General features: G+C 51.6%; 4 protein-coding genes across 9 annotated transcripts in view; 2 read left to right on the top strand and 2 right to left on the bottom strand.

The window, feature by feature from the left end:
- The window catches only part of LOC144720707 (zinc finger MIZ domain-containing protein 1-like), a 149,843-nt gene extending 127,924 nt beyond the window's left edge, over positions 1-21,919 (top strand). Inside the window, 19 exon segments of the mRNA XM_078597683.1 lie at positions 604-748; positions 2,080-2,197; positions 5,919-6,106; positions 6,584-6,734; positions 7,479-7,736; positions 8,672-8,872; positions 9,795-9,872; positions 10,327-10,507; positions 11,325-11,466; positions 12,663-12,873; positions 14,064-14,169; positions 15,128-15,285; positions 15,615-15,682; positions 16,349-16,417; positions 17,249-17,333; positions 17,335-17,458; positions 17,834-17,958; positions 18,337-18,729; positions 19,870-21,919. Coding sequence (XP_078453809.1) covers positions 604-748; positions 2,080-2,197; positions 5,919-6,106; positions 6,584-6,734; positions 7,479-7,736; positions 8,672-8,872; positions 9,795-9,872; positions 10,327-10,507; positions 11,325-11,466; positions 12,663-12,873; positions 14,064-14,169; positions 15,128-15,285; positions 15,615-15,682; positions 16,349-16,417; positions 17,249-17,333; positions 17,335-17,458; positions 17,834-17,958; positions 18,337-18,729; positions 19,870-19,977 — 2,909 coding nt within the window. The 3' untranslated portion in view covers positions 19,978-21,919.
- An 8,734-nt stretch (positions 21,920-30,653) lies between these two features.
- PRXL2A (peroxiredoxin like 2A) lies at positions 30,654-43,888 on the top strand. 4 transcript variants are annotated; one of them, XM_078597680.1, is made up of 6 exons: positions 30,654-30,779; positions 39,596-39,751; positions 40,429-40,520; positions 41,444-41,584; positions 42,310-42,474; positions 43,011-43,888. In XM_078597680.1, exons 2-6 carry the CDS (start codon positions 39,601-39,603, stop codon positions 43,116-43,118), a joined length of 657 nt encoding a protein of 218 aa, XP_078453806.1. In that variant the 5' UTR covers positions 30,654-30,779; positions 39,596-39,600; the 3' UTR covers positions 43,119-43,888. The 4 variants fall into 4 exon arrangements, with proteins under 4 accessions (XP_078453806.1, XP_078453805.1, XP_078453808.1 ...); XM_078597679.1 differs by having other exon boundaries at positions 30,666-30,779; positions 39,591-39,751; XM_078597682.1 differs by lacking the exon at positions 30,654-30,779 and adding an exon at positions 31,061-31,555 and having other exon boundaries at positions 39,591-39,751.
- Positions 43,889-44,360: 472 nt separating this feature from the next.
- LOC144720705 (protein lin-54 homolog) lies at positions 44,361-72,362 on the bottom strand. Of its 3 annotated transcripts, none has more exons than XM_078597676.1 (15): positions 72,204-72,362; positions 69,608-70,859; positions 68,303-68,408; positions 67,355-67,482; positions 66,792-66,935; positions 65,189-65,333; positions 63,893-63,957; positions 59,496-59,714; positions 58,752-58,855; positions 58,061-58,132; positions 57,324-57,426; positions 48,438-48,575; positions 47,748-47,944; positions 46,773-46,948; positions 44,361-46,291 (listed from the first exon to the last, which is right to left on the bottom strand). In XM_078597676.1, exons 2-15 carry the CDS (start codon positions 70,766-70,768, stop codon positions 46,281-46,283), a joined length of 2,769 nt encoding a protein of 922 aa, XP_078453802.1. In that variant the 5' UTR covers positions 70,769-70,859; positions 72,204-72,362; the 3' UTR covers positions 44,361-46,280. The 3 variants fall into 3 exon arrangements, with proteins under 3 accessions (XP_078453802.1, XP_078453804.1, XP_078453803.1); XM_078597678.1 differs by having other exon boundaries at positions 67,355-67,476; XM_078597677.1 differs by lacking the exon at positions 72,204-72,362 and adding an exon at positions 71,548-71,703.
- A 4,650-nt stretch (positions 72,363-77,012) lies between these two features.
- On the bottom strand, positions 77,013-137,643 carry LOC144720704 (cGMP-dependent protein kinase 2-like). Its single transcript, XM_078597674.1, has 21 exons — positions 137,467-137,643; positions 97,659-97,917; positions 96,812-96,874; positions 96,473-96,714; positions 94,839-95,005; positions 93,631-93,744; positions 92,469-92,574; positions 91,052-91,115; positions 88,027-88,104; positions 87,025-87,119; positions 85,266-85,334; positions 84,942-85,028; positions 83,788-83,938; positions 83,323-83,459; positions 82,415-82,504; positions 81,867-82,008; positions 81,407-81,570; positions 79,974-80,096; positions 79,044-79,106; positions 78,468-78,534; positions 77,013-78,326 (listed from the first exon to the last, which is right to left on the bottom strand). Exons 2-21 carry the CDS (start codon positions 97,809-97,811, stop codon positions 78,231-78,233), a joined length of 2,271 nt encoding a protein of 756 aa, XP_078453800.1. The 5' UTR covers positions 97,812-97,917; positions 137,467-137,643; the 3' UTR covers positions 77,013-78,230.
- Between the last annotated feature and the right edge of the window lie 6,536 nt (positions 137,644-144,179).

The raw sequence follows: 144,179 nt of genomic DNA, 5'->3' as shown, positions 1-144,179 counted from the left end.
CACGTGGTGTGTGTGTGTGCCCTTGCGCGCGTTGTGTTGTGGGTACACACGGTGGCACGTGGTGGGGACGTGGTGTATTTGCGGTGAAGACACCATGCGTAGAAATATTTCACATCTCGATTGGAAGCTCATCTCGTTAGGACTGCTATTTTTAGTTTGTCGTCCTTGCCCCGCGCCTCCGATTAGCGCGGTTGGCTACGTACGGTGCGACAGAAGTTCAACGCACGTACACATCCGTCGTGGTTATTACACGTTGCGTGCAGTGGCGCGCCACGGTGCCCCACGTGGCGCTTATCTTCGCTATGTGCGGTTGTGCCGCGTGGATCTCCTCGCTGTACCCCCCCCCCCCCACGTCTCAACACCGCATTCCTCTCGCCGCAAAAAAAATCCATCGCGCATCCCATTTCAGAAAAATCCATCGCGCCCCCCAAAAGCAATTACAGCAAAATCCCTAAACGACACCTAAAGGAATCCTATAGCGGCCCCCAGGATTTCCGATACCGTTATAGAACCGCGAAGCCGCCACCGCCGCCAGTGACCGTACTCATCCCTGTGATCCCCCCCCGCCTCTCGCCCCCTTGTGTGCCCCCCCCCCAATCACAGCGCTGCTGTCGTCCTGGTGTGAGGACCTCGGCCGCCTGCTGCTGCTGCGCCACCAGAAGACGCGGCAGAGCGAGGGGGGCGCCAAGCTCACCCCGATGCAGCCGGGGATGAACGCCATGAAGCCCAATCTCCCGCCTCCGCACGGGTACCAGCCACTCGCCAGCCCCACTCGCCCACATCCACCCCTCCCGCTCTTCACCCCCGCTCGCCCGCATCCACCCCTCCCGCTCTTCACCCCCGCTCGCCCGCATCCACCCCTCTTCACCCCCGCTCGCCCGCATCCACCCCTCCCGCTCTCCACCCCCTGCAACAATCACCAACAGTCACCAAACACCACCAGTGCGAACACAAGGGTCCCCCTTTTGTAGCCTTTAACCGGCTGTTAGGGCAAGTGCCATTTGCGAGTAGCAACTATGAAAGCCGACACGGCACACAAGGGCGTGGATTGCCAGCACCACACCTGACCACCTCTGTCTTCCCAGTGGCGATGTTTACACACCACACCAGGTATTCAATTGAGGCTGAGTCGACCTAAGGGAGGCCCAGGACCGGTTCAGATAATCGTCACCGGTGTTGGCAGTGAGCGGGAATGGAACTCGGGTCGCCGGGTTTGTAGCGCGACCTGCTAACTGCTGTGCCACCGCTCCCCACGGTACAGACAGACACACCCTGACGCACGCACGCGGCCAGCCCCAATGCGGCCGCGGTTTCCGTGACCGAGAAATGGATTCGGCGGCTGCGGCGGCGGGAGCAGCAGCACGCTGCAGCCACCGCCGCCATTAGCCGCCCCTCTCGAGTAATTAAGTGGGGAGGGCTTTGCCGCGGCTTTGTTTGTCGTGCGCAGGGTGAGGCAGCGGGTGACTGTCGGGCTAATTGAATCTGCCCTGCGCTCCGTGCGAGGGCGGCGCTAATTACACGGGGGGGTACACGGTGACATTTCAATTGGAGTGGCTGCTGGGGTTGAGACGCGGGGGCGGAATCGTGCCGTGAGGTTGCGTGCGTGCAGCGTGCGCAGCGTGCGGTGTGCTTGCCGGCCCGTACTTGCGGGAGGTTTAACCGAGACGCGGTGTGGCCGGGGCAGGTGCTGCGTGAACGCTAGTCGCCCCCCAAATCAGTTAACGCGCAACACCCGGTCTGCCCCATGACCTGCTGGCGAGCCCTTGTTGCCGACGTTCCACGTGGCATCGAAGTGCACCTGTACCTGGCACGTGTGCCTAGTGATGTCTCTGCGGGTTAGAATTACTTCTCTGTTGCGGTCTCTAATCCCCGCATTCGTAGCCCCGATAACGTGACTATAATTAATTGTGACATCGCGTAAATGTTATGAGTAAAGCGGCCGCGTCAAGCTCGGCAACGCGATTGAGCGCCGTCGCTGGGGTGACCTGCTGAAGACTCACTGCGTGTGTCTGTGCGTGTACGTGTGTCTGTGCGTGTACGTTTGTGTGTGCGCGTACATTTGTGTGTGCGCGATCGCAGGGACGGCCCATTCACATACAACGAGTCCGTGCCGTGGCCACAGAACCCGAACCAGCCGCCGGGGTCGCTCTCCGTCGTCACCACGGTGTGGGGCGTCACCAACACCACGCAGAGCCAGGTGGCGTACTCACGCACGCACACACGAACGCACCGCCAGCAGATATACGCGGACAGAGGGCACACGTGTGGGTAGGCCTACATGTGGCACAGTGAGAAAGATGAAGATCCCCCTGTAGCCCGACGCAGACTTGGGGAAGAAGGTGATGCCGTTAGCGAGCGCCAGCAAACAACAACACGGCGCACGAGGGGGTGGTGTGGCCAGCATCGTGCCCGGCCGCCTTTGTCTCCCCAGTGCTGACATTTGCTACACACTGCCACAAGGTGGTCATTTAAGGCTGAGTCGACATAGGGACTTTGGGGAGGCTCCGGACCGGTTCAGATATTCTTCACTTGACGTTGGCCGTAAGCGAGAATCGAACTCGGGTCGCCAGGTTCGTAGAGCAGCGGGCCGACCACCGCGCTACCGCTGCACGCACACACGCACACGCACACACGGACACACACGCACACGCACGGACACGCACGGACACGCACGCACACGCACGCACACACACGGACACGCACGGACACGCACGCACACGCACACGCACACGCACACACGGACACACACGCACACGCACAGACACACGCACGCACACGCACGGACACGCACACGCACGGACGCACACGCACGGACGCACACGCACGGGCACGCACGCACACGCACGGGCACGCACATGCACACGCACGCACGCACACGCACGGGCACGCACACACGCGCACGCACGGACACACACGGACATGCACGGACACGGGACACGTGCCAGCCGTGTCCTACGCACTCGGCCCACGTGCGTCAGGAGCGACCGAGGCCAAGGTCAGAATTTCCATTCGGTGCTCTGCGCCCACGGCTATCACTGCGCAGAGTCACGCGTGTATTTTTAGCCGCAGCGATAGGCAACGGACACACGCTACGCACGGACACATGCTCGTATATGCATGTGCGCATGCACACACACAAATCAATGAGCGCGCACAAAGACACACACGTACACATTCACTCAGCCATACGTGCACAAAAGACAGTGGGTAGCCATTACTATGCCAAGCCACCTTTGTCTCCCCAATTATACTGTTTACACACCATACCAGGTGCTCATTTAAGGCAGAATTGACCATTTATGCACACAAAAGACAAAACAGCTCCCGATTTAACTGTTGGAATGAGTAGAGTTATTAAGCCATCGCTGTGCACAGGGGTGTGGTGTGGCCAGCTCGACTCCCTGAAGCCTTTGTCTCTTCACTGCTGATGTTCACACTCAGCACCAGGTGCCGAGTCAACCTAGGGCAGCCTAGGACAGGCCAGATACAACTTGACAGCTTACCACTGATGTTATGAATGGTTGAGAATACAACCAGGGTCACCGAAGGTCCGTCGTGCAGTGTGATAAATAGCACAGCACCACACACACATGTACCCCACCCGTACGTACACACATGCTTATGCACACACTAACACGTACAAATGTTTACAGAGATAAAGATCCCCCGCATAGCCTTAACACGTTTTTGGGGCAAGTGCTGTTTGCGAGCAACTATGAAGTTCGGAAAAACGACACACCAGGGGGTGGGTGGCCAGTACCACGCCTGGCCGCCTTTGTCGCCCCAATTATACTGCCTCAATTAAGGCTGAGTCAACTTAAGGGAGGCCCAGAAACGGTTCAAATATTCGCCACTGTTATTGGTTGTGAGCGGAAATCGAACTCGGGTCGCGCAGCACGCTAACCGCTACGCTACCTCTCCCGACACGTACGTACACATGCACAAGAAATTAAAACAAAGATATAGATCCCCCAGACTGTTGTTGAAAATGCTGTCGGCAAGTGCCTATTGAGGCCGCCAATGTTCACACTCGATCTCCTGTCCTGAGCCAAGGCTGGTGGTGGCGGTGGTGGGCGGTACAGAGGATGAACTCGTGACGTTTGTTCCCAGACTCGACTCTGCCGATCTCCAACTGTGATACGGCTCGCAGGCAGTGTTTAGACAGACGGAGTTCTTTATTTAACCGCGCGAGAAAGAGAGAGCCCCACTGAGATTCGCACGTCTTTTACAAGGGAGACCCAGGGCACGCAGAGGACACAAGCGTGCGCCCGCCGGCGCGCAGCTATTAATCCGACGCAACACGTGTAGCACAAGGACGCCACGGCGTGCAAGCGACGCACGTCAAACAACAACAACACGGCGCAGCCCGTGACAATACAGCGACTTGCATTACCGAGTCAACGAAAATGACAGAGCTGGCAACGTGTTTCGGGCAATGGCCCTTGTATGGAACACGTGGGACAGAGGCCTTTCGTCTTTCGCACAGCACACAGAGAGAGGCCGCTTTGAGCCTCTTTGGCCTGTGTGAAAAGTATACAGAACGTCGCCCATTTAATATTTTGTATTCAGGCCACAGTGTTATTGACAAATGTGCGCCACAGCGGCACCATACTGACTCGGTTAGAAGGCCTTGAGATGATGTGTCGGTAATGCGTGAACGGCGGTTGTCTTGTGGATAGGCTGGCCCCAACCACAGTAATGTGGAATTACCATCACAGGATCAAGACCGCCACCTGAGAATTGAACTCACTCGAGGACGGCGACACCTTCACCGTTGACGTGGCATTACCGGGGTTCTTGACTCTTTCATTGTTTTCATGATGATCATCATCTTCATCAGGGCCCCCCCCCCCACACGAACCCCCACTTGCGTTCACGAGCTCCCCACGCAGCGTCGCGCCTCTTGATGCTCAACACCAGAAGCGGGGAGCCGTCTTGTCTGGTGGCGCGCGCGGTAAATGAAGTCGAATCAAACTACATTTGCGCTCAGAATTAAAAACGTGTAATTAGTGGGAAAATTGGAGCGAAAATTTAAATTGGCGACGGTTGACGACTAATTTGGCTCCATGAAATCAACACGCGTGCCTGCAGAGTGGACACGTTTGACCGCGAGCGAGCGTGCGTGTCTGTGCACGCGAGTGCGTGCGTGTGCATCAGCGGCGGAACTAAGAGGGGGGGCAGTGGGGATAATTGCGCCCCCCGCCCCTATTCTTGATCCGACTCTAGGGTGTGTGTGCGTGTGTGGAAGGGGTGGGGGGGCAAGGAGGGGGGGGGGGGGCACGAGGAGGGTGGCATTGATGTGCCGTGGGGAACGGTGGCGCAGTTGATGCCCTGCGCTACGAACCCAGCGGCCCCGAGGTCGAAAACCGCTCGCCGAGTCCATAGCGCAGCGAAGATCTGAACTGGTACTGGGCCTCCTCTAGGTTTGACAAAGGCAGCAGGGCCCTCATGTGCCATGCCGGCCTTCATAGGTGCTCGCTAACAGGGCTTGCCCCAACAGTCTGTTAAAGGCCATATAGGGGGACGTTTGTCTTTTAATTCGTGTGCCCCAGCATGTGTGCGCATGCTCGTGTCTGTGTGTGCTTACAACTGGTTTTAACTTTGCATTTGCAACTAACATAGCTGAACTTTGACCAGGTTTAGTTTTGGGTTTTACTGTTTAACTGAGTTTAACGATGTCACTGGTTTAAGTCGCTCGCCGCGCACGCAACCGCGCGGTTCGGCCTTGCCCTCGGCAGCGAGTAAGTTGACAAACGCATCCAGGCAGGGACCCTCCTGAAAACCAGTCTCGAGGATTTCCGGATAAACAAACAAACGACCGTCTTCACGAATTAATCCCCCGCTCGTTTTTCAAACGCACGTGTGCATATGCGCCCCCCATCCCATCGCCCTGATCGCCTCGATCGCCTGCTTTACAGGTTCTGGGAAACCCCATGTCCAACAATCCGGGGCTGCCAGGCAACAACCCTGGCATGACGTCGCCCCAGTTCTCCAATCAGCAGCAACCCTTCCAGGGCGGCGGAGGCAACGCTGGCAAGATGTACATTCAGCAGGGGATGTACGCCCGCGGGGGTTACCCCGGGGCGGGGGCCGGATACCCTGGCAGGTGAGGAGGGCACACGGGGTCAGAGGGGGGGACGCGGTTATCCCTCTCGGGGATGTCCGCCTCAGGGGTAACGGGGTCAGAGGTGGGGGGATGGGAGGCGACAGGTTACTATGACAACAGTGGTGACCGACTTTGGCCGTGGTGGTGATCACGGCAAGTTTGTGATAACGCTGCTTGCGGTGAAGGCGATGACAGAGGCGTGTTGGAGGCGGTTGTGATGAAAATGGTGATGATGACCAGTGTTGGTGACGGTGTTGGTGGTGCTCATATGATTGGTGACGTTAGTGGTGATGGTGGTGTTGGATTATAATAATGATCGTGATGTTGGTAACTTGGATGATGATGATGGTGATATTAGCAATGGTGATGCTGAAGAGGTTGGTGTTGGTGGTGATGATTATAGTGATGTTAATATTGGTGACGAATAGAGAGCTGATGAATGTTGATGATGATGTTGGTGATGATGTGTGTGAGCAGCTCTCAACCACGCGGTAGCTTTCCCCAGCCCGCAGCAGCTGCTGCTGCCGCTGCTGTTGCCGCGGCGGCTGCCACGGCAACAGCCACCGCCACGGCAACTGTTGCCGCCCTCCAGGAGAAACAGAACCAAGAGATGGGCCAGTATGGAGCGGTGCGTACCATTGAACCCGAGGGGGTGGCACACGGAACATACCACTACGATCACGGGGGGTGTAGGGTCAGTACTGCACAGTCTGCGTGTGCGCACGTCTGTTTGCATGTATGCTCACACACAAATGTGTACTGCAGTGGTTGGGTGTGGGGGGCAAGGAATGTACCCCACTGCATTCACAGGGGTGGCTTGCAGCATACCACTGTGTTGTATTTACTAGTACGGCATCGTCTGTACCACTAGATTCAGACGTGATCTAATCATTTTGGTGATACTGCACAAGCACAAATAATTAACTGAACGAATTCGTCGAAAACACTGTGGTCTTAAAAGTAAAAATATACAATTGGTCACTCTTCGGTCAATGGCCCTTCTTCATAGCACATGACATGTTTGTATAGACAAATGTGTTGAGTTATATTTATAGAGCAGCTTGGAGCTTACCACTGTGCTCACTAGCGCAGTATGGCCTGTACCACTACGTTCACAGATTTGGCTTGGAACGTACCACTATGCTCACTACGGTAGTGCAGCGCAGCCTGTACCACTGCAATCACAGGATTGGCTTAGGGCATACCACTTAATTGTGTTCACCATTGTGGCATAGCCTGTACCACTGCAGTAGCAGCATTGACCTACAATTGCTCTTGCGGGTACACTTTCTCTTCCACGCAGCTAATATCGGCTCCCCCCTTCGCTTTGGTGTCCCCCCCCCCCCACCACCTTTGTGCCCCACCCCTACAGGTTTGCTCCTCTTTCCAGATGGGCCCCGGGCAACCCTACCAGAACCAGTTCCTGAGCCAGCCGGGTCCACGCGGGGGGCCCGGCATGTCGGGCCCCATGAACCCGCAGGGCATGTCGCGGCCGCCGGGCCTGGGGCCCCTGTACCCGGCGCCGCCCGGGCAGCGCATGGGGCAGCAGGCGGGGGGCGGGTACCCCCCTGGGCACGGCGCCCAGCGCGTCGGCCCGCAGATGGGAATGAAACGCGCCTATCCGGGAGAGGTGAGGATTGGGAGGGGAGGGGAGGGGGGGGGCGGGTGGGATAGGCACAGCGTGTGGGGCACATGCAGGGGGTACTTGGCAACGGAGGCCAATTAAATGTGGAGAGGATAATGGGGCATTGTGGGAATAGGAGAATTGGGGGGGGGGGGGGGGTTATGATGGATCATAGAGGGTCTGTAGGCCGGTGGAGGGACATGGTATTAGGGGGGGCTGAATGCCATGAGGGTCACGCGGATGACAGGAGACACAGGAGAACACAGAGTTGCGTTTTTTGCCCTTGGACACGCGCAGCCCCTAAAGGGGGGGGGCGCCCTCCGCATGGCCAAACGGAGGCTCACTGGTGGGTCGGGCTTGACAAACTCGTAGTGGCTCAAGCAGAAATAGGCCGCCTAAACAAGCCAACAGGTGACTATAAATAAATGAGATGCGAGGCGCAAATAGCAGGCGCTGGTGGGCTTAATAATAACCGTCGCTGCAGAAAGCTGGAGAAAATCCCTCGAGACACACATCTACTGCTATAAATACAGAGCTAAACTGGCAGTGGCCTCCTCGTGGTGCACGTGCGGAGTGTGGGGTAGTTGGTTTTACGTGGGGAGCGGTGGCATAGCGGTTATCTCACCGTGGGACGGACCCGGCGATCGGGTTTCGATCCCCGGCCACATCGATCTTAAATTTCGCCGCGTAAAATAATTCATTGGGGGTAAATTTACACTGAACGTGTTTCATTCAGCTGAACACTGGGCTCCCTGTTGGTTGACTCTGCCTTAAATAACTACCTGGTGTGGTGTGCAAACATCAACGCTGGGGAGATAAAGGCACCCAGGTGCGGTGTTGGCCACCCACCTAAGTGCTCGCTCGAAGCACTTGCTATGCCGGGATCTTTGTGTTTGCTAACACATGCGTATGTGTGTCTGTGTGTGTCTGTGTGTGTGTAGGGCTATGGTCCCCAGTATCCTGGTGGAGGTCCTCAGTATGGAGGAGCCCAAGGGGGTCAGTTCCCGCAAGCCGCCCCCCAGCGAACCCTGGCCTCCCCGGGCTACCCCGGGCAGCGGCTGCCCGGGCAACCGGGCGGGCAGTACCCGCCCAACCCGGCCATGGGCCAGTACCCCAACCCCAGCATGAGCCAGTACTACAAGGTACGTGGGTCACACCTGACGGTCGCTCTGCTTGTGTGCGGCCTGGTGGCATCTGTGAGCCTACCGGACATCTGTGAAAGAAGAGCTTCGGAGCTCGCCGGATTTCTTCCAGTCTAAATAAAGATTCTGATTCTCATTTAAGACGTCGATCGTCCTGCTCGGAGTGAACCTAGCCTGGCACAGATGCCGCAGCGACGTGACGTCGCCACCGCTTCGGGCATCACGATGCGCACCCCACCGAGCGGTTTGATGAGTTGTAAACAATTAAGAGGTGGTGCACCGATTCCAGAATAATTTATTTTGTGTCTTGATTTTTACCATCTCGTTTGCATTGCTTTGCGTGTTTTTCATCTCGATTGCACAGTTTTGGCAGTGTTGTTATTAGCCAAAATGTAACGCTGGGGGGAATAAATCATCATTGCATAAATCACCGTCTCGTCTCACTCGCACGCACGATTTGATTCACGCGTTGCGAATGCGAGAATAGATGCTTAATCCGTGGCTTGATGCATTGTCACCTGCCCATCTTTAAAGCGAAGCACTTGGGCTGGCTGTCCTGGGCTGTCCGGCGCAAGCTCTCAAACTACGTTCAGGAGAAAGTGAGGACTTCAAAGTTAGAGCCAGGCACCCTTACAGCAGCAGTCTGTTGATATCACAGCGGCGTCATTCAGGCAATGAATGGCTGTGGAATAACCTCACGATTGCACGATCACATTCAGGACCTCCCCAAGGTTGACTCGGGCATAATTGACGACCTAGCACTGTACGAGATCAACATTGGCGCTGGGAAGACAAAGACGGCGAGAATAATTAGCGCAACAGTATTATGCCCAGTGCCGTGTGCCGGCTCGCTAACTGCGTGCTCTTAGCCATGCTCATAGGATGGTGTCCATTGTCGTTGTGTGCGCGTGTGTGCGTGCAGCCCCAGGAACAGTACAGCACCCAGAACTCCAGCTTCCCTGCGGGCAGCTACGGCTATGGACAGCAAGCGTACCCTGGGGTACGTCTCCACACACGCACACTCGCGTGCCATGCATCACGATCCTCCGTGGACTCGCCCTCGCCTCTACATCTCACTTCTCTCCACACACTCTGCACTCCAACATCCAAGTCCACCAGTAAACCTTCACCGAGTAGGAGGTCGCTCATTCCCCTCTGCTCCCCCAGCCGTCTGTGCTATCGACTCCCTGCCTCTGTTCAAGTCCAAGCTCAAGGCCTTCAGAACCAGTCCTGGCCCTCCGCTAGGTCGATTCAGCCTTAAATTTGTACCTCCTGCGATGTGTAGAAACATGAACACTGTGGAGACAAAAAGCGTGATGCTGTGCCCACCACTCCCCCGCGCCCACCCCCAACTTCCTCCTTGCCACCTTTAATTGGTGCTCGCAAACAGCTCTTGACCCAACAGTTGGTTAAAGCTATACGGCGGATCTTGTGTGTGTGTGCGCATTGTGCAGGCGAGGGGGATGCCCGGTTACCCCCACTCCCCGATCCCCGGGAACCCGACCCCGCCGGTGACCCCGGGGAGCCACGTGCCGCCGTACCTGTCCCCCAGCCAGGACGTGAAGCCCCACTACCCACCCGACGTGAAGCCGCCGTACCCCCCCGACGTCAAGCTGGGTCTGGTCCCGCCGACAGGTGAGCGCCCATCACACGACGGCGAGAGGAACGGCGACGCACGTATGCACGCACGCGTAGGCGCACACACACGCGTAGGCGCACACGCACAACAAAAACAACAACCGCCATTCGCCACTAAGTGGCGGTGAAGTCACCACGGCGCTTGTGCCAGGCTCAGTGCACTTTAAGGCCACGTGAAGTGTCGAACGTCCGCTGGCAGGAGGTCACAGGACAGACCCAGGTGCCACGGGTTGACCGAGATCAGTCATCACACGCACACGTAGACACGCACAATAACACGCCTGTCTACATGCACAGATGCACACACACGGGTTCAAACACACTCACTCGCGGAAACACGGAAAACGATAATCGCACCTGGACACGTGCACTCTTGATTCACACACACATGGACACACAAAGACAAAGGTCACCCATATAGCCTCAATAAACTTTTGGGGCAAGTGCTGTCAGCGACCACCATGGACACACACGTGTGCACACAGGCATGTGGACACCGACTCCTACACGTTGACGGACACCCATGGTCTCACACACAAGGACACGTGGACACGTACGCACACATGCAGACACACATCACACGTGCAGACACATGCAGACACATGCATACTTGATTAGATTTATAGATTGCCAACTATCGTGAGAGTTCCAAACCGGATGTGAAGTCGTCTCATAGTCGTGCCAGATAGGTGGACGTGTTACGATGGAACCTGACAAGCGCGTCGCCCATCTCGTTGTCCGTAGCTGTGCGCGTGTGCGCGTGGCTGACCCCGCCCCGCCCCTCCCTGCAACCCCCCCCCCCCCCCATGTCCAGGGAACCCCGGGGATGAGCTGCGTCTCACGTTTCCGGTGAGGGACGGCATCGTGCTGGAGCCGTTCCGCCTGGAGCACAACCTCGCCGTCTCCAACCACGTGTTCCACCTGCGCCAGTCCGTGCACCAGACCCTCATGTGGAGGTGAGCCGGGACTCCGCACACCCCACCACTGCACGCTCTCCACCGTGCACGCTCTCCACCACTGCACGCTCTCCACCGTGCACGCTCTCCACCGTGCACGCTCTCCACCGTGCACGCTCTCCACCGTGCACGCTCTCCACCGTGCACGCTCTCCACCGTGCACGCTCTCCACCGTGCACGCTCTCCACCACTGCACGCTCTCCACCGTGCACGCTCTCCACCGTGCACGCTCTCCACCGTGCACGCTCTCCACCGTGCACGCTCTCCACCGTGCACGCTCTCCACCGTGCACGCTCTCCACCGTGCACGCTCTCCACCGTGCACGCTCTCCACCGTGCACGCTCTCCACCGTGCACGCTCTCCACCACTGCACGCTCTCCACCGTGCACGCTCTCCACCGTGCACGCTCTCCACCACTGCACGCTCTCCACCGTGCACGCTCTCCACCGTGCACGCTCTCCACCACTGCACGCTCTCCACCGTGCACGCTCTCCACCGTGCACGCTCTCCACCGTGCACGCTCTCCACCGTGCACGCTCTCCACCGTGCACGCTCTCCACCGTGCACTCTGCACTCGGCCCGTCCCGAGTCACACGCTCGCCCGCACGCGCGCGCAATTCCACTCGCGTCGCGCAGAGACGCCGCACTTCACGCGGCTGCGGCGCCCACCTCCACGTGCCTTTACCACGGGCACTCAAACGAATCCTAGAACCTTGGCCTTCGCCTGGACCGTGATATTATATGACTGTTTTAACATCCCCATTCATTCCTTTTATGAAGCGCTCTGAGACGCCTTTATTGATGTGAAGTGCGCTCTATATAGATTGATAACATTTAACCAGACCCCGAAAGCCGTTGTAACACAGATCCTAATGCAGATCTTAACCGTGCCTAAGATCGTATATGTAGCCATAACAGTTCTATTGCTAACCCTACCCCTCACCCTAAATAAAGCTAAGCCCCTAGCCTGACCCCATAACCTTTTCCTGATCCAGACCCTCGTCCCCAGACCCACAACGTCCTGCTAGCCTTCAAAGCCTAACCTCAAAGCAATCCATGGCTCATATCTAAGACTAACTTGGCCCTCGTCCTAATCCTAGCACTAACCCCAGCCCTAGTTCTAACCCTAGTCCTTAACTGAACTTGAACCTCGCTCCTGTTGTGCGGTGCCTCCCTCCTCCCCGCGGCCCGTTCAGGCCGGACCTGGAGCTTCAGTTCAAGTGCTACCACCACGAGGACCGGCAGATGCACACAAACTGGCCGGCGTCCGTGCAAGTGAGCGTGAACGCGACGCCGCTCAACATCGAGCGCGGGGAGAACAAGACGTCGCACAAGCCGCTGCACCTCAAGCATGTGTGTCAGCCCGGCCGCAACACCATCCAGATCACCGTGACGGCCTGCTGCTGCGTGAGTCGCGCTCGCCGCACTCGCAACGCGCAAACGCGCTCGCACTCGCAGACGCGTGCTCCACACGCACAATCATGCGACACATTCGCGCGAGCGAACTCGTGCTCCTCCACACTCACACCCCACACTCACAATCACACTCTGACCCCACACTCACACTCCACTCTCACACTCCACACTCACACCCCACACTCACAATCACACTCTGACCCCACACTCACACTCCACACTCCACACTCACACCCCACGCTCACACCCCACGCTCACACTCTGACCCCACACTCGCACTCACACCCCACGCTCACACTCGCACCCCACACTCACACTCTGACCCCACACTCACACTCTGACCCCACACTCACTCTCACAGTCACGTGAGCGGGCGTCTAGTAATAAACGCAGGCGCGCGTCTGCTATGATGGTCTCCGTCCTTCGTGTGGCATCGGAAGAGCACCTGGTGCCGAGTGTGCACACAGGTTTCTGGGTTCATGTTTGTGACTCCCGGCTTTGCTAACCGTGCGTGTGTATGTGTCTGTATAGTGGTGAGTGGTGGCACAGTTGTTGGCGTACTGCACTACAAATTAGGCATCTTGAGTTTGATTCCACGGCTGACACCATTGGCGAGTTATATAATAACCGATCGCGGGCCTCCTTTGGGTCGACCCAGCCTTAATCGAGTACCTGGTGCGATGTGTGAAACCACAAGCACCGGGGAAACAAAGAAATCCAGGAATGCCGCTTGCCACCCTGTGCCCTCGTGCGCCGTGCTGGCCTTTAATAGTTTCTCGCTAGCGGTACTTGCCCAACAGTCTGTTAGAGAGACGTGTGTGTGTGTTGCAGTCTGTCAGGAGAGACGCGTGCATGTGTGTGTGTTGCAGCTGCTAGAGAGATGTTTGTGTCTGTGTGTCCTGCAGTTTGTCAGGAGAGATGTTTGTGTCTGTGTGTGTGTGTCCTGCAGTCTGTCAGGAGAGACGCGTGCGTGTGTGTGTGCTGCAGCTGCTAGAGAGATGTTTGTGTCTGTGTGTCCTGCAGTCTGTCAGGAGAGACGCGTGCATGTGTGTGTGTGCTGCAGCTGCTAGAGAGATGTTTGTGTCTGTGTGTCCTGCAGTCTGTCAGGAGAGACGCGTGCATGTGTGTGTGTGCTGCAGCTGCTTGAGAGATGTCTGTGTCTGTGTGTGTGTGTCCTGCAGTCACACCTATTCGTGCTGCAACTGGTGCACCGCCCCACGGTTCGCTCCGTGCTGCAGGGGCTACTCAAGAAGCGCCTCCTGCCCGCCGAGCACTGCATAACCAAGAGTGAGTCCCACACCGACCCACGCACTGACCCGCCCTCATGTGTACTGCACCGCAGAGTGACCCGCCCTGACCTGCACTGCACCACGCCGATCCGCACTGACCCACACTGAGTTCTACTGCACCACGGCGTGACCCGCACTGCAGCACACTGGCCCACACCGATTCCTCAGGGTACCACGAAGTTGCAGCAGTAACCCACGCAGGGACCTACGCAGCGATCCGCACTGACTGCACCACACAGTGACCCACACTAACCTGCACGGATTCGTAATGTACCATATGGAGTGACCCACACTGCACTACACTGGCCTACACACAGTAAACTGCAAGGTGACCCACTGACCTACACTGCACCATGCAAATGAACCACGCACTGACCTGCACTGATCCATCACTCGCTGAGCTGCATTGCACTTTGAAATGACCCGCACTGATATGTTCTGCATTCCACATCGAGTCACAGTGCACAGCACCATTACCCATTCATGGGACATGCACGGTACTCTAAGATAGGCCCGAGTGCATTTGTGTGTGTGTGTGTGCGCGCACATCAATGTATACGTCTGTGTTTGTGCCCCCATGTGTGTATATGGAAATCTTGGGTGAGCAGTGGCCTAGTGGTTAACACACCCAGTTCGATTCTGACATCAGTGGTGAGAGCCGGTCCTGGGCCTTACCCCTGTGTTTGTTTTGACTTTACAAAGAGTACCTGGTGCAGCAATAGAAACATCGGCACTGCACTGGGGAGACAAAAGGCAGCCCAGGGGTTGCGCTGTGGCCACGCCACTTCCTCGTGCGCCGTGCAGGCCTTCGTAGTACGTGCTTGCTAATGGCACTTGCCTCCCCCCGTCCCCCACACAACGGTCTGTTAAAGGCTACAAGGGGCCACCCGTGCGCATCTGTATGTCTACATGTGTGTGTGTGTGTGCTCGTGTGCGTGCGTGTGCACGGCGTGCAGTAAAACGTAACTTCTCATCAGTGGCCGTGTCGTCGGGGAGCGGCCTCAACGGAGAGGACGGCGTGGAGCAGACGGCCATCAAGGTGTCGCTCAAGTGCCCCATCACCTTCCGCAGGATCACGCTGCCCGCGCGGGGACAGGACTGCAAGCACGTGCAGGTTCGTCGTGCCCGTGCCGTGCGGAGCCGCTCGGTAGTGTGCGCGTACGTGAAGGCGCGTGGCGAGCGTCGTGTCAAAAAGTGCGCAGCGGCGAAAGTGTGCGCCGTCGTATGAGAACTAGTTGGCCTGTGGTCGAACCGTTAAGAACCCCCCCTGCTGCTGCAATACCTTGGGACAAGCACAAGACGCTGAGGCGGGTGTCCAAGTGGGGCGATCGACTGCGTAACTGAAAAACGTAGTCTGGAACGTGAATGTGCCTTGGGGTGTATCCGTGCGCAGCGTCATGTACTCACGTGTGCGTGTGTTGGCGTGTGCGTTTCCCCCGTCAGTGCTTCGACCTCGAGTCGTATCTGCAGCTGAACTGCGAGCGTGGCACTTGGCGCTGCCCCGTGTGCAAGTAAGACTCGCGCACACAAAGACAAGCAATCCCTTCCAAAGATAAACAGAATTTGCACAATGTAACGGATACTGGCCGAAACACCCAGTGCTGAGAAAGTACCTTCTATGATAATTGGTTTTTTACCCTTCTATCTGGCAACAAAACTGACACCTTTTTTACAAGGAGTCATGTTTGCATAGACCACAATACCTGCAGTCATAATTCAAACAAAAAACATTACTCTGATAATGTATGCACTGTCCTTGAAGTTGATTGGTCCACACCCGAGACAGCTTTCCTTAGAGCCTAGTCTCACATGGGTTGGACCAGATGACGCCAAAAGGTGTCAGTTTTGTTGCCAGATAGAAGGGTAAAAAACCAATTATCATATTTTTTACTGGCAAATGAGGTTCCAATGGAAGTACCTTCTAATTACTCAATCGAGATGACACACGGCAACATCGTCATCTCGTGTGAAAACGTGGCAGGACCCTCCTGATAAGAGAAACACGAGACTCCGTGTGAGGCTTTCCTGGGTAAAATAACCGTCATAATAATAATACATATAACAACCAACATTACCATCTGAGGTTGTCAAGTACATTATCAGAGACTAACCAAGGGTCATTCTATCGCAACCACCGTTCACATTTAACTCTGTGCCGTCGTGATCTGTGCTCACAGTAAAACGGCGCTGCTGGAGGGCCTGGAGGTGGATCAGTACATGTGGGGCATCCTGGACGCCATCCGCAAGTGAGCGCTCTTCTCACACACACACACAAAGATCGCCTGTATAGCCTTAACAGACTGTTGGGGCAAGTGCTGTTAGCGGGCAGCACCTACGAAGGCCGGCACAGCACACGAAGGGGTTGAGTGGCCAACACCACGCCCGGCCGCCTTTGTCTCCCTAGTGGCGATGCTTACACACCGCACCAGGTACTCATTTGAGGCTGAGTCGACCTAGGGGAAGCCCAGCACGGGTTCATATAATCGTCGCTGATGTTGGCCATGAGTGGGAATCGAACTTGGGTCGCCGGGTTCGTAGCGCACCGTGCTTAAGGCTGCACTACCGTTACACACGCACACACGCACGCACACACGCACGCACACACGCACGCGCACACACACACGCACACACACACGCACACACACACGCACGCACTCCACCACACGCCGAGGTGGCCGGGTGGCTCCGGAGGTCCGAGACGCCGAGATTCACCGCGGCTATCACCGCGATTACCACCGGGTCCTCAAGTGTGGTGAGCTGTTGTGTCACAGCCTGGTCACCAGTGACTCTCAGAGAAACCCAAAAAAAAACCGGGTTGAGTGTAATGAGTTGATGATCTCAGTCTGCTCACAAATTACTTACTTAGACACCTGCAGACTCGCATAGAGACTCACAGACCGGGCGCTCCAGTGCTGTGAGCTGATGGTCTCGCTCTGGTCCCTAATGACTGCACCAAAAAACCCATCGCATTCAATTCGGATCTGCGCTTAATTTGGCTAAATTCTCGCTCCGTGTCCCCGTGCCCCTGCGCTCACGGTCCCCCCCGCCCCTCCTCGTGCCCGCACGTCCCCCTGCAGCACGGAGGTCGAGGAGGTGACCATCGACCCGACGTGCAGCTGGCGCGCCGTGCCCATCAAGTCGGACGTGCACGTGAAGGAGGACCCCCGACGGGCCGCTCGCCAAGCGCTTCAAGCCGACCAGCCCCAGCCAGACGGCGCTGCCCAACGTCCTGGAGACCATCGCCGCGCTGGGCCCCGCCGGATACCCCTCCGAGTACACTCACCAGGGTGAGCGCGCGCACGAAGCCACTGGCGCTCACGCTCACTCACCCGCCTGTGCATTCACCGCACCACGCTCCTGCAGACCCCTCTACCTGGCTGCCTGCCTGCGCACATGTTTACCAACCTGTCTACCTACCCACGTGACACTCCGACTACCCATACACACGATCTCACTTGTCTGCTTGCCCACCAACTCACCACCCAAACCACGTACCAGCCAACTCTCACCCTACCCATCCACTCGCCCAAACACTCACCCACCCATACAGCCATCCTCTCAGCTGCCCACCAGTTCACTCATCCATCCATCTATCCGTCCACTCACCTGTTGACCCATCCACTCGCTCACTAACTGTATATCTGCGTGGCACCACCATACAGGCAACAGCTACGCTGGCCAGGGCGGATTTGGAGAGTTCCCGCAAGGTTCTTCGGCAGCACCGGCCCTCAACGACTTCATGAGCGGCCCCCAGCTCTCGCACCCGCCTGACGGCATTCCTGAGCAGGTGGGATCCTCCAGCCCCAACAGCACTCACCCCAACACCATCACTGATGCTCGCCCCTAACCCTGACCTGAACACTATCTGTAATACGATCCACGACACTGTCACCAATGCAATCACTAACACTATCCCGAACCCAAAATGTTATCCTAACCCTGCAACCGGATTTACACCTACTGCCAAATGTAACTCTTTATCCTGACACAAAATTGAACACGGACTCTTTACCTTAACCTTTGTAGTGTAAAACCAGACCCCCCAAAACTAGCCCGCACACGATCCAATTCACTATCCTTAACTATGAATGTCTGTGCCTCCCCCTGTGTGTCTGTGCGTGTGTGTGCGCGCATTCTCCATCTTCGTCTCCTGCCCCCCTCCCAGATGTCTCACTCACATCCACATGGCCCCGAGCAGCCCCACAATGCAATGCAGCCGGGTCAGGGCCCACCAATGGGAGGACAGCACCATCAGCATCACCAGCAACAACAGCAGCAGCAGCAGCACCAGCAACAACAACACCAGCAGCAGCAGCAGCAGCAACAGCAGCAGCAGCAACAACAACAGCAGCAGCAGCAACAGCAGCAGCAGCAACAGCAACAACAGCAGCAGCAGCATGGCATGCAGGGCGGCGGGCAGGGGGGCGGCCTGCACCATGGGGGGCCACAACAGCAACCCCAGTCGGCGCCCCCACCGGAGCTGGGGGGTTTCAACCCAGGTCTGGACGGGCCGGGCGGTGGAGGTGGAACCCCAGAGGTCCCAGAACCATCGTTGGATGTGAGTACCGCTATCTCCCTCACACCCCCCTATCCCCCGACTCTTCCGAAACCAAATGAGAGAGGCGGCCGTAATGGGGCAGTAAGATTCATAACAATCGTGTCGGAGACGACCCGACGCCAGGCAGACCTAGGCTAGCTTCGGGCTTTGAGGCTGAATCTCTTGCTCAGGGTCGTTCATAATAATCTTTGTCGGTGATGCCGAGCCGAAACAGCCGAGCTCCGTTATTTGAGGCCAGCGATTCCAGTGTCCCCAAGCGTAGCCCGGCGGCGGTGATGCAAGCCTACAGGAGGCAGCGAGGGTTGGTGGATCGCACACATTTGTGAAATACCCAAACCCGCTGTGGTGCGAGGTTGCCATCTCCTGACTTATCGGGGTATGGCAGTAGAGCGAGTGGGGTTATTTCCATCTGCATTACGTCTTCACGGGGATTTCTCTGGATATTTCGGTTTCTTCAACGAGTGAGAATTCATGGAGTTGACCAAACAACCCAATGTAGGCTGCTTCCCCGCTTGCCTGTGGTTTTCTGCATCGTCTTCTACAACAAAGCCTGTGCAGCGAGGTACAAATTGCTGTGTTTATTTATTAGTTTATTTGAGCGAGTTTACATGACAGCCTGGTCACCGCATGTATCACGCATAAAGCACAAGTGCCCGCCTCCAGTGTGCGGCGAGGAATACATGTTGAAGGAAAATGATCAAGCGTTTGGCATCGTAGTTTGAGATTATTCTTTGACAAGACGCGATGTTCCACTGCTCGCTGTTGGAGCCTCCTGAAGGACGTTTCGTTTTCTTGATGTCAGCGCCGATATCGGAGGTAGAATATGGTTCGAACGTCGGAGTGGTTGCTTGCTCAAATGCTGTATCATTTATTTGACCAGGAGATCTATTCAACCCATTGAGAGACCCTCTTCTGCAAGGGCAACTTGGTTTCACGCAAATGCGTGTGCAGGAGTGCCTGTTCCATGTTTATAGTTTTGAGCTGTAGTGTGAATTTCACATTCCATTTGTTTACCTCCTTGGAAGTGGCGCTAACTTTATTGCCTTTGGAGGCAATAGAAACGTAAAATGTTTCAACATTGATCGGAGACTTTGTTAACCTTCTGCTTGCAATATGCTTTGTCTGTGTGTGTGTGCGCAGCTGTTGCCGGACCTGACCAATCCCGATGAGCTACTGTCATACCTTGACCCCTCGGACCTCCCTAACAACAGCAACGACGACTTGCTGTCTCTCTTCGAGAACAGCTGAGCGAGCCCCCGCCCACTTCTGTCCATCTCCCAACCCCCCAACCCTTAACCATGAGCCCTCAGCCCCCTCCCCTCTCCACCTCCCCGTCACCCGCCCCCCCACCCCCGTCATCGGCTCCGTGTCCGACCTCACGAACGATGTGCCGGCCGGCGTCACGTGACTGGCCTAGGAACCGACTGCTGACACGCGGCCCGGGCAGGCGGCACGTGACCGTGTGTCTCTGGCTGGCGGTCACATGACGCAACCGGCCGCCCGCTACCCCTGCTCAAACTACCGCGTCTCTGCAATCTTATTGGACAGCTGGGATTATGTGACCAGGAACAGTGACTCTTCGCTCCGCGGATGGAACTCTTGACCGAGCTGCTCGGATCGGCCTTCGCGGATCACGTGATAGTACGAGAGGAGCACACGGGGTGGGGTCGTGTTCTCACCTTCGCTGCGTCTTCCCGAGCCGAGGCCGCCAGGACCCACGCACCCCGCGATGGGCTGTGCTTCCTGAACCCTCCCTCACTCTCTGTGCCCTGCGAACTTAACCCTACCCGTCGTCACCCCCCCCCCCCCACCACCACCAATGCTTCACCTCCTCACCCGACGATCGCAGCAGCAGCAGCAGCAGCAGCGTCAGCCCCCAGTGGCCTCGCGATCCTCCCGCACTCCCCCGAGCGGCCGCTGCGCGGATTCTGTAAAGCACAAACGGCCACCGCGTGGACAAGAGAGGGCCGCTCAAGCCTCCTCGCCACCCAAACAACGAGGGCGCGAGGCAGAGAACAGGGGGAGCAACGCGAGCGGAAGGGAAACGGAGAAACAGGGAGACGGAGGCAGATGGAGAAATGGCGGGGCTGGACAGATCAGCAGAGGGAGAGAAACCGGGACGACGCGCGCACGCGCCGCGCTTGCTGGCGACAGACATTTTAGATGTGAAGCGTGGGCGGACGAGGGGGACGGACGGCAGCTGTGCCCCAGCCCCCTCGTGCCCATCGCTCCCTCGTCGCTCCCTCGCCCTCGTCGCTCGCTCGTCCCGCCGCAAGCCGGCGACGTCGGCGCAACAGAAAAAGGGATTCGCTTAAAGCACAACGCCGAGCCGCGCGGCACCACCCGCAGCCGGCAACCCCTTCCGGCCGACGCTCACTTCCCGTGGCTGCCGGCTGCCGCAGTCTGGTGGTGTTGCCCCCGCTCGCTCCTTTGCTCCGTCGATCCCTCGATCCCCTACGACCCCTGTGAAGGGGGCCGGAGGAGGGGGCACTCCCCCCCCCCCCCTCCCCTGTCGGTGAATCCCAGGCCCCCGCAGCCTCTCGTCTGGGCGACTCTCCCAGCCTCTCCCTGCCGCCCCGAGCCAGGGTCTGCACCCCCCTCGTTCCCCCCAGGACAACCCCCGCCCTCCCCCCTGACCCCCCCGCCAGCAAACACTGCAATAACCACATGAATTGGGTGCATGCGCTGCCACTGAGCGCCCGTTATTTTATGAAACTACGTTTTTATTTGGTATATGTTGTATTTAATTTGAAAACCAAACTCGTGATGCTTCTAAATGAAGGTTTTTAATTTTTTTTGTTATTTTATAGAAACTTTTTAGTAATAAATAATAGAGAGATGGGGGGGGGGGGGGTTCTTTTTTTTTTCACCAAAGGCAAACTTTGTAATGTCGCTAGCCCTGTTTGTGTCGTCGTTGCTGATAATGATGATGATGTCGTTGTTGTTGTTATTGTTGTTGTGGTGTGACCGGGCCGTGGCCTCTCAACCCCCAAATCCCACAACCTCCGACCTCCGACCTCCGACCCGCGGTCCGGCCTCGCCCATCCGATTTAGCTAGCCCGGCTTTTACGTGTAACCCCCAACCCCCCCCCCACTCCCCGTGTTGTTAGTATGTGCCGTGCGTTACGTGACGACCCCCCACCCCTCCCCGGTTACAAAAAGTAAAAAAAAAACTTTAAAAAAATCCCAACGATAGTCATATGTAAATACATGCAGATGCCTCATATCTCCTCTCTTACCCCCCCTCCCACCCCCCTTCTCCACACCTCCAGACCTCACCTTCCAGAGTCATGACATGGGATTCGGCTCCCTGGCCCACCCTCTAAGAACCTCCCCCCTCCCCAGGTCTTCCCTGCATGCGTCGTGTTTGTCCTTTCGTGGTAGCGCCCCCCACCCCTTCACACTAACCACGTAGTGCGTGCGTGGGTGTGCGTGCGCGTGCGTGGGTGGGTGTGCGTGCGTGGGTGTGCGAAAGCGGCCTTTACGTTTTCTTTCGTCCCGCCCGATTGGCGCGCACCCCCCCCCCCCCGCCCGTTCGTGTCCGCGTGTTGTGCGCCCGTGTTACTCGTGGTGAGGGCAGCTGTACAGACGTGTTGCTGTTACGAGTGGCTAAGTGCCCCCCGGCTCCCCCGCTGCCCAATCTGTGCCCACCCCTCCCGGCTCGTGACCCACTGAACCCCCTACCCAACAAACATGTGATGACCCTGTAACCAACCCGGCACCACCCCCCCCCCCCCATCTCTCCCTGCAACACCGCGCGTGTCTGTCCACTTGTTGGACCACCTCCGTGCCCCCCCCCCTCCCTCTGGTGTGTAAATCTACCCCCCCCCACCACCACCACCACCACCAAATAAGTCCCTAGACCCCCCCCACCCCCCACTTTCTCCTGACCTTGTTGTTGGTTTGTCCACACACACACACCAGCACGCCTGGGGTTTCTATGGCGATGGCAGCTTACCCATTTCCCTCTCCCGAGTTCCAAAAAGAAGATAAAGTTTAAACAATTTAGGGGGGTGGTGGTGGTGTTGGGCGGGGGGGGGGTTCGAGGTGGGTGGGGGAGTGGCCTGTCGGACACACGTGCTCTGTAACACACAACACCACACACACTGTAACACAACACAACACCACACACACTGTAACACAACACCACACACACGTTAGGGAGAGCGAGCAGAAGAAACGATGCTGCCCGTGTTTTATGGGTGGAGTATTTGGGAGACACGGCGAGAGAGAAAGAGCGGTGGGTGGGGGGGGGGTGACACGTGGCGCTACAGACAGAGAGGGACGCCATGAGATGAGAATTGCCCCCCCCCCCCCTGTACAGTGCTGGACCTGGTTCCCTGTGTTGAACCCAATTTTTAGGCTGAGTTGACCCTAAAGGAGACCCCCTCCCCCCAGGCCAGGTTCAGATCCCAGATGTATGTGTGTACGTGCGCGTGTGTGCGCGTGTGACCCACGCCCTCACCCGGTTAATCGTCTGCCATGGGGTACAAAAATGTCCCCATAGCAGCGAGTGTCGTTTCAGCGACCCACCGATCTTCGTCCCTTCCCCCGACTCGTTCAGAGTGGCGCGGCTCCCTCTGTCCACCGATCGTGGCGCCTTCATCCACACACCTGCGTGTGTGTGTGTGCCCCCTCCTCTTCCTCTCAGTCAGTCGGTGTGTGTGTGCGCGCGCTCGAGACGTGCATAGCATTACATAGCGGAGTTGGCAAGTGTGGCATTGTGTGTGTGTGTGCGCGCGTGTGTGTGTGAGTGTTAAAAAGGCGTGCGAGCTTACACGAGGACTGTGTATGTGTAATTGTAACCGAGTGCGAGGGAGTATTAGGCGTGTGTATTTTAAATAAACGTGAGTGTAATGAAATGTGTGTGTGACTGAGTGAATGCGTGTGGAGCGTAATGGAGCATTTAAGGATAATTGAGCGTGCGCTTGTGCAACCTACAACGGTGTGTGTGTGTGTGATTGTGTACGTATGACTGTTTTGTGTGTTTGTTGAATGTGGCTGTGTGTGTGTAGCAAGCAAGTGTGTGGGTGAGGACAGGGGTGAGTGCGCATGACCGTGTACCTGAGTGTAAGGTGTGTGTGTGACTTGCGGAAGTAGCTGGCCCCGTGTGTGCATAACTGCGTTGTGTAAGGAGGCTAAGTATGTGATTGTGAAGGTGTGTGTGTGTCTGAGCGAGTGTGACTTTGTGTGTCGTGCCCTGCCCTCTAACGTGTGTTTCTCAGTCTCCCACACCCATGTACTGTACTGTACTTGCAACTAGCCCATGTGACCACCTAATATTTATCTAATAAATATCAATCTTAGACAAAGAACCCGTCCTGTTGCCATCTTTGCAAGTGATTTTGATGCCTGTTTATTTAGATACTAGCGGGAAGTACCAAGCGTTGCCCGGGCGAAAACAACAACAACCGCTATTCGCCACTACGTGGCGGAGACGTCACCACGACGCTCGTGCCAGGCTATGTGCACCTTGAGGCCACGTGAAGTGTCGAACGCCCGCTGGCAGGAGGTCACGGGGCAGACCCAGGTGCCACGGGTCGACTGACTGAGATGACCGAGATGGCTGGCTGATGCACCACCTGTGCCCCCTACTGTGCCAACTTGCTGTGCTTTAGCCACCCGGCGCTCCGCTCGTTGTTGTGAGCGTCGCTCCTCCGCCCTCCGTTGTTGCTGGAGGGCGACTGCCTCCAACTGCCCAGTAGCGTCCTTCATGAGCCTCCTCCACAGAGGCCGATCTTGACCGCTGGCACCGGTCATCTGCAAGTCCACTCAGCTCCACGTCCTCCTGTACCACATCACTCCATCTCTTCTCTAGCCGATGCCGCGCCCGTTTAGCCCCCTCGATCCGGCCGAACAAAAGCTGTTTAGGCATGCGGTGGCTGGGCATGCGGGCTACATGTCCCCCCGGGGCCTCCGGCACAAGCTTATTAATACAAATTTTCATTCGTGGCTTAGTGGTAATTAATTGAAGGTGGATGGGTTACCAGCCCCTCACACCCGTCCAGAGCCCCCAGTTGGCGCTGGGGTAGTTCAACTTCCAAAAAATTTACCCGTAAAAACAAAGTTTTTCACTATAAATCCTTTATATGCGTGGCATCGGTTTTATTTTATTATTCATTTCTGTTTTTCTTGAGTAAGAGTTTCATTTTTATCACATTGGTATTTTAAATTAAATATGAAAAAAAAAAATCCTAAAAAGTGGAAAATTTTGGAAAAAAATTTTCACGAAAATAAATTGTCACGCACAACGAGTCTGTGTGTAAAATGTCAGCTCGATTGGATCACGGGAAGTGGGTTAAAAAACGACCGAAAGATTTGCACGGTCGTAAGCGCGCAAGCAAGCAAGCGCGCAAGCGAACTTAATATAAAGGATTTAAAAAAGGGTCATAACCCAGATGTTTGCCTCGTCCCGCCAAAATAAGAAAGACCAACTTAAACATCGCTCTGCTAACAGAAGCTTTCAGGAGCAACTTGACTGGGGCACTTCTCAGCTGATGGTGCTGTGAGCTGCCACCCTATCGCTGATCTACTCAGTGGCAGAGTACAGCACATCCGCCTGGCATGAGAGCTCGAATACCACAAAACTGCTAGCGATGCACATAAGAACCTGGAGCATTGAAACCGACACCAATCCCCTGGCTCCCTGTTATGGTAAACATTCTGCCACCAAATAGCCAAAGGGACATGCAAACTGCAAGGGAGTTTACACGTGTTCTTGCCAACGAAAACCCAACGATCACCCAGCACCTCGAAAATGTACCTCGCTGGGATCACATGCTGTCGCCATCCGAGAAACTCACCCAGATCCGGAAAAAAACTCGCGAGCAGAGTTTGAACAAAGTGGGCATACAGAATAAACACCTCATAAGAAACCGAAACATCACAACCTCCTGGCTATGACATTCATCCTCGAAGCCACTGGTGTACTATTAACTGCACCGGAACATCAACGGACCGATGCAATCATCTCCTTCACGAATAGGAAAATAAAAGCCAAGCCACAGTGCACTTGTGACTGTGGAAACCCAACTATGTACCGTATAGTAAAACCACTAGTCTACGCTTCTTCAACAGAGGAATAGCCAAACTATAAACAAACTCGCGCCTCAAGCCAAAGCTGTTAATCCATTATCAATGCCTACCTTATTACAGACCAATTCAGACATTATTGGTCACCCCGTGCCCTTATAAATCTCAACGTTAATCCTACAAAGTCCCATCAGAAGGGAGAAACACCGACAAAAGTTATGTTACTAAACAAAAACTGTTTTATCTATTCATTTTGATCATTGGTGTCGATGCTACTTATCATGCTACCGTCTGTGATCTTGCATCCTGCTGATGCTGCTGATGCTGCTGATGCTGCTGATGCTGCTGATGCTGCTGATGCTGCTGATGCTGCTGATGCTGCTGATGCTGCTGATGCTGCTGATGCTGCTGATGCTGCTGATGCTGCTGATGCTGCTGATGCTGCTGATGCTGCTGATGCTGCTGATGCTGCTGATGCTGCTGATGCTGCTGATGCTGCTGATGCTGCTGATGCTGCTGATGCTGCTGATGCTGCTGATGCTGCTGATGCTGCTGATGCTGCTGATGCTGCTGCTGATGCTGCTGCTGATGCTGCTGCTGATGCTGCTGCTGATGCTGCTGCTGATGCTGCTGCTGATGCTGCTGCTGATGCTGCTGCTGATGCTGCTGCTGATGCTGCTGCTGATGCTGCTGCTGATGCTGCTGCTGATGCTGCTGATGCTGCTGCTGCTGATGCTGCTGATGCTGCTGCTGATGCTGCTGATGCTGCTGCTGATGCTGATGCTGCTGCTGCTGATGCTGCTGCTGATGCTGCTGATGCTGCTGCTGATGCTGCTGCTTGCTTGATATGTGGATGCACACACTCAGGTTGTACATGTACAACAATAAACACAGAATAGTATGAAGAGTTAAACAATACACTATCATCCATGTACATCCCAATCGTGTTTGTCGGTTAATACGGACATCGCTACTTTCCAGAGTACAGAAAAAAAACTGTCCCACGACTTTTTTTTTGCCCGTATGATTTTTTTGTCGCCCGTATTGAAACGGCTGTACAAGAATGTGGAGTGAACCGTATGGGGTTGGCACGGTATGTGAAGCCCTCTCTTGGCTAGCAAATCTCGAAATTTGCACTTAGCTCCTGAACATATTGTCACATGCAAAAATATAATTACATAATTATCATTGTGTACCCAGGAAAGCCTCACTGATCCTGATTGAAAAGTATAATCCCAATTGAGTAATATGCCGGTACATTTTTCAGAGGTTTGTGGTTCGGACCTAGCGGCCGCCCTGGTTATTACTGTGGCTGTTGGAACTGTTATAGAACCACACGCTGTCTGCTTCACAGTTAATGCTTTGCAAACTGGACCTTGCAATGAAAATGTCAATGGTTCAATGCCATCTTCCGGAGCGGCAGTTAAAACAATGGGGGCATTTTTGTCAAAAAACGAAATCCTCTTCACCACCTGTGTGGCGAGGTAAAGCATGGGATGGGTACGCACATCCATTCCCAGACGTCTGGCCAGCGTGGATGATGAGACGACAAAATGCCCCCTCGAGCCTGCTCCAGTGAAGGGTCTTCCGCCAGCAATGGCGTGAACAAGTTTCAAGTTTCATGTATTAGGTATAGCCCTGTGAGCCATTCGGCTCTTGAATCGGGTGCAACCGCAACAAACAAAAAACAAAAACATGAACAAGAAAACATCTTAAAGTGACTAAGTGCAAACAGAAAATCCAAGAAAAGACAGCAAAATATTGCAGAAAAAGCACCGTACACCAACACTGTGTGCAAACATCCCAGTGGGATGCAAGTCAAACAACAACAACAACAACCACAAGACAACTTAGATTAAGGCCATCAGTCTAACTCTGTACTACAACAAACAAACATGGCCAAACCGAAAAACTTTTCAAAAATCACCAAAATAAAGCCATAAAAGCAATGAAACAGTGATCATAGGAACTGTGACATCACCCCCTCACCAACTCACCCCTTCACTACCTTACCCCCTCACCACCTAACCCCCTTACCAGCTCACCTACTCACCACCTCACCCCCTTCACCTCTCCACCTTACGCCGCTGGTCACTTCAACAGGCTGGGCCCCCACAGAGGCCCAGAAGTTCCGCGTCTGTCCGTGGCCACGGCTCCTGGACCTCTAACAGGAGGCTGGCGGGTAGAAGGACCGCCTCACCTTCACTTAAAAACACAACATTTACGATTCGAGTGCGAGGCAAACCTCACCCCGTCTTTTCATTTCATTTACTTGAGCTTCACGGCTGCGTACCGAACATTCTAAGGTTTTTTCCCCGCCTCAAGACTGTGAGAGGGCTGTTGAACTCACTGAAGTGGCAATGCTTTTAGTGAATTGTGCCTGGAGCATGCACTAACAAATCACACCGTTCCATTGTTGAAGGGTTCGTCTGTTAGTAACTATACTCATGCCAACTTCTTGGTTCTTTCGGTAAAGTCACGTAGAATGGAAATAATAAAATAATAAACATAAAACATAATTACATAATTCTCACGTTTCGGCCACAACGCAAGTAGCCGTCCTCAGGTGGAGAACAGGTCTGAGGACGGCTACTTGCGTTGTGGCCGAAACGTCGTGAGAATTATTTAATAGTTTTATTTGTATTATTTTATTATTTCCCTTCTACGTGACTTTACCGAAAGAACCAAGAAGATGAATCCCTGCAGTCACGAAAGCTTTAAATCGAAATTGTACTCATGCCAAGTTGTAAATTGCTCATCAGAATAGTTTTTTTTTTATACTTTGTTTTGATTCTCATCATCAGGCCTCGTGGTGTAAACAAGCGCAGTCTCCACAATCAGACTATTTATTTATTCTAGAGAAGAAATCCGATGAGTTATAAAGCTTTTTGTCGTAGATGTCCAGTAGGTGCGGGCAAGAAAGTTACAACAACAAATTCAATACGATAAAGTAGGTCAAACGCAAGTTTTTCAATGCACACACTGTTAATTGCACTCAAAAGTAGAAATTACCTTATCTTGACCCCAGAATTAATCAAATTCGAAGTGCTCAATAAAAGTGGGTGGTTTCCTTTCGATGTGTTTACATTTCTTAATGCAAACCACCAGATTTCGATTTAAAGCTTTCGTGACTGCAGGGATTCATCTTCTTGGATCTTTCGGTAAAGTCACGTAGAAGGGAAATATTAAAATAATAAAAATAGAACAATAAAATACAATTCTCACGACGTTTCGGCCACAACGCAAGCAGCCGTCCTCAGGTGAAGAAAAGGTCTGTCGGAAAGACAGCGTCTGTCGGAAAGACAGGTATTTCCGACAGCCCTGTTCTTCACCTGAGGACGGCTGCTTGCGTTGTGGCCGAAAGGTCGAGAGAATTGTATTTTATTGTTTTATTTTTATTCTTTTATTATTTCCCTTCTACGTGACTTTACCGAAAGAACCAAGAAGAAGGCAAGCCACCAGCTTTTATATTTGTTATCGCCCCAGGATCGGGGGGACGTTGACCGGCTCTTTAAATCTTGAATTGTCACGCGATACGAGTATGTGTATACAATTTCAGCTCGTTATGGCTTCGTAGATCCGAAGATATCGAGAAGCGTCAAACATTTGCAAGACTATAAACAGACAACAGGGCAAGTGAAAAAAAAAGTGTGTTAAAAAAAACACGATAATCGTGCAAAGTACAAAAATGTAAAGAAATCGCTCAATCGCACACCCACAATGCAAACTAAACCATTCCCCGGCCTACCAGGCAAAGCCCTCTGAGGCATAAACGTATACTGGAAGGAACCACCTGGTTCCACCAGCCCACAGGGGATTATTGTGTCCGTCCGTCGTGCAGGGAGGGGCTGGGTGGGGAGGGAGGGGCTGGGTGGGGAGGGGAGGGTGGGTAGGGGCTGGGTGGGGAGGGAGGGGCTGGATGGGGCTGGGTGGGGGGAGGGGCTGGGTGGGGGGTGGGAGGGGTGGGGCTGGTTGGGGAGGGGCTGGTCACCCCGTGGTGCCCTTATAAAACTCAACGTTTAACCTACTCACGCCGGCTTGTGCCCGCCCTCACAGTCGGGCATATTTGCGGAATACACCACGCCGCCGTTGACCCTGGCCATTGACCGAGCAACCCGACGTTCCTACCAGCTCCCTCCGCAGGAGGAGGAATGTGTTTTTACAGAAGCAACCTGGACATCTGTGAAACAGATCTTCAACGCTCATCTGATTCCTCCGGTATAAATAAACATTCCGATGTTTTAACACCACCTCTCTGGCCTCTGCTTATGTGCTATGAGACTTTTATGAAGAAGGGTCTTCACCCGAAACGTCTCTCAAGTTTGAAATCCGCATTGCTACCGACGAACGCGTTGGCCGCCTCTGTCGTTTGCCCCTGTGGAGCCGCCGCCGCCGCCAAATCAAAACAACTTTGTTCAAGCCTCACTCGCCCAACCCTGCATTGGTTGGCCGACGTTTCGGACACCCACCTTAGGGGCCGTCCATAAATGACGTCACGCGATTTTTGACGATTTTTTTTGTCACAAAAATCAGACCCCCCCCCTCAAATATGACGTCACAGCTCTGCCTCCCCCCCAAATAAAACATGCTTCAAATCGCTTTAAACTATTGTCATTGTAGTGCGTATTTAATGTGGCTCTGCACTCTGATGTTGTAGGAGAAAACATTAAAAAGTCTAATTAATTAAGTAGAACGCGTTGTCTAAATTAATTAAAAGTCGCGCATTTTGATGTGACGTCACATTTCTCACCCGCCCCCTCCCCTCGTCACACATCGTCACAAATGTCTGACCCCACCCCCCCCCCCTAGGTGCGTGACGTCATTTATGGACGGCCCCTTACCCCCTGCGCAAGATGGCCCTCCGAATTGCACGCGGGGCGATGACGTCCCAGGCGAGCAGCTGGAGGCCACGTGACAAGGGCGGGGCTTAACTCGGTTGAGCGGTGGCGCAGCGGTTAGCGTCGCTGCCCGGTCCTCAGTTCGATTGCAGGCTGCCGGTTCGCCTCGCGTCCCAAGCGGTGAGTCGTCATCGTTACCCTTTGATTCTCTCGGTGAAGTCACGGAGCTAGAAGAAATCAATAGCTGGTAACCGCTCTCATGGGCGAGTTATAGCCGAGGCTCGTAAACTATCGCCCTCCGCACGCGCGAACTGACCAAAGTGCGCTGTTTGTTTTTTTGGGTAGAGTCGCGTTGGTAGAAGATCACGACGTTTCGATCGATACACAAGCCAGACGACTGCATTTCTGGACGTTCATCGGCAAATCGCGCCCCACCCCACCACCCACCCCACCTCTCTCTCTCTCGCATTGAAATTGTCTCCAGTGCTGTTGCTGCTGGCATCAATAGAAGTGGTTTAAAAGTAAAAAAAAGTCTCCCTCTCTGCCTACGTTACGCCGTGCCGAGTTCGATGCCAAACGAGATCGTAACCCCCCCCCCCACCGCTTCCAAATTGCTCTTCGCCGCTAAGCACCCGACGCCCGATTACTTCAACCCCGAAATGTAAAAGCTGCGTCCTCGATCTGCCCACTTTGTTGCGAGCTCGTGGTTGGCTTAAAGGGCCCTCCCCGTGTCGTCTGGACGAGTTGCTGAGTTATGCGTTTAGTTTTCGCGGTGGCGTCTTTCGTTAATGCGCTACGAACGGAGCTTTCGACCCCGGTGCCAAGCGCCGTTCTGCCAGTCGCCGCCGCCGCCGTGATGTGATGTGATACGGATCTTTTTAATGAGCCAATGCGGACACCTTAACGAAGTAAAGTTGAATAAAGTCTCCTCCAGCCGTGGGCAGGTGTGGTGAGAGGTGAGGCTGCTGGTGGGTGTTTGCTTGGCTCGTGTGGTTATCCGTTCATCGATGCTCTGCTGGTGTTATAATAGCCCGCTCATTAACATGTTCTACTACCGAAACGTCTTGATTTTATTAATTTTATTTTCTACCTACGTGACTTTACCGAAAGAACCAAAGAGTATGGGTCCCTGCAGTCACGAAAACGTCAAATCTATTGTTGCGTTTGGCATTGTTCTCGGGAGCTAAATGCCAATGCCTGCGATCTGCTGGCCACAACGAGAGAGGGCTTCAGAGCAGAGTTCGTGTTTGGTTTGCACGACCACAATCGCACTGCAGTTGCGCGCTGTGCCTCGTCTGTAATTGTCCATGTGTGATGGGGATGTACAAGACGGCCTGTTGATGCTGCGATGCGATTGAATATTGTGCACGCCACATGGCTCCACGTCTTATCGTGGAGAGAGTTAACATACGCAATGTGGACTAAGATTGCTTGTAGACGTGTAGAGGCTTTATAAAATACCATCGTTTTATCTGCACTCCGGTCAAATTATTTCAGTGGAGTATCCACAAACGAATAGCCGCCTTTGCTTTTTGGTAAAAGGCAGCAATGACACATTGTGGATTTGTATATTTGCTACCATTGCTATTCTCAGGAGGCTTAACGGCATTTCTTGGTGTTTAGAGACCGTCTCATTGAACAAACACGCTGTGTCGATTTGTCTGAAAGCAGCCAGCCATTGCCACCGTGGAGAAAATTTTGAAATCGACATGAGCAACCCAAGTGTCACAGTTACAGCAACTCTCTGAGTCCCGTGCGCGAATGGAATCAATTACCCTCCAGACTGCGGAATGCGGAGTGGAAATCGTAGAAGATAAATATTTTTTTGCGTGCAGAAAATGCAAACCGTGCTGTGTTAATATCGCCCGTCGGGGTTTTTGTTGCAGCAGTGTCGGTTGGGTGGGTGCTTCTAATACAGCCAATGGAAAGGGGATATCGCAAATATCGTTAAGTGACCTTTGTTCGATAATCGGGGGAGGCATTCCCCAACTGTTCTGCCCACTAAGAGCTGACATTTAGCCAAATCGAGTGTTTGTGTGCGCGCAGTCATTGTGGGAAGCGTAGCGCACCGGTTCGCGTGCTGCGCTACGAACCAGTGGCGATTATCTAAACTGGCCATGGGCCTCCCCTAGGTCGACTCAGTCTCAAATGAGTACCTGGTGCGGTGTGTAAACATCGCCACTAGGGAGACAAAGGCGGCCGGGCGTGGTGTTGGTCATACACCCCCTCGTGTGCCGTGCCGGCCTTGAGAGGTGCTCACTCACAGCACTTGCCCCAACAGTCTGTCCATGCTATACGGGGGATCTTTGTTTTTTGTAGTCATTGGTGTCGAGGCTAAGAACACCAACTCCCTCCACTTGAGAAGTTGTTTTAATCGCTGGCAGTTGTCCGAATTAGAGGCAATGTAAATCAGTGGTGCCAGCTCACTACTCTGACCTCTGAGCCACTTGGCAAATTGACCACCTTTGTGTTTCACTATTATGACACATTGAAAGGGGAAGCAGCAGTAAGTGTGGTTTGTGATGGTGTCTGGATATCAGAAGTTGAAAAGAAGTGAAACATCTACGCTTGGAAATGGGGCAAGGGGTAATACAAATATCCAGAGGTGTGGACTCGAGTCATGTGACTTGGACTCGAGTCAGACTCGAGTCATGAATTTGATGACTTGCGACTCGACTTGGACTTGCATAACAATGACTTTGTCCCACCTATGAGATGTGGACTCGAGTCATGTGACTTGGACTCGAGTCAGACTCGAGTCATGAATTTGATGACTTGCGACTCGACTTGGACTTGCATAACAATGACTTTGTCCCACCGCTGCAAATATCAGTGGGTGGATCGCCATCGCCAACCGTACGGACACGAGTCATCCTGGAAAGGGAACTTTATACTGGTAGGAACGAAGTGGACCAGACCACCAATAGATTATATCGTCCGTCCGTCCGTCCGTGTATCAACATCGACCCCTACTGCAAACAATTGGCAGGACCCTACAAAAACCTTTTGACTCAGTGGGGCTTTCCTGGCTTAACAAGTGTAATAATACATTATGTTTATATTATTTGGTTATTCGTTCCTACCAGCCCACCCCGCAGGGTCCTGTTTGTTTTGATCAACACCGACACTTGTGGGGCACGAACAGACTTGTTGACGATCAGCCTTTCTCTTCAGCACTCTGTCTCACACCAACTTGTATACCCTCTCCTTCCTCCCCTCTTTTTTGCCAATCTGTATCCTTTAGAGGTTTTCCCCCAATCACCATTTTTTCACGCCTTCCTTACCAGCGCCCTTCTTTAATAATCATCTCTGGTCGTGTGCCCCCCCCCCCTGTCCTTTGCATGACCCCCACACTTCAATCCTCAGAATCTTATTTTTATCGTGGAGAAATCCGATGAGCTATGAAGTTATATATTCTTGGTTCTTTCGGTAAAGTCACGTAGAAGGGAAATACATTTTTTTATTTTTTCCCTTCTACGTGACTTTAACGAAAGAACCAAGAATATGAATCCCTGCAGTCACGAAAGCTTTAAATCAAAGCTATGAAGTTCTTTATCACAGATGTTCACTAGGGGAGGGTCAGAAAGTTACAACGACAAACAGCACAAACACACGATAGCAGTGCAGAGAATAGGAAAGGTAAACAGATCACACAAAAATGAGTTTATGAGTTCAAATTAAGTACACACATTCGCAAGCTTGGGCAAGGGAGCAAAAGAACAGCAAAACCAGACCAAGAGACAACACACACAGTCCCTCAATAAATTGCACATTAAAATTAAACTATCGGTATATGGGTGAGGATGAAAGTTACAAATCACATCCAGCACTAATCTGCTTCGGGATATTTTTTGAAGGTTTACGATGTTAAGCGAGGAAACGGGGTTGTTCCAAAACGCCGGTTCTGCAAATTCGCCAATTCTTTTTCTAGTTCTTGGGATAGTTGAAAGTTAAAATCATGACGTGCTCCCGCATGAACTCTACATGAGTGCTGACGCCATAACATCCAACCAGGCAGTACCTCTAACCCTACTTGGACCAAACATCAGCCGTAATTCAAACCAGAACAGACAAACAGGAGCCCTATACGAACCAAAACCACACCATCCAATTAGCCTCCCGCCCTTGTCATTACGAAAACCACCCAAACAGCCTCCCGCCCTTGCCATTACTATAACCACACCATCCAACCAGCCTCCAGCCCTTGCCATTACTATAACCACACCATCCAACCAGACACTAACCCTTGCCATTACTATAACCACACCATCCAACCAGACACTCACCCTTGCCATTACTATAACCACACCATCCAATTAGCCTCCCGCCCTTGTCATTACGAAAACCACCCAAACAGCCTCCTGCCCTTGCCATTACTATAACCACACCATCCAACCAGCCTCCAGCCCTTGCCATTACTATAACCACACCATCCAACCAGCCTCCAGCCCTTGCCATTACTATAACCACACCATCCAACCAGCCTCCAGCCCTTGCCATTACTATAACCACACCATCCAACCAGACACTAACCCTTGCCATTACTATAACCACACCATCCAACCAGACACTGACCCTTGCCATTACTATAACCACACCATCCAACCAGGCACTAACCCTTGCCATTACTATAACCACACCATCCAACCAGGCACTAACCCTTGCCATTACTATAACCACACCATCCAACCAGACACTCACCCTTGCCATTACTATAACCACACCATCCAACCAGCCTCCAGCCCTTGCCATTACTATAACCACACCATCCAACCAGACACTAACCCTTGCCATTACTATAACCACACCATCCAACCAGACACTAACCCTTGCCATTACTATAACCACACCATCCAACCAGCCTCCAGCCCTTGCCATTACTATAACCACACCATCCAACCAGACACTCACCCTTGCCATTACTATAACCACACCATCCAACCAGCCTCCAGCCCTTGCCATTACTATAACCACACCATCCAACCAGCCTCCAGCCCTTGCCATTACTATAACCACACCATCCAACCAGACACTAACCCTTGCCATTACTATAACCACACCATCCAACCAGACACTGACCCTTGCCATTACTATAACCACACCATCCAACCAGGCACTAACCCTTGCCATTACTATAACCACACCATCCAACCAGACACTGACCCTTGCCATTACTATAACCACACCATCCAACCAGACACTCACCCTTGCCATTACTATAACCACACCATCCAACCAGCCTCCAGCCCTTGCCATTACTATAACCACACCATCCAACCAGGCACTAGCCCTTGCCATTACTATAACCACACCATCCAACCAGACACCAGCCCTTGCCATTACTATAACCACACCATACAACCAGCCTCCCGCCCTTGCCATTACTATAACCACACCATCCAACCAGGCACTAGCCCTTGCCATTACTATAACCACACCATCCAACCAGCCTACAGCCCTTGCCATTACTATAACCACACCATCCAACCAGCCTCCCGCCCTTGCCATTACTATAACCACACCATCCAACCAGGCACTAGCCCTTGCCATTACTATAACCACACCATCCAACCAGACACCAGCCCTTGCCATTACTATAACCACACCATCAAACCAGCCTCCCGCCCTTGCCATTACTATAACCACACCATCCAACCAGCCTCCAGCCCTTGCCATTACTATAACCACACCATCAAACCAGCCTCCCGCCCTTGCCATTACTATAACCACACCATCCAACCAGCCTCCAGCCCTTGCCATTACTATAACCACACCATCCAACCAGGCACTAGCCCTTGCCATTACTATAACCACACCATCCAACCAGACACCAGCCCTTGCCATTACTATAACCACACCATCTAACCAGGCACTAGCTCTTTGCCCTACCCACTTTAAAATTTTCTTGGTTCGCTCTTCACTTTCGCCGTTCACAGCGCCGCCGTAGTGGTCTGATCGTGAGCTCCGCATTTGGAGGGTTTGGCTGCGGCGAAGGGGGCAGTCGCATCAGTCGATGGGTGGGGAGTGACTCTGGGGTAATTGGGGGGGGGGACAAAGTCTGGAGAGATGAGTTTGTTGCTGCAGATTCCAGTGAAGGTTACGCAACACGCCATTGGAACCTCCTTTGCCAGGAGCAAAATATGATAATTGTTTTTTTACCCTTTTATCTGCCAACAAAACTGACACACGCAACACGCCGTCGGCACAAAGAGGCGTGTGGTTACAGCGCACAGTTTCGTTGGCAGGTGAGTTACACGCGCGCTTCACAGCTGTGTGGCAAATCTTAGTTATACGTGTCTGAGTGACAGGGCTTGCGTTTACATTAATTTAGGATATATGGGCCATTAGAGGTATAGCTTTGTGCCTTTAGCAGTACAGCCTAAGCCAGTGCTGCTCTATTTTCTTATAAATGGTGTCTGCGGATTATTATTATTGCCCTGAGCTGTGTAAACTGTATGGATAGAGAGGCATTTTATAGTTACATGTATTTTAATGGTCATCAGACTTACATGTGACTCGATCAGTTAATAACAATGTAGCATTGTGGTCATTGTGTGTGTGATGGTGGAGCCAGGATTTTCAGGTAGGGAGGGGAGCAATCCCTCCAGCAATGAAACATGATAGAGGAGTTGTTAGTAAGTAAGGAGTTGTTAGTGAGTAAGGAGTTGTTAGTAAGTAAGGACTTGTCCCTTGCTTTTTATTTGCCGCGTGTGCGGCGATGGCGCAGCCATCGATCGAGGGTCGAATTCGAACCATGTGTGATCGGCATCGCGCTCGCTGAAGGCGAATTCCTTCAGGGAAGTCGTGTACTGTGTACAACACTGCGCACAATTCTGTGAGTCACTTCTAACTGCTTTGCCGTTACTTATTTCCAATTATGGACTCGGACTATTGTCCTATCATCTCATAGAGTCCCTGGCACGTAATAATATGCTACACAGCGGCAGTGGGGGTCGCAAAATGCCGATTTATTACTAATACACTCCAATGATCCGATCGAAATTAAGGATTTCGATCGGATCATTGGGGGGGGGCACGTGCCACCCCCCCCCCCCCCACTGGCTCCGCCAGTGTGTGTGTGTCAATGAAATGCCATCTATTTTCGTGAGCTTTTCTTCATTCAGATGTTTGGTCAGTTCCTGAATGATCGGAGCAATTTTCAGAAGATCCATGCGGTTGCTAGGATAACAGTCTGTACAAAGGTCAAACTACGTGCCATGCTGCATTATGCAAACTGCTTCTCTACCCCAGATTACAGGCGTTGTGCCAGCGTGCCAGGAACCACTAACTGCTTCAGCCACCAGAAGTGGGTAATCCAAAGAGCCATGGGGCTTAATCGGCCTGAAATAACCGCTGCCGAGAATTCGGACCCCCAGAGTTTGGTGTTCACCCTAAAAATCTCACGAGCCTCGAAACATTTTTCGGGAGGCTCCTGCATTTGGCATGTTTGGCCGATAATTCCTCGCGAAGTAGCATTTCACGTGTGGAAGTAAACTAGGGTTGAAGTAGAAAACTAGCGTAAAGGCATAACAGCTCAAATGGTATGCAGATACAGGTCAGGAACCCACTCGATGTACAGCCGTGTTCTCCGATAACGGTCAAGTAGTTGTGTTCCTGAAGAAACACCGCGTTATGGAAATCTCGCGTCATTATAAGTAATATATAACATAGGGGGGTAAAGCACAGTCCGCGATAGCACGTGAGATGCGTACGTAGGCTGAGCAAAGATTTGAGGCGCAGTGGGTAGCATCTAGAAGCATCCAGCAGCATCCCAACGCCTTGTGGTGTGACGCTGATGCTGCTGCTGCTGCTGCTACTGCTGCTGCTGCTAGGCCGAGGCAGCCACACACCCGCCGCCTATTCCTGCTCACGCTGCGACGTAGCTCTGTCCACTCGATCGCGTTCTATCCAATTCGCATCCGCGTTGCAAAACAAAAAAACGCGATGTATCTGATTCACGTTGCGAAAACTCGATGGCGTTCCAGGAGGACGGACTGTAGTTCCACCTGTTGGCCACCTCGCAGCCCAGTGGTTGGCGTGGGACCTGCTGCGTGGAATGAAATGGATCCCATCCCCGTCCGCCTTCCCCCCCCGTCTCTGTAGCCTGGCCACGGTGCAGTAGCGCTGCCTGCACTCTCGATAGCCATGCCACACCGATCCTCTTCTTCAAAGGGCTGGATTACAGGGCGCTTTAATTCGAGATACGTCTGAATGAGACGCTGTCTCCCCGACAGACCTGGTCTTCACCTGAGGACGGCTGCTTGCGTTGTGGCCGAAACGTCGTGAGAATTATTTTATTATGTTTTATTTTTATTAATTTATTATTTCCCTTCTACGTGACTTTACCGACAAGAACCAAGAAGATGAATCCCTGCAGTCACGAAAGCTTTAAATCGAGAGCTGAACTGTTCGACTATTTAAGCTAATTCATTATTCGACCTATTATCAGTTTGATTACTCGGCTAATCGGATCACACGGACATGGTTGAGAGAGAAAACGTCCTACCTCTGTTCCCACTTGTGTGTGTGCGAGTGGTGGTGCAGCGGTTAGCGTGCAGCACTACGAACCCAGCGACCCGAGTTCGATTCCCGCGCACGGCCAACACCAGTGACCATTATCTGAACCGGTCCTGGGCTTCCCCTAGGTCGACTCAGTCTCAAATGAGTACCTGATGCAATGTGTAAACATTGAAAAAGAGCGTTATATTTCATCGGATTCCTCCAGTATAAATACATATTCTGATTCCCTCCTATCTCCAAAATTTGTGCTCGCCTTATCACATTGTCTCCGGGCAGGTATGTTCCCATGTGCCTTTATCATCGTAATGTGTAAAATTTGCCACTGGGGAGACAAATACTATCGGGCGAGGTGCTGGCCACCCACCCCCTCGTGTGCCGTGGCCGGCCTTCATAGGTGCTCGCTAACAGCACTTGCCCCAACAGTCTATGACGGCTATACGGGATGGGGGGGATCTTTGTCTTTGCTCCCAGGGCAGACGTGATGGGGTGCTCCCTGGTGGTGCTGTCGCTGGGCGGGATGGGGGCAGCCTTGGCCAGCCTGATCCTCGCCAACACAGACTGGCTGCTTCCGCAGGCCGAGCCGGCAAAACTGGTCTACCTGGCAGATGCGCCGCTCAGCTCGCTCGATGGAGGTAAGTCAAACCGCTGGCAACAACGAACCTAGCAACAGATACTGACAGTCACGTAGGAGGGAAATAATAAAATAATAAAAATACTACATAATAAAATAATTCTCACGACGTTTCGGCCACAACGCAAGCAGCCGAAACGTCGTGAGAATTATTTTATTATGTTTTATTTTTATTATTTTATTATTTCCCTCCTACGTGACTTTACCAAAAGAACCAAGAAGATGAATCCCTGCAGTCACGAAAGCTTTAAATCGAAAAATAAAAAGATACTGACAGCATTCGGTCCACTCGCTCACTCACCCACCTATCACTCAATTATCCACTCGCCGTTTCACTCAATCGCCTACTGGGTCACTAACTCCATCATCTACCCACTCTCTTAGTCACCTACTTAATCACTCAGTCACTTACTCGCTCACGCACTCACTTAATTCAGTCACCCGATTAAATCTTTCGCCAAGCGTTTTCATTCTCTCATCTGCTTAATCACCCAGTCACGCATTCACATCCACTCACTCACTGACCAATTCACCCAGTCACGCATTCACATCCACTCACTCACTCACCAATTCAATGCGCACATATATGGCTTTAAGTACACGCCTGCGTGCGCATTAACCGCTGCCTGTTGCATGTTTGTGGGTGACTTCATGCCCGTGCGGACCCACCACGTGCAGAGTCGCGCAAGTTCCGTGCGGGGGAGCTGTGGCGGGATAGAGGTGCCGTGGTGATGGCCGTGCGGCGTCCCGGATGATTTTTGTGCAGAGAGGTACACGCCACAGGTGCACGTCATTTTCACCCCCCTCGAGCGTGAGTGACGGGACGATGTTATTTCACAAGAGACGCGTAACGAACCATTGAGCCCTACGCCTGATGAGAACTTGCATCACATTGGGGGCCGTGGCATGGCCCAGCGGCTCGCACGTTCACCACTTGTCGCGGACGTTCGTAATTTTAATTTCAGTGGCCGCCCTGATTATTACTGCGGGTGTAATAACCACGTTGACACGCTCTCCGCTTCACAGTGTACGCTAAAGATTCACGCGGGGAAAAACCTTACAGCACTTGAGATTTTCCATGCCCTGTCATTGCCTGTGACCCAATCACCCCGAAGTTAATCAGAGTTAAGCCTGGTAGTAATTGGTTGGAAGACTGTCTAGGAATGCAAACACGAACACTGTTGTTGACGCCCCACAGCTTGAGCTGCGAGGCGGCTAGATTACATAGAAACGACGGATTCTTCTATCCATCCGTGTGGAATTTCTCGTGTGCGAAGGATGTTGTCTGCGAGTGCGCGCATTGTCCACGGGCACTCCGGTTTCCTGCCACGTGCCACTCGCAAATTAATTGTCCTAACATCCCAATGTCGGACAGTCCTGAAAAATCCCATTTTTGAAACGCAGTGAAGCTTTACTGGCTGAATAACGAGGATTATTCACATTCAAATAATTGTGAGTCAAGTTATGACCACATTTCATTTCAGAACAGAGGGGTAAATTACTACAAACCCTCAGGCAAGCAAAGGCTCTTAGTCGCAGTCATGCATGCAAGTGTTTTTGGTGAGTGGCCAATAGATTTGGTTCGGCGCCGAATGTTTGCATGAACTTCTTTCGCACCGTACATAGCCAACGGTGCTGATAGGAGGAAGGATGGTGAGTGGCACGTGCCGTGTGCGGCGTTTGTGCTCTGCAGGAGGCGAGCCTCCTCTCTGCACTGGCCCCGTTCCTCTCGGAGCACGACGTGCCACTGGCAGCTGTGGTGCACGAGGACGTGGGAACCGAGATCAAGGACTTCCGGCCATTCTTCCAGGGCCAGGTCTACCTCGACCAGGAGGTTTGGCGGTGATGGGGGCGTGGAGAGGGTTTTGAGTCATGCTAGGAAAACATAAAAGAACAGCCTTGCAAATGCTTACCCATGCCACTGCTGGCAGGAGGGCCTCCACTAGGAGGGAGCACTGGAGCCTCTCCACAGGGTATTTTGGCCTACTCTTCCATGTTGGCCCAACATCATGGAAGTGCTCAGAGCAACCATACTTTTCTCCCTCCACATGCAACCTGCCCATTGGCCGTGGTGAACCCATTTATACTGCTGGGCGGATAGAGGGTCGAGGGGGTTATTTACTTCTAGATTTGAAGTTTTGGTGACTGCAAGGGTCCATACTCTGTGGTTTTTTCGGTAAAGTCACGTAGGTAAAAAATAAAATGAATAAATCACGTTTCGGAGGCAACACAAGCTTCCGTCATCAGTTGGCACCGTCACAGCAAAACTACTGTATCACTTGATACAGTTTGTGTTGCCTCCGAAACGTCGTGATTTATTTATTTTTATTTTCTTTTTTACCTACGTGACCTTACCGAAAAAACCAGAGTATGGGGTTATTTACCTTTCACCATAGTTTCAACTGCAACGCTGGGAGGATGAATCAAACCAATTACTTCTTTATTGCAAGTGCAGCGTGGTAGCGTCCTGCTATTTAGATACCATCGCAAATGCAATTCGATTAAATCGAATTTAGACAATGGCCATCTGTAATACTTACTCTGTATTATTTCTCGCAGCGGAGGTTCTATGGACCCAAGGAACGCTGGATGTTCTGGCTGGGCTTCGTGCGCCTGAGTGTGTGGCGTAACTTCATGCGCGCGAGGGAGGGCGGCTTCCAGGGGAACATGCTGGGCGAGGGGCGCATCCTGGGTGGAGTCTACGTCATTGGTGCCGGAGACCAGGTGAGCTCGGCCTGTGGAGTTTTGTGAATCATAGCGATGTGATCTATTTATTCAGAAGAGCCTAAATATAGAAGACGCTTTGCTTTCAAGAAGAAACTACATTGAAGTTGGGAGTTTTTTTTTTAATTCAGCGTCACCTTGAATGTATGTTACATTCAAGATTGACAACTCACGTGCTGTTGAGATAAGCCTGCAACAACCAGATTAGAGCGATCAGTATTTGCATTATCAAGCTCGTCTTTTCACGCCTGGATAAAGGCCTTCCCACACTGTCCTCACAACGCTGGGATGCTTTAATCCATCTTCTGCACATGAAGCTGATGTAATTACTCTACGTCCGCAGTGCTCATCCTATTGGCCAAGTTCTTTTATGTCGATGCCATTCCATCGCCAGTCTTGTCCACGAGGCATTAGAAATGTTTAAATAAAAAAAAGTTACATGTTCCAAGATACAAATGTATTTCAAAATTCTTTCTGCCACTGCATTTTTTCCCTCTGCTCCTTCCCTTCCACCATTGCTCCCCCCTCCCCCCTAGGGCGTCTTGCTGGATCATAAGGAGCGTCAGTTTGGAGACATCGTCAACAAGACGGCTGTGATGGATGCGGTGCGCAAAATCCAGCCCATCCTCAAAAAACTAAAATAACTACAAATATACGGGCGTTAACAGGCGCATCCTCCAAATCACCAGCTGAACTGATCTAGAACTCCATTCGCACCAATGCAATTTTCATACACTGGCAGCATTTCCGGTATTTAACACGCTATTTCTGGAGGCCATCCACTGGTTCAATAATATCTCAGCATGAATATAGACACGGTGTTGATAAACTGTCCACTACGTAAGGATACTGCAATTATAAATCTGCCAATAATGTAATTTGCACCCCTATACTGGGTCGCTTTGCAATGCTGTACGCTAGTGCACAATAAATGCTTTTTGTCTCAGCAAAGTGGTCTAAAATATTTACCCAGATATTGTAATTAATATTAGTTAATTATCTAATGCCAAGTTAGTATTAACTGAACGTCAGGGATTTTTCCCGTGCACGCAGAACGTGCACACACACTCTGCAGACCTGAAATTCGCTATGGTACCAACAGCAGCTCTACAAGACCGTGCGCTCCTGTATCAATGACGCCTAGCCGCAAAGGGGTAATTATCGCTGGGGTTTGGACTGACTTCAACAGGGGCCCACCCTTGGGGAGGGCAAGGTGGTATCATTGTTGTTTCTCAAGTGTCCATGCACACCCAAGCCTGCTTGTGTTCGCTCCGTTCCCTTGTATCTTGTGTGTTAATGACGAGCTTGTGCCCTAAATTTACAGGACCGGTTCTGAGTATTAGCAGAAGATGTGGGGGGGGGGGGGGGAGGCAGAGGAGGTGCCTGCAATGTGAATAAATAAGCATTAACACTGCCTAGTGTGGTTGCCTGGTCATTACACGTGCGCACATTAAACAATGCTAAACGGACAGTGTAGTTGCCAGAAGTTTGAACACTTACTCCATGAGTCCTGTCCATTCTCAATATATAATCTGTTCCATCAGGGACTGACATCTTGGTGTGGACTTGGGCCATTTGCCTCTGCACAGCAGAGGTAATGTTACCTTGCAGGTGCAGCCTAATCAGCATATCGGGTTTTTCTTATAGCTAGGGTTGCATACGGAGGTCCAACGAGATAGTGGTGATGGCTTACCACTGTAGTGCTCTCGTGACAGTACAGGAGAGACATCACTAGAGCATTCAATTTATATATTTTCTTCTTCATGAAACGTCAGGTGTCAGAGCTCTTGACATAGCCAATCTAAAACGGCTACTTTGCGTTGCGTTTAACTGGCTTCCAATAGAAGTGACACAGCACATTGCCATACAAGTTACTGCAGTTACAATTTGAGCAGAAATTTCATCCAATAATGGATAGAGCACTCAATACTTTAATTTATCTGAACCATCACAGTAACCTGTACAGACACCGTACCCTCTTGAGACACACTTCCAGACACGCACAGGAATACATGTTGCATTGGTCTCCACTCACAATTATACACCAACTTACTCTTTGGTTTTTTCGGTAAAGTCACGTAGGTAAAAAACTAAAACGTAGCGAAAGCATGTGCTTTCGTGACATTGTCCCCACCTGACGAAGGATGCTTGTGTTGCGCCCAAAACGTCGTGATTTAATTGATTTGTTTTTTTACCTACGTGACTTCACCGAAAAAACCAAAGAGTATGGATCCTTGCGGTCACGAAAACTTCAAATCTAGAAATACACCAACTTGCGTACCAGTCCTGCAGTGCTGTTTATTGGCGGTCCCACACGCGTGCATTCAGGACTCGTATAAAAGGCTTTGTGGGGGGGTCTAGGGTGGGTAAAATTTGCAAAAACACATTTCTCCCATGGGGAACGTATTGGGGAAGGGGAGGGTTTTATACAATAGTTAAATAAAAAACCTCTTGCTTTTTCCTACCAAAATACTGAACTTTCAATCGAGCGACGGAGCGACACGACAAGAGGCGCTCACTTGCATGTTGACTACTCATGGCTCTCTCCAGCCTTTCACACGGAGACGTCCAGAAGTGTGCCGTTTGCTGCCAAGATACACCACCTCTCATTCACTCCCCCAGCCGACCAGCGCATGAGCAACAACAACCACTGTTTAGCACTTAGTGGTGGTGACATCACTGCGGCGTTTGTGCCATGCTAGGTGCACTGAGGCCACGTGAAGTGCTGAAGGCCTGCTGGCAGGTCACGGAACAGATCCAGGTGCCATGGGTTGATAGATCACTGCTCGATGCACCAAACGTGTTCCCCACCGTGCGAACCTTCTACGTTTTCAGCCGCTGGCGCTCTGCTCATTGTGAGCATCACTCCTCTGCTCTACGTTATTGGTGGAGGGCCATTGCCGCAAACTCCCGAGCAGCGCCCTTCATGAACCTCCAGAGGCCCATCTGGACACTGCCGATTCCAGTCATCGGAAAATCCAATCAGCTCCACATCCTGAACCACACCAGTCCATCTCTTTTGTGCCAGGCAGTACATCTTTCGGAAAATGTACATTAGATACAGCACCATATAGTATTGGCGTCTACGCGGGTAACCTGTACAGACAAAACGAACCCTCTTCCTCCCACCCCTATATCTACACGTGCATACACACATACGTACACAACCATATCGTCTCTCTCTCTCAAACATGCTCGTCTTTACACGGTGCCGTCTGGTGTTTAAATACGGGACGTCGGGAACAAAACCCAAGAATATTCGATCCATCCACCTTGCGGGGGCCCTCCCAGATCAGTGCCTCTCTGCAGCGTGTGTTTAAACAAGGCAAAACCCTGGAGTGGTTTTGACTTCATCTAGTCTCATCAGCAGGGTGTGGCCTGTTAACAGTTCTCAGTGTGTACAGATGACAGAAAAACGCTCAAAATAATTACACGTTGCTTGCAAAGATTACGGGTAAAAACAATACCTACAATCCACCATTTACACAGTACGTCGTGGCAATTGTACAGCGTGGGGAGCGCAGAGCGGACAATCGAGTCGCTGGACTCAAAGCCTCGCCTGCCTTTACAATTAGCGTTCATGCATTACGCGAGTACGGACATATATCATTTACATGATATAGAGTCTCCGTTTAATCTACACTTCAGTTCGTGAAACAATTGTTAAAAATGTTAAAAGCCTTGCAGTGAAGGCCAGCATCTCTCTCCACCCAGCGGTTCAGGCGTAACCCTGGTTACCGCTGCGGCGGAAGTCATTTGGTTTCCAAGACAATACAGATGACGCTTTGCGGAGGCTTGAAGTAATTTCATCTGTTGCCTGGTGAGAAAAACGAACATGACAGCGTCAGTAATGACAAATCACCGCGCGTTTCATTTTGTAAAGTTTACTTTTATTCGTCCTTGGTATTCGTGGCGTTATTCAGAATGAGCAACAAAATACCAGTAATTTTTTAATAAAAATTTACAGCATGCTTTCGTCATTTCTCAGTAGTAGCTCCAGTCATCGACATGTGGAATCTCCACAATTGGTTCAGGGGCACTAAAGGAGCCGAGGTACTGCTCTAGAGTTACTGTAGAAGTGGAAAATAATGACCGTTTAATTGTAAACGTACCCTAAAAGCAACACAACTTCATGCAAACATTTAATTGATTTTAGAACATCTTCACCAGACTTACCATGACGCTCCGTTAGGGACAGACAGACGACAGAAGGACAGAGTCAGCGTAATAACGCTTTCGATCTAGCTCGGAAGGCGCTAATGAAACAAACGCGCGCGCACATCACACGGCGAACGTACCTCGTACTTTCCCGGCCGAGTTGATGATCTGCTGGAGGCAACGGCCAAACTCCTGCAGAACGCGGCGTTCGGCAACGGCGCGCGTCTCCCCGGCTCCCAGGACCTCGTCCACCACCGTCAGGAGGCAGTCGCACGTCGCCTCGGCCACTTCGCGCGTCACGAAGTTGAAGGGCAGCCTGAGGGGGCAGCGGGCAGAGCGGAGAGGGCACGGGGGCAGTGGAGGGGGTGGGGGTTAGAGAAGCCCCGGGGGAAGCAGGGAAAGTTCCCGCTTTGCCGATCCCACGTGGAGGATGGATCAAGTCGTTGGCAGGGGTTGATGCGAGCCAGGTCTGTCTGGGTTGGCGACTCGGAAAATATGTCCACACCTGGCACACCACATCCGACATGCCTCATGCAATGGCCGCGGCTACTAAATCATGTACCTCGTTTCTCGGCGAGCAGATAAAACCCTGGTCATAACTCAACACCGACTCTTTAAATGCCAAATTCGTCAAACTAACACTTGGGTCATATTTGATGAAGCAACTGTAAGTAGTGCAGTCCTCTTCTTAGGTGGAAATCCACTTAAATAATGAGTTGTAGGTCCTCTCCGTCGTGGTCGTAGACAGAGCTAAGGCATTAATACTCTCAACCTTCGTTGTAAAAAGGCATGAAAACGGCCGCCCTCTTTTTCCCCCTTTCTCCCAAGATCCGCAATGTCACCCCCTTAATTCAACACAGCTTTCGCGACCAATATTACTCATAATTAAGGTTTTCTGGGCTAGATCGCATAAATATAAATGCGTCCATGTTGTGAAGTAATAGCTAATAGGCACATTTTGCTCACGTGACAAACCTTACTAATCGGCTGTGTCGGGGTGGTTTCACAACACATTTATATTTACGCGATCACCACCCCACCCCCCCTCCCTTAGTTTTTCAACGCGTCGTAACGCAGTCGCCCTCGCTGCTCCCTCCTCTCCCGATGCTCCTCACCTCTCCCCGGTGCCATTGGCTGGCGGCCGTGTGGGCAGGTCCGAGATCTGGCTCGACAGCTTGGTCTTGGCGGCCGTCTGCTGCAGCACACGAACCTCGGCCGCGTCTGCCAGGTGCATGAGCGTCTTGCGCTCCGGGCTCTCCTCAAAGTTCTTGCAGCCGACGCACTTGCACATCGAGGAGCACATGATCTTGGCCTGGCACCCGTTGCACACACGCAGGCAAAGGTCGGGGCGCCGTGGTGGCGAGATGTTAACTACTCCGCCTGGTACGCAGGAGGTCGTGGGTGCCACTAAAGTTGGGCTATCATTTGTGATGGCCAGGTCACTTCTAAAGAGCCGTAGAGCTCAGCGGGCTTTACCTGGTAAAATAAATGTCCCTTCTGTAGAGTGCCATTCTATCCCTCTGGCTTCTGTGCGTTATGAAAGGGCATTGCGCGAAACAATGCTTGTAATAAACTTTTGAAAGAATCTTGCAAAATGAAGTCTTAACATCAGCAACCAGCACCCTCGTCGAGATTAGACTTTAAATCCCCTTAAATACAACACACGCTGGAAAAGGTGCAAAAATGCCTCTCGGTGTTGTGTGGACTTAGCGGAGGATAAGTTGAGGCTCAAGAGGTGTCTCTAGCAGGTGGGTGCAAGTTGCTGGTGGTGCCCCCCCAGTCCCCCCGCCCCGTGTTCCCGTCACCTCGTAGCACTCGCAGTAGTTCTTGAGGCAGCCCGAGCGCTTGCAGTGGCAGCCCTTGTTGTGCCGCCGCTCCGCCTCGCCCTCCTTGCCCTTTCCAATTTTGGGGCGGAACGCTTCCGGATTCCGGTCCAAGCACGACTGCAACCGAAACAGCGCATGTGCGTACGAGCACAGACACACGCGCATATACACATGCTCTTCAACACATGCTCGCCCCCCCCCGCCCCGCCCGAACCTTAGCTCGACAATAGAACAAAATCTGCAACAGCTGTCGCCATTTGACAATTAGTGGCGATGGTGTTACCACTGCGCTTGGACCAGGCTAGGTGCGCTGTGGAGTCATGTGAAGTGGAGAATACTTGCTGGAAGGTTACGGCACAGGCCCTGCTATAACAAGGCCGTAACAGCACATGTCTCCCAAGTACTAATATTTACACACGACAAGAAGAACCCATTTAAAGCTTTCGTGACTGCAGGGATTCATCTTCTTGGTTCTTTCGGTAAAATCACGTAGAATGGAAATAATAAAATAAAACATAATAAAATAATTCTCACGACGTTTCGGCCACAACGCAAGCAAGCCCTCCTCAGGTGGAGACCAGGTCTGTCGGGGAGACTTGGTCTTCACCTGAGGACGGCTGCTTGCGTTGTGGCCGAAACGTCGTGAGAATTATTTTATTATGTTTTATTTTTATTATTTTATTATTTCCATTCTACGTAACTTTACCGAAAGAACCAAGAAGAAGAAGAAGAACCCATTTTAGCCAGGGTCGATGCAGCTTCAGATATTATTTGCCACTGATGTGATCCATGGCCGGGACTCAAATCTAGGTAGGTGGGGATTTTAGCGCAAAGTGCTAACCACTGCACAAGTGGGTGGCCAACACCACACCCGGCACGCTTTGTTTTCTCTAGTGTCGATGTTTACATATTCTTAGGTTTTTTCGGTAAAGTCACGTAGGTGAAGTATTGGAAAATGACGGCAGGAAACTCCTTGACGGGAACACACTTCTTTTATTAAATCTTGACTTGTAACGATACAACGCGTGGCCTCTCTTCTTCACAATGCGGTCACCATACAACGGTACAACTCGTGACCTCTTCTTCTTCACCCTACGCTTCTCTTGACTCTCTTAGATTCTGTGCTGCTGGCTCTCTGTGCCTCGTGTAGACTCCGCGCCTCGGCTACACTCTTCTCTCGTCTCGTGTAGACTCTGCGCCTCTGCTACACTCTCCACTCGCCTCGTGTAGACTTTGCATCTCTCTCTGGCTACACCGTATGCATACTCGGCTCGTGTAGACCTTTCTCTCTCTCTGGCTACACCGTATGCATACTCAGCTCGTGTAGACCGTTCTCTCTCTCTGGCTACACACTATACATCACTCAGCTCGTGTAGACCGTTTTCTCTCTCTGGCTACACACTATACATCACTCAGCTCGTGTAGACCGTTCTCTCTCTCTGGCTACACACTTATACCTTACTCTCCTCTACTCTCCCTTACTCTCCTCTCCTCTCCATTACTCTCCTCTCCGGGCTCTATCTCTGCACCTTCGTCTTCATTCTTAGATGGTTCCACTTCTCCCTCTACTCCTCTGTGCATCATCTTATATATCTCTTCCTCCCGGGAGACGGAGCGGATGCGGACCTCAACGTCGGCACCGCTCCTCAGTTACCCAATCACCACGCGCTATCTCTACGATCCGTTTCCGCCCAGCGCGTGTTTCCACTCCTCGACCAATCACACCGCGCTGCCACCCGATCACTCCCTCTCAGCGCGTCACCGGCACACAGCCAATCAGCAGCACTACCCCCACCCGCGCACTGACGCCCGCCCCTCCCCGTCAGCGCGCGCCACCACACACACACGTACACACGCGCTGGCACATGACGTACACACCCAGCGCGTATCACCACTACATCACCCCCTCCCACATAGCTCGCAGCCGGCCCGGCTGCTAACAACAACCAACCGCGACGATAAAACGACAACCAACAAAAAAAAACCCGTAACCCCCCGAGTGTGCCCCGTAACATAACAACAACAACAACAAGAATAACTATGTACAGATTGACAATGAACACGAAAAGTCAACAATAACACGATACGAGCAAATTCCAAAAAACGAACGCGCCCCACGTCCCTGCGACTACACGCAGTGACGAGGCGCACCAACAGCCCCGACTCCTCACGAGGCGGGTCGCGCAAAGTAGCACGACTTGGCGCGAGTCCGTCTGGCTGGTCCGTCGTATGGGGCGGGACACTGACGACCGTCCGACGGTTCCGGCTGCTCCAGACGGCGCGGAACGGGCCTGAAAGGGCCGGCCCCGCCGCGGAGATCCGGCCGCCGGTGGTCGGCAGCTGTCAGATCCGAGACACCTGGGAGCAGATCAGGCGAAAATACGCGTGGATCAGGCAGAGACATTTCCCCCTGTGGGTCGCCGGTCACGTCACACGCTCGGCCATGACGACACAAGGGGAGGCCATATGGAGGCGAGAACGGTTTCAGTCGGGAGGGGTGAACGTACCAACGGCGCTTTCCCCACTTTATCTGAACGCACTGGGGTCGTGCAACGCGCACGACCTCCACGGGTCCCCTCCACGGTCTCAACAATTTAGGCGACGTAGCCAAGGGTGCCTGAGGGCAATGCAGCCAGGCCCTGTCACCTGGTTTCCAATCGTGCCCGGACACCTTCCGTGCCCGCAACCGTTCATTAGCAATTTGGCGAGCCCGGGAATTAAGCCGTGCGGCCTCCCTCGCCTCTGTCAGCTTGTGAATATTAAACTTAATATGTTCTGCCAATTTAGAATTAGTTCGTGGAGCGGACAGGCCAAGTTGCGTTTCCATTGGCGGGTCAGCTTCCCGACCGTACATCAAATAGAATGGGGAAAACCCCGTAGCTGCATGGGGGGCCATTCTATACGCGGCAAGGACTCCCGGGACCTGCAGGTCCCAATCTACATGTGCCTCGCACACCTGCTGGCACAGCATGGAAGTCAAAGTTTTGTGGAGTCTCTCCACCATCCCGTCTGTCTGCGGGTGGTACGGGGAGGTACGCACCTTCTTGGTACCCAACAGATCGCACACCTCTTGCAACAATTTACTCGAAAATTTTTTACCTTGGTCGGTCAGCAGGCGTTCGGGAGCCCCCTTGTCCAGGACATAGCCCTGGACGAAGGCGTCCGTCACAGCCGCTGCCGACTGGTTAGCGAGAGGCCACGCCATAGGCCATCGGGTAAAGTATTCGACCCCCACTAACAAATATTTATTCCCTCTCGGCGTGACTGGGAAGGGCCCCAAAATATCGAGTGCAACGAGCTCGTTAGTACGCGAGACCTGAATAGATTGCAGCGGTGGATTAGCTGCCACGGGCGGTGGTTTACGCCTGGCGCACTCAACGCACCCCTTCAGAATATTTACCACATCACTTCCCATTCCCGGCCAGTAATAGTCACGCTGAAGCAGGGCAAGCGTCTTGTTAACTCCCAAGTGCAAGAGGCGTTCGTGTGCCGCCAAGACAACCCTCCCCCTTACAGCGGAAGGCACCACGAGTGCGTTCCGCTGGGACAACCTGTCCCATCTCAATAACATGCCCTGCTCAAGTACATAGGAGCCGGTACGCTCCTGGTCCCCCTCGGGACCCCCAACCTTGCGGCGCAATGCTAGCAGCGAGCTGTCCGCCATCTGGAGACGGCCCCATTCGCTGAGCGACAACGAGAGCAGCGAGTCCCGACCCTGAGAGGCAGTGGAATCATCCACGATCGGTGCGCCCGCTGTCGCAGCCAGTGCCCCCATCTCCCCCGCAAGCGTCGGTTTACAGCGCGCCGATCCCGACAAACACGCGCATTCATCACAAGGCAACAACCGCGACAAGCAATCGGCATTTGTGTGTCGCAACCCCTTACGGTACGTAGTCGTAAACTGATAGTCCTGGAGGACTTCCAACCAACGCGACAACTGGCCCGAGGGTTGGGCGACCCTCAATGAATACTGTAGCGCCGCGTGGTCCGTTCGGACCGTAAAGTGACGACCATAGAGATATGGCCTAAACTGCTGCACAAAAAAGACAATGGCAAGCAGCTCGCGACGGGTGACGCAGTAGCGCTGCTCCGCCGGAGACAACACCCTACTACCGTAGGCGACAACTCTTTCGACACCCCCAACGACTTGGGATAGCACCCCCCCAATGCCCGTGTTGCTAGCATCCGTGTCCAGCAAAAAGGGACTGGCAAAATCGGGATAACACAAGGGTGGGGCACCCACCAAGGCGTCCCGGAGGGAGCGAAACGCGGCCTCCTCCTCCGGTCCCCATTTGAACTTCACTCCCTTCGCCGTTAGAGCGTGCAAGGGTTTTGCAATAGTGGCGAAGTGCTCAACGAACCGCCGATAATAAGAAGCAAACCCGATGAAACTACGCACGTCGGAAACGGACGTAGGTGTCGGCCACGAACCGACACAATCCGTCTTCGCGGGATCGGTGGAGATCCCCGAAGAATCGACAATGTGACCCAAGTATCTAACCGACTTCCGAAGGAGGTGACATTTGGCCGGTTTAAATTTCAGCTTAGCCGATCGCATTCGCAAGAACACCCCTCTCAATCGCTGGAGGTGTTCTTCAAACGTTTTACTGAAAACAATGACATCGTCCATATAAATCAAGCATGTATCCCACTGCAAGCCCGACAAAACCAACTCCATAAGTCGCTGAAACGTCGCTGGAGAGGAGTGAAGTCCCATGGGTAACCGGTTAAACTGGAACAGCCCCCCTGGAGTCCGAAATGCTGTCTTAGGTTTCGACTCTTCGTCGAGCGGCAACTGCCAAAACCCCGATAACAAATCAAGAGTCGAAAAATATCGCGCACCAGACAATGCATCGAGGGACTCATCCATCCTGGGGAGCGGATACGCGTCAGCCACAGAGATCTTATTCAGGCGACGGAAATCAACGCAAAATCGCAGGGACCCGTCCTGCTTCTTAACCAGCACAATAGGCGCTCCCCACGGGCTAGAGGAGGGCGAAATAATATCGGCTTCTAGCATTTCGTTAACAGCCGACTGAACATGTTCCTTCTCCACGGGACTCAGTCGGAAGGGATTTAGCTTGACCGGCGCCGCATCGCCCGTTTCAATGTGGTGGTGCAACAAATCCGTGCACCCAATGTCATACTCATGTTTACTGAACACATCAGAGAATTCTATGAGCAACTCGCGCAGCGCACCCAACTGCGCCGCCGACAAATCGTCCGAGGCGGCGCATAGCGAATGGACCCACTCAAGGTCTTCCCTTGGCTCAACGTTCCGCGCGGGGCTCGAGCCCACCTGCGCAACCAACCCATCATCCACAGGGACCCGCGCCGCGTGAGCCAGCACGGTGCCCTGTGGAATGACAGCTGGCCGCGACCCCGCGTTCAAAACCATCACAAACGGATCCCTGTCAGCCCGCACCAAAGTGTGAGCCACCGATAAATCAAGACCCCCGACAGCCTTGTTAGAAGGACCCAAAAGCATACTTTGTTCCGAAGCCTCCCTCACCCATGGTTTCCGCAACCGGAGGGGAATCAACATCTGTGAACCCGGGGGCACATGCACGGTCTGTGTCGCCACCGCTTGTATCGTAGCGCACGCCGTCCGAATGTCAGTAGGGCTCGTCAAAAATGCAATCCGGCGACCCGATGGCAGTTCAATGCATCGTTGATCGATAAGAATTTTAATGGGCATTTTAGCCAAAAAATCAGTGCCCAAAAGACACGGAACCGCCAAAGAAGACGAAACGAAAACGGGTCCCGACAATTTGATATTTCCAATGCAAATGGACGCCCTAATCTGACCGATAATGCCCAACGATCCCCCATTAGCGGCGTAAAATGGCACATCCACTGGAAGCAGCGGACGACATTGGACTGGGAGAATATCATAAATGAGGTCCGATATAATAGTTGCCGATGCCCCCGTGTCCACTAACACCCTAATCTCGACCCCATCAATAGATCCCGTAACAACGGACGAACCCGCCGAAGCAGCCACAATTCTATGCCCCAATTCCGCCCATTCAATGTCTCCCTGGTCCCGGCCGAACCCCCCTCGCCGAACCGAATCCCCGAACCTTAACCGGCCCTCCTCCGCCGCAACGCGGCGTCCCATGTGTGCCGAATAAACAGGCCGAGCGTGTGAGGTGCCGCGACTTGCCGGGGATTGTAGAGATGACTTGGGATCTCGGTCGTCGTCCAGCCGAGCACCCATGGCGCGCTGACGCGGAGCGCGGCACCCGGACGCCACGTGGCCCCGGAGGCCGCAGTTATAGCACGTGACGAGGGTCGGAGTAGATCTTGGTTGCTCCGACTTTCGGCCCGATCGCAGAGGCGACCGAGCTCCCGGCCTCCAGTCCCCTGGTCGTCCCGTGGCGAACGCCTCCTCTCGTGGGCTGACGACTTGGGGTTCGGTGACCACCGAACCCGGAGCTGCGACGACAGCAGCGTTGCAACCAACTCCTTGTTTCCGTTGTAGGGCCTCGTGCGCTTGAATACTCGTGGCGACTCTCAAAGAAGAAATATCAATCTCGTCAGCTGTGTTGATAGGGACCCCCAGGTCCTGCGCCAACTTAAGCAGCTGCTCCAAAACCATCGCGTCTTGGCCCTCCTCGTCCATCCGAGGGAACGCAGCATCAGCAAGAGCCAGCAACGCCGTGCGATAGGCCAGCGCGGTCTCCGTGGCCGCTTTCCGTCTTGCGTAGAAATGATGGCGGCACGCCGAGGGAGGTCCGTAGACCCTGGCCAACAAACCCAGCGTATCCTTCAGCGTGGAGCGGTCCGACTTCCGTGCAGACCTGAAGGCCGCGAGCGCATCGTCGTCCAGCAGGGCAGGCAACGCCCGCAGCGCCGTAGCATCGGACCACGCTGACATCTCTTGATGCGCCAAAAACCTTGGCTGACAACGTGGGCAGACGCTGCTGAAAAATGAAGTCATCCGCCTCGTGGTTCCTCTCCGCCTCTCCGTCGGTGTGTAAGATGGCGGCTCCAGCGGCAGACGTAAAATGGCGGACCCCCTCGCGCGCTGATGACGTCGATGCGCGCGCTTGGGAACCCACCACCACGTGGCGCTCGCCGTTCCCGCCAAAAGTAGGCCCAGGCGCAATGGCGGGAATCCCCCATTCGTTTTGGCGGGAATCTGCGGGGCGACCTTGTAAAATGTCCCCCACCGTCCCCGCTCCTCCCGACGAGCTGATCTCCGCCAAGATGGACGCGGCGGCGAGCAGCAGCTCCGCCAGTCGGGAGTGCGCCTCACGAAGCACGGCCTCGGTCCCCGGTCGCTCGGCCGGCGCCGTCGACGGATCCTGTAGCGTGGGCAAGTCCTCCTCCTCACCCCCCGCCACCAGCGGCCCCGAGTCGTCCAGGTTTTCCTCGCGGTCAATCCCGTGGGTCCTACGGGTCTTCCTTGTCTCCATGCTTGGAAGCCCGTTTCACTTCTGACGCCAGATGAAGTATTGGAAAATGACGGCAGGAAACTCCTTGACGGGAACACACTTCTTTTATTAAATCTTGACTTGTAACGATACAACGCGTGGCCTCTCTTCTTCACAATGCGGTCACCATACAACGGTACAACTCGTGACCTCTTCTTCTTCACCCTACGCTTCTCTTGACTCTCTTAGATTCTGTGCTGCTGGCTCTCTGTGCCTCGTGTAGACTCCGCGCCTCGGCTACACTCTTCTCTCGTCTCGTGTAGACTCTGCGCCTCTGCTACACTCTCCACTCGCCTCGTGTAGACTTTGCATCTCTCTCTGGCTACACCGTATGCATACTCGGCTCGGCTCGTGTAGACCTTTCTCTCTCTCTGGCTACACCGTATGCATACTCAGCTCGTGTAGACCGTTCTCTCTCTCTGGCTACACACTATACATCACTCAGCTCGTGTAGACCGTTCTCTCTCTCTGGCTACACACTATACATCACTCAGCTCGTGTAGACCGTTCTCTCTCTCTGGCTACACACTTATACCTTACTCTCCTCTACTCTCCCTTACTCTCCTCTCCTCTCCATTACTCTCCTCTCCGGGCTCTATCTCTGCACCTTCGTCTTCATTCTTAGATGGTTCCACTTCTCCCTCTACTCCTCTGTGCATCATCTTATATATCTCTTCCTCCCGGGAGACGGAGCGGATGCGGACCTCAACGTCGGCACCGCTCCTCAGTTACCCAATCACCACGCGCTATCTCTACGATCCGTTTCCGCCCAGCGCGTGTTTCCACTCCTCGACCAATCACACCGCGCTGCCACCCGATCACTCCCTCTCAGCGCGTCACCGGCACACAGCCAATCAGCAGCACTACCCCCACCCGCGCACTGACGCCCGCCCCTCCCCGTCAGCGCGCGCCACCACACACACACGTACACACGCGCTGGCACATGACGTACACACCCAGCGCGTATCACCACTACATAGGTAAAACATCAAAATTAATTTTGATGTAGGCCTCATCCAGGTGGACTCAGGCAAACAGATGTTTTACCTACGTGACTTTACCGAAAAAACCTAAGAATATGATTCCTTGCAGTCACGAAAGCTTCAAATCTAGAATCGATGTTTACACACCACACCAGGTACTCATTCAAGCCTGAGTCCACCTGGATGAGGCCTAAGAGCGGTTGAGATATTTGCCACTGATGTTGGTCACGAGCGAGAATCAAACTTGGGTCGCAGGATTTCGTAGTTCACTGGTGCTAACCACTGTACCAACGCTCCCCACATCTAATAAGACAAGCACGCAGAGACGATCTTTAACACCTGGTGATGTGTTGCACTGCCGGAGGCAGGCTCACGATGAATCTAGGGAGCCACGCACACACTTGCAAATGAATGCGCACCAATCGCATGAACCAAGCACGCACCTTGATCGCTCGCTGCCTTTCCGACTCATGCACCAGGTTGTTTGAGCAGTTGCGACAGTTGCAGTTGTAGCAGAATTCGCCATTGGCAAAGCACTCGCAGTACCTGTAAGCAATAAAAACAATCGACTTGGAAATGGCCAATGTCAAGACTCGTGTTCCAACATTGACATTGTTCAGCAGAACACTCGTACTCGCAGGGTAAAGTTAAGCTGGGAGAGGTGAAGGAGCAAAAATGTGCTACACATTACATTAAACTCGAGTACGCGCCAAGGTTGTGTGTCTGGGCTCTCCAGCACAAGTTTGAAGTTTCATTATTGACACAGGAAGAAGAAAACAAAGACTGGAGTGACTTTCAAAAGTGCCACGTTAGAGCTTCAGTCACATTGTAATAACAAAGTACAGGAGTTACACTACAGTGACGTCATTAAAGCACGATCAAGGTGACCTTGAAAGTAGCTTAAATGTTTTTTTTTCTTTCATGAACAAAGTTTACAACTCATATTGGCCTATCTGCATGAACACAGTCCGGGCATGTATCTACAAAACAAGAGGCATTTGTTATATCGGCTGCACTGTGCCTTTAACGAACAAACATCGTGAGGGTGTTAAAAAAGCCTTCTCCAATTGCGTGTGTAGAGTCTTGTTATTTCTCAGCTTAATACTCATTCATCGAACAAGAAGCAATAAGCCTCAAGCCAGACTAATTGCTGGAAGCTGATTGGTTGATTGTTACTCACAGCTTGAGGCACTGAGACTTGGTGCAGTTGCATGGTTTCCGGGGCCGGGAAGCCGAGTCCGTCGTCGTGATGCTGCACGCACACCAACACACGGCAACAAATCATGCAGGCAGGCGGGCAGGCAGGCGGGCGGGCGGGTGGGCAGGCGGTCAGACATTTAGACGGTCAAAGGTCGCTCTTGCTCTGTGAACACTGCTCAATTCACGTGTGGCAACGTGTGGTGGGAACAAGAGCCACCTTTGGTCGTGTGGTGCACCGCCATCAGTTGTACGTTTTAGAAATGAGCTGTCGAAAAAAATCTGAATGCTCACATTCATAGCAATGAGCCTTCCGCCATACAACAAGAACTTTCTTGCGCTGCTCTTGTACAGCCAGCTGGCTGGCTGTTGAACTAGATGGCTTTAATAATGCTAGGCTGGTCAATTTAATGGCTTGTGGGGATGCATGCCCAGTATGTTGGCTCACTCATGGGTTTGCATGGGATTTATGTTTCGTAGGCTGGCGAGTTTGCCTGGTAGGTAGAGCTTGGCTGGATATGTTTCTAGGCTAGCTGGCTAACAGGACACCTGGGAAAGGCTGTGTACGATTGGATGACAGGATATGCTGTTTGCTGTTTGCGCAGGCTCATGGTTGGAGGCAACGCCTGGGCAGAGTGGCGAGCTGCCCCGCTGGTGCACGTGTGCGAACGTACCCGTTGACGGGGATGCGGGTTTGCGTGGAAGGAACGGTGGCAGCAGCCGCGAGGGGCGCCAACTTGCTGATGCTCACGGAGACACATGGCTGTGCCTGCTGCAGCTGGAGAAACAGAGAGCGACGAAAAACACAATTTACACCACAGGGTCAATTGACCCAAGTACACATTTACATCAACTCTAATTGTAGGTGTTTTAACTCAGTGGTTCACATGGCAGGGGGGGGTGGGTAGATAAATAAAGGCAGTCATTATTACAACATCAGTACGATATACCGCAGCTTTAATTAGTCATGGTATGAGTTCATGCGGTGCGTGTACTTGCATAAGAGTGAGAGACGTTGCCTAATCATCGTGTATAACATCATCGACCATTTGACATCAACCCAAGTTGGTTACAATCTCCGAAATGAGCTTCCCTTCCAATCCGATCTCGCAACAACGGCTTTGTCACTCCTACTGCCAAGAGGTCTTGCGGCTGCACAAGTGTCCGAGCAGGAAGAAAACTTGGTAGGCGGAGTCAATCGAAGAGAGACATGGCAAAATTCCACCAGACACCCACCTAGCAAGCCAGAACCTCGCAGAGTATCGAGCCAACGATGTGCAACGTCTCAGCAGTTAGCAGGCAGGCGACCTCGCACTGGTGATATATTGGAACTGGGTTACACACAAGACACCACCACGTCAGCCCTGCTAAATGCGGCCGCACGAGCGGCGTGAGCCGCTGGGCCGCCGTGCGCTCACTTGTGTGATGTACTGCGCGGGCATCATGGTGTAGCCAGCAGCGGGCGTGAGCAGCGTGCCGGGGGGCAGGCCGGGCAGGCTCGGCCGCAGCGACGACGCGGGCATGATGAGTCGGTGTGGGGTCTGTCCACGGGTCACCATGGAGCCCACCACTGGGCTCGCCACGGACCCCCCGCCGCTCACCAGGTGAGGGCTCGGCGCTCCCAGCCTGGCTACCACCTGCGTGCAAAGTGGCACACGTGCATCGGTAGATGTCGGAGACTCGGCCCCGTAAGCCGTATCTGGTCCGTGACTTCATTACTTACAGACCGCGGTTGCACGAGGCCTACTCCGCTACTCTGTAAGGACCCATCAAACGACATGTATCCATTACCGCAAGCATCTTAGCCACACTACATACACAGTACAGTAAACCCTAGATTTAACGGACCCCCATTCAACGGATCTCGGATTTAATGGGCAAAATCTTCTGATTCAGAGTTTTGTCCGAAGATCAGACAACAACGGACTTTGCCCCAAACAACGGACCAAGTCCGGTAATGGGGAAATCAGTCAGGTCAACATTCGTTTCTGCCCCTTAATGGGTTCAGTATTACACATGTTTTTTTTGCCTTAAAATAGGTCAAAATAGGAGAAATAAAAGTGGAAAATTTGTTGTACAATACATTTACAGTACTTTGGTATTGAGAAATATTTTACAGTACAGTAGCGTGTATTTAATATCACGACTAAGGTGAACAGTGATTGCTTGAAGCTGGGACAGTTTCAACAGAACGGTTTGGTATGGTGTTAAAAAACCTCCCATACTTGGTAAGTGTTGTACGGTACTGAACAACTGTTTATCTCGGTGCGAACTTTATGAATGTTTATCATTTTATGATGGGTGTGCAGTACTGTACATTCAAGTGTAAATGTCCAATTTAACACGTAGGCTTTCTCGACCAATATTATTCATAAAATAGGTTTTTTTGGGTCAGATTGCGTTATTTATAAATGTGTCGTAACCCTCCACCACCCGACACGGGCAAACAGTAAAAAATGTGTCACGTTTTTCAAAGGACAAAATAATTCACTTCTATAGCCCACCGGTGTGCTGAAGAGAGAATCCACAGCATTTAAAAATTTGATTAGTACGCTGTTTCGCTGATAATTACAATCAGCTTCATCGGACAAGAATGGTGAAGCTCTCCTGTTGCTTCCGGTCTTAAATAGAGCAGCAGCAGGGTGACGTCATCATTTAATTCAATTCAATCTGGTGCAGTGATTCGAGGCAAAGAGGGGGAGGGTATTGTAATTATATAGATTGGTAATCAATCAATTGTTATTCATTGGTATGTTTCCCTTATAAGGAATTGTAATTGTATTTATTTAATAATACGCTTCCAGGCCGCACTAAGCCTGTAGCTGTCAGAGCGAATGAAGTTATTTCTGTTTCTCTCAATTTCAATGGATTCTCTAATTAGTCTTGGCCAGTAATAATTAGTTTTACACAACACTTCAACGTTATCAAAATCAATTGAGTGTCCTTGTTGACAAGCATGCTTTGCCATTGCCGACAGTTGTTTGAGATAATTTAATGTTTCTTTGGTGTTCTTTTAATCTTATGTTGATGTTACATCCCATCTGTCCAATATAGCATCTGCCACATAAACAATTCATCTGATATACACCTTCTGTTGATAATTTAGGCAATTCGTCTTTAGTGCCAGATACCAGTTTTTGAATTTTGTGCAAAAGCCTTAAGAGAGCTCCGATTAAATAAAGATATTAAAATCCTGGCAGCTGATAAAGGTCGCACTACTGTAGTGATGTCACGAGCTGATGATGATAAAATGAAATATTTACTAGATCAAAGTACCTACATTAAAATTAAACGAAATCCAACTAATACTTTAGAACGTAAGACTGCCGCAATCATTGCAAATTCATTAATTCCTAAGAATGAGCAATGCCGAATTAAGCCAAGGACTTCAAAACCACCGCGATTGTATGGGCTACCAAAGGTTCATAAAATTGGCATCCCATTACGACCCAGTCAGTACAATTGGCTCTGCCACATATAAATTAGCAAAATATATAACTAAACAAATACAGCCCTACATCGGTAGGACATATTCATTCATTAAAAATTCAGAACATCTTGAGAATGTGATTAAAGATATCAAACTTAACCCTAATGATATTCTGGTGAGTTTTGATGTGATTTCTCTATTCACAAAGGTTCCAGTGAACGAGTCGCTTAAATTACTTGATACACTGGTAAAGAATACAGGTTTACCAGAAGATATTCCAAAACTAGCTGATCATTGTTTAAATAACACTTACTTTTTGGCCACATGGTAAAGATGCACTTAATGATTTTCTAAATAATCTCAATGCACAAAACCTGGCTATCCAGTTCACCATGGAAATGGAGGTAAATAACATATCCTAGATATTTTGCTGGGACATGGTCTTAATGGCAAAATAACACACAGCGTTTACCGAAAGCAAACGCACACTGATGCCTATCTGAATGCAGATTCACATCATCACCCACCTCATAAATCGTCTCTTATCAAAACACTCATACATCGGGCTAAAACAGTGTCAGATGGTGAGAGTCTAGTGAGAGAGATGAAACATGTTAAAGAAGCACTAAGACAGAATGGCTACAATAATGCTCAAATTAACAGAGCACTGAAGGCCAAAACACGAACGCAAAGCAACACTGCTGAAAGCGATACTATACTATACATCTCAGGAGTAACTGACAAATTAGCCCGGGTTTTGCAAAAGCAAAACATTAAAGTAAGATGTGGTACAGTGCACAAAATTCAAAAACTGGTATCTGGCACTAAAGACGAATTGCCTAAATTATCAACAGAAGGTGTATATCGGATGAATTGTTTATGTGGCAGATGCTATATTGGACAGACGGGACGTAACATCAGCGTAAGATTAAAAGAACACCAAAGAAACATTAAATTATCTAAAACACAACTGTCGGCAGTGGCAAAGCATGCTTGTCAACAAGGACACTCAATTGATTTTGATAACGTTGAAGTGTTGTGTAAAACTAATTATTACTGGCCAAGACTAATTAGAGAATCCATTGAAATTGAGAGTAACAGAAATAACTTCAATCGCTCTGACAGCTACAAGCTTAGTGTGACCTAGAAGCGTATTATTAAATAATTACAATTCCTTATAAGAGAAACATATCAATGAATAACAATTGTTTGATTACCAATCTATATAATTACAATACCCTCCCGCTCTTTGCCTCGGATCACTGCACCAGATTGAATTGAATTAAATGATGAGGTCACCCTGATGCTGCTCTACTTAAGACCGGAAGCAACAGGAGAGCTTCACCATTCTTGCCCGATGAAGCTGATTGTAATTATCAGCGAAACGTCGTACTATTCAGATTTTAAAATGCTGTTGATTCTCTCTTCAGAACACCGGTGGGCTAAAGAAGTGAATTATTTTGTCCTTTGAAAAACGTGACACATTTTTTACTGTTTGGCCGTGTCGGGTGGTGGAGGGTTACGACACATTTATAAATAACGCGATCTGACCAAAAAAAAAAAACCTAGATTATGTAAATGTACAGTACTGTATTACAGTATTAGTACTGTAACGCATTAACTGTATTATTACACTATTATTAACGTATTCATTTATTTTTTATTATCAAGATATTTTATAATTATCATTACTGAACTATCAGTAAGTAGTTTGCGTGTGATAGGGTGTGATTTAGCGCTCAAAATACGTCATGTGGCCTTTAACAGACAATTGGATTCTAAGGACACCCCCTTCCCCCCTATTAGTCCGTTAAACCGAGGGTTCACTGCACACATGGGCACTTAAATACTTGCCATGCAGTCTGGATTCATATAATTTAACACAGGATCATGTTAATGTGTTTAACCGTAATTACTATAAGGCAATCTTTTTTACCACAACACTTACTATGTTTATAATTATATCATACTCAAGTCACATGGCATGGTATGGACAGGCGTTCATTCAGCAGTGAATTGAAAAAGAGCTGTAACTTTGAAAACATAGGCACCTCTAAAGGTGAGCGATAATACATTTAGCATTATTATTATTATTATTCGATAACATGAAGGTGTTGTTTTTTTATGAAGTGTGGCCTGCCAAAGGTATCCGACAATCCTATTAGAACCTCGGAGTAAAGTAAGGAATAGGTTCCCAACTCATAGCGAAGAGTTAGTTATTTATAACTGCTTGTTATGTTTAGTTTGTTGTCCTTCCCCCGCACTTCTTATTAGCACGGTTGGCTACATATGGTGCGAAAGTATTTCAACATACATAGAACAAAGCTTGCCTCAATGGGCTAAATTAAGTCTTTCATTGGTTGATTGACCGAGGGAGGTCATCACCTGTCTCTGAGCCGGAGCAATGGGAATGGGAGGCCGCAACTGAAGTGTGCTGCTTACCGGCTTCGCTGCATACACACACACACACAAGTAAACGTACACACATTTACACACCAAACTTGTACATCCAGTGGCACATTTTTGAATACATAAAACCCACATCTACATACACGGTACACGTGGCCACTTAAAATACTCTGAATATACTTCGCCATGCAGTCTGGCTTAAAAAAAAAAGAACATTTGTTATTTGCATTTACTGTCGCATGGTATATTACCAGCAATAAACAGAGTGCTCGAAGCTACAGGGAGTACTTGTGCTTCATTACTAAGCCTACGCTTACAATATCACACGGGGTTTGGCCATTCTTTTCTCTTAATAAACACAAGAGGAGGGCGGGAGAGGGGGGTGGGCGGGGAAGGGGGAAGTGTTTAAACTTATGAGAGAGTGAAGAGCTGTGAATGCCGTATGAATTTGAATTAAAACTCAATGGTATTCATTTGTTTATCTGTTTTGCGTTCAAACTCAATATTTGTAAAACATGTAAAATCGTATCACCGATTCGTAACTCATAGAGATTCAATGGTAAACGTGTTTTTTTTGGTGACTGCACATTGGCACCTGGGTTGTAAATTAATGCATTACAAATAAAGATAATTACGAAAATGATGGAAAATCAATCCTACAAGATCACATTTCCCAACTATTCACCGTCTGCTTTTGCCATTTATATTTTAATGCTGGAAGTCTCCAGTCGCTGTTGCTGACAGTGCAACCTTGGCCGATAACAAATCAAATGGACGACACAAACTGATGACACCGAAATGTGACCTTGTAGGATTGATTGCCATCGTGCTCATTATCATCTTTATTTAGTTCAGCTCTACTAGTAGTTGCATTACGACTATTTTTTTATGTTATTTACGTTAACATAACAATACAACAAAACAGGTAAGAAACTGCGTGGGACAGATTTAACACTGGAGTCCATCAAATTCCATATCTCATCTCTCTGCTCATTGGAGATATGCTGTGATGAGAAGGAGCACCACAATTTATATATATGTGGTCCGATTAGGTGGTTCAGCTACGAAAACATTCCTCCGAAAGTCTAAAATGTAAGATGGAGCCTCGTATCCAATGGGAAAAAGGACCAACATATTCTCAAAAGTCATTGATAGAGGCATTAAAAGCACTTCTGAATTGCAAGTACTTGTGAAAGCAATGCCACGTGTCGCTTATTAAGACGGTGCTGCAGAGGGTGGTGCAATGTGGGTGGGGTGCCCGCGTGCTGTCACCTGGCAGGCCCTGCGTGGTGTGTGTGCTGACTGGCGTCACGAGACGCACGTAGTGGAATTTGCTGCCTGGCACCGATATGGGCTGCATGGTGGACATGGGCATCGAGAGAGGCTTCACGCCGCCCGGCTGTGTACTTGTCTTCACCTGTAAAACACACACGCACACGATTAACAATAATTACATTTATATCCAGATTTTCATCAAGGACCTCAAAGCGCTGTACAGGACACAGCAGCAACAGACACTCGGCATAAAAATATAAATACATTTTAAGAAACATTTACTAAATGAACCAAAAGTTTAATAAGCGGAAATGTATAAATAGGTTTAATGGCGCATTTTAAAAATGTCCACAGGCTCAGAGATCTTTATATCTTGTGGAAGAGCGTTCCATAGCCTGGGAGCTACACGGGAAAAATCTCGGTCACCCATAGACCGAAACCTTGACCGAAGAATGCAGAGAAGATCTGCGGCCCCAGATCTTAGGGACCTTGAGGGGACATGGGTGCAGCATGTCAATGTTGTAGGCTGGGACAAGATGGTTCATAATGAGTACAGGTATCTCTCCCCATTTCCAAACGTTCGGTTCAACAAAAATTTGCGTTCACGCGATTGACAAATTATGGACACTTTTCGATGATCGAAATCGAATTCCCACATTAACGAAATTTCACTACGGCACGCGCCGTGAGATCAAACAAGCAGCAGTATTCGGGAGGCTGCGTATTCATCCGCGACGACGTCACAGTATCCCTGCAGTGCAACAGTAGCGCCTCCACATCAACTTTTGCAAGCATTCCAACATGCAGATCTTTTGGAGAGTTCCCTGAAAATGTTCATTATTTTTCATTCAAATAAATTATTATTCAATCGTTTTACTCTTTGTTCCTTGTTATTATTTTTGTATTTTATGTATGTTCAACTTATTTTGCACAAAATGTAGCCAACCGTATATTTTTAGTTTAGAAGTCGGAATTTTTTGCATTAAATTGATGGGAAAAGCCATTCCGGTGGATGAAATGTCGTTCTTTGCGTGTTTTTTTAAAGAATGCATTCCTTTCATAAATCGAGAGATTTAGTCTTCTGTCAATCCACTGCGGATGAAAGCTCCCCCCCCACGCTGTGTTTGCCATGGTGGGTGTTTAACCATAATTCACCAAGCTTGTCAGCAAGGGTTGGTGAAGAGGGCGGGGGGGGTTGGGAGGTTCAGGACGGATTCAGATACTCACCTATCGTGTTAACCTTGACCGTGGCAATCAAACTCAAATCACTGGGATTCATAGCATAGTTCATGACCCATTGCGTCACCTCACCACCCCTATATTCTTCACTGTACATTAATACATTTAAGAGAAACTTGCATTCAAAAATAACGCTAACTTAAAAGGAAATATATATTTGGCAACGTTTTGGGAAATTGCTCTCTTTCATTGCCCAAAAAACACCGCCCGTTTCCCTTTAAGGCAGCGTGACTGACAAATGTATTGAGCTCTTTTGTTAATTGTGCTTGTGCACCACTGCCAATGTGGTATCACCACGTAATTTGTTCAGAAAAATTCTAACCGTGCTGCGCTGCATTGCGACTTATCACCAATAGAATACCTGGGTCAACAGCTTGCCAGGGGAGCCGGCCTGCTGCTGCTGCTGCAGGATCTGCTGAGCGACCGCCAGTGGGAGCGGCATGGCGGTGACGACGCGTTTCTGGGGCGAGTTCACCGGCCCCGGCGACATGGGCATCACCGTCATCTGCAAAGCCACCGCGGTCATGTTTTAAACGAGCACGGAGCGCGCAGCCAAAGTCTGGTAACCACACATGTTCAAGGAATCGGAACAGCATAATATAGAATTCCTGTTCATGTGTGGACAATGTACCTTAGCCCATGAACAAATCACATGGAAAGCACCCCATCTCCTCAAGATCTCAGAAGCTAAGCAAGACTGAAGCCTGTTGATGGTTTTATAAGCTGCTGCAGAGATAGTATACGAGCAGGGGGCAATGTAGTAACATTCATTGTTGCAGTGTATGACTATGCCCTCTGCCTTCACCAACCTGCACTGACCAATGTGCTTACGGCCAAACAACTCCCACGACTCACATTGTGTCGGGAAGCCCTCATGCAGCAGCGTACATTGGCAATTCGAGCTGTGCACGTATAATACCACACCTTAGAAGGGGACTTCAGTGGGGAGATGGCGATCTTGCCTCCAAGCTGGGGTCTCCCAGGAGAGCCCTCGGTCGTCACGTGGGACAGGGTGAAGGTCTTGGTGGGCGTTCCGGGGGCACTGCCTGAACCTATGCAAACCAGGCATGGGGTTAGAGATGAGCCTAACATTTTTATTTTTTTATTTTACCAGGTAAGGCCCACTGAGCTATTAACTATTTTTCAGAAGCGACCTGGCCACAAATAATAGCTCAACAAAGTGGCTTATCACGTGGAAATGTATAACAGCCAAATACTCTAAACGCGTGTTTCTCAATGTGGAGGGAAAATCTGGCTTGGTAAATTGTATACCCTTTTCTGCGAAATCGGCTTTGTATAGATTGCCCACGCCGTGGGAATGTGGAATTGACACCACTGGCTTCAGGTCACCAAAAGAGATATGCATTGCTCAATTTCTCATTTAAGTATGGAGAGTCATTTTCCTTGATGCCTGCAATTAATCATAATGGTGCACTGCACAACCCTTGTAAGAGTAGAAACACGCACATGCATGCCGCAGATTAGCTAGGGGTGGGAGATTGCTCATGTAGAACGTGCAAAGAGTGCATGTGTGCGTATGTGTGCACATGCGCGTGTGTGGGGAGTAGTAGCGCAGTGGTTAGCGTACTGCGTTACAAACCCAGCAACCCAAATTAAATTCCCACTCATGGCCAACACCCTAACAATTATCTCAACCAGTTATGGGCCTATCCTAGGTCGCCTCAAATGAGCACCTGGTGTGGTGTGTAAACATCGCCACTCAGGAGACTAAGGTGGCTCGGCATGGTGCTTGGGTGCCGTGCCGGCCTTCACAGGTGCTCACTAAACAGCACCTGCCCCAAGAGTCTGTTAAGACTTAGGGGTGGATCTTTGTTTTTGTGTGCACACGCACGCATGTGTGTGTGTGGCTACCGCTGATCAGTGTCCCCCGGCCCGTGCTGGGCATGGGCTTGATGATGAACTTGGTGATGATAGGCCCACTGCCCCCCGAGTGAGACGGCCCAGCCATCTTGGTCACCTGCACGCAGCAAAACCCCAGGCCTCATTTGAACATATGCACACTGCGCCATTTGTAGTCCTTTTTTTACATAAAAAATATTAGGTTGCACCTCTTTTTAGTTTTTTCTATGTCGCAGGTGCTTAGCACGGTTGGATATGTATGGCGCTAAAAAAAATTCAACATACACACAACTAACAATGCTCCTGATAGGTGAGTTACAATTTTTCAACGTGTCATATACACCTGGTTTTACATGAAAAATTTAAATAAAATGTATTGTTCAAAATCTGTTAGTTTTCCTCGTGTAAAAAAAGTATTGTGTTCTATATATACTGGTTTGTAAAGGCCAAATTGGTTTTGATGCTAATTCAAACTAATGTAATAGCATTAAATATTACATATTTAATTTGAAGGAGACATTTCTTATTTATTTTGTTATTTTATAAATCTGCACACACGAAGACAATAACAATTATTTATAATTTCTCACCTGAAATGGTATAACGAGCCAAATAGAAATAAGAACGAAATCAGCATAACATTTTTTACACAATCAACTTAGGAATGCTCCCAGAAGTAACTTTCAACGTCGTCGCAGTTAAAGGAAAGCCAAGAATTTGACGTTTGAATTTACCGCTTTGTGTGCGTGGCAGGTCTGGACATGCTGAGTACCAAGAATGCAACAATGGTTTAAAATTCTTACGCTTACAACACAAGCATGAGAATAATGTATGCATGCATGTATGAATCCATTATTTATAATTTCTTTACGTTCATAACACTATCTTAACACAACTGTAGATCCTATAGATTCACACCACTATAAATCCTACATGCATCACAAGGCAAAACATATATAATTTACGTCAATTAAATCATGCTGGATTAAAGGTCTTTCCACGCCACGTAGGTCAAGGGAGTTGTTGGACCATATTTCACCATGCTGGTCAGTTCAGGTTGGTAAAGGGGAGAGGAGGTACCAAGACCGGTTCAGATATCACCAAGCTGTGGCCTGGCCAGAAATCAAACTCCATGTCCTTGAATTCACAGTGCAGTGCAGTACGCTAACCACTGCACCACTGCTCCCATGCGAATCATTATATCTACTAAACACGTCAGTTATTGTCAATATGCATTTGTGTACGAGCTGCCAGCCAGTACGTCTGTCCACACTATTCCATGCCAACGTATGCAACCAATCAGCCGCGCACACCTACCTGCATCGAGCCGAGCTGCCCTGGCAGGCTGCTGCTGGAGGCCGGTGTCTGCGTCGTGCCCGTCTTGCCCACAGAATGCATCGCCAGCACCACCGACTGTCCCTCCCCGGCTTTGCCCTGTGCTGAGGTCATGCCGGGGGGCATGGCCAGCAGCATCTGCTGACCTTCCCCGCCGCCGCTGCCCTTGCCCTGTGCACCCTGCACCGTGAGGAAGATGGGCTGTTCGGAACCTTTCCCCCCGCTGGCGGTCAAGCCGCGCACCTGTGTCCGACTCTGCACCTGCGCTACCGTGCGCCCGCCTTGCGTGCTGAACAGCACCGCCTGCTCCAGCTTCCCCTGCCCCGGCGAGCTCTGCACTGTCTGCCCGTGGCCCTGCTGCAGCGTCAGCATCATGGGCGCTGGCTCTGACTTGGAGGCGGCTAAGCTTGGGGTGGACGTGCCTCCGCCCTGCGGCACCGACGTCTGCTGCACGGCCTCCGACCGCGGCTGCACCGTCAGCAGGATGGGCTGGTCGCTGCCAGGCAGCATCGCCAGCAGCACCTGCTGCCCTCCACCCAGAGCCATTCCACTCACCTGACCGCCTCCTTCTGACATACCCTTGTGATTGGCCGACAGTGCCACCGCCGTGATGGGCTGACCGCTGGGAGTCGTCATGGTGATGACGGGCTCTGTTGTCCTGGTTACGGGCCTCGTGGCAAACGACACCGTCGAGACGGGCCTGGTGGTCACGGCAGCGCTCGTGGTAGCCGTGCTTACAAGAGTGGCAACAGTGCGAGAGATCGCCACTCGTGCGGGCACTTGTGCAGTGTCCAAGGAACGTGGCTGCCCAAGTGTCTGCGTCGCAACGGTCGGCGTGGGTTCAGCAGCTGCAGCAACAACGGTGGCGAGCGAGGCTCGAGAGGGAGCCTCGACAGCCGCCGGTTTCCCCGACAGCGCCGCGATCTGCCGCGTCATCACCTCGACCGGAGCCGTTGCTGCCTCCTCCGCAGGGCCAGCGAGTTGCACCGAAATGATGGCCACGTGGTCCTCAGGCTCCATCGTTAGCATCATCTCCTCGTGCTGCGGGACAGCCATGGGCTCTTCCTCGTCTTCCTCGTCATCACCCGCCAGTCGTACCTCCATAATCTCATCCGGGAGCAGCCCGTCCACCTCTGTGTCCATGGTGACGGCTGTTGGTCACTCCCTCCGCTTCGGGTCGAGGTCCTGCGTTGGTTGTCGCGATGATTAGAGAGGACGGTGCGGCCTCGGGGCGCTGTGAACACACCAACGACAGGCACGCCGGGAAACTGTTAAGGCCGCCTGTACCTTGTAGTGGGAAAGAGGGGCAAACAGTTTGGAGGTGAGCACGCCAGACATAAAAACCATAGCCCTAATTAACTAGCCAATCAGCCCGTAGTTACCACTAGCTAGCCAACAGCCACTACCTGGCATAGCCATCTAGTCACATGGCAGTGTACTAGCCAATCAGCGACTAGTCACAGCCAACTAGCCAATAATACCAACCTACTTATTGGCATTAACCATAACCTTAAACCGATCTTTCACATTGTTGTCAGAGCTCGTTTTCGCTTTGCAGATTTGGGTGTTCGCGGCACGGGGTCTGGCATTATCCCCTGACCTTGCCAAGCAGCTCTCCCCAGCTGAAGGCGCATACGATAGCGGGTAACGTGTATTCCTGGGCGACTTCGATTAGGTGTAAAATATAGGCCTCGTAGTAGGGCCAGGTACATGGGGCAGGGTTCGTGGTGTACAAGACACGTGCGAGTGGTTTTGCTACTTTTCAGATTAATGTGCCGAATTGTCAAATCGGGCCTGGACATTACATTTCTGATGACCCGGGAAAAAACGTGTTCGTTTTGGATTGAAAAACAAAAAGAGATGTCGCGAAAGTGTGGCAAAAATATGGGGAGAGAGGAAAAAATGAAATCTGAAACGCATACCACAACCGGGAAGATAGTTTGGCGTAAACGTATACATGGGCTAGTTGAAGGGGCTAGGCGGGCAAATGGGGGCACAGCAGACACGAGTCCACGGGCCTTCATCCAGCAGTGGAGAGGCCGTGGTTGACCCTGCCGCTGCTGCTGCTGGTGATGAGTGTTGGCAGTGGAGGAGCCTACTCGGCCCGACCCCTGCCGTCCTCCATGTTCAGGTAAAGGCGGGGAGAGACTCGCCACATTCGCTTCTCGCAGTCGCCCCGGGGGCGCCTCCGACACGGACGGCCTCTGCGAGCCAAGCGTCGCGATCCGCCCCCAGGGCGTCTCGCACTTCCAAAACAAACCCCCTGCGCCCGCCCGATTTTTTGACTCCGCGTTTTTTTTTACCGAGAGAATTTTTTTGGGGTTTAAGCCCCGCGCTCTGAACAAGAAGTGTAATAAACAAGAAGACGCGAGCTTGCAACACAGCGCGCGGTACCGCGGTTGCCGAGTAACGGCGGAGAGACGACCTCAATAAACTGGGAGCGCGAACGATACCGCGGCAGCGGCGGCCTGGCGCGCCGTCTTTACGAAGCGTCCGCTGCGAACAAGAAACCGAAGGGAGTGCGAGGTTCTAAAGTAGCAACGGGAGGCAGAGGCCGCGGGAACTGAGGGCGGCTTACCCAGCGCTCCGCTTCGCCGCCGCCGCCGCAGCCGCCGCCGACTTCTGTTGAAAAATTCCCGCGCGGGCGGAGCGCCTCGCTCTCCCGCGCGGTGACGTCACGGCGCAGGCACGTGACCGCGTTGCGTGTGACGTCATCCTGCCGAGCGCGTCTGGGCTCTGGCGCGATGACGTCACGTCATCGGTCTTCCCGCGCGGGACGTCACGGCGCGCAACGTCATCCTGACGGGAGAGCGGGCAAAACGCGGATGGGTTCTTGTGGCGCGATGGCGTCACGTCCTCGCTCGTTCCGCGCTGTGACGTCACGGCGCGTTACGTCACGGCGCGTTACGTCATTCTGCCGGGATGGGAGAGTGGGGGCAAGCCGCATCTGGACACTTCTGGCACGATGACGTCACGCACCTTCTCTTCCGCGCGGTGAACAAACCGTGACATGACGTCATCACGTCGCCTTATACGCCCTGGGATATAAAACCCGCCGCGCTTATGTGAACTGCGAAATGAGTGGAACATTTTAGGCGCTCTGAATACGGGCGACTCCCCGAAACGTCGCCTATTGTACATAATAAAAAAAATTAAGCCAGTGTTATTGACAGATGTTTTGACTTTATTTTTCTTAATTGTGCTTATGCATCGTGGCCAACGCAGATATAAGGTTTAACAAGTTGTTGAATTTTAAAGTAACATATTAATAATTATTCCGATTATTTGGGGGTGATGATGGTGCAGCAAGGCTGGCATCATCGGGTTTCTCCCATCGGGTTTTTCATGGTTTTAATTAAAAAAAACGATAATCTCAGATGGCCAAAAATCCTGGTTTATTCGGTTTTATTGCCTGTTAATCCCTATAATTATAGCCCCCACCAAAGAGAAGACGAAAAAACACGTTCCGCTACAAGATGATGGTCAAAGGTCACAAGACGCCGATTGAGTCTTGGTTGTCCCATGGCAGTGAGTGGACCGAGCTGCAAGCTGTTCAGCATTGCCATGTCCAGTGCCACATCCGAGAGGAACTTCTTCTCCTCCACGACCTTCATTCACTCCAAGCTGAGGAACAGCCCGAGCGTGGAGTCGTTGGAGAAGGTCGTCTGCATCAAGAGCAACATTGAGATGATCGAAGAGGACAGCGAATCCGATGACTCTGGCGCCGATTGACGACAACTTGACTTGGATTAAAACCATGTTTTTTTTCGACAAAATCATAAAAAAAAATAAAACCAATAAGCCAATAAAATGTGCAAAAAAATCGGGTTTTTTCCACCCTTGTGGTGCAGTGGCTGCAAAGAGGCCCAGATTGAAATGGTTGAATTTTGACTGACGTGTGGTCAGCATATCGTGATCGGCAGCCACGTTCGAGCCACTGCCGGACGACGACACTCGAGCAATTTGCGGGGGCAAATTCTCTCAGCTTGGGAACGTTTTGGCCGTCTCCATCCCCACGGTTTTTGGCGATGCAAACGAATCCAAGGTTGTTGCCTAACTCACACGAGCTGATGTGCTCCATCTCCGCGGCTGTCATGTTGGCGGTGACCTGGCCATAGCGCGCAATTCGCCGGTTCAAATCCAGCGGGCGCCCTGGTTATTACCGTGGGTGCATTAATAACCACAATGATCCATCATACCGTCGAGGCTTTTGGGTTAGATCGCGTGAATATAAATGTGTCGTTAAATCCGCCGCCACCCGACACAGCCAATCGGTAAGGTTTGTCACGCAAAGAAAAAGAGCCAATTCGGTACGAGTTCAACACACCGGTGTGTTGGAGAGTAAACCCACAACATTTACAATTCGAGTACAACGTTTAGCCGGTAATTAGATGTAGGCGAAAGTCGACGTGTTAAACTAACCACAATGATACTACGTCATTCGCTAGAGGCCATTATGTGCTGGCGTCAGGGTCCAAATTTGACAAAGTTGATCATTACACCTGTCAACCACTTATCAGCGCCTACCTTATTACAGACCAATGCAGACTTCGTGTGTCACCCCTTGCCCCTTATAAATCTCAACGTTTATTCTTTACACTTCTATACACTACGCTATCCACTTTTATACACTGTGCTATACACTATACACTACACTATACACTACTACATACCTGTCACCCCTTATCAGTGCCTACCTTATTACAGACCTATTTAGACATTATTGGTCGCCCCCTGCCCTTATAAACCTCAACGTCCATCCTACAAAATCCCATCAAAAGGGAGAAATAAACAAATATTTGCCCGTATTGAAACGGCTGTACGCCGTATGGACCTGAAAACTAAATTTCCATGTGTAGTGACTGAATGTCACTGTGGTGCCGGGCTTATGAAGCCACGGCGGATAATGTGTTGGCATTATGTGTAGCCCGCTTACTGGGCGTAGTAGCAGCCCTAGCGGGGCTTGGGTGAGCGCTGGTCAGTGCGGAGGCACCATGTACAGTGTGCGGTGCGAGCTCCTGGTGAGGGAGCGAGTGTCAGCCAGCCAGGGTGACGTTGGGGCATGATACGCTGGTTGACCTGCTGACACGTGGCCGGATGATATTGGAGGGGGGGCACCGGTGGACGGGGGCCGCTCGGCGGTCACGTGGTCTAAAAGAGCTCTCGGGAGCCTTTGGGAAGGAGCTCGAGAGATCTAGAAGGTGGGCGGGGCGAGGGGCGGAGCCAGCCCCAGCCCAGGCCGATATAAGGGGGGGGGGGGGGGGGTTCGGTGTTGCTGGTGATGAAGATCCACGTCGGGTTAAAGAAGCCTCTAGCGGTCTAGCCACACGGGACCCAGCTTGAGGTCCGGGCCGGGATAGTGAAGCGTGTCTAGTTCTGCCGTAGCGTAGCTAGATGGGCATAGTGTTATGTTGAGTTGGTGAATAAATAGTGTTGCTCCCAAGACAAAGTCTGCGACTCGGTTGGACTCACTACACATGTACAAGAATACGGGGTAAACCGTGTTGGGTTGACAGGCATGAGAACACTACACCTCAAATTGGACACTATTTGGACAACATCGTCTTGTTGTTCGGAAAAATGGAAGGAACTGGAAAGAGGAAGACCTAACAGAGAATGGATTCATGACGACTGAAAGAGATTGGTGCCAGAAAGATGTGTCCACTACTTGAGCATGTTGGCACTCCAAGACAGAGAGGGAAGTGGAAACAACAAATGACGAAATGTGATACCACAAATCGGGATTACAAATAGCAGCAAACATCGCCCCCTATTGGCAGTCCACTGCCCCAGGTAACTTGCACTTTTTAACACTCAAGGCGCGTGCGGCGTGCGCTTTCCCACCTTTGGCTGCTGCTCCATCCTTAGTCTCAACCAGTCATCATCCCTTCTAGCCATGGCGTGTATTGCCCAAGCCCACTTCTCTTAAGTCCATATTGATGTCGAATTATCGCGAATCCGTGTGCTCTTTTCGGTGTAATGCATGAGAATCGATGACAGTAATAATACCCCGATGTACACCCAATCCCGTTTAACGTACTTCCGCTATAACGTGCTCAACTTATTGATACTCAATACCGTTTTATGCACTTTCGCTATAACGTACTCAACTTATTTATACCCAATCCGGTTTGCGTACTTCCGCTATGACGTACTCAACTTATTGATACCCAATACCATTTTACGTACTTCTGCTATGACGTACTCAACTTATTGATACCCAATACCATTTTACGTACTTCTGCTATGACGTACTCAATTTATTGATACCCAAACCCGTTTTACGTATTTCCACTATGACGTACTCAACGTATTGATACCCAAATCCGTTTTACGTACCGTGGTACCTCGGCTTCACGTACTCGAGACGTACGAGCTTCACCATGAAGACCACAATGTTTACGTTGCACGGCGACATTCAAACGCCAGATGGCCCCGAAACGTTAGCATTCCTGACTGTACTGTACGGTATGTTGAACTTCTTTCGCACCGTACGTAGCCAACCGTGCTAATCGGAGGTGCGGGGGAAGGTGAAATTAAACACAAAAGCAGTTCTAAAGAAATGAGTTTCCAATCTAGATTTCAAAGTGCATAGCTCCAGTGGATTCCTTATGTTGGAACGAAGAGCGTTCCAGACGGACACAGAAGTGCATCTGAAAGCGCGTGAAGCAGTGACCGTCTTTGTTCAATGGCCAGCCATGAAAGAGACTACGGTAATCTCATGTGTACACATACTCTATGAATATATTTTTCCCCACATACCATATTTATGTCAACTATATTTTTTATGCAGGTGTAAACTATTTTTTAAGTAACTAATAATAATACATGTAATATAATAGACAATAAGATACACTTACTTTTCACACTGATGGTTGTACAGTATAGATGCCCAATGGGATATTGATCAGCTTCTGTTTTGGTAGTGTATCACGTTACGATCCACCATTCCATCTCTGTGCTTCGATTTTACGTCCTGGTTTTCGAGGAACGCATCCTGGGTATAAACTGGGGTGTGCCTGCATTTTTGAATAATGAAATGTCTGCAATTGTTTTATTTTGGCGAGTTGTTGGAATAATTTAAAGCATGGAGACATAAAGGACTACAAAGGGGAGATATAAAAAAAAACATTGAATTGCATCATGAATGAAAATTTATAATCCTTGGAATCTGCGGGGGAATAGGTGAATATAATTGCCTAACTAATGTGGTCATCCATATCTTTCTCAGAAAACAAGTACCCCAGTAAACATCAAATATTGGGTCAATGTTGCAAGTTTAATGAGATGTAGCGATCGATAATGCACCCTTTACCTGACACAGCTTTTTATAAAAATCTCCTTTGAGTTCGCTAACATCTGGAAAAATATGGCAACATATGCTTGATTTAGATGACAGTTTATTATGAATTTCCACGTATGAAATAGCTTGACAAAAAAAATCATAAATCCTTTGAGTTCGCTAACATCTGGAAAATATGGCAACATATGCTTGACTTAGATGACATTTTATTATGAATTTCCACGTATGAAATAGCTTGAAAAAAAAAATCAGAAATACATTCACAGTACAGATGAAACGCGGCGTTTTGTTGACAGTGAAACGATGACAACCCCATAGCGTCTGACGATGGCACAAAGAACGGGAGCTTACACAGCACCGCGCAGTACAGTATATTCTAATTGTAAATCTCATTCTCACCCAGGGGAATGTACAGAGATTATAAAACTTGCACCGCCAGCAGAAACAAAGTATTACATCAAAGAGGACCATACAGCGGACACTACACAGCGACAACATTCTACAAACTGGGACAGCTCGTTATGGAATGTTTTACTGAACAAATGTACGAGATTATACAACGACAAACTGTGCGTTTGTTCGGATGGTGGCGTAACAATCTCAATGGCATAGATGGGATCCAAATGGCATGGTGTTCTTGGCAAGTCCTGGGCAAATGGCAACATTGGCATCGGTCTTCATTGGCAGAGAGAGTATGGATGGCACTTTGACAGATATGCTCTGTCACGAATTTCCATGGGGGCCATTTCACGTTGTCAGATTGGCCTGGAGACGTGGCACGCGATGCCGTCTCTGGGAGTGTGCGCGCCCATCGTGTTGAGGGCTGCGAGATTCGGCGAGTTTGTGACTAATTGGACGTTTACGTAAGCCGTTGTGGAATGTGATTCAGAAAAAAAAAACCTCTTAAATAATTGTGCTCTTTTGTGAACTCCACTTTAACAAATGGGGCACTTTTGAGTTTAGTTTATTTACATAAAAATATAACTTGGATTTTATAGCATTTAAATGCGACTGCATATGAACCCGCTGTACAAAATCACTGCATATTTATTTTATGGACAATGGCAGTCAGTCATAGGCAGACTTGAACAGGGCAGAGTGTTGACAGCATGCATTTCTGGGGGAAGGAAGTTACAGACAATAGAGGCAGGAGAGGAGATTGAATGACTTCGCACCGAGCAAAGGTTGAAGGTTGGAAAAAAACCCGGCAGCCCAGGTCACATTGCCCTCAATCTGATGCTGCGCGTGGCGGTAATGCGAGTGTGTGCGCAACGTTTGTGCGAGTTGGACACGATCCTGAGGTCAGAAGTCGTGATCCCAGCCCGATGTTTCATCTGGGGGTACGTCCAGGTCTTCAGGAAACCAGTCAAAGTTCTTGAAGTCTGTGGGCCCTGACACCTGCATGCAGCACCAGGCAGACGACCCCACATTTATGTCTAAATGCGACCGCACCACGAGATGCTGCACAAAAACAGTGGACTTCCTAGCGTGAGCGTCAGCCGAGTTGCCCACATAAACTGACTAAATGCAAGAACCTGCCTCTCTCTTTAGCGGGGAGGCCAGCTGATTAGCTCGGAGGCCTTCCCAGTCAAACCCCTGGAACCACCTGCAGAGAAAGGCACAGCAGTAAACCAGCTCAGAAATTGAGTGGTGCAGTGTAAAGAAATTTTTTACACCACAGGGTTAGGAGTTGTCTCAACATGTGATAATAAAGTAATATATTTGTCCAACAAAGTCTCACATGTCATATACGACGAGCCAACAAATTATGCACATTGTCCGAGTAGAAATCACTGTAAACATGTAGAGAAATGTGACATCTAAGGCGGAGAGAGTATGGATGGCACCTTGACAGAAATACTCCATGAGGGCCATTTCATGTTGCCAGATTGGCGATGGGAGGCCTGGTAGACGTAGCACATGATGTTGTCTGGGGGTGTGTGTGCCCATCAGGTTGAGGGCTGCGAGGTCGTTGGAGTTTGTGACTAATTTATGCCAGCTTCTTGTAGATTGAGAGTTCGGAAAACAAACGAGTTTGCGGTCGTCGGATGGACAAAGCGTTGTGGGGAGCATGGCACTGCGATGTGGGCGATGGATCACGTTGCAGGGACTCACTTGTGCTTCCTCACGTCCCCTACGCCGTGCTTTTGGTTTCCCAGTCTCTCCGACGGGTTCTGTCTGGGAAGGCAACAGTAAAAGGTACGCAACACAATATAATCGTTAGCATTGCCGTGGAGAATACAAGCAACGAGATAAATAATCAGACACAATAGCTCCTTAATTTATCTGTCCCTCCAAATAAGTTAAATATTTTTTTTACATATTCCATCAACTACAAGGCCTACTGGGAATGCATAATAAAATGTATGTTGAAACCAGTCAAGCCTTTTCTTGCATTGAACCAATGCTGCTGAAATGATGTACTCCCAAATGGCCGTGTGGTTGATGGGAGGTGTAAAATATACTTTTATTTTTATGTGCAGCGATGGATATGTAAAGGAGACAAAGCGTCCGATTATCTTTCTTCTTTTTGCAAAGGTACAGATCAGGGTGTTCAGCACCAATCTCTCTTCTCTTTGCTTCTCTGTCCCCCTTCCCTTCCCCTGTAGTCACTAAACTCTCATATCTTCTGCCTGATTATATCGCATTGTACGTTTTTTTTTACATGGAATTTAAATGGCGATATTTGAAATTGAAATAAAAAAAAATATTTCACAAATTTCTTTGTACATCACAAGGATGCAGAAATAATAAACGAAGATGATGATGATGACGATGCGTGGCGGTGTTGTTTTGGTGTGTGTTGTTATTATATGTACAAGCCCTTCAATTTTCAAAGCTCTTTAAAAAAACGACCAATATGAAACCGATAACAAACAAGCAGACATACAACGCCGTGTTGGATGGGTGAGCGTGGATGGGTCAGCAAGAACGAGTGAGTGTGGACGGGTGAGCATGGATGGGTAGGTACGCATGGGTAAGCGTGGACGGGTGAGCGTGGATGAGCGAGCGGAGTGGACGACAGAGCGAAAGAGCCTCCTCCACCTGCACAGCCTGCGGATGATGTCCTCGGCCCTCTTCCCCACCTCATTGGGGAAGTGCACCCTCTCCATGCCCCACAGGATGGCGTTGTACGTCTTCATGGGGTCTGTGCCTGAGAACGGGGGACTGGGCGAGGGCGACGGTGGACGACACGGAGAGGGGGACTCGTGAAGCGGGGAGGTCGAGTTTGTGTGCAGGGTGGATGACAGACGGGGGTGGCAACAGAATGGTGCGAGTGACTTCACTTCGCTTGCGCACGCTTAAGAATCTCCGGGACTGTGACATGGTGGCCCAGCGGTAGGTCGTTGGCAGCTTGTTGCAGAGGTTCGCGGGTCGAATCCGCAGGTTGCCCTGGTTAATACTGCGTGCGTGTTAACCGTATAAAATGTGCTGTCCGTTTCAACAGTGGACATTAAATAAGAAGCGTAGGCCACGCTGTGCCGGCATCATGGTCAGAATTTGCCAAGTTTGGAAAATTCACTCCCAAAGATGGTAAATTCATTGGGAAACACAGCAATCATCGCCCCTACTGAAAACAAATGAGGACCCTCCTGAAAAAATATTTGAGGCTCATTGAGACTTGCCTGGGTACACAAGTGTAATGATAATAATATGAGCTGCTAGGTGATTTGTGAGCCAAGTTTTGCAGGTGCCTTTTAGTGGGGGGACGTGAGTGAGCGAGTGTGGGGATAATGCTGATACGTGTAACCCACACAGTGGAATCTAAACTAAACTGTATCAAACTAAACTGTTGTTATTTTACCAGGTAAGGCCCACTGAGCTATTAGCTATTTTCAGAAGCGACCTGGCCACAAATGATAGCCCAATAAATGTGGAAATTTATAGCACTCTAAACGGATGTTTCTAAATGTCGGAAAAAACGGAGGACCCGATGAAAAATCCATCAGGTTCAGGATCGAACCCATGACCTCCTGTATACCATGCGAGGTAGTTAATATCTCGCCACTCCAGCGCCCATCAAAGGTTTAGCCTTCAAAGTCAAATCTGAACTAATCGGTGTTCAAAAATTATTGAGTTATGACACTATAAAGGCAGATCGAGCGCATTGAGATCCATGGTAGAACAGCATCAACTGTGAAAGCTGGAAAGGCAAACATTGGTAGGAGGCGTATTGTTTGCCTATTTATTTTTATACTTAAATCCTCCACAAATGACACGAATGATGATCGTAAGGTATAGTTGTGTTTTTTAAAAGAATTTAGGGTAGTCGCCCAGTCGACATGGAACCTTGGGCCAACGTTGGTCCAATATTCCCACAACCTCATGCCAACGTCGGTCAAACGGTGCGTGGGTTTACTGGACGGTGCGTGGCGTTGTGCCGGCGCGTTGGTGGCTGGGCGGGCGAGTGCCCCGTGAGCGAGCGAGCGATCGAGTGCGATCGAGCGAGCGAGCGAGCGCCGTCACGTGTGACCCACACGCCGGCGAGCAGCTCGTAGACGAGTACCCCCAGCGCCCAGCAGTCGGCGCCGCGGTCGTGTCCCCGGTTCACGATCATCTCTGGGCACACGTACTCGGGCGTGCCGCAGAACGTCCACGCCTTGCGCCCGCAAGCCAGCTTCTTGGCAAAGCCGAAGTCTGCCTGCAGGGACGCCAAAGCAATCCGAAAGTCACATTCGGCCCAGAGCAAGGAAAAAGGTTGCCCACTCCTGGCTCACAGCGAGAAGTAAGGCTCATTTTACGCGTACATTTGCGCAACCACTTGTAATCAAAGCTGTCCGGGTCGGGCCCGGCGTTCAGCATTTATTCCCTCAAGCTTTTGTCACGCACTACTGCGGGCATCTTTGGGAGTTGATTAAAGAGAAGAAATGTTCGGCGGCATGTGCGTGCCAACGCCGGCGTCAGCCCGGGTGGCCGGCGCGTGGCGGCCGTGTTCACCATTTTGACGTAGCCTCGCGCGTCGAGGAGCAGGTTCTCGGGCTTGAGGTCGCGGTAGAGGATCCCGCGGGCATGCAGGTAGGCGAGCGCCTCCACCACACACGCCACGCAGAACCGCGCACTCACCTCCTGGAACCCGCCGCTGCACAACACGCACAGAGACAAGGTCCCCCTGCCGTGGAGCCAACACAGGCCGTCGGGAAGCAAGTGCGGTTAGTGGTATGCGGCACGCGAGGGTGGGGTGGTGCCAGTGCCACGGCCGACCGCCATTGTCTTCCCCGGCGCTGATGTTGTCACACTGCACCAGGTACTGATTTAAGGCCGAGTCGATCTAGGGGAGACCCATGATTGGCCATGTCGGGTGGTGGAGGGTTGCGACGCATTTATAAATAACGCGATCTAACCCAAAAACGTTGATTATGAATAATATTGGTCGCGAAAGCCTACGTGTTAAACTTTGTCACTGGTGTTGACCGTGAGCGGAAATCGAACGCAGGTCGCTGGGTTCATGGCGCGCTGACCGCTACACCACGTGTGTGCGTGCTCACCTGTCCCGCAGTACGCTCCACAGCTCACCGCCGAGACACGCCTCCATGAGCAGGAACACGAACTTTTGGTCGCGGAACGTGCGGTAGAACCTGGCGGGGCGCACAGGGATCAGCCGGCCGCAGCCATGGCCGCACGACGCAATGTGACGCTACGTTACGCGACGGTCTCCATCTACGCGGGTGGCCAGGATCATCACCTCTGGGCTCTCTCTCGTATTCGTAGGTTTTGTCGGTAAAGTCACGTAGGTAAAAAATTAAAATTAATAAAAAATAAAATAAAAATCACGACGTTTCGTGCTGTGACAGTTCCACCTGAAGACGGAAGCTTGTGTTGCCTCCGAAACGTCGTGATTTTTATTTTATTTTTTATTTTACTAGTATTGTGTTTGCAAGAGTTTTCAGTCGCAATAGGACCCGTATCCAACAAAGGGGTTGCTTGCCTCTCAACATCTGGCAGTTCACCAGCATTGGTCTGAGCGAGCCGGACTTTACCATGCAGAGACCGAATATCGAAACTGGTCCAGAGTTTGTTTGCAATGAATCAAAAGACCCAACGCAGAAGATCCTCATGGTACAGCCTAAACTGCATCTGCAAAAATCATGGCAGATGCGGATACCTGATGCGCAAATGGAAAATGTAAAACTCCCCATTAATCTGTGACTGTGGTCATTCCGAACAGAACGTACAACGTATAACGACGCAATACCCGATCCACAAATACGAAGTTGGCATCGCAGCGACACACCACACTGCTCCTGACGCAGTTATTATCTGGCTTGACCACCAGAATGTGAAAATGATGTTGTTGCTCTGCATCTACATCAGTCGTACGAAAGAAGAAGAAGAATGATGTTGAAATTATTCACTCAAACAATACCACCGCCCACGCCTCCCCCCGGGCGCTTACCGCACGATGAAGGGGGAGCTGCACTCCTGCAGGATGCGCTTCTCCGAGTACACGTGCTCCTGCTGCTTTGACTCCACCACAAACTTCTTCTTCAGACACTTGAGCGCGAACGTCACGTCGCTCTCCTTCAGCTTCACCTGCGTCACTCGGCAACAGCCGCCGACGGTGACAAATTAACAGCGACAGTTACGGCGATGACGGCGCAGCGCAAACCATCTACGCGGAGGATTAATTTCAGCCGCGTTTGTCTGGGTCGGCCACCCGGGGCGCAACGCATCCGGCGCACCTCTACGGTGTGACTATCGGCCACACGCCGCACTACTCCAGTCCACTGGGTGACCCGCGGAAAATATTGAGTGAGATTATTAAGCCCTGGCCGCACGGCGCACACACACACGCGTGCGCGCGCGTGTGTGTGCGCCGTTAAGCCGGGAGACGATTGGACCGGCCGAACGCGGCGCTCACCAGCTGCACGCGGCCGAACCCGCCGACGCCGAGGGTGGCGATGACGTCCATGTGGGTGCGGGGGTCAGAGGTCGGCAGGGCGGAGAGCAGCTCCATGAGCCGCGTTGTCTCCTCGTCCAGAGTGGCCGGGCTCAGCTGGGACTGGGGTCGCCTAGCAACACGGCGACGTGCGCACGGGACGCGCGTCAGGGACAGCGTTAGCATTGAGAGCACGGGTGAGCATTGGGATGAGAGGTCAAGGGGTCAGGGCTATTGTTGGTAATAGAGTGAAGGGGAGGATAAGGGTCAGGGCTTCTCGTGGTAAGGGGTTAAGGTTTAGGGACAGAAAGAGCGTTTAGGGATAATTGTTCATTTAGGTTGGGGAATAGACCCCGAGTTACGGGTTTGGGATAGAGTTAGGGTCAGGTTTCCAGCTATGGTGCCCTTAGATTAGAATGGCTGGCAGCGGAGAGAGAGAGAGTTAGGGTCAGTGTTAGGGTCAGGGTTAGGATCAAACCAAGGGCTACGAATATCATTGGTGTATATTGCTTGGCAGAGAGGATACTGCTCGGGTTAGAGTGAGGGTCAATCTGAGGATCTAACACATGGTCAGGGTTAGTTTTGTGGTCAGGACTGGGCATTGTTATCGGTGTGGAGTGTCTGCTGGACTGGAAAAGGAGAAGTTATGAGTCAGGGTTAGGGTTCACATCAGCATTAGGGCCAGGATAAAAATGAGGGTTAGGGTCATAGTGAGGGTTAGGGTTGAGATCAAGGTCAAAGTCAAGGTCACAGTCAAGGTCAGCTTAGGTTCAGAGTACGAGTCAGGGTTAGGATCAGGGTTAGGGTAAAGGTCAGGGTTCGGGTAAAGGTTGGAGCGAGGTTAGGGTCAGGGTTAGGGTAAAGGTTGGAGCGAGGTTAGGGTCAGGGTTCGGGTGAAGGTTGGAGCGAGGTTAGGGTCAGGGTCCGGGTAAAGGTTGGAGCGAGGTTAGGGTCAGGGTTAGGGTAAAGGTTGGAGCGAGGTTAGGGTCAGGGTTAGGGTAAAGGTCAGGGTTAGGATAAAGGTTGGAGCGAGGTTAGGGTCAGGGTTAGGGTAAAGGTTGGAGCGAGGTTAGGGTCAGGGTTCGGGTGAAGGTTGGAGCGAGGTTAGGGTCAGGGTCCGGCGGACAGGGGCTCACGGGGCACTCCGCTGCTGGTCTCTCTGCGCCAGCAGGGCCACGTACTCCTGCAGCTCCTCCATCGTCCCCACCGTCTGCACAAATGTCCTGCGGGGGGGGGGGGGGGGACAACACCGCGGGTGGCTGCAGCAGGAATCGAATTCTGGACTTCATGCAAATTGGGGGGGGGGGCGGGTGGGGGGCGAGCGCGATTCCCGCTCAGCCACGTGAGTCGTTACGGCCGGTGCGGGAGTAGGGATGTGGTCCGGGGGGGGGGGGCTGGAAAGAGTTCCGAGTCGCTGGGGGGGCGGGGGGGCGGGGGGGGGTGTGGGGGGGGGCACTTACTGGTGGTCGATGACGAGGCATTCGACCGCGTCATCCGCCGCGATGATGTTCGCCGAGCGGACGTCTTTGCTGTTAAACGCAACAACAGCAGCAGGAGCAGCAGCAGCAGCAGGAGCGACGTTCACAACACAAACCAAAAAGAAGACACGTTCGTGTGTGTATATTTTTATCATCGCGATGAGCCAATTCTGTACAAGAAAATGATGATGACCAGGGCTTAAGTGAGGAGTAGTCGGTACGTGACCACAGTGGCCACAGCCATAGTGAGAGGGCTACTGGGTAGCCGCAGGCACTGATGTTTGATTTAATCTGGAAGGACCCATGAGCCATGAAGATCTTTGTCCAGCCTCAAGCTGGGGTTGACAATGGCGGAAACATCACAAAGGAAGTTGAATAGGTAGGTTAGATTAAACAATTGTGCGTAAAGTCGAAGAGAACCACAGAAGAAAGTAAGACAAAACAGCAATAATGCAAAAGAATCAGACAGAGAAAGGATAAAATGACACTTTCAAAATTACAGATGTCGACTCACAGTCGCAGTGGCAATGTGGCTGTAGTTATGTTTGTATGTATTATGTGTGTATGTATTTGTATGCATGTTTGAACTTGCAATGTACGTAGCCAACCGTGCTAATCGGAGGCGTGGGGGAAGGACAACAAACTAAACACGAAAAGCAGTTCAGTTGACATCAACTACGACATTTATTGCTCGTCAATGCACCAAATTGAGAGAGCAAGACATGAAGGGGATTGGATGTTGTGTGGCCGGGTATGCGCTCCATCCCAGACAGACCTCGTTGAAATTAATCCTTGATTGTAACAGCGATAGCCACAGTAATTGTAAACATTCTCACCTCCGGTATAATAATGCGACGTTGTGTAAAACAGTCAGGGCAAAGGAAACCAAGGGATGAAATCATACGTGGGGGAACAACCCGAGAGGAGACATGCGTTACGAGACACGGACACACGGACACACGCACGTGGGTCAGCTGGGTTACAGGCACAGGCAGCAAACTGACAATGACGGTAAAAAAAAACCCGAACAACACCGTGGCGTTAAAAGGAAACATTTTCTAAAAGGTGACATTTCGAGAACAATGGCCGTTCTTCACGCGTCTAGGGACACGGGCTATTGCCCGAAATGTCACCGATAATGACTGGGACTGTGTCACCTGCTCCGACTTACACAAGTCAGGGGCTTCATGAATGAGCAACAGAGGACCCTAACATTTATGTTGTGTGTGCACATTAAAAAATGTGACGTCGGGAGCGATGACACTGGAGCGCTCTTACGAGGTGCTTTGCTGTCATTTTAAGGACCTTTAACTCAAATTTCGATTTAAAGCTTTCGTGACTGCAGGGATTCATCTTCTTGGTTCTTTCGGTAAAGTCACGTGACTTTACCGAAAGAACCAAGAAGATGGACCTTTAACTCTCTTTGTATGTACAGTATGTATGTTGAACTTCTTTTGCACCGTACGTAGTCGACCGTGCTAATCGGAGGTGAGCACGGTCGACTACGTACGGTGCTGTGGACAGATGTTGGACAACCAGAGGACACGCAGCCGATGACCATATCGACAAGATTACATCGGATAAAAACGGCTGATGATGACGATGACAACAACGATGATTACGAATAAAACAAGAAGCCCAGAGGGCTACGATAGAACGGCAATCTGAGACTGGGCACTCTGTGACGACAGCGGCGGACTGTCCGCGTGCCGGCGGCAGCGTCTGCCCCGTCGTCCGTCACCTGATGAGGGCCTTCTCCCCAAAGTACCGTCCCACCCCCAACACCTCAATGTCCCGCGGCTCGTCGCGTCCCTCCTCGGCCTGCGTCACTCGCACCTTGAGGCCGCCAGACGTGAGGGGGAACGGAGCCGATGTTTGGCGAGATGGGTGGTGGGGGGGGGGGGAGGTTTGAAAGGAGCAGAGTCGCGAGGAATCACGGGCGTTAGGGTTAGGGCGTTAGTTGTCGGACACTCGATCGCACAGGCAGCTGCGAGGAGGGGTACAACCAGAGGTGAGGGGCAGAAGAGGCACGAGGGGGAGACGTTGAACACCAGAAGTGACGGGCAAACGGAAGAGTGGAAAGGCCAACCCTGGCAAACTGGTGTGGGGCACAGCATGCTGGCCCTAGCGATGACCCTAACCTGAACAAATTAGCCCATCAGCTGCTCGCATTTTCATCGTGTTTATCAAGTGTTGAGCCAGATGGACCAGGATCGGGCCTATCAGGCGAGGTAGTTAACGTCACCGCAGAGGCCTTGGGAGCTCAGTAATTGGGGCTCAGGATGGAAGACAGTGCTGTGTCCGTGGAGGGAGACAGGAGACATTGTCGAGGTGGAGGTGAAAGCAGGTAGGTCAATTAGAGCCAGGCTAGAAGGGGCTTTTGTAGGAGATGGGAAGATCGTGGGACTTGTGAGCCGCATCCAATGCGATGTGAATTCACAGTAACATCAGCAGACAAGAGAGTGTGTCTGTGTGTGGGGGGCGGAAAGGCAGTGGTGAGCACGCTGCGCTACGAACCCAGTCACCCGAGTTCGATTGATTCTCGCTCACGGCCAACACCGTTGACGATTATATGAACCTCTCCTGGGCCTCCCCTAGGTCGACTCAGCCTCAAATGAGTACCTGGTGCGGTGTGTAAAAACATCGCTACTGGGGGGGACAAAGGCGGTCAGCCGTGGTGCTGGCCACACACGGACACACGCACGCGCGCGTGAGGCATTGGCGCGCGTGCGCACACACTCACCGAGCCACGGGCAATGATGAAGAAAGTGCTTCCCTCCTCGCCCTGTCGGATGATGTACTCGCCCTTGACGTAGCTCTCCTGGCGTTGGGAAGAGTCAGGGCAGAGGTGACGGGGAGAGAGGACAGTTTTTGGGGGGCTCGGAAGCGAGGCGGGTGGGGGGCAAAAAACAATCTGGGAGCTGCGACGCTCCAGAGACGGGTCCCACACACCTGAACCATTGGTCGGGCAACTTGACTGCGTTGCGAGTGAATCGGCTGTGTGCAACACGAGGCCGTAATTGTCATATATATTGGGGGGGGACACATCCCCCCCCCCCAATATTGAAATATGCTCAAAATGTCCCCTCAAATATATTGCAATAAAATTGATTTCTGTTTATATGATTGTGGTTATGGTTGTACTTTATGAATCCCTAATCTGTGCCATTACATACAATGAAACAAGAAAAGGTAAAAAGAAAAAACAGAGCAATGTAATACAATACACTATTAGACATTATTGTAAAACATAAATAAAAAGTTCATCCTATGTGTTCGTGAATTTTTTTTAATATTTTAGGCAGGAAATGGCAGGAAATTCGTTTTCAAATTTAGATTTTTTTTCTGGTGAGGGGACCCCCAGACCCCCCCGCAAGATTTGGTCCCCCCCAATGTTGACTCCATGGCTACGGCCTTGTTGCAACCCGAGGCATTCACAGGAGTGTTGAATCTTCTTGGTTCTTTCGGTAAAGTCACATAGAATGGAAATAATAAAATAATAAAAATAAAACATAATAAAATAATTCTCACGACGTTTCGGCCACAACGCAAGCAGCCGTCCTCAGGTGGAGAGCAGGTCTGTCGAGTAGACAGAGTCTGAAGTGTCGAGTAGACAGACCTGCTCTCCACCTGAGGACGGCTGCTTGCGTTGTGGCCGAAACGTCGTGAGAATTATTTTATTATGTTTTATTTTTATTATTTTATTTATTTCCATTCTACGTGACTTTACCGAAAGAACCAAGAAGATGAATCCCTGCAGTCACGAAAGAAGCGTTGAAGTTGCACGATTTTGAGAGCGATTGGTGGTGCAGAGCGATCGCTCAGGTGTGTGGAGCCGCCTTCGGGTTCCCGACCAGCCCAGCCCAGCCCAGCGGATCGACTCATTCTCGCAGCCTCGGTCAGACACAAAGACTCAGAGAGCCTGAATAGACTGTTGGGGAAAGTGCCTGTTAGCGAGTACCTATTAAGGTCGGCACGGCACACGAGGGGTGGGTAGCCCGCACCAGGCCCGACCGCCTTTGTCTCCCCCACATTGTAAGCCAGGTATGCCGAGTCAACCTAGGGGAGGCCCAGGACTGGTTCAGATATTTGTGACTGGTGGTGTTGGCCGTGAGCGGGAATCGAACCCGGGTCGCTGGGTTCGTAGCGCAGCATGCTAACCACTATACTACCGCTCCCCACATAAACACACGTGTGTGTGCGTGTGTGTGCGCGTGTGTGTGTGCGTGTGTGTGTGCGTGTGCGTGTGTGCGCGTGTGCACGTGTGCGTGTGTGCTCGTGTGTGCGCGTGTGTGCGCGTGTGTGCGCGTGTGTGCGTGTGCGTGTGTGTGCGCGTGTGTGTGTGCACGTGTGCGTGTGTGCGCGTGTGTGCGTGTGTGCGCGTGTGTGCGCGTGTGTGTGCGTGTGCAATACGAAGTGGCCACAGAGTCAGGAGACGGGCAGACAGCCGCACGTGCACACACCGCGGGTAGGTGGTGACACCGTGCTAAGCGGAGGATAAAAATAGCTCAGAGATAAACCGAGCGGCACTCAAGGACTCGGTGACCCCCGGCTCTCGCGAGGCTCCGGAGGAGAGAGAATGCCGGTGGAAATTGTTCACGCCTCCAGCGGCCGTGACTTAAAAGGATTCAAATTGGCACGTTTTAAAATCCATACCACTTACGGGGGATGTGCGCATTAGTGTTTCTGAGCCACACATGAAGAGAAATATTTAGATTCTCAATTTAATGGTTTTGTTAGAGTAAGCAAATTCGCAGTCACAGACTTTACCAATGTGGCTCTGTAATATGGAAGAGTAAAAACAATGAATTGCACTGGAATTATGAAGTCACCAACTTTTCTTTAAAATAAATAAATATATATTTACCAGCCTCTTCGTGCAAGGGATAATTGCTGCAACGGTGTCAAGCACGAGATTGTGCAGATGTGTTTCATGAACACCTCTAATTATTTTCCACTTATCGAAATCAGTGGGGAGACTGCCTCCCATGGCTCGTCAGACCAAGAGGCGGTGTCCTCTACCTCCAAGTCGCTGTCAATTCTCGTCAATGCTTCACGCGATGTGACAATCCCACCACGGAAAGAAATGAACTCCTTCACTAAAATGCGCCCCGCAACATCAGATGGCTTCAGTTTGTCGGTTTGGCGGCTGTGGAGGTCACATCGCCTGGCTGAAGGTTAAAGGGTATAGGCGCAGCCCGGCTCTTTTTCTTTCGTAATTGCTGACGGAAGGGTCTCCCACGAGACCCAGAGCCCCCGCTAGAGGGTATTTTGGCTCTTCTCTTCCTCACTGGCCAGATGTCTTCGAAGAGGCGGGGGTGAGTACCCACACCTCCGATTAGCACGGTTGGCTACGTACGATGTGAAAGAAGTTCAACATTTTTACTTACCCCATTAAACGCAACCTTCACCTTAATTAATTGTGGCATACCCGCTTCTACCAATGGGTAGCGGGGGAGATTCAAGAAACTCACGCCACTTGTTTCAGCTGCCGTGCCGGGAGATGAAACCGAACCACTGTTCTGACCATTCCACCGCGGCAGCTTCCCGCTGTAAGGGCGGCCGGCTCTCAACTCTGCCGGCTCGTGCGTTTGAAGCCCACGAGACCGCCAGTTTGCTCCTTGACTGATGGGCCGGTCGATTGAATCGACTTTGCTGACCCATGGATGGTGGGCAGGGGGCCACGTGATTTACGGGACTTCAGATGAGGGTTTAATCCGGGATGTGGTTGGGGGAGGAGGCGGTGTGAGATGGGTATTGCTGCTCACCACCTCCATGCAGTCCACGATGCGTGCGAGCTTCTCCTCGGGCAGCTGTCTGAGCAGAGACACGCTGGGGGAACGGTGGGGGGGGGGGGGGTGCAGAGAGGAAGGAGGGAGTGATTGATGGGAGAATTAAAGAGTCCGAGCCAATAAGCTGTGAACTCCAGGCCTTCCATTGCCAGACGCGCGAGAACCTCATCATTTAGCTGATCGACTGGTGGGGACGGTGGGCCATGCCCGGAGTTGTCAAACCACAAATTAAACGAACGAATCGCATCCATTCTAATTGAATTCGAATGTTGACAAGTGAGGGTTGTAGAGGTTTCAAACATTCCACGTTTTTTTTTATTCCTAAAAATATTTTTATTTCTGAAAGTGAAAAAAAACCAACCAAACTAACGAACAAACGTCGGCGCCGTCGTACGAATCCCACCGCCAACTTGTGGCGAGGCAGGAAGGTGGTGCGACGGTGCCCTCCGTCAGTGGCAACTAAAAAGAACCTGAACCTGGCCCTGCGTCTCGTTCAATTCTAATCGGAATAAACAAGTGGCCCATGTTTACACCATTGGAACCTCATTTGCCAGTAAAAATATGATAATTGGTTTGCATTATGACTGCAGGTATTGTGGTCTATGTAAACATGACTCCTTGTAAAAAAAGGTGTCAGTTTTGTTGCCAGATAGAAGGGTAAAAAACCAATTATCAAGTGGCCCATGCGCAATGCGTGCCACCGCTCGCACGGGGGTGGGGGGTGGGGGGGAGACAAAGGAGGCTGTGGGGCATCCCGTAGCGTTTGACTACATCGCTCTCTCGTGCGCCATGCCGGCTTTCAGTAGGCGCTCAAGGGCAGCACTTGCCTCCAATGCCCTATCGGGGTAAATACGGGAGGATCCTTTGTGGCTCGGGCACAGAGGGATGGGTTTGGTGCCTGTGTTGAAAGCGGCACCGTGCGTGCGGTGTCGGTGAAGAGAAACACCCGTGCCACGAGGTAGTGCCATGCGGTGTAACAGGGGTGTTGGGAGCCACGTGGTTTAGCAGCAGTGCCCCACGTTGCAGTACGCTTTGATGCGTCGCTGGGTAATATGGCGTGATGTGGTAGCGGCGTGGCGGTGGCGGTCTGGTATCCGTGCGGTGTGGTTCACGGTGCCGCGTGGCCACGGTGCGGTGCGTTGCAAAAGCAGCACGGAGCGGTTACGAGCGCGGTGCCGTGCGGTGCGTCAGAGTGAAGCACGGCGTGGTAGCGCTGGAGCGTGACGTGGCGCGATGGCGGCGCGGCGCCGTGCGGTGCGGTGCAAGGAGGCTCGGTGCGGGGGCAGCAGCGCGACAATACGCAGTGCGGTTACGCGCGCGTGGGTTCGGTGCGAAGAAGTGCGGCGTGGCGGAGGCGGCGTGTGCTACGGCGGCACCGCGGCACGCGTCACACCTGCGCAGGAAGCACACGTGCTCCTGGTGCCGCGCCTGCTCCTCCCGGATGACGATCGCCTGGAACGTGAGGCGGTCGAGCACCCAGACGCGCACCGCCGTCACCGCTGCGGTTGGCGGGGGGGGCGGGGCGGAACGGTGGGACGGGACGGTGGCGGGCGGGGGGGGGCAGTCACTTCAATTCAAGGGTTTTATTTGTTATTGATTTAAGACCGGGCACTTAAGAGAGCACATGAAGGTGACCTGGGATGCAACATTTGAGCCTGGACAGAGCTCCGATGGGCGACCGCCAAGCACCGAGCAGGCTGCTGCGGGAGATGTCACCAGCAGGAGCAAGTGCAGCGGCGCCAAGCGTTGTACGCGACTGCACTACATGCTCCGGTGTCTTACGTGCTGCTTCGTGCACCAACGCCGATGTGAAGATGCTCCACGCAAAAAACAGACAGCGCTCATCTTGAAGACACACGGTCCGCCAACCCTTGCCTCCAAAGCGATGGCTCTCACAGGAGTGCACGACCGTTGTGCGGCAGCTCGCGAGGAATAAACTAAACTATTAAAAAAACAATATATATATATATTACCAGGTGAGACCCACCGAGCTGTACAGCTCTTTGTTTAGAAGCGACCTGGCCACAAACGACAGCTCCACGAAGCGGCTTATCACGTGCAAATTGATAGCAGCCAAATACTCTAAGCGCGTGATGTTCATTCTACTTGTGGAGGTAAAAACTCGTCGCTCTTTTCACGGGGAGAGAGACACGCAAACTCCAAATATACAGCAGCAGGCGTCAGGGTCGGGATCGAACCCACTACCTCCTGCACACCAGGCGAGGTAGTCAACATCTCCACGGGGTGAGAGACGCAAACTCCAAATATACAGCAGCAGGCGTCAGGGTCGGAATCGAACCCACGATCTCCTGCATACCAGGCGAGGTAGTTAACATCTCGCCACTGGCGAGATAAACAGTAGAACAGTGGAGCAATAGTTAGCGCACTTCATCAACCCGCATTAACCGGTGTGGTGAAGTACAGTCAAACAACCCCCGCCCCCCCCCCACCACCCTGTTACCAACTTGGCATGCGGAGGCATTCATCCAGCAGTGGATTGCAAGAGGGCTGCTGAATAGCAGCAAGAGACGAGCACGCGTTGGTGGGGACGGCACCTTTGACGGTGGCGGTGCGCTTGCAGTTGTAGAGGATGGCAAGTTCCCCAAACACGGTGCCGGGGTGCATGTGGCCCAGGCAGGTGCCCCTCTGCTGCATCTCCACCACACCCTCTGGCCATTAGCATCGTCATTAGCATCGTCATCAGCAGCGTCAGCAGCATCATCATTAGCATTATCAGCATCCTCATCAGCATCATCATCATTTGCATCTGCATACTCATTAGCATCGTCATTAGCATCGTCGTTAGCATCATCAGCATCGTCGCTAGCATCATCAGCATCGTTATTAGCATCATCATTAGCAGCAGCGTCATTGGCATCATCATTAGCAGCAGCAGCATCATTAGCAGATTCATCATTATCAACTTGATTAGCATCATAAGCATCGTCATTAGCATCAGCATCATCGTCAGCGTCGTCAGCAACTGCAGCAGGAGCATCATCATTAGCATCTTCAGGAACTGCAGCATTTAGCATCACCAGTATTTGTATCATCATCATCATCAGTAGCAGCAACGGTATTTATATAATTTATCTCAGGCATCACCACCAAAAGCTGCAGCAGCAGTAGTCACCGAAGCATCCTAATCACTTATCCTCATCATCAACATCATCATCAGAATCATGGTCAGTAAGTTTTGAAATGCCATTAACCAGCAGCACCATCATCATCATCAGCAGTGTCACCAACATGTTTCATCAGCATCATCATCAAATATGGCGGTCTAAGTCCCGCTCACGGCCAACACCAGTGATGATAATCGCAACCGGTCCTGGGTCTCCCCTAGGTCGATTCAGCCTCAAATGAGTATTTGGTGCGGAGTGTAAACATCGCCACTGGGGAGAAAAAGGCGGTCGGGCGTGGTGTTGGCCACCCACCCCCTCGTGTGCCATGCCGGCCTTCATAGGTGCTCGCTAACAGCACTTGCCCCTACAGTCTGTTACAGGCTACACGGGGGATCGTAGTCTGTGTGTCTGACCGAGGCTGCTAGAATGAGTAGGATCGCTAGGCTGGGCGATCGGTGGTTGCACCACCAATCGCTCTCAAAATCGTGTAACTCAACTCTCGTTTCCAGAGGAGAGTGTGACAGCGTGGTATGGCGAGCATGGCGGTGTGTGGTGAGGAGAGTGTGACGGCGTGGTATGGCGAGCATGGCGGTGTGTGTGGTGCGGAGGACAGCGTGACGTCTCGGTGGGTGCGGTACCTGCGAGGACGTACAGGTGGTTGCCCGCCTCGCCCTCCCGGACGACGGCCTGCTCGGGCGAGTACGCGCGCTCGTACATGCACTCCACCATGCGGGTCACACGCCCGTCCTCCAGCCGCCGCAGGAACTCGTTCTTGGCCAGCGCGGCTTTGATGAGCCTCTGCGAGCTGCACGAGACAGTAGCGCACGGACGACATCGCAGCGATCGCGACAATCGTGACGATGACGGGAGCTCTCTCCCGTGTGCGTGTTGCCTACCCGGCCCGGTGCCTTCATCGCGAGAGCGAGCGGCCCGCAATCGGAAGGTCGTGAGTTCAAATCCTGGTTGTGGTGGTTGACTCAGCCCATCGTCCCTCCGGGGTTGATCAAATATGTACCAACTTGTGGCGAAGTCAACGGCTGGTTGGCATATGGGTGGACTTGCCCCTCTGTCTTATGCATGTGGATATGTCCACCGCTGGCTCATGGCTATAAACAGGAGATCTCAGCCACCAATGCTGAAATTATCATTTGGGCAGGAAGTCACCTTGACATCAATGTGTGCTTCACTGGATTAATTTCCAGAAGTAGCTCGCAGCACGTGGAGAGAAACGTCCGACATTGTGTTGAACAACACGTGGTACAACCTGGACCCACATCCGAGAGAGGGCTACAGCAACAACCACTACATCCCAAGAACTGTACACGTATGGCTGGGTCTAATTAAGCGTGAAGTAGCTGAGTGCTGAGTAGGGCTGAACGATTAATCGATTTCCCATCGAAATCGCAATTTGAAACAATGCGATTAGTAAATCGCAAAGGCTGCGATTTTTTGAGATTTGAAAAGGCCTTTTACTTTCTTATTGGAATTTTTAATTATTAAAACTTTAGTTATTGAACTTAACAATTGTTCTATGTTTTATTGTTCTATTTCAATTAAAACATTTTACTAAATACATGTTGGAAGCAATTCATAGCTTTTAAGTTCTCATCCTTGCATTAGAATATTTCGAGCAGTTAATATTTTGATGGTATCATGTGGTAACGCTCCATCACATGTTTTAAATCTAATACACAGTGAATATTGAACTGAAGCTTGACTTAAAAAAATGTAATCGCAAATCAAATCGCAATATCTGTTAGAAAAATCGCAATTAGATATTTTCCCCGAATCGTTCAGCTCGAGTGCTGAGGTTCCATTGGCTGAAGCGGCGACCTCTGCTGGCGAGCCAACATCAAAGCACTGGGCACTGGAAACTCCTTAAGTGACAGAAGTGGCCTGCAGCGAAACGAGGAAAATCTGGTGGCGTTCGGGCGGTATGTATGGTCACAACTGATGGACGAAGGAATGGGAGAACAGGCAGACAGACAGAGAGAAAGACGGACGGATAGATTTATGGACAATCGTATGGAATTTAGGACTGATGGCAGGAAGAGGGACTCATGGACGTATGGGGAGATGGACAAATGCACGGAGAGACGGACAAACGAACAGAAAGATGAACGGATCGAGAGACGAGGGATGGATGGAGAGCCATGAAAATTGATGGGAGGAACAGGCATCGATTGGACAAGGCGATGAAGCGACAGTTGGAGTGATTGACAGAGGGACGAACGGATGAGAGCCCAACCCAGAGGCTCGCGTGGGGCCTCACCAGGGGTTCTTGTGGACGCGGGCCCAGCAAGCGGCGCCCCCCAGCTGCTGCCGCGGGAGGCTGGAACTGGACGCCGGCTCCGCCGAGACTCCGGCTTTGGCCAGCGGCCGGGGGCCCGGCTCCCTCTGTACCGCGTGCAGGAGGCTGGGGAGGCAACCCGACCCCGGGAGCAATGACGGGGGTCCGAGGGGACCTGTCGGGGCCCCGGACGTGTGGCCGATCGCCTCCTGCAGCTTGCGCACCTGTGGAAGGGTCAAGGGTCACGGTTACGTTCGTAGGCGTAGGTCAGGAACCTTGGTGCCGTACTGCTTCCTGGAGACGCCGTCTCGCTCGGCTCACCTGTACCGTACGGTGTCTGAGCTCAGCCTCCAATCCCAGGACTCGCACTTCTAGGTCCCGCACCTGTAAATATAAAATGCAATTCGTTTGTCACTGTACAGCAGAGATCACAGAGGGAGTACATGACGAGCGGGAACAACACAGCCTGGAAATGTGGGAGGGGGGTGCCGTCTAGAGCTACTTGGGCTCACCGCCCCAACGCTGCAGGGGAACGATCCGATGTGTGGGGTGCAAGCAGATGAGCGGCAAAGGGAGAGAGTGGCACGGAGGGCAATGATGTAACCGAACAGCACAGGGGTGTATAAAGTAACTAAAGCACGATGCTCGGCTTCGTTGTTTTCTTGACTTTTGAATAAGCGCCCACAAAGGCAGTTGCAGCAGCGGCCCAGCCCAGTGCCGGACTAAGCTAGCGGGGGGCCTGTACAATGGTGTTATAAAGGGGCCCTGAATAAAAAAAAACACGTAAATATTAAAACACATTAATTTTTTACTTGCATAGTAAAGTAATTGTATTTTTTCATTTGCTATACAGCCAGATAATACGACAAATCGTTAACCTTAAACACCCAGTCGTCCATAAACGTTGAAGGCAGTATAGTACTACAGTAATAGAGCAAGTGCAGAATCACTGAACCGGAATTGATAGCTTGAACGCATTTAGCGTGAGGCCCTTGAAAGTGCGGTTCCCATTGCATATGTAGCTACTTTTGCTGCGAGGATAATCCGGCACTGACTCCAGCCAGAGAACAACCTCGGAGTGCCGTGGCGAATGAGGATTCACGCGTGGCAGAAAAGAAAAACTAAAATAAAACCCGAAACGTTAGGGGGGGCGGGGGGGGGGGGTCACCTGTGCCTCTCTTTGTCGCAGCTCGGCACGCAGCAGCGTCCCCTGTGGGCTCCCGGGCCCCCCAGTGGGGGGCTGCGGCGGGGGTCCAGAGGGGGCCATGGAGGCCGCGTCGGGGTCACGGAGGGGATGCGTCTTCATGCTGCCGTTCCCCATTGGTCCTCTTCCCCTCCACCCCCAACGGGATAAGCCCCGCCCCCCCAATCCCCCCTTCTCGTGGGTTGACGTGGGTTGTGGGGGTCCCGGTGAGACACAGCCACACCTAAACACACAAACATCACCCGAGTGGTCAGGTTGTGAATGTTGTGGCTTGCCTCTCAAACACAACCGCTGTGCTGTACGAGTATGCTACACTATACACTACACTCGTGCTCTACGAGTGACGGATTGGCACGTTCCGATTACGTGTCAAGCCTGACTGATTGGCTGTGTCGGGTGGTGGCGGGCTTAACGACACATTTATATACTTAGGCGATCTAACTCAAAAAAAAAATACCTTTATTGTGGATGACATTGGTCGCGAAAGCCTGCTACGTGTTACACTGTTTAACAGACTGCTGCGGCGAGTGCTGTTAGCGAGCGCCTATTAAGGGCGCACACAACGGGCTGAGTGACCAGCACAACTCCCGGGCGCCAGCCGTCTCTCCGCAGTGCTGCATGTTTACACACCGCTCCAGGCGCGGTTACTCATTTGAGGCTGAGGCGACCTAGGGGAGGCCCACAACTGGTTCGGATATCCGCCACCGTTTTCGGTGGTAGGGAAGTGCCAAAGCTAAGAGCACGACGCCACCCCCTGGGGGCCGTCCATAAATGACGTCACGCGATTTTGGACGATTTTTTGACCCCCCCCCCCTCGTCACACGGCGTCACAAAAAGTCAGACCCCCCCTCAAATATGACGTCACAAATCTCTGCCCCCCCCCCCCGCCTAAAATAAAACATGCTTCAAATAGCTTTAAACAATTGTCACTGTAGTGCGTATTTAATGTGGCGCTGCACTCTGATGTTGTAGGAGAAAACATTTATTAAAAAGTCAATTTAATTAAGTAGAACGTGTTGTCTATATTTATTTAAAGTTGCGCATTTTGATGTGACGTCACATTTCTCAACCCCCCCCGCCCTCGTCACACATCGTCACAAATGTCTGACCCCCCCCCCCGCCAGGTGCGTGACGTCATTTATGGACTGCCCCCTTGCTCGCACACAGTTCGCTGTGAATCGCTCGCCACTCCCGTGGGCAATAATAACGAGACGTAAACCTCGATTTTCGAGAGCGAGACGCTGGCCAGAGACAGGGCCCACACACATCAACTCGAACTCGGGCGATGTTCCGCTGGCGTTTGTGTCTTGTAAATCGTTCAAGGACCTGATTCGACATCCGTCTTTGTTTCAAAGTTGGGTTCGGCTTAAGTTTGTAACGGCGCTATAGAGTCGTTATTTTTGTGTGTGTGTCAATACGGAGCTGCTGAAGCCAGCTTCTCAGCAGGGCCGCATCAAGGCACGGGGCTTTAGAGGCTGCAAGCCCAGGGGCCTCCAGAGATGAAGTGAAAAGTTGATTCACTCGTGAATTCTGAATTTGATTTGTTAGCCTTGTAAAAATAAATTTGAATTTTCGTCAACTTTTTCTTGGTTCTTTCGGTAAAGTCACGTAGAAGGGAAATAATAAAATAATAAAAATTAAACATAATTAAATAATTCTCACGGCGTTTCTGCGTTGTGGCCGAAACGTCGTGAGAATTATTTTATTATGTTTAATTTTTATTATTTTATTATTTCCCTTCTACGTGACTTTACCGAAAGAACCAAGAAGATGAATCCCTGCAGTCACTAAAGCTTTAAATTGAAATTTAGTCAACTTTGTTTTCCTTTTTAAAATATTACTGGGGGCCTCACAGTACCTGTAGCCGGGGGGCCTACAGAATCTTAATCCGGCCCTGCTTCTCAGCATAAACTTTCGCAGCCTACGGCTCTGAGTTACAGTACAGCATACACAGGCACACACATGCAAAAACTATTAACCATTTACACTTACATTGCACATCATAAGTAAGCGCATACATTACAGTCCTGTTAGTGTTTCATTTGTCAGTCTCGTCCGAGTATGTGTTATCGCTAGTCTATGAACTATTTAAAACCAAACAATTTTTTTTTATTTTACCAGGTAAGGCCCACTGAGCTATAAAATAAAAAAAAATCCAGAAGCGACCTGGCCACAAATGACAGCTCAAACGAAGTGGCTTATCACGTGGAATGCATAGCAACCAGACACTCCAAACGCGCGTTGTTGATTTTAAATGAGGAGAAATCCGGAGGACCCGGACAAAAAAATCCACGCGACCACGGGGAGATAGACAGACTCCAAATATACAGCAGGCGTCAGTGTCGGGATCAAACCCACGACCTCCTCTATACCAGGCGGGGTAGTTAACATCTCGCCACTGGGGCACCACGAGACGGAGGTGTTGCTTGTGGGGTCCCCGCACTAACTGCCTCAGGCTGGTTGTGTCTGTGTGACAATCGACGACCAACAATATTGGTGCTAATTGGTTTTTTACCCTTCTATCTGGCAACAAAACTGACACCTTTTTACAAGGAGTCATGGTTGCATAGACCACAATACCTGCAGTCATAATGCAAACAAAAAACACAACTCTGATAATGTGCACTGTCCTTGAAGTTGATTGGTCCACACCCGAGACAGCTTTCCTTAGAGCCTAGTCTCGCATGGGTTGGACCAGATGACGCCAAAAGGCGTACAACTCAAAGACAATGCACCATCAGAGTATGAGAGCTCGGGGTAAGCATTTACACCATTGGAACCTCATTTGCCAGTAAAAATATGATAATTGTTTTTTTACCCTTCTATCTGGCAACAAAACTGACACCTTTATTGCCAGATAGAAGGGTAAAAAAACAATTATCATATTTTTACTGGAAAATGAGGTTCCAATGGAATATTGGTGCCGCTGAGGCAGTTGGTAGTCCTGGTGTTGTCCTTGATGCCTAATTAACCTTTGAAGCGCACATTAACAAGGTCACTCAGGCTGCCCATTGTATCTTCTTAGAAACAAACTAAACTATATATTTTTATTTTACCAGGTAAGGCCCACTGAGCTACAGTATATATAGGTATTTTTTTGAAGCAACTTGGCCACAAATTATAGCTCAACAAAGTGGCTTATCATGTGGAAATGTATAGCAGCCAAATACTCTAAATGCGTGTTTCTAAATGTGGAGGTGAAAACCGGAGGCCCCGGAGAAAAATCCACACGACAACGGGGAGAACACGCAAACTCCAAATATACAGCAGGCGTTAAGGTCAGGATTGAACCCACGACCTCCTGTATACCAAGCGAGGTAGTTAACATCGCCACAGTGGCGCCCACATAGCCAAGCTGTGACCTTATAGTTTCACTATTGGGCTCTGAGAAGCTCGCTCATGGCTAAGTTTTCTCTCGTTTTGTTTTCTGTCTAATACTGCTGGCATCCCCGTTGAACTGTTGTCACCTCCAACATGTGCAGAAGCGGCTGCCAGAATTCTTTACACGCACCATTATCGCTGACCCCCCTGTTTAATACCCCTGCGTTGGTATCCCGCCACTGGCTGCCGGTCCAGTTTCAGGTCGAGTTCGAAGATCCTTCTCCTCACTTGCGTGTCCTTCAATGATGCTGCTCCCTCATTTATGCAGAGATCTACTTCGCCCAAATGTTCCAGCAAGAGTTCTTTGGACTTCCGAGTCTGGCCTGTTCGTGTGTGCCAAGGTCACATCTCTGTTCGATGGGTGACCGGGCTTTTTCCCGTTGTGGCCCACAGGTTGTGGAATTCACTTCTACTGGACATTCGGTCTGCCGACTCCCTCGCTTAATTCAAATCCCACCTTAAGACGGACTTATATTAAGGGCTTTTGCTTTTTCACAAATAATTTATGTTGCGGTTGGATTTGAATGGTGTAAGCCTGCATGCTTTCTTTCCTGTACAGAGCCTTGTGACCTCCGGGTGAAAGGTGTTATATAAGTGTAGTTTATTACTATTCAATTAAACTCAACTCAACCCCACTTGAGATGCAGGAACGTGTCTGGTGATAGAGCGATCTCTCTGGAGATACAGAAACCTGTCGAGAGCGATGCAGTGGTCGTTCTCGAGACACACAGACCAGGTGAGAGACACAGTGAACACAGGAGACACACAGACCAGGTGAGAGAGACAGTGAGCACTGGATACACACAGACCAGGTGAGAGAGACAGTGAGCACTGGATACACACAGACCAGGTGATAGACACAGTGAACTCTGGAGACACACAGACCAGGTGAGAGACACAGTTAACTCTGGAGACACACAGACCAGGTGAGAGAGACAGTGAACTCTGGAGACACACAGACAAGGTGAGAGAGACAGTGAACACTGGATACACACAGACCAGGTGATAGACACAGTGAACTCTGGAGACACACAGAACAGGTGAGAGAGACAGTGAATACTGGAGACACACAGCCCAGGTGAGAGACACAGTGAACACTGGAGACACACAGACCAGGTGAGAGAGACAGTGAATACTGGAGACACACAGCCCAGGTGAGAGACACAGTGAACACTGGAGACACACAGACCAGGTGAGAGAGACAGTGAATACTGGAGACACACAGACCAGGTGATAGACACAGTGAACACTGGAGACACACAGACCAGTTGTGAGACACAGTGAACTCTGGAGACACACAGACCAGGAGAGAGACACAGTGAACTCTGGAGACACACAGACCAGGTGAGAGACACAGTGAACTCTGGAAACACACAGACCAGGTGAGAGACACAGTGAACTCTGGAAACACACAGACCAGGTGAGAGACACAGTGAACTCTGGAAACACACAGACCAGGTGAGAGACACAGTGAACTCTGGAGACACATAGACCAGGAGAGAGACACAGTGAACTCTGGAGACACACAGACCAGGTGAGAGACACAGTGAACTCTGGAAACACACAGACCAGGTGAGAGACACAGTGAACTCTGGAGACACATAGACCAGGTGAGAGACACAGTGAACTCTGGAGACACATAGACCAGGTGAGAGACACAGTGAACTCTGGAGACACACAGACCAGGTGAGAGACATAGTGAACTCTGGAGACACACAGACCAGGTGAGAGACACAGTGAACTCTGGAGACACACAGACCAGGTGAAAGACATAGTGAACTCTGGAGACACACAGACCAGGTGAGAGACATAGTGAACACAGGAGACACACAGACCAGGTGAGAGAGACAGTGAGCACTGGATACACACAGACCAGGTGAGAGAGACAGTGAGCACTGGATACACACAGACCAGGTGATAGACACAGTGAACTCTGGAGACACACAGACCAGGTGAGAGACACAGTGAACTCTGGAGACACACAGACCAGGTGAGAGAGACAGTGAACTCTGGAGACACACAGACAAGGTGAGAGAGACAGTGAACACTGGATACACAAAGACCAGGTGATAGACACAGTGAACTCTGGAGACACACAGACCAGGTGAGAGAGACAGTGAACTCTGGAGACACACAGAACAGGTGAGAGACACAGTGAACACTGGAGACACACAGACCAGGTGAGAGACACAGTGAACACTGGAGACACACAGACCAGGTGAGAGACACAGTGAACTCTGGAGACACACAGACCAGGAGAGAGACACAGTGAACTCTGGAGACACACAGACCAGGTGAGAGACACAGTGAACTCTGGAAACACACAGACCAGGTGAGAGACACAGTGAACTCTGGAGACACATAGACCAGGTGAGAGACACAGTGAACTCTGGAGACACACAGACCAGGTGAGAGACATAGTGAACTCTGGAGACACACAGACCAGGTGAGAGACAGTGAACTCTGGAGACACACAGACCAGGTGAGAGACATAGTGAACTCTGGAGACACACAGACCAGGTGAGAGACATAGTGAACTCTGGAGACACATAGACCAGGTGAGAGACACAGTGAACTCTGGAGACACACAGACCAGGTGAGAGACATAGTGAACTCTGGAGACACACAGACCAGGTGAGAGACACAGTGAACTCTGGAGACACACAGACCAGGTGAGAGACATAGTGAACTCTGGAGACACACAGACCAGGTGAGAGACACAGTGAACTCTGGAGACACACAGACCAGGTGAGAGACATAGTGAACTCTGGAGACACATAGACCAGGTGAGAGACACAGTGAACTCTGGAGACACACAGACCAGGTGAGAGACACAGTGAACTCTGGAGACACACAGACCAGGTGAGAGACACAGTGAACTCTGGAGACACACAGACCAGGTGAGAGACACAGTGAACTCTGGAGACACACAGACCAAGTGAGAGACGCAGTGAACTTTGTAGACACACAGACCAGGTGAGAGACACAGTGAACTCTGGAGACACACAGACCAGGTGAGAAACACAGTCAACACTGGAGACACACAGACCAGGTGAGAGACACAGTTAACTCTGGAGACACACAGACCAGATGAGAGACATAGTGAACTCTGGAGACACACAGACCAGGTGAGAGACACAGTGAACTCTGGAGACACACAAACCAGGTGAGAGACACAGTGAACTCTGGAGACACACAGACCAGGTGAGAGACATAGTGAACTCTGGAGACACACAGACCAAGTGAGAGACGCAGTGAACTTTGTAGATACAACACACCAGGTGAGAGACACAGTGAACTCTGGAGACACAGACCAGGTGAGAGACACAGTGAACTCTGGAGACACACAGACCAGGTGAGAGACACAGTGAACTCTGGAGACACACAGACCAGGTGAGAGACACAGTGAACTCTGGAGACACACAGACCAAGTGAGAGACGCAGTGAACTTTGTAGACACACAGACCAGGTGAGAGACACAGTGAACTCTGGAGACACACAGACCAGGTGAGAAACACAGTCAACACTGGAGACACACAGACCAGGTGAGAGACACAGTTAACTCTGGAGACACACAGACCAGATGAGAGACATAGTGAACTCTGGAGACACACAGACCAGGTGAGAGACACAGTGAACTCTGGAGACACACAGACCAGGTGAGAGACACAGTGAACTCTGGAGACACACAGACCAGGTGAGAGACATAGTGAACTCTGGAGACACACAGACCAAGTGAGAGACGCAGTGAACTTTGTAGATACAACACACCAGGTGAGAGACACAGTGAACTCTGGAGACACAGACCAGGTGAGAGACACAGTGAATACTGGAGACACACAGACCAGGTGAGAGACACAGTGAACTCTCGAGACACACAGACCAGGTGATAGACACAGTGAACTCTGGAGACACACAGACCAGGTGAGAGACATAGTGAACTCTGGAGACACACAGACCAAGTGAGAGACGCAGTGAACTTTGTAGACACACAGACCAGGTGAGAGACACAGTGAACTCTGGAGACACACAGACCAGGTGAGAGACACAGTGAACTCTGGAGACACACAGACCAGGTGAGAGACACAGTGGACTCTGGAGACACACAGACCAGGTGAGAGACACAGTGGACTCTGGAGACACACAGACCAGGTGTGAGACACAGTGAACTCTGGAGACACACAGACCAGGTGAGAGACACAGTGAACTCTGGAGACACACAGACCAGGTGAGAGACACAGTGAACTCTGGAGACACACAGACCAAGTGAGAGACGCAGTGAACTTTGTAGACACACAGACCAGGTGAGAGACACAGTGAATACTGGAGACACACAGACCAGGTGAGAGACACAGTGAACTTTGGAGACACACAGACCAGGTGAGAGACACAGTGAACTCTGGAGACACACAGACCAGATGAGAGACACAGTGAACTCTGGAGACACACAGACCAGGTGAGAGACACAGTGAACTCTGGAGACACACAGACCAGGTGAGAGACACAGTGAACTCTGGAGACACACAGACCAGGTGAGAGAGACAGTGAACTATGGAGACACACAGACCAGGTGAGAGACACAGTGAACTCTGGAGACACACAGACCAGGTGAGAGACACAGTGAACTCTGGAGACACACAGACCAGGTGAGAGACATAGTGAACTCTGGAGACACACAGACCAGGTGAGAGACACAGTGAATACTGGAGACACACAGACCAGGTGAGAGACACAGTGAACTCTGGAAACACACAGACCAGGTGAGAGACACAGTGAACTCTGGAGACACACAGACCAGGTGAGAGAGACAGTGAACTCTGGAGACACACAGACCAGGTGAGAGACACAATGAACTCTGGAGACACACATACCAGGTGAGAGACACAGTGAACACTGGAGACACACAGACCAGGTGAGAGCCACAGTGAGCTCTGGATACACACAGACCAGGTGAGAGACACAGTGAACACTGGAGACACACAGACCAGGTGAGAGACACAGTGAACTCTGGAGACACACAGACCAGGTGAGAGACACAGTGAACGCTGGAGACACGCAGATCAGGTGAGAGACAGTGAACTCTGGAGACACACAGAACAAGTGAGAGACGCAGTGACCTTTGTAGACACAACAGACCAGGTGAGAGACACAGTGAACTCTGGAGACACACAGACCAGGTGAGAGAGACAGTGAATACTGGAGACACACAGACCAGGTGAGAGACACAGTGAACTCTGGAGACACACAGACCAGGTGAGAGACACAGTGAACTCTGGAGACACACAGACCAGGTGAGAGACACAGTGAACTCTGGAGACACACAGACCAGGTGAGAAACACAGTGAACTCTGGAGACACACAGACCAGGTGAGATACATTGTGAACTCTGGAGACATACAGACCAAGTGAGAGACGCAGTGAACTTTGTAGACACACAGACCAGGTGAGAGACACAGTGAACTCTGGAGACACACAGACCAGGTGAGAGACACAGTGAACTCTGGAGACACACAGACCAGGTGAGAGACATAGTGAACTCTGGAGACACACAGACCAGGTGAGAGACACAGTCAACACTGGAGACACACAGACCAGGTGAGAGACACAGTGAACACTGGAGACACACAGACCAGGTGAGAGACACAGTGAACTCTGGAGACACACAGACCAGGTGAGAGACAGTGAAGTCTGGAGACACACAGACCAGGAGAGAGACACAGTTAACACTGGAGACACACAGACCAGGTGAGAGACATAGTGAACTCTGGAGACACACAGACCAGGTGAGAGACACAGTGAATACTGGAGACACACAGACCAGGTGAGACACAGTGAGCTCTGGAGACACACAGACCAGGTGAGAGACACAGTGGACTCTGGAGACACACAGACCAGGTGAGAGAGACAGTGAACTCTGGAGACACACAGACCAGGTGAGAGATACAGTGAACACTGGAGACACACAGACCAGGTGACAGACACAGTGAACTCTGGAGACACACAGACCAGGTGAGATAGACAGTGAACTCTGGAGACACACAGACCAGGTGAGAGACACAGTGAACACTGGAGACACACAGACCAGGTGAGAGACACAGTGAAGTTTGTAGACACACAGACCAGGTGAGAGACACAGTGAACTCTGGAGACACACAGACCAGGTGAGAGACACAGTGAACTCTGGAGACACACATACCAGGTGAGAGACACAGTGAACACTGGAGACACACAGACCAGGTGAGAGCCACAGTGAGCTCTGGAGACACACAGACCAGGTGAGAGACACAGTGAACACTGGAGATACACAGACCAGGTGAAAGACACAGTGAACTCTGGAGACACACAGACCAGGTGAGAGACACAGTGAACACTGGAGACACACAGACCAGGTGAGAGACACAGTGAACACTGGAGACACACAGACCAGGTGAGAGACACAGTCAACACTGGAGACACACAGACCAGGTGAGAGACACAGTCAACACTGGAGACGCACAGACCAGGTGAGGGACACAGTGAACACTGGAGACACATAGACCAGGTGAGAGACACAGTGAACTCTGGAGACACACAGACCAGGTGAGAGACAGTGAAGTATGGAGACACACAGACCAGGTAAGAGACACAGTGAACACTGGAGACACACAGACCAGGTGAGAGACACAGTGAACCCTGGAGACACACAGACCAGGTGAGAAACACAGTGAACACTGGAGACACAAAGACCAGGTGAGAGACACAGTGAACTCTGGAGACACACAGACCAGGTGAGAGACACAGTGAACCCTGGAGACACACAGACCAGGTGAGAGACACAGTGAACTCTGGAGACACACAGACCAGGTGAGAGACACAGTGAACCCTGGAGACACACAGACCAGGTGAGAGACACAGTGAACTCTGGAGACACACAGACCAGGTGAGAGACACAGTGAACCCTGGAGACACACAGACCAGGTGAGAGACACAGTGAACACTGGAGACACACAGACCAGGTGATAGACACAGTGAACTCTGGAGACACACAGACCAGGTGAGAGACACAGTGAACCCTGGAGACACACAGACCAGTTGAGAGACACAGTGAACACTGGAGACACACAGACCAGGTGAGAGACACAGTGAACACTGGAGACACACAGACCAGGTGAGAGACACAGTGAACTCTGGAGACACACAGACCAGGTGAGAGACACAGTGAACTCTGGAGACACACAGACCAGGTGTGAGACACAGTGAGCTCTGGAGACACACAGACCAGGTGAGAGACACAGTGAACCCTGGAGACACACAGACCAGTTGAGAGACACAGTGAACACTGGAGACACACAGACCAGGTGAGAGACACAGTGAACACTGGAGACACACAGACCAGGTGAGAGACACAGTGAACTCTGGAGACATACAGACCAGGTGAGAGAGACAGTGAACTCTGGAGACACACAGACCAGGTGAGAGACACAGTGAACACTGGAGACACACAGACCAGGTGAGAGACACAGTGAACTCTGGAGACACACAGACCAGGTGAGAGAGACAGTGAACTTTGTAGACACATAGACCAGGTGAGAGACACAGTGAAGTTTGTAGACACACAGACCAGGTGAGAGACACAGTGAACTCTGGAGACACACAGACCAGGTGAGAGACACAGTGAACTCTGGAGACACACAGACCAGGTGAGAGACACAGTGAACTCTGGAGACACACAGACCAGGTGAGAGACACAGTGAGCTCTGGAGACACACAGACCAGGTGAGAGACAGTGAACTCTGGAGACACACAGACCAGGTGAGAGACACAGTGAGCTCTGGAGACACACAGACCAGGTGAGAGACAGTGAACTCTGGAGACACACAGACCAGGTGAGAGACACAGTCAACACTGGAGACACACAGACCAGGTGAGAGACACAGTCAACACTGGAGACACACAGACTAGGTGAGAGACACAGTGAACACTGGAGACACATAGACCAGGTGAGAGACACAGTGAACTCTGGAGACACACAGACCAGGTGAGAGACAGTGAAGTCTGGAGACACACAGACCAGGAGAGAGACACAGTGAACACTGGAGACACACAGACCAGTTGAGAGACACAGTCAACACTGGGGACACACATACCAGGTGAGATACACAGTGAACCCTGGAGACACACAGACCAGGTGAGAGACAGTGAACACTGGAGACACACAGACCAGGTGAGAGACACAGTGAACCCTGGAGACACACAGACCAGGTGAGAAACACAGTGAACACTGGAGACACAAAGACCAGGTGAGAGACACAGTGAACTTTGGAGACACACAGACCAGGTGAGAGACACAGTGAACCCTGGAGACACACAGACCAGGTGAGAGACACAGTGAACTCTGGAGACACACAGACCAGGTGAGAGACACAGTGAACCCTGGAGACACACAGACCAGGTGAGAGACACAGTGAACACTGGAGACACACAGACCAGGTGAGAGACACAGTGAACTCTGGAGACACACAGACCAGGTGAGAGACACAGTGAACCCTGGAGACACACAGACCAGGTGAGAGACACAGTGAACTCTGGAGACACACAGACCAGGTGAGAGACACAGTGAACACTGGAGACACACAGACCAGGTGATAGACACAGTGAACTCTGGAGACACACAGACCAGGTGAGAGACACAGTGAACCCTGGAGACACACAGACCAGTTGAGAGACACAGTGAACACTGGAGACACACAGACCAGGTGAGAGACACAGTGAACACTGGAGACACACAGACCAGGTGAGAGACACAGTGAACTCTGGAGACACACAGACCAGGTGAGAGACACAGTGAACTCTGGAGACACACAGACCAGGTGTGAGACACAGTGAGCTCTGGAGACACACAGACCAGGTGAGAGACACAGTGAACCCTGGAGACACACAGACCAGTTGAGAGACACAGTGAACACTGGAGACACACAGACCAGGTGAGAGACACAGTGAACACTGGAGACACACAGACCAGGTGAGAGACACAGTGAACTCTGGAGACATACAGACCAGGTGAGAGAGACAGTGAACTCTGGAGACACACAGACCAGGTGAGAGACACAGTGAACACTGGAGACACACAGACCAGGTGAGAGACACAGTGAACTCTGGAGACACACAGACCAGGTGAGAGAGACAGTGAACTTTGTAGACACATAGACCAGGTGAGAGACACAATGAAGTTTGTAGACACACAGACCAGGTGAGAGACACAGTGAACTCTGGAGACACACAGACCAGGTGAGAGACACAGTGAACTCTGGAGACACACAGACCAGGTGAGAGACACAGTGAACTCTGGAGACACACAGACCAGGTGAGAGACACAGTGAGCTCTGGAGACACACAGACCAGGTGAGAGACAGTGAACTCTGGAGACACACAGACCAGGTGAGAGACACAGTGAGCTCTGGAGACACACAGACCAGGTGAGAGACAGTGAACTCTGGAGACACACAGACCAGGTGAGAGACACAGTCAACACTGGAGACACACAGACCAGGTGAGAGACACAGTCAACACTGGAGACACACAGACTAGGTGAGAGACACAGTGAACACTGGAGACACATAGACCAGGTGAGAGACACAGTGAACTCTGGAGACACACAGACCAGGTGAGAGACAGTGAAGTCTGGAGACACACAGACCAGGAGAGAGACACAGTGAACACTGGAGACACACAGACCAGTTGAGAGACACAGTCAACACTGGGGACACACATACCAGGTGAGATACACAGTGAACCCTGGAGACACACAGACCAGGTGAGAGACAGTGAACACTGGAGACACACAGACCAGGTGAGAGACACAGTGAACCCTGGAGACACACAGACCAGGTGAGAAACACAGTGAACACTGGAGACACAAAGACCAGGTGAGAGACACAGTGAACTCTGGAGACACACAGACCAGGTGAGAGACACAGTGAACCCTGGAGACACACAGACCAGGTGAGAGACACAGTGAACTCTGGAGACACACAGACCAGGTGAGAGACACAGTGAACCCTGGAGACACACAGACCAGGTGAGAGACACAGTGAACACTGGAGACACACAGACCAGGTGAGAGACACAGTGAACTCTGGAGACACACAGACCAGGTGAGAGACACAGTGAACCCTGGAGACACACAGACCAGTTGAGAGACACAGTGAACACTGGAGACACACAGACCAGGTGAGAGACACAGTGAACACTGGAGACACACAGACCAGGTGAGAGACACAGTGAACTCTGGAGACACACAGGCCAGGTGAGAGACACAGTGAACTCTGGAGACACACAGACCAGGTGTGAGACACAGTGAGCTCTGGAGACACACAGACCAGGTGAGAGACACAGTGAACCCTGGAGACACACAGACCAGTTGAGAGACACAGTGAACACTGGAGACACACAGACCAGGTGAGAGACACAGTGAACACTAGAGACACACAGACCAGGTGAGAGACACAGTGAACTCTGGAGACACACAGACCAGGTGAGAGACACAGTGAACACTGGAGACACACAGACCAGGTGAGAGACACAGTGAACTCTGGAGACACACAGACCAGGTGAGAGAGACAGTGAACTTTGTAGACACACAGACCAGGTGAGAGACACAGTGAAGTTTGTAGACACACAGACCAGATGAGAGACATAGTGAACTCTGGAGACAAACAGACCAGGTGAGAGAGACAGTGAATACTGGAGACACACAGACCAGGTGAGAGACACAGTGAACTCTGGAGACACACAGACCAGGTGAGAGAGACAGTGAACTCTGGAGACATACAGACCAGGTGAGAGACACAGTGAACTCTGGACACACACAGACCAGGTGAGAGACACAGTGAGCTCTGGAGACACACAGACCAGGTGAGAGACACAGTGAACTCTGGAGACACACAGACCAGGTGAGAGACACAGTGAACTTTGGAGACACACAGACCAGGTGAGAGACACAGTGAGCTCTGGAGACACACAGACCAGGTGAGAGACAGTGAACTCTGGAGACACACAGACCAGGTGAGAGACACAGTGAACTCTGGAGACACACAGACCAGGTGAGAAACACATTGAACTCTGGAGACACACAGACAAGGTTAGAGACATTGTGAACTCTGGAGACATACAGACCAAGTGAGAGACGCAGTGAACTTTGTAGACACACAGACCAGGTGAGAGACACAGTGAACTCTGGAGACACACAGACCAGTTGAGAGACACAGTCAACACTGGGGACACACATACCAGGTGAGATACACAGTGAACCCTGGAGACACACAGACCAGGTGAGAGACAGTGAACACTGGAGACACACAGACCAGGTGAGATACACAGTGAACCCTGGAGACACACAGACCAGGTGAGAAACACAGTAAACACTGGAGACACAAAGACCAGGTGAGAGACACAGTGAAGTCTGGAGACACACAGACCAGGAGAGAGACACAGTGAACACTGGAGACACACAGACCAGTTGAGAGACACAGTCAACACTGGGGACACACATACCAGGTGAGATACACAGTGAACCCTGGAGACACACAGACCAGGTGAGAGACAGTGAACACTGGAGACACACAGACAAGGTGAGAGACACAGTGAACCCTGGAGACACACAGACCAGGTGGGAAACACAGTGAACACTGGAGACACAAAGACCAGGTGAGAGACACAGTGAACTCTGGAGACACACAGACCAGGTGAGAGACACAGTGAACCCTGGAGACACACAGACCAGGTGAGAGACACAGTGAACTCTGGAGACACACAGACCAGGTGAGAGACACAGTGAACCCTGGAGACACACAGACCAGGTGAGAGACACAGTGAACACTGTAGACACACAGACCAGGTGAGAGACACAGTGAACTCTGGAGACACACAGACCAGGTGAGAGACACAGTGAACCCTGGAGACACACAGACCAGTTGAGAGACACAGTGAACACTGGAGACACACAGACCAGGTGAGAGACACAGTGAACTCTGGAGACACACAGACCAGGTGAGAGAGACAGTGAACTCTGGAAACATACAGACCAGGTGAGAGACACAGTGAACTCTGGACACACACAGACCAGGTGAGAGACACAGTGAGCTCTGGAGACACACAGACCAGGTGAGAGACACAGTGAACTCTGGAGACAAACAGACCAGGTGAGAGACACAGTGAACTCTGGAGACAAACAGACCAGGTGAGAGACACAGTGAACTCTGGAGACACACAGACCAGGTGAGAGACACAGTGAACTCTGGAGACACACAGACCAGGTGAGAGACACAGTGAACTTTGGAGACACACAGACCAGGTGAGAGACACAGTGAGCTCTGGAGACACACAGACCAGGTGAGAGACAGTGAACTCTGGAGACACACAGACCAGGTGAGAGACACAGTGAACTCTGGAGACACACAGACCAGGTGAGAAACACATTGAACTCTGGAGACACACAGACAAGGTTAGAGACATTGTGAACTCTGGAGACATACAGACCAAGTGAGAGACGCAGTGAACTTTGTAGACACACAGACCAGGTGAGAGACACAGTGAACTCTGGAGACACACAGACCAGTTGAGAGACACAGTCAACACTGGGGACACACATACCAGGTGAGATACACAGTGAACCCTGGAGACACACAGACCAGGTGAGAGACAGTGAACACTGGAGACACACAGACCAGGTGAGATACACAGTGAACCCTGGAGACACACAGACCAGGTGAGAAACACAGTAAACACTGGAGACACAAAGACCAGGTGAGAGACACAGAGAAGTCTGGAGACACACAGACCAGGAGAGAGACACAGTGAACACTGGAGACACACAGACCAGTTGAGAGACACAGTCAACACTGGGGACACACATACCAGGTGAGATACACAGTGAACCCTGGAGACACACAGACCAGGTGAGAGACAGTGAACACTGGAGACACACAGACCAGGTGAGAGACACAGTGAACCCTGGAGACACACAGACCAGGTGGGAAACACAGTGAACACTGGAGACACAAAGACCAGGTGAGAGACACAGTGAACTCTGGAGACACACAGACCAGGTGAGAGACACAGTGAACCCTGGAGACACACAGACCAGGTGAGAGACACAGTGAACTCTGGAGACACACAGACCAGGTGAGAGACACAGTGAACCCTGGAGACACACAGACCAGGTGAGAGACACAGTGAACACTGTAGACACACAGACCAGGTGAGAGACACAGTGAACTCTGGAGACACACAGACCAGGTGAGAGACACAGTGAACCCTGGAGACACACAGACCAGTTGAGAGACACAGTGAACACTGGAGACACACAGACCAGGTGAGAGACACAGTGAACTCTGGAGACACACAGACCAGGTGAGAGAGACAGTGAACTCTGGAAACATACAGACCAGGTGAGAGACACAGTGAACTCTGGACACACACAGACCAGGTGAGAGACACAGTGAGCTCTGGAGACACACAGACCAGGTGAGAGACACAGTGAACTCTGGAGACAAACAGACCAGGTGAGAGACACAGTGAACTCTGGAGACACACAGACCAGGTGAGAGACACAGTGAGCTCTGGAGACACACAGACCAGGTGAGAGACAGTGAACTCTGGAGACACACAGACCAGGTGAGAGACACAGTGAGCTCTGGAGACACACAGACCAGGTGAGAGACAGTGAACTCTGGAGACACACAGACCAAGTGAGAGACGCAGTGAACTTTGTAGACACAACAGACCAGGTGAGAGACACAGTGAACTCTGGAGACACACAGACCAGGTGAGAGAGACAGTGAATACTGGAGACACACAGACCAGGTGAGAGACACAGTGAACTCTGGAGACACACAGACCAGGTGAGAGACACAGTGAACTCTGGAGACACACAGACCAGGTGAGAAACACATTGAACTCTGGAGACACACAGACAAGGTTAGAGACATTGTGAACTCTGGAGACATACAGACCAAGTGAGAGACGCAGTGAACTTTGTAGACACACAGACCAGGTGAGAGACACAGTGAACTCTGGAGACACACAGACCAGGTGAGAGACACAGTGAACTCTGGAGACACACAGACCAGGTGAGAGACATAGTGAACTCTGGAGACACACAGACCAGGTGAGAGACACAGTGAACTCTGGAGACACACAGACCAGGTGAGAGACATAGTGAACTCTGGAGACACACAGACCAGGTGAGAGACACAGTGAACTCTGGAGACACACAGACCAGGTGAGAGACACAGTGAACTCTGGAGACACAGAGACCAGGTGAGCGACACAGTGAACTCTGGAGACACACAGACCAGGTGAGAGACACAGTGAACTCTGGAGACACACAGACCAGGTGTGAGACACAGTGAACTCTGGAGACACACAGACCAGGTGAAAGACACAGTGAACTCTGGAGACACACAGACCAGGTGAGAGAGACAGTGAACTCTGGAGACACACAGACCAGGTGAGAGACACAGTGAACTCTGGAGACACACAGACCAGGTGAGAGACACAGTGAACTCTGGAGACACACAGACCAGGTGAGAGACACAGTGAACTCTGGAGACACACAGACCAGGTGAGAGACACAGTGAATACTGGAGACACACAGACCAGGTGAGACACAGTGAGCTCTGGAGACACACAGACCAGGTGAGAGACACAGTGAACTCTGGAGACACACAGACCAGGTGAGCGACACAGTGAACTCTGGAGACACACAGACCAGGTGAGAGAGACAGTGAGCTCTGGAGACACACAGACCAGGTGAGAGACACAGTGAACTCTGGAGACACACAGACCAGGTGAGAGACACAGTGAACTCTGGAGACACACATACCAGGTGAGAGACACAGTGAACACTGGAGACACACAGACCAGGTGAGAGCCACAGTGAGCTCTGGATACACACAGACCAGGTGAGAGACACAGTGAACACTGGAGACACACAGACCAGGTGAGAGACACAGTGAACTCTGGAGACACACAGACCAGGTGAGAGACACAGTGAACACTGGAGACACACAGACCAGGTGAGAGACACAGTGAACACTGGAGACACACAGACCAGGTGAGAGACACAGTCAACACTGGAGACACACAGACCAGGTGAGAGACACAGTCAACGCTGGGGACACACAGACCAGGTGAGAGACACAGTGAACACTGGAGACACACAGACCAGGTGAGAGACACAGTGAACTCTGGAGACACACAGACCAGGTGAGAGACAGTGAAGTCTGGAGACACACAGACCAGGAGAGAGACACAGTTAACACTGGAGACACACAGACCAGGTGAGAGACATAGTGAACTCTGGAGACACACAGACCAGGTGAGAGACACAGTGAATACTGGAGACACACAGACCAGGTGAGACACAGTGAGCTCTGGAGACACACAGACCAGGTGAGAGACACAGTGAACACTGGAGACACACAGACCAGGTGAGAGACACAGTGAACTCTGGAGACACACAGACCAGGTGAGAGACAGTGAAGTCTGGAGACACACAGACCAGGAGAGAGACACAGTTAACACTGGAGACACACAGACCAGGTGAGAGACACAGTGAATACTGGAGACACACAGACCAGGTGAGAGACACAGTGAACTCTGGAGACACACAGACCAGGTGAGAGACACAGTGAATACTGGAGACACACAGACCAGGTGAGACACAGTGAGCTCTGGAGACACACAGACCAGGTGAGAGACACAGTGAATACTGGAGACACACAGACCAGGTGAGACACAGTGAGCTCTGGATACACACAGACTGGTGAGAGACACAGTGAATACTGGAGACACACAGACCAGGTGAGAGACATAGTGAACTCTGGAGACACACAGACCAGGTGAGAGACACAGTGAATACTGGAGACACACAGACCAGGTGAGAGACATAGTGAACTCTGGAGACACACAGACCAGGTTAGAGACACAGTGAATACTGGAGACACACAGACCAGGTGAGAGACACAGTGAACTCTGGAGACACACATACCAGGTGAGAGACACAGTGAACACTGGAGACACACAGACCAGGCGAGAGCCACAGTGAGCTCTGGAGACACACAGACCAGGTGAGAGACACAGTGAACACTGGAGACACACAGACCAGGTGAAAGACACAGTGAACTCTGGAGACACACAGACCAGGTGAGAGACACAGTGAACACTGGAGACACACAGACCAGGTGAGAGACACAGTGAACACTGGAGACACACAGACCAGGTGAGAGACACAGTGAACTCTGGAGACACACAGACCAGGTGAGAGACACAGTGAATACTGGAGACACACAGACCAGGTGAGACACAGTGAGCTCTGGAGACACACAGACCAGGTGAGAGACACAGTGAATACTGGAGACACACAGACCAGGTGAGACACAGTGAGCTCTGGATACACACAGACTGGTGAGAGACACAGTGAATACTGGAGACACACAGACCAGGTGAGAGACATAGTGAACTCTGGAGACACACAGACCAGGTGAGAGACACAGTGAATACTGGAGACACACAGACCAGGTGAGAGACATAGTGAACTCTGGAGACACACAGACCAGGTTAGAGACACAGTGAATACTGGAGACACACAGACCAGGTGAGAGACACAGTGAACTCTGGAGACACACATACCAGGTGAGAGACACAGTGAACACTGGAGACACACAGACCAGGCAAGAGCCACAGTGAGCTCTGGAGACACACAGACCAGGTGAGAGACACAGTGAACACTGGAGACACACAGACCAGGTGAAAGACACAGTGAACTCTGGAGACACACAGACCAGGTGAGAGACACAGTGAACACTGGAGACACACAGACCAGGTGAGAGACACAGTGAACACTGTAGACACACAGACCAGGTGAGAGACACAGTGAACTCTGGAGACACACAGACCAGGTGAGAGACACAGTGAACCCTGGAGACACACAGACCAGTTGAGAGACACAGTGAACACTGGAGACACACAGACCAGGTGAGAGACACAGTGAACTCTGGAGACACACAGACCAGGTGAGAGAGACAGTGAACTCTGGAAACATACAGACCAGGTGAGAGACACAGTGAACTCTGGACACACACAGACCAGGTGAGAGACACAGTGAGCTCTGGAGACACACAGACCAGGTGAGAGACACAGTGAACTCTGGAGACAAACAGACCAGGTGAGAGACACAGTGAACTCTGGAGACAAACAGACCAGGTGAGAGACACAGTGAACTCTGGAGACACACAGACCAGGTGAGAGACACAGTGAACTCTGGAGACACACAGACCAGGTGAGAGACACAGTGAACTTTGGAGACACACAGACCAGGTGAGAGACACAGTGAGCTCTGGAGACACACAGACCAGGTGAGAGACAGTGAACTCTGGAGACACACAGACCAGGTGAGAGACACAGTGAACTCTGGAGACACACAGACCAGGTGAGAAACACATTGAACTCTGGAGACACACAGACAAGGTTAGAGACATTGTGAACTCTGGAGACATACAGACCAAGTGAGAGACGCAGTGAACTTTGTAGACACACAGACCAGGTGAGAGACACAGTGAACTCTGGAGACACACAGACCAGTTGAGAGACACAGTCAACACTGGGGACACACATACCAGGTGAGATACACAGTGAACCCTGGAGACACACAGACCAGGTGAGAGACAGTGAACACTGGAGACACACAGACCAGGTGAGATACACAGTGAACCCTGGAGACACACAGACCAGGTGAGAAACACAGTAAACACTGGAGACACAAAGACCAGGTGAGAGACACAGAGAAGTCTGGAGACACACAGACCAGGAGAGAGACACAGTGAACACTGGAGACACACAGACCAGTTGAGAGACACAGTCAACACTGGGGACACACATACCAGGTGAGATACACAGTGAACCCTGGAGACACACAGACCAGGTGAGAGACAGTGAACACTGGAGACACACAGACCAGGTGAGAGACACAGTGAACCCTGGAGACACACAGACCAGGTGGGAAACACAGTGAACACTGGAGACACAAAGACCAGGTGAGAGACACAGTGAACTCTGGAGACACACAGACCAGGTGAGAGACACAGTGAACCCTGGAGACACACAGACCAGGTGAGAGACACAGTGAACTCTGGAGACACACAGACCAGGTGAGAGACACAGTGAACCCTGGAGACACACAGACCAGGTGAGAGACACAGTGAACACTGTAGACACACAGACCAGGTGAGAGACACAGTGAACTCTGGAGACACACAGACCAGGTGAGAGACACAGTGAACCCTGGAGACACACAGACCAGTTGAGAGACACAGTGAACACTGGAGACACACAGACCAGGTGAGAGACACAGTGAACTCTGGAGACACACAGACCAGGTGAGAGAGACAGTGAACTCTGGAAACATACAGACCAGGTGAGAGACACAGTGAACTCTGGACACACACAGACCAGGTGAGAGACACAGTGAGCTCTGGAGACACACAGACCAGGTGAGAGACACAGTGAACTCTGGAGACAAACAGACCAGGTGAGAGACACAGTGAACTCTGGAGACACACAGACCAGGTGAGAGACACAGTGAGCTCTGGAGACACACAGACCAGGTGAGAGACAGTGAACTCTGGAGACACACAGACCAGGTGAGAGACACAGTGAGCTCTGGAGACACACAGACCAGGTGAGAGACAGTGAACTCTGGAGACACACAGACCAAGTGAGAGACGCAGTGAACTTTGTAGACACAACAGACCAGGTGAGAGACACAGTGAACTCTGGAGACACACAGACCAGGTGAGAGAGACAGTGAATACTGGAGACACACAGACCAGGTGAGAGACACAGTGAACTCTGGAGACACACAGACCAGGTGAGAGACACAGTGAACTCTGGAGACACACAGACCAGGTGAGAAACACATTGAACTCTGGAGACACACAGACAAGGTTAGAGACATTGTGAACTCTGGAGACATACAGACCAAGTGAGAGACGCAGTGAACTTTGTAGACACACAGACCAGGTGAGAGACACAGTGAACTCTGGAGACACACAGACCAGGTGAGAGACACAGTGAACTCTGGAGACACACAGACCAGGTGAGAGACATAGTGAACTCTGGAGACACACAGACCAGGTGAGAGACACAGTGAACTCTGGAGACACACAGACCAGGTGAGAGACATAGTGAACTCTGGAGACACACAGACCAGGTGAGAGACACAGTGAACTCTGGAGACACACAGACCAGGTGAGAGACACAGTGAACTCTGGAGACACAGAGACCAGGTGAGCGACACAGTGAACTCTGGAGACACACAGACCAGGTGAGAGACACAGTGAACTCTGGAGACACACAGACCAGGTGTGAGACACAGTGAACTCTGGAGACACACAGACCAGGTGAAAGACACAGTGAACTCTGGAGACACACAGACCAGGTGAGAGAGACAGTGAACTCTGGAGACACACAGACCAGGTGAGAGACACAGTGAACTCTGGAGACACACAGACCAGGTGAGAGACACAGTGAACTCTGGAGACACACAGACCAGGTGAGAGACACAGTGAACTCTGGAGACACACAGACCAGGTGAGAGACACAGTGAATACTGGAGACACACAGACCAGGTGAGACACAGTGAGCTCTGGAGACACACAGACCAGGTGAGAGACACAGTGAACTCTGGAGACACACAGACCAGGTGAGCGACACAGTGAACTCTGGAGACACACAGACCAGGTGAGAGAGACAGTGAGCTCTGGAGACACACAGACCAGGTGAGAGACACAGTGAACTCTGGAGACACACAGACCAGGTGAGAGACACAGTGAACTCTGGAGACACACATACCAGGTGAGAGACACAGTGAACACTGGAGACACACAGACCAGGTGAGAGCCACAGTGAGCTCTGGATACACACAGACCAGGTGAGAGACACAGTGAACACTGGAGACACACAGACCAGGTGAGAGACACAGTGAACTCTGGAGACACACAGACCAGGTGAGAGACACAGTGAACACTGGAGACACACAGACCAGGTGAGAGACACAGTGAACACTGGAGACACACAGACCAGGTGAGAGACACAGTCAACACTGGAGACACACAGACCAGGTGAGAGACACAGTCAACGCTGGGGACACACAGACCAGGTGAGAGACACAGTGAACACTGGAGACACACAGACCAGGTGAGAGACACAGTGAACTCTGGAGACACACAGACCAGGTGAGAGACAGTGAAGTCTGGAGACACACAGACCAGGAGAGAGACACAGTTAACACTGGAGACACACAGACCAGGTGAGAGACATAGTGAACTCTGGAGACACACAGACCAGGTGAGAGACACAGTGAATACTGGAGACACACAGACCAGGTGAGACACAGTGAGCTCTGGAGACACACAGACCAGGTGAGAGACACAGTGAACACTGGAGACACACAGACCAGGTGAGAGACACAGTGAACTCTGGAGACACACAGACCAGGTGAGAGACAGTGAAGTCTGGAGACACACAGACCAGGAGAGAGACACAGTTAACACTGGAGACACACAGACCAGGTGAGAGACACAGTGAATACTGGAGACACACAGACCAGGTGAGAGACACAGTGAACTCTGGAGACACACAGACCAGGTGAGAGACACAGTGAATACTGGAGACACACAGACCAGGTGAGACACAGTGAGCTCTGGAGACACACAGACCAGGTGAGAGACACAGTGAATACTGGAGACACACAGACCAGGTGAGACACAGTGAGCTCTGGATACACACAGACTGGTGAGAGACACAGTGAATACTGGAGACACACAGACCAGGTGAGAGACATAGTGAACTCTGGAGACACACAGACCAGGTGAGAGACACAGTGAATACTGGAGACACACAGACCAGGTGAGAGACATAGTGAACTCTGGAGACACACAGACCAGGTTAGAGACACAGTGAATACTGGAGACACACAGACCAGGTGAGAGACACAGTGAACTCTGGAGACACACATACCAGGTGAGAGACACAGTGAACACTGGAGACACACAGACCAGGCGAGAGCCACAGTGAGCTCTGGAGACACACAGACCAGGTGAGAGACACAGTGAACACTGGAGACACACAGACCAGGTGAAAGACACAGTGAACTCTGGAGACACACAGACCAGGTGAGAGACACAGTGAACACTGGAGACACACAGACCAGGTGAGAGACACAGTGAACACTGGAGACACACAGACCAGGTGAGAGACACAGTGAACTCTGGAGACACACAGACCAGGTGAGAGACACAGTGAATACTGGAGACACACAGACCAGGTGAGACACAGTGAGCTCTGGAGACACACAGACCAGGTGAGAGACACAGTGAATACTGGAGACACACAGACCAGGTGAGACACAGTGAGCTCTGGATACACACAGACTGGTGAGAGACACAGTGAATACTGGAGACACACAGACCAGGTGAGAGACATAGTGAACTCTGGAGACACACAGACCAGGTGAGAGACACAGTGAATACTGGAGACACACAGACCAGGTGAGAGACATAGTGAACTCTGGAGACACACAGACCAGGTTAGAGACACAGTGAATACTGGAGACACACAGACCAGGTGAGAGACACAGTGAACTCTGGAGACACACATACCAGGTGAGAGACACAGTGAACACTGGAGACACACAGACCAGGCAAGAGCCACAGTGAGCTCTGGAGACACACAGACCAGGTGAGAGACACAGTGAACACTGGAGACACACAGACCAGGTGAAAGACACAGTGAACTCTGGAGACACACAGACCAGGTGAGAGACACAGTGAACACTGGAGACACACAGACCAGGTGAGAGACACAGTGAACACTGGAGACACACAGACCAGGTGAGAGACACAGTCAACACTGGAGACACACAGACCAGGTGAGAGACACAGTGAACTCTGGAGACACACAGACCAGGTGAGAGACAGTGAAGTCTGGAGACACACAGACCAGGAGAGAGACACAGTGAACACTGGAGACACACCGACCAGTTGAGAGACACAGTCAACACTAGGGACACACAGACCAGGTGAGAGACACAGTGAACCCTGGAGACACACAGACCAGGTCAGAGACACAGTGAACACTGGAGACACACAGACCAGGTGAGAGACACAGTGAACCCTGGAGACACACAGACCAGGTGAGAAACACAGTGAACACTGGAGACACAAAGACCAGGTGAGAGACACAGTGAACACTGGAGACACACAGACCAGGTGAGTAACGCAGTGAACTCTGGAGACACACAGACCAGGTGAGAGACACAGTGAAGTCTGGAGACACACAGACCAGGTGAGAGACACAGTGAACTCTGGAGACACACAGACCAGGTGAGAGACACAGTGAGCTCTGGAGACACACAGACCAGGTGAGAGACAGTGAACTCTGGAGACACACAGACCAGGTGAGAGACACAGTGAACTCTGGAGACACACAGACCAGGTGAGAGACACAGTGAGCTCTGGAGACACACATACCAGCTGAGAGACACAGTGAATACTGGAGACACACAGACCAGGTGAGACACAGTGAGCTCTGGAGACACACAGACCAGGTGAGAGACACAGTGAACTCTGGAGACACACAGACCAGGTGAGAGACACAGTGAACTCTGGAGACACACAGACCAGGTGAGAGAGACAGTGAGCTCTGGAGACACACAGACCAGGTGAGAGACACAGTGAACTCTGGAGACACACAGACCAGGTGAGAGACACAGTGAACTCTGGAGACACACATACCAGGTGAGAGACACAGTGAACACTGGAGACACACAGACCAGGTGAGAGCCACAGTGAGCTATGGATACACACAGACCAGGTGAGAGACACAGTGAACACTGGAGACACACAGACCAGGTGAGAGACACAGTGAACTCTGGAGACACACAGACCAGGTGAGAGACACAGTGAACACTGGAGACACACAGACCAGGTGAGAGACACAGTGAACACTGGAGACACACAGACCAGGTGGGAGACACAGTCAACACTGGAGACACACAGACCAGGTGAGAGACACAGTCAACACTGGGGCCACACAGACCAGGTGAGAGACACAGTGAACACTCGAGACACACAGACCAGGTGAGAGACACAGTGAACTATGGAGACACACAGACCAGGTGAGAGACACAGTGAACTCTGGAGACACACAGACCAGGTGAGAGACACAGTGAACTCTGGAGACACACAGACCAGGTGAGAGACACAGTGAACTCTGGAGACACACAGACCAGGTGAGAGACATAGTGAACTCTGGAGACACACAGACCAGCTGAGAGACACAGTGAATACTGGAGACACACAGACCAGGTGAGACACAGTGAGCTCTGGAGACACACAGACCAGGTGAGAGACACAGTGAACTCTGGAGACACACAGACCAGGTGAGAGACACAGTGAACTCTGGAGACACACAGACCAGGTGAGAGAGACAGTGAGCTCTGGAGACACACAGACCAGGTGAGAGACACAGTGAACTCTGGAGACACACAGACCAGGTGAGAGACACAGTGAACTCTGGAGACACACATACCAGGTGAGAGACACAGTGAACACTGGAGACACACAGACCAGGTGAGAGCCACAGTGAGCTCTGGATACACACAGACCAGGTGAGAGACACAGTGAACACTGGAGACACACAGACCAGGTGAGAGACACAGTGAACTCTGGAGACACACAGGCCAGGTGAGAGACACAGTGAACACTGGAGACACACAGACCAGGTGAGAGACACAGTGAACACTGGAGACACACAGACCAGGTGAGAGACACAGTCAACACTGGAGACACACAGACCAGGTGAGAGACACAGTCAACGCTGGGGACACACAGACCAGGTGAGAGACACAGTGAACACTGGAGACACACAGACCAGGTGAGAGACACAGTGAACTCTGGAGACACACAGACCAGGTGAGAGACAGTGAAGTCTGGAGACACACAGACCAGGAGAGAGACACAGTTAACACTGGAGACACACAGACCAGGTGAGAGACATAGTGAACTCTGGAGACACACAGACCAGGTGAGAGACACAGTGAATACTGGAGACACACAGACCAGGTGAGACACAGTGAGCTCTGGAGACACACAGACCAGGTGAGAGACACAGTTAATACTGGAGACACACAGACCAGGTGAGAGACATAGTGAACTCTGGAGACACACAGACCAGGTGAGAGACACAGTGAATACTGGAGACACACAGACCAGGTGAGAGACATAGTGAACTCTGGAGACACACAGACCAGGTGAGAGACACAGTGAATACTGGAGACACACAGACCAGGTGAGAGACAGTGAAGTCTGGAGACACACAGACCAGGAGAGAGACACAGTTAACACTGGAGACACACAGACCAGGTGAGAGACATAGTGAACTCTGGAGACACACAGACCAGGTGAGAGACACAGTGAATACTGGAGACACACAGACCAGGTGAGACACAGTGAGCTCTGGAGACACGCAGACCAGGTGAGAGACACAGTTAATACTGGAGACACACAGACCAGGTGAGAGACATAGTGAACTCTGGAGACACACAGACCAGGTGAGAGACACAGTGAATACTGGAGACACACAGACCAGGTGAGAGACATAGTGAACTCTGGAGACACACAGACCAGGTGAGAGACACAGTGAATACTGGAGACACACAGACCAGGTGAGAGACACAGTGAACTCTGGAGACACACATACCAGGTGAGAGACACAGTGAACACTGGAGACACACAGACCAGGTGAGAGCCACAGTGAGCTCTGGAGACACACAGACCAGGTGAGAGACACAGTGAACACTGGAGACACACAGACCAGGTGAAAGACACAGTGAACTCTGGAGACACACAGACCAGGTGAGAGACACAGTGAACACTGGAGACACACAGACCAGGTGAGAGACACAGTGAACACTGGAGACACACAGACCAGGTGAGAGACACAGTCAACACTGGAGACACACAGACCAGGTGAGAGACACAGTGAACTCTGGAGACACACAGACCAGGTGAGAGACAGTGAAGTCTGGAGACACACAGACCAGGAGAGAGACACAGTGAACACTGGAGACACACCGACCAGTTGAGAGACACAGTCAACACTAGGGACACACAGACCAGGTGAGAGACACAGTGAACCCTGGAGACACACAGACCAGGTCAGAGACACAGTGAACACTGGAGACACACAGACCAGGTGAGAGACACAGTGAACCCTGGAGACACACAGACCAGGTGAGAAACACAGTGAACACTGGAGACACAAAGACCAGGTGAGAGACACAGTGAACACTGGAGACACACAGACCAGGTGAGTAACGCAGTGAACTCTGGAGACACACAGACCAGGTGAGAGACACAGTGAAGTCTGGAGACACACAGACCAGGTGAGAGACACAGTGAACTCTGGAGACACACAGACCAGGTGAGAGACACAGTGAGCTCTGGAGACACACAGACCAGGTGAGAGACAGTGAACTCTGGAGACACACAGACCAGGTGAGAGACACAGTGAACTCTGGAGACACACAGACCAGGTGAGTGACACAGTGAGCTCTGGAGACACACATACCAGCTGAGAGACACAGTGAATACTGGAGACACACAGACCAGGTGAGACACAGTGAGCTCTGGAGACACACAGACCAGGTGAGAGACACAGTGAACTCTGGAGACACACAGACCAGGTGAGAGACACAGTGAACTCTGGAGACACACAGACCAGGTGAGAGAGACAGTGAGCTCTGGAGACACACAGACCAGGTGAGAGACACAGTGAACTCTGGAGACACACAGACCAGGTGAGAGACACAGTGAACTCTGGAGACACACATACCAGGTGAGAGACACAGTGAACACTGGAGACACACAGACCAGGTGAGAGCCACAGTGAGCTCTGGATACACACAGACCAGGTGAGAGACACAGTGAACACTGGAGACACACAGACCAGGTGAGAGACACAGTGAACTCTGGAGACACACAGACCAGGTGAGAGACACAGTGAACACTGGAGACACACAGACCAGGTGAGAGACACAGTGAACACTGGAGACACACAGACCAGGTGAGAGACACAGTCAACACTGGAGACACACAGACCAGGTGAGAGACACAGTCAACACTGGGGACACACAGACCAGGTGAGAGACACAGTGAACACTGGAGACACACAGACCAGGTGAGAGACACAGTGAACTCTGGAGACACACAGACCAGGTGAGAGACACAGTGAACTCTGGAGACACACAGACCAGGTGAGAGACACAGTGAACTCTGGAGACACACAGACCAGGTGAGAGACACAGTGAACTCTGGAGACACACAGACCAGGTGAGAGACATAGTGAACTCTGGAGACACACAGACCAGCTGAGAAACACAGTGAATACTGGAGACACACAGACCAGGTGAGACACAGTGAGCTCTGGAGACACACAGACCAGGTGAGAGACACAGTGAACTCTGGAGACACACAGACCAGGTGAGAGACACAGTGAACTCTGGAGACACACAGACCAGGTGAGAGACATAGTGAACTCTGGAGACACACAGACCAGCTGAGAGACACAGTGAATACTGGAGACACACAGACCAGGTGAGACACAGTGAGCTCTGGAGACACACAGACCAGGTGAGAGACACAGTGAACTCTGGAGACACACAGACCAGGTGAGAGACACAGTGGACTCTGGAGACACACAGACCAGGTGAGAGAGACAGTGAGCTCTGGAGACACACAGACCAGGTGAGAGACACAGTGAACTCTGGAGACACACAGACCAGGTGAGAGACACAGTGAACTCTGGAGACACACATACCAGGTGAGAGACACAGTGAACACTGGAGACACACAGACCAGGTGAGAGCCACAGTGAGCTCTGGATACACACAGACCAGGTGAGAGACACAGTGAACACGGGAGACACACAGACCAGGTGAGAGACACAGTGAACTCTGGAGACACACAGACCAGGTGAGAGACACAGTGAACACTGGAGACACACAGACCAGGTGAGAGACACAGTGAACACTGGAGACACACAGACCAGGTGAGAGACACAGTCAACACTGGAGACACACAGACCAGGTGAGAGACACAGTCAACGCTGGGGACACACAGACCAGGTGAGAGACACAGTGAACACTGGAGACACACAGACCAGGTGAGAGACACAGTGAACTCTGGAGACACACAGACCAGGTGAGAGACAGTGAAGTCTGGAGACACACAGACCAGGAGAGAGACACAGTTAACACTGGAGACACACAGACCAGGTGAGAGACATAGTGAACTCTGGAGACACACAGACCAGGTGAGAGACACAGTGAATACTGGAGACACACAGACCAGGTGAGACACAGTGAGCTCTGGAGACACACAGACCAGGTGAGAGACACAGTTAATACTGGAGACACACAGACCAGGTGAGAGACATAGTGAACTCTGGAGACACACAGACCAGGTGAGAGACACAGTGAATACTGGAGACACACAGACCAGGTGAGAGACATAGTGAACTCTGGAGACACACAGACCAGGTGAGAGACACAGTGAATACTGGAGACACACAGACCAGGTGAGAGACACAGTGAACTCTGGAGACACACATACCAGGTGAGAGACACAGTGAACACTGGAGACACACAGACCAGGTGAGAGCCACAGTGAGCTCTGGAGACACACAGACCAGGTGAGAGACACAGTGAACACTGGAGACACACAGACCAGGTGAAAGACACAGTGAACTCTGGAGACACACAGACCAGGTGAGAGACACAGTGAACACTGGAGACACACAGACCAGGTGAGAGACACAGCGAACACTGGAGACACACAGACCAGGTGAGAGACACAGTCAACACTGGAGACACACAGACCAGGTGAGAGACACAGTGAACTCTGGAGACACACAGACCAGGTGAGAGACAGTGAAGTCTGGAGACACACAGACCAGGAGAGAGACACAGTGAACACTGGAGACACACCGACCAGTTGAGAGACACAGTCAACACTAGGGACACACAGACCAGGTGAGAGACACATTGAACCCTGGAGACACACAGACCAGGTCAGAGACACAGTGAACACTGGAGACACACAGACCAGGTGAGAGACACAGTGAACACTGGAGACACACAGACCAGGTGAGAAACACAGTGAACACTGGAGACACAAAGACCAGGTGAGAGACACAGTGAACACTGGAGACACACAGACCAGGTGAGTAACGCAGTGAACTCTGGAGACACACAGACCAGGTGAGAGACACAGTGAAGTCTGGAGACACACAGACCAGGTGAGAGACACAGTGAACTCTGGAGACACACAGACCAGGTGAGAGACACAGTGAGCTCTGGAGACACACAGACCAGGTGAGAGACAGTGAACTCTGGAGACACACAGACCAGGTGAGAGACACAGTGAACTCTGGAGACACACAGACCAGGTGAGAGACACAGTGAGCTCTGGAGACACACATACCAGCTGAGAGACACAGTGAATACTGGAGACACACAGACCAGGTGAGACACAGTGAGCTCTGGAGACACACAGACCAGGTGAGAGACACAGTGAACTCTGGAGACACACAGACCAGGTGAGAGACACAGTGAACTCTGGAGACACACAGACCAGGTGAGAGAGACAGTGAGCTCTGGAGACACACAGACCAGGTGAGAGACACAGTGAACTCTGGAGACACACAGACCAGGTGAGAGACACAGTGAACTCTGGAGACACACATACCAGGTGAGAGACACAGTGAACACTGGAGACACACAGACCAGGTGAGAGCCACAGTGAGCTCTGGATACACACAGACCAGGTGAGAGACACAGTGAACACTGGAGACACACAGACCAGGTGAGAGACACAGTGAACTCTGGAGACACACAGACCAGGTGAGAGACACAGTGAACACTGGAGACACACAGACCAGGTGAGAGACACAGTGAACACTGGAGACACACAGACCAGGTGAGAGACACAGTCAACACTGGAGACACACAGACCAGGTGAGAGACACAGTCAACACTGGGGACACACAGACCAGGTGAGAGACACAGTGAACACTGGAGACACACAGACCAGGTGAGAGACACAGTGAACTCTGGAGACACACAGACCAGGTGAGAGACAGTGAAGTCTGGAGACACACAGACCAGGAGAGAGACACAGTTAACACTGGAGACACACAGACCAGGTGAGAGACATAGTGAACTCTGGAGACACACAGACCAGGTGAGAGACACAGTGAATACTGGAGACACACAGACCAGGTGAGACACAGTGAGCTCTGGAGACACACAGACCAGGTGAGAGACACAGTAGTGAATACTGGAGACACACAGACCAGGTGAGACACAGTGAGCTCTGGAGACACACAGACCTGGTGAGAGACACAGTGAATACTGGAGACACACAGACCAGGTGAGAGACATAGTGAACTCTGGAGACACACAGACCAGGTGAGAGACACAGTGAATACTGGAGACACACAGACCAGGTGAGAGACATAGTGAACTCTGGAGACACACAGACCAGGTGAGAGACACAGTGAATACTGGAGACACACAGACCAGGTGAGAGACACAGTGAACTCTGGAGACACACATACCAGGTGAGAGACACAGTGAACACTGGAGACACACAGACCAGGTGAGAGCCACAGTGAGCTCTGGAGACACACAGACCAGGTGAGAGACACAGTGAACACTGGAGATACACAGACCAGGTGAAAGACACAGTGAACTCTGGAGACACACAGACCAGGTGAGAGACACAGTGAACACTGGAGACACACAGACCAGGTGAGAGACACAGTGAACACTGGAGACTCACAGACCAGGTGAGAGACACAGTCAACACTGGAGACACACAGACCAGGTGAGAGACACAGTGAACTCTGGAGACACACAGACCAGGTGAGAGACACAGTGAACTCTGGAGACACACAGACCAGGTGAGAGACACAGTGAGCTCTGGAGACACACATACCAGCTGAGAGACACAGTGAATACTGGAGACACACAGACCAGGTGAGACACAGTGAGCTCTGGAGACACACAGACCAGGTGAGAGACACAGTGAACTCTGGAGACTCACAGACCAGGTGAGAGACACAGTGAACTCTGGAGACACACAGACCAGGTGAGAGAGACAGTGAGCTCTGGAGACACACAGACCAGGTGAGAGACACAGTGAACTCTGGAGACACACAGACCAGGTGAGAGACACAGTGAACTCTGGAGACACACATACCAGGTGAGAGACACAGTGAACACTGGAGACACACAGACCAGGTGAGAGCCACAGTGAGCTCTGGATACACACAGACCAGGTGAGAGACACAGTGAACACTGGAGACACACAGACCAGGTGAGAGACACAGTGAACTCTGGAGACACACAGACCAGGTGAGAGACACAGTGAACACTGGAGACACACAGACCAGGTGAGAGACACAGTGAACACTGGAGACACACAGACCAGGTGAGAGACACAGTCAACACTGGAGACACACAGACCAGGTGAGAGACACAGTCAACACTGGGGACACACAGACCAGGTGAGAGACACAGTGAACACTGGAGACACACAGACCAGGTGAGAGACACAGTGAACTCTGGAGACACACAGACCAGGTGAGAGACAGTGAAGTCTGGAGACACACAGACCAGGAGAGAGACACAGTTAACACTGGAGACACACAGACCAGGTGAGAGACATAGTGAACTCTGGAGACACACAGACCAGGTGAGAGACACAGTGAATACTGGAGACACACAGACCAGGTGAGACACAGTGAGCTCTGGAGACACACAGACCAGGTGAGAGACACAGTAGTGAATACTGGAGACACACAGACCAGGTGAGACACAGTGAGCTCTGGAGACACACAGACCTGGTGAGAGACACAGTGAATACTGGAGACACACAGACCAGGTGAGAGACATAGTGAACTCTGGAGACACACAGACCAGGTGAGAGACACAGTGAATACTGGAGACACACAGACCAGGTGAGAGACATAGTGAACTCTGGAGACACACAGACCAGGTGAGAGATACAGTGAATACTGGAGACACACAGACCAGGTGAGAGACACAGTGAACTCTGGAGACACACATACCAGGTGAGAGACACAGTGAACACTGGAGACACACAGACCAGGTGAGAGCCACAGTGAGCTCTGGAGACACACAGACCAGGTGAGAGACACAGTGAACACTGGAGATACACAGACCAGGTGAAAGACACAGTGAACTCTGGAGACACACAGACCAGGTGAGAGACACAGTGAACACTGGAGACACACAGACCAGGTGAGAGACACAGTGAACACTGGAGACTCACAGACCAGGTGAGAGACACAGTCAACACTGGAGACACACAGACCAGGTGAGAGACACAGTGAACTCTGGAGACACACAGACCAGGTGAGAGACACAGTGAGCTCTGGAGACACACATACCAGCTGAGAGACACAGTGAATACTGGAGACACACAGACCAGGTGAGACACAGTGAGCTCTGGAGACACACAGACCAGGTGAGAGACACAGTGAACTCTGGAGACACACAGACCAGGTGAGAGACACAGTGAACTCTGGAGACACACAGACCAGGTGAGAGAGACAGTGAGCTCTGGAGACACACAGACCAGGTGAGAGACACAGTGAACTCTGGAGACACACAGACCAGGTGAGAGACACAGTGAACTCTGGAGACACACATACCAGGTGAGAGACACAGTGAACACTGGAGACACACAGACCAGGTGAGAGCCACAGTGAGCTCTGGATACACACAGACCAGGTGAGAGACACAGTGAACACTGGAGACAGACAGACCAGGTGAGAGACACAGTGAACTCTGGAGACACACAGACCAGGTGAGAGACACAGTGAACACTGGAGACACACAGACCAGGTGAGAGACACAGTGAACACTGGAGACACACAGACCAGGTGAGAGACACAGTCAACACTGGAGACACACAGACCAGGTGAGAGACACAGTCAACACTGGGGACACACAGACCAGGTGAGAGCCACAGTGAGCTCTGGAGACACACAGACCAGGTGAGAGACACAGTGAACACTGGAGACACACAGACCAGGTGAAAGACACAGTGAACTCTGGAGACACACAGACCAGGTGAGAGACACAGTGAACACTGGAGACACACAGACCAGGTGAGAGACACAGTGAACACTGGAGACACACAGACCAGGTGAGAGACACAGTCAACACTGGAGACACACAGACCAGGTGAGAGACACAGTGAACTCTGGAGACACACAGACCAGGTGAGAGACAGTGAAGTCTGGAGACACACAGACCAGGAGAGAGACACAGTGAACACTGGAGACACACCGACCAGTTGAGAGACACAGTCAACACTAGGGACACACAGACCAGGTGAGAGACACATTGAACCCTGGAGACACACAGACCAGGTCAGAGACACAGTGAACACTGGAGACACACAGACCAGGTGAGAGACACAGTGAACACTGGAGACACACAGACCAGGTGAGAAACACAGTGAACACTGGAGACACAAAGACCAGGTGAGAGACACAGTGAACACTGGAGACACACAGACCAGGTGAGTAACGCAGTGAACTCTGGAGACACACAGACCAGGTGAGAGACACAGTGAAGTCTGGAGACACACAGACCAGGTGAGAGACACAGTGAACTCTGGAGACACACAGACCAGGTGAGAGACACAGTGAGCTCTGGAGACACACAGACCAGGTGAGAGACAGTGAACTCTGGAGACACACAGACCAGGTGAGAGACACAGTGAACTCTGGAGACACACAGACCAGGTGAGAGACACAGTGAGCTCTGGAGACACACATACCAGCTGAGAGACACAGTGAATACTGGAGACACACAGACCAGGTGAGACACAGTGAGCTCTGGAGACACACAGACCAGGTGAGAGACACAGTGAACTCTGGAGACACACAGACCAGGTGAGAGACACAGTGAACTCTGGAGACACACAGACCAGGTGAGAGAGACAGTGAGCTCTGGAGACACACAGACCAGGTGAGAGACACAGTGAACTCTGGAGACACACAGACCAGGTGAGAGACACAGTGAACTCTGGAGACACACATACCAGGTGAGAGACACAGTGAACACTGGAGACACACAGACCAGGTGAGAGCCACAGTGAGCTCTGGATACACACAGACCAGGTGAGAGACACAGTGAACACTGGAGACACACAGACCAGGTGAGAGACACAGTGAACTCTGGAGACACACAGACCAGGTGAGAGACACAGTGAACACTGGAGACACACAGACCAGGTGAGAGACACAGTGAACACTGGAGACACACAGACCAGGTGAGAGACACAGTCAACACTGGAGACACACAGACCAGGTGAGAGACACAGTCAACACTGGGGACACACAGACCAGGTGAGAGACACAGTGAACACTGGAGACACACAGACCAGGTGAGAGACACAGTGAACTCTGGAGACACACAGACCAGGTGAGAGACAGTGAAGTCTGGAGACACACAGACCAGGAGAGAGACACAGTTAACACTGGAGACACACAGACCAGGTGAGAGACATAGTGAACTCTGGAGACACACAGACCAGGTGAGAGACACAGTGAATACTGGAGACACACAGACCAGGTGAGACACAGTGAGCTCTGGAGACACACAGACCAGGTGAGAGACACAGTAGTGAATACTGGAGACACACAGACCAGGTGAGACACAGTGAGCTCTGGAGACACACAGACCTGGTGAGAGACACAGTGAATACTGGAGACACACAGACCAGGTGAGAGACATAGTGAACTCTGGAGACACACAGACCAGGTGAGAGACACAGTGAATACTGGAGACACACAGACCAGGTGAGAGACATAGTGAACTCTGGAGACACACAGACCAGGTGAGAGACACAGTGAATACTGGAGACACACAGACCAGGTGAGAGACACAGTGAACTCTGGAGACACACATACCAGGTGAGAGACACAGTGAACACTGGAGACACACAGACCAGGTGAGAGCCACAGTGAGCTCTGGAGACACACAGACCAGGTGAGAGACACAGTGAACACTGGAGATACACAGACCAGGTGAAAGACACAGTGAACTCTGGAGACACACAGACCAGGTGAGAGACACAGTGAACACTGGAGACACACAGACCAGGTGAGAGACACAGTGAACACTGGAGACTCACAGACCAGGTGAGAGACACAGTCAACACTGGAGACACACAGACCAGGTGAGAGACACAGTGAACTCTGGAGACACACAGACCAGGTGAGAGACACAGTGAACTCTGGAGACACACAGACCAGGTGAGAGACACAGTGAGCTCTGGAGACACACATACCAGCTGATAGACACAGTGAATACTGGAGACACACAGACCAGGTGAGACACAGTGAGCTCTGGAGACACACAGACCAGGTGAGAGACACAGTGAACTCTGGAGACTCACAGACCAGGTGAGAGACACAGTGAACTCTGGAGACACACAGACCAGGTGAGAGAGACAGTGAGCTCTGGAGACACACAGACCAGGTGAGAGACACAGTGAACTCTGGAGACACACAGACCAGGTGAGAGACACAGTGAACTCTGGAGACACACATACCAGGTGAGAGACACAGTGAACACTGGAGACACACAGACCAGGTGAGAGCCACAGTGAGCTCTGGATACACACAGACCAGGTGAGAGACACAGTGAACACTGGAGACACACAGACCAGGTGAGAGACACAGTGAACTCTGGAGACACACAGACCAGGTGAGAGACACAGTGAACACTGGAGACACACAGACCAGGTGAGAGACACAGTGAACACTGGAGACACACAGACCAGGTGAGAGACACAGTCAACACTGGAGACACACAGACCAGGTGAGAGACACAGTCAACACTGGGGACACACAGACCAGGTGAGAGACACAGTGAACACTGGAGACACACAGACCAGGTGAGAGACACAGTGAACTCTGGAGACACACAGACCAGGTGAGAGACAGTGAAGTCTGGAGACACACAGACCAGGAGAGAGACACAGTTAACACTGGAGACACACAGACCAGGTGAGAGACATAGTGAACTCTGGAGACACACAGACCAGGTGAGAGACACAGTGAATACTGGAGACACACAGACCAGGTGAGACACAGTGAGCTCTGGAGACACACAGACCAGGTGAGAGACACAGTAGTGAATACTGGAGACACACAGACCAGGTGAGACACAGTGAGCTCTGGAGACACACAGACCTGGTGAGAGACACAGTGAATACTGGAGACACACAGACCAGGTGAGAGACATAGTGAACTCTGGAGACACACAGACCAGGTGAGAGACACAGTGAATACTGGAGACACACAGACCAGGTGAGAGACATAGTGAACTCTGGAGACACACAGACCAGGTGAGAGATACAGTGAATACTGGAGACACACAGACCAGGTGAGAGACACAGTGAACTCTGGAGACACACATACCAGGTGAGAGACACAGTGAACACTGGAGACACACAGACCAGGTGAGAGCCACAGTGAGCTCTGGAGACACACAGACCAGGTGAGAGACACAGTGAACACTGGAGATACACAGACCAGGTGAAAGACACAGTGAACTCTGGAGACACACAGACCAGGTGAGAGACACAGTGAACACTGGAGACACACAGACCAGGTGAGAGACACAGTGAACACTGGAGACTCACAGACCAGGTGAGAGACACAGTCAACACTGGAGACACACAGACCAGGTGAGAGACACAGTGAACTCTGGAGACACACAGACCAGGTGAGAGACAGTGAACACTGGAGACACACCGACCAGTTGAGAGACACAGTCAACACTAGGGACACACAGACCAGGTGAGAGACACAGTGAACCCTGGAGACACACAGACCAGGTGAGAGACACAGTGAATACTGGAGACACACAGACCAGGTGAGAGACACAGTGAACTCTGGAGACACACATACCAGGTGAGAGACACAGGGAGCTCTGGAGACACACAGACCAGGTGAGAGACACAGTGAGCTCTGGAGACACACAGACCAGGTGAGAGACACAGTGAACTCTGGAGACACACAGACCAGGTGAGAGACACAGTGAGCTCTGGAGACACACAGACCAGGTGAGAGACACAGTGAACTCTGGAGACACACAGACCAGGTGAGAGACGCAGTGAACTCTGGAGACACACAGACCAGGCGAGAGACACAGTAAGCTCTGGAGACACACAGACCAGGTGTGCACCTGCGTGGAGACGGGGGCAGACCACGGAGTGTCGCGTCTCCTCGCTCCCCGTGTCCTCTGCGTTAATTCTCCGGCACGCGCTCCAGCGCCATTGCCCTCCGCGTCCTCACAACCACGGAGCTTTTCCTGTGCGTCTCGCTCCACGGAGCCGGCCCCTCTCTCCTGCTCTCTCTCTCTCTCTCTCCTGCTCTCTCTCTCCCAGTCTGTCCTCCTTTGCGGGCCGCCCTGAAGAGGAATTCCCCTGCACAGTCACCTCGGTTACTCCTCCGCCTCCTCCGCCTCCTCGTCGCCGCTGTCGTCCACTCTGCTCCACTCGCCTCTGCGTGAGTCACAGACGAAGATTTATCACCGCCAACGCCGCCGACTCCATCACGGACACTGATCTCAGCGGAAGGCAACTCTCACCCTGTGCCTTGCGTACTCTCCCTCCATCCACCCCACACTCCCACACCCCCCCGCGCTCACGCACGCACGCACGCACACGTACCCTCCCTCTCTCTCTCCCTCCCTCCATCCCATCATTCAACTCCTTCTGTTCTCTCTCGCTCCCTCCATCTGCCCGTTCGTCCATCAATCACTGACTCCCTCCCTTCCTCATTCCGCTCTGCCCTCCAATCATCCCACCCCCCTCTCTCTCCGTCTCACCCGACATTCATACGTTCATTCCCTTCTCACGCTCGCATTGCCTCCCTCCATCCCCCTCTGTCTCCTCCGTGCCCCTCCCTCTCTCATCTTTTCCGCCCCATGCACGGATCTCCGCTCTTCCCACGATGACGATGGCGTTGTTGATGATTGACATGTTTGACGTCGACGCTCTTGCTCGACACACCGGGCGCTCTGATTTGGGCGAGGTTTCATCAGGCGATTTCCATTCACTCTCATAGAGATCCGTTACATTAAGCGAACTCCGTTCACTGCTATGAACATCTATTCCTAAAATCTCTGCTCAAGTTCAAATATTGTACAGATGGTATGTTACCCTAAAGTCCGACCTCCAGTTTCATAAAAAGAAAAAAAACTCAAGACGTTCGTCAATAACAATGCCTTATAAAACATAAATATAATAGGCGACGTTTCGGGCAATGAGCCTTCTTCATAGTACACCAATGAATACGCCACGAAGAAGAGCCATCAGGGGAAACGTCGCCGCTTATATATTTCATTTGAAGGCCACACATAGTGTAATTGGCAAATATTTTGAGCATGTTTTTAATAAAAAATCTATCAAATAACGCGACCGTCACACGACTGTCACGCAAATGTCTTCGCACAATATCACGGCTCGAGCCACGTGGCCACACACAGCAATGGGCTCAGGCACAGCAGGCGAACTCATGCGCTGCCGGTATAGGCCGGTGGGGCTTTCAGGTTGTGTAAAGAAGACATTTGTTCTTGATGTGGATGGACATATGTACGTATGAAGGGGCCACTGGCTGCTTATCTATTTTGTTAGTTATGTTCTGCGCAACTGCGCTGATGATTACGTTGTGTTCAGTGCTGTACGTATAAAGAGGTCAACATTCGGAGCCGTTCAATGCGCTTTGATGTCAGGGGAGAGGTGAGTCAGTATGTGTCACTGGGGAGACAAAGGCGGTTGGGCCTGATGCTGGCCACCCACCCCGTCGTGTGCCGTGCCGGCCTTTATAGGTGCTCGCTAACACCACTTGCCCCAAGTCTGTTCAGGCGACAGGGGTATCTTTGTCTTTGTGTGCTTATGCGAGTCCATTGTCTATTTGTGTTTATCGGTGTGTGGTGAGCGGTGGCGCAGTGGTTAGCGCACCGCGCTTCGAACCCGACGAGTTCGATTCCCACTCACGGCCAACATCGTTGACGAATATCTGAACCGCTGCGGGGTCTTCCCTAGGCCGACTCAGCGTCACATGGGGTGCTTGGTGCGATGTGTCAACATCGGCGGCGGGGAGATAAACGAGGCCGGGCTTGGTGCTGACCACCCAGGGCCCACGTGTGCCGTGCGAGCTAATGCCACTTGCTTGCTTCGTGCGCCGTACGATTTATCAGTCGCACGCGCCTCGTGTATACTCGTGGATCTAAGGCCAATTGTTGATTTGAGATGTTATCGAAGTGATCCGATTAACGCCTGGCAGCAGCGGGAACGACTGGACACGGCGTCGCTGCGCGGTCTAGTGATGACTGCAAGGAGCAGGATACGAGTTTAAAAGCCGCTGTGTCCCTGACAACGCATCACGCATTTACACACAGCACGTGCAATGGAGGGTGGTTGTGCGTACTGCAGTATCTTGACTGAAAGCTTTCGTGACTGCAGGAATTCATATTCTATATATATAGGTGATTTGAACCTATATCTACGTGACTTTACCGAAATACCTAAATAATATGTACTGCGGTAGATGTGTTGTTTACGTGAGGTCTACAGAGGCAATGCAATTTCGACTCGCTTGCAACGCGTAATCAAATTTGCCCTTCATCCGGAAACATCCTCGCTGAGTCTTGTAACCTCAAAGAGTGTTGGGGACGAGTGCCCTTAGCGCAGCAGCTACTCGCTTGAGACTTTAGTAGACCGATAGAATGCCCAGAACCGGTTAATATAATGATATTAAAAAGTAAAACGAAATTATCTTTGTTTGCCACGGGTCGGGATTCGAACTCAGGGGTTCCTGATTTGTAGCGTGCTACACTACCGCTCTACCCCACGTACACACACACACACACAACAACAATCAACACCCTATTCCGAGAAGAGCACATTTATTATTCCATTTGCCAACCGCAATACGACTCAGAAAGCTTACAGAGCTTATATATATAAAACCTTTATTTTCAATGTGCGATGATGGCATGGGGAGCGGAGGGGAAGGGATAAAATCTGCGGGATCGTTCAAGTAAATTGTGTTTAACCATGCGAGATTTCACGAGACCAGGATTGCGGTGTGGGGCTGTGGAGGCGCGGTGGTGCACGATTGCTCCTCGAAGCAGGGTCCCAGCCGAAGCTTCTCAGATCTCCGCGGATCCTTTCAGAACTCCCCCTGGTGCTCAGCTCCCCGCAGACCACGGCATCCCCACTCCACGCTTGCGAGCGACAGGAATACTGTGACCACTCGCGCATAACGATCCCCTAAAAATGTATTAATTTCAGCCTCGTCGGAGAACAGGCAAATATTGCCACACCCGGCACACCGCACCCTGGCTACGTGTCGCTCTCGATGTGACATGTCCTTTCTCAAAGACATCAGCGACCATGGCCTTCTAATTGGCTCTGTCCGTGGTATTGCTCAAGAACGTTAGATCGGTGTTCTTCAATTTCAAGGCCCGCGGGCTACAGGGGGCCCCTGGTGGCCTTTAGTGCGGGCCCCGACGTGCGGCCCCCCACGATACACAAAGAGTGACAACACCTCCCCCCATCATCATCATCAGCATCGTGCTGCTGTCAAACCCAACAACGGTTTCGAATGTGTTGCGGCCCTCACACTGATGTCTTTGCGGCGAAAGTGGCGCCCCATCTGAAAGCCGAGTGACTAACACTGCATTACGTCTCATTATAATTAGCAGGTGGTAACTCAGTGCATACAATTCGTGATCTGATCGCATCTGTGAAGGACAAGATTCCTGACGTGCAATATCCCGGCGTCTACAAACTAAGCTGTATTTGCGGCAGCAGTTATGTTGGGGAAACTAAGCGACACGTGATCGTGAACATAAGGCAGATTTGAAACACGGTAGGACCAATACTTCTGCCGTGGCTGATCATTACTTTAATGCGGCTGGCTCACATGAAATTGATTTCTCTAAGACGATGGTTCTTTGCAAGCCGACTGGCTATCAACAAAGATTCGTTCACGAAGCCACCCATGTATATAGACACAGACACAATTTCAACCGAGACGACGGTTATAAACTCGGCAATCTTTGGACAGATGTCATCAACCACTTTTGGTCATGACTTGAATTTGTGTTTTCTTGTCAACCTCTACCGTCAGCAGTGTGGATGGACGTAGTGAGGTGCAATGCCCCCCCCCCCATCTATACCCCCTCTCTCTTTCCCCCCTATCTCTACCCTCTTCCTCCCTCCATTTTCTAACACACTTGAACTGCGCCCTCGCCTTCAGCTCCACCTCTATCTCTACCCCCCTCTCCCCCTATCTCTAACCCCCCCACTCTCTCTCTCCCCCCATCTCTACCCCCCTCTCTCCCCCTATCTCTACCCCCCCTCTCTCTCTACCCCCATCTCTCCCCCCCCTCTCTCCCCCTATCTCTAACCCTCCCTCTCTCTCCCCCCATCTCTAACCCCCCTCTCTCTCTCTACCCCCATCTCTACCCCCCTCTCTCCCCTATATCTAACCCCCCCTCTCCCCCCCTATCTCTAACTCCCCCCTCTCTCTCCCCCTATCTCTAACCCCCCCTCTCTCTCTCCCCCCATCTCTACCCCCCTCTCTCCCCCCCCATCTCTACCCCCCTCTCTCCCCCTATCTCTAACCCCCCCCTCTCTCCCCCCCCATCTCTACCCCCCTCTCTCCCCCTATCTCTAACCCCCCCCCCCTCTCTCCCCCCCCATCTCTACCCCCCTCTCTCTTCCCCTATCTCTAACCCCCCCTCTCTCTCCCCCTATCTCTACCCCCCCCTCTCTCTCTCCCCCCATCTCTACCCCCCTCTCTCCCCCCCCCCATCTCTACCCCCCTCCCTCCCCCCATTGGCTGCCCCGCCCATGCTGTTCACGCCGCACCGCTTTCCCTGCTGCTGCCTCGTCACTCTCGGTCCTCCGCCCACTCACAACTTTGGAAGCCCTTAGAAGCAGTTGCATTTGGAGGCTTGCCCCCTCTTTTCTCTCCGCCTGATGAAGACCGCTTGTGTTGCAATCGAAACGTCGTGGGTTTTTTTGCTTTTATCAATTTATTTATTTTTCTTTTCTATCTGCGTAACTTTACCGAAAGGACCAAAGAATACAAAGAATATAGGTGGTAACTCATTTTAATTGTCTTCTCTGGCATGATATGCAGTCTCTTGTTCGCTCGGTCTCCGTGCCACTGTGGCTGTGGTTACCAGTCACGCCACCAACTCCACTCTAGCCAGCGACCCCAGGAATAGATGCGGTGAGAGATTCAGCCCTGATCCTACTCACTGCCCCAGCTCCTCGCCATGCACATCGACCAGAGGTCGCAACCGGGTACCCGATACCCGTACCCTACCCGATACCCGGCTACCCGTACCCGGCCGGGTACGGGTACCCGTTTGCGACGCAGCCCGCGTGAATGCGTAACCCGTAACGCATTGCCTCGCAACTCATGGTGACACCACACAGTAGATGGTGTTGTATCACACGGGTATAGCAAACGCATGCGTACACGTGTAAGGGCTGTGTAGTATTGGTGGGCGCGTTGGCTCTCGGGGCTAACGACACGTTAGAGACACTGATCCAGTCATCGCTAAGACCTCGAGTTTGAATCTTGGTGTCAGCCAACTGTGATTAAACCCCGAGTTTGCAAGTTCATGACCACAGCCAGGACATGCTCCCTGGACAGAATGCTCCCTTCACTCTGCTGTCTGGATATGGAACTGCCTCCCTGATGAACACATTGTTGGCGAGATCACTGATTCTTTTCTTCAAGCCTTCAAATGCCGAGCACATGGACATCTCCTAACTTCACCACGCACCTTGTAGGAGTGAGTCTTTGAGTCGCAGTGAACCAGTGATTAGGTCCATGAGACGTACTAATGTCTGATATGGCTGTTGGACTTCTTTCGCACCGTGCGTAGCCAACCGTGCTAATTGGACAGCCTAAATAAAGGGTATAAAGACCAAATCAGGACCCTGCGACTCAGTGCGAGGGCTTTCCCGGATAAATAGCTCGCACGGTCGTGGCCTTTAAAACACTGCCGGAACAGACTCCTAGACTTCATAGTTACGTACTTCGTGTTTTTATTTATTTATTCTTAAATATATAAACAATGAAAAGTAACAAGTCTGCGGAACGCGAAACGATGCGCGCACAAGTCGTTGGATTAAAAACAACAACAACACAAACTTCGACAGCAGTGGTAGCAGTGACTTAAAGCGTTGGGGGTAAAAGCCACAGCAAAGTAAATTCATCCAAAGAGGCATCTGGGATTCTGAATGTGGGGCGTGGGGAGCGGTGGTGCAGCGCTGCACTATGAAACTAGCGACCCGGGTTCGATTACCACTCACGGCCAACACCGGTGACGATTATCTGAACCTGTCCCTGGGCTTCTCCTAGGTCGACTCAGCCTCAAATGAGTACCTGGTGCGGTGTGTAAACATCGTCACTAGGGAGACAAAGGTGGCCGGGCCTGGTGTTGACCAGCCAAACCCCCGTGCTCGCCGCTAACAGCACTTGCCCCAACAGCCTGTACAGGCTCCACGGGGGATCTTTGTCTTTGTGTGTGCGGTATGTTACTGAAGGCAGTCGGGCCCACAGTGGCAGTGAATGCAGCGACGGCGACGCGGCCCAGCTGTAGGTAGCGCGGTCTCCCCGCAGTGGACGACGACACATTCCCCCGGCGTGAGTTGCAAGTGTGGGCCACTGTGTGTCCAGGCGTCGAAAATGAGCACTGCAAAATGACTCAGTGAACCGCGGGAATCCTCGCCCCCCTCCCCCTTCTCCCTAATGGCACACGAACGCCCCAGGTCGCTCCTGCAAAGGCGACTCAGCCGGGTCTCGCAGAGCTCTCACCTGGTTACGTACAAAAACATCGCCGCGTGTGGGGGTGGAATTCAGTTT

The sequence above is a fragment of the Lampetra planeri genome, chromosome 9 (assembly GCF_965212315.1).
Source record: "Lampetra planeri chromosome 9, kcLamPlan1.2.h2, whole genome shotgun sequence".
NCBI classification, from domain to species: domain Eukaryota; kingdom Metazoa; phylum Chordata; class Hyperoartia; order Petromyzontiformes; family Petromyzontidae; genus Lampetra; species Lampetra planeri.
Note: the sequence above shows the minus strand (reverse complement) of the source record. Positions and strands in the feature narration are given on the sequence as shown.

Bases quoted from the DNA above. Each gene is read 5' to 3' on its own strand.
- LOC144720704 (XM_078597674.1), bottom strand. From the start codon at position 97,811: ATGGGGAACGGCAGCATGAAGACGCATCCCCTCCGTGACCCCGACGCG. The intron at 93,745-94,838 runs GTACCGCACCCA...GCTAATGGCCAG, and splicing joins CCACCTGTACGTCCTCGCAG to AGGGTGTGGTGGAGATGCAG. The intron at 83,460-83,787 runs GTGAGCGCCGCG...CGAGTGACGCAG, and splicing joins GGTTCGGCCGCGTGCAGCTG to GTGAAGCTGAAGGAGAGCGA.
- LOC144720705 (XM_078597676.1), bottom strand. From the start codon at position 70,768: ATGGACACAGAGGTGGACGGGCTGCTCCCGGATGAGATTATGGAGGTA. The intron at 68,409-69,607 runs GTAGGTGTGCGC...TGCTGCGTGCAG, and splicing joins GGCAGCTCGGCTCGATGCAG to GTGACCAAGATGGCTGGGCC. The intron at 58,856-59,495 runs GTGAGCGCACGG...CTGTTTCTCCAG, and splicing joins CCGCGCAGTACATCACACAA to CTGCAGCAGGCACAGCCATG.